At 40.6% G+C, this 144,179-nt stretch overlaps 5 protein-coding genes across 5 annotated transcripts in view; 3 read left to right on the plus strand and 2 right to left on the minus strand.

The window, feature by feature from the left end:
- Positions 1 to 7,711, plus strand: part of ttc8 (tetratricopeptide repeat domain 8) — a gene marked incomplete at its 5' end in the record, with an annotated part of 17,033 nt that extends 9,322 nt beyond the window's left edge. The window contains 13 exons of the mRNA XM_080844520.1: positions 2,949 to 3,086; positions 3,235 to 3,298; positions 3,418 to 3,577; positions 3,677 to 3,766; positions 3,899 to 3,943; positions 4,148 to 4,233; positions 4,351 to 4,438; positions 4,680 to 4,790; positions 4,927 to 5,066; positions 5,873 to 6,047; positions 6,304 to 6,426; positions 7,218 to 7,301; positions 7,582 to 7,711. Coding sequence (XP_080700646.1) covers positions 2,949 to 3,086; positions 3,235 to 3,298; positions 3,418 to 3,577; positions 3,677 to 3,766; positions 3,899 to 3,943; positions 4,148 to 4,233; positions 4,351 to 4,438; positions 4,680 to 4,790; positions 4,927 to 5,066; positions 5,873 to 6,047; positions 6,304 to 6,426; positions 7,218 to 7,301; positions 7,582 to 7,698 — 1,421 coding nt within the window. The 3' untranslated portion in view covers positions 7,699 to 7,711. The remainder of the gene's footprint in view (positions 1 to 2,948; positions 3,087 to 3,234; positions 3,299 to 3,417; positions 3,578 to 3,676; positions 3,767 to 3,898; positions 3,944 to 4,147; positions 4,234 to 4,350; positions 4,439 to 4,679; positions 4,791 to 4,926; positions 5,067 to 5,872; positions 6,048 to 6,303; positions 6,427 to 7,217; positions 7,302 to 7,581) is intronic.
- A 5,559-nt stretch (positions 7,712 to 13,270) lies between these two features.
- exoc5 (exocyst complex component 5) lies at positions 13,271 to 65,829 on the minus strand. The gene is made up of 18 exons (XM_080835639.1): positions 65,625 to 65,829; positions 55,664 to 55,758; positions 53,618 to 53,765; positions 53,327 to 53,521; positions 50,183 to 50,247; positions 45,145 to 45,173; positions 44,730 to 44,839; positions 43,411 to 43,455; positions 43,145 to 43,285; positions 36,717 to 36,799; positions 34,502 to 34,711; positions 21,706 to 21,853; positions 21,495 to 21,603; positions 17,678 to 17,798; positions 16,868 to 16,954; positions 16,459 to 16,567; positions 16,141 to 16,356; positions 13,271 to 13,865 (listed from the first exon to the last, which is right to left on the minus strand). Exons 1-18 carry the CDS (start codon positions 65,649 to 65,651, stop codon positions 13,677 to 13,679), a joined length of 2,127 nt encoding a protein of 708 aa, XP_080691765.1. The 5' UTR covers positions 65,652 to 65,829; the 3' UTR covers positions 13,271 to 13,676.
- A 3,133-nt stretch (positions 65,830 to 68,962) lies between these two features.
- Positions 68,963 to 87,542, plus strand: ap5m1 (adaptor related protein complex 5 subunit mu 1). Its single transcript, XM_080853133.1, has 8 exons — positions 68,963 to 69,240; positions 69,391 to 70,051; positions 77,566 to 77,793; positions 83,788 to 83,927; positions 84,204 to 84,289; positions 84,379 to 84,491; positions 86,298 to 86,394; positions 87,071 to 87,542. Exons 1-8 carry the CDS (start codon positions 69,173 to 69,175, stop codon positions 87,151 to 87,153), a joined length of 1,476 nt encoding a protein of 491 aa, XP_080709259.1. The 5' UTR covers positions 68,963 to 69,172; the 3' UTR covers positions 87,154 to 87,542.
- A 10,771-nt stretch (positions 87,543 to 98,313) lies between these two features.
- On the plus strand, positions 98,314 to 136,655 carry coq6 (coenzyme Q6 monooxygenase). The gene is made up of 12 exons (XM_080834746.1): positions 98,314 to 98,588; positions 107,288 to 107,422; positions 112,765 to 112,823; positions 116,981 to 117,107; positions 118,859 to 118,989; positions 121,350 to 121,457; positions 121,579 to 121,641; positions 125,813 to 125,920; positions 129,085 to 129,287; positions 129,980 to 130,095; positions 132,053 to 132,219; positions 136,229 to 136,655. The coding sequence occupies exons 1-12, from the start codon at positions 98,381 to 98,383 to the stop codon at positions 136,256 to 136,258; spliced, it is 1,455 nt and encodes a 484-aa protein (XP_080690872.1). The 5' UTR covers positions 98,314 to 98,380; the 3' UTR covers positions 136,259 to 136,655.
- Positions 136,656 to 140,785: 4,130 nt separating this feature from the next.
- Positions 140,786 to 144,179, minus strand: part of entpd5a (ectonucleoside triphosphate diphosphohydrolase 5a) — a gene marked incomplete at its 5' end in the record, with an annotated part of 8,119 nt that continues 4,725 nt past the window's right edge. The window contains 4 exons of the mRNA XM_080852614.1: positions 140,786 to 142,054; positions 142,200 to 142,315; positions 143,050 to 143,106; positions 143,802 to 143,945. Of these exons, the coding sequence (XP_080708740.1) occupies positions 141,971 to 142,054; positions 142,200 to 142,315; positions 143,050 to 143,106; positions 143,802 to 143,945 (401 nt within the window). The 3' untranslated portion in view covers positions 140,786 to 141,970. The remainder of the gene's footprint in view (positions 142,055 to 142,199; positions 142,316 to 143,049; positions 143,107 to 143,801; positions 143,946 to 144,179) is intronic.

Genomic DNA, 144,179 nt, shown 5'->3' on the forward strand with positions numbered 1-144,179 from the left:
ACATTATGTAGATTCTTTGTGCATCTCGATCAACAAGAAATTGAGTAAACACCACACAAACACCAAACTCCACCCTTTCTTCTCCCTCAATTAGACTAATTTGAATCTGCTAATGAATATAAGTGCGTTAAAAATAAAATTAATTATTATTATAACTTTTATTATAAATAGGCCTTGGCTGCCCCTGTGTTCTGATTAAAACAAACCAAATCAAGGAAAAAGGACATTTCAGAGAAGGCAAGGTGGCGGCATGATGTCAGAAGAAACAGATGAAAACAGTGAGTGGCAGACTGGCAGTGGCTATAAATACGGTGGGCTCAGAGAACAGCACAAAATAATCCTTGGGAAATCTGGGAGTTGCAGATGGGGGGGTTTAAGCAACCACATTTTCAACTGGGTAACCACAGTGTCTTGATAGGAAGCAATATATAAAAAATAATTGCATACATAAATGAAATTAAATTAATTGTGTCCCAAGAAGCCACCAATCATGTACTCTGTCACCTTGAATCAATTATTAAGGCCACCTTGCCACTTCAGTCAGTCACATTTTTGAATCCCAGATAATCAGCTCTCCCTATTATGTAGCCTACTTGATTACGTAAATTGATGTGTATTTCCTGTGGGCTAATCATTTTCAATGCACTGATTTGGCCACCACAAACGGCAAGCTTCAGAAGCAGAAGAACTGCCCCGGCAAAGTGCTTTTAGGTTGCTTGCATGATTGTTGTGCTGTTACGTCCAACAAAGAGTATGAGCAAAGAAGAGTTTACTCTTAGTAACTACAAATTACGTTATTTATCTCCCCGTCAAAACCTAGTATAGGTAAATAAATATATAAATTATTTGTCAACATGGACATGATGATCTTCCAGTTGGAGACTTTTAAAAGCAAACTGCAACTGAGAGTAGTTAAGCCTATGAAAGAATCAAACACACTAAATAGTGCAATTTTTAGAAGCACAATCCACTTAAACTGGCAAGAACTGTTCTGAACTTGTGTACTTATGCTTATTGATCCGATTCCTTATCCATTCTCCATTGATCCGATTCCTTATCCATTCTCCATTCTACCATCGATTTTAATAGCTGAAGTGCTAACTGTTGCTTGGAAATTATGGAAATGGTAATTATGGAAATTATGGAAATGAGGGCACCTCAGCCGTGGATGTGGGCATGGGAGAGCAGTGCTCTACCACTTCCCCCGCCCACATTTTTCCTACTGGTCGGGGATCGAACCGGTGGTGGAGATTCATTAACTTTATCTTAAAAACGTGCCATTCCTGCACAGTTATTGCATGCTGTGTAGACAAATGTTTCTGCATATTGGTAGTATTCCTCCTCTTTGACAAAATAAACATTTTGCAAGCATTGCAAGTGGCCCTGTGGTCATCTTTTCGTGTGAAATATTACAACACTTTGAAACGCCTCGGCCTATACGCCGTGTTGGCTGTGGTCTAAACAAAATAGGGCTGAGTGCCTGTGACGCCATTGTGCATGCGCAAACGGCACTGGAATCGATAGCAGAATCGTTAAGGATTTTGGCCAACAATTCCAAGGAATCAATTCACTGGGAACTGGTTCTAAACAAGAACCGGTTCTACATTCCCATCCCTAGTGAGGTAGCTTTCACTTCCTCTGCAAGTCCAAGTAACTACTAATTACTGTGTCAATTCATTTTCAGTTTCTCTCTGTGATCTTTCATAGGGCTTTGCTACTGAAATGTGTGAGGGTGTGGACATTGTAACGTGGTACATTTTTTTACCCCATTGGGTGACATAATCCCACTGAATAGGGCTGCAAATGTACCCACTGCTTTTGTTTTTACCTCCACCAAGAAGATTATGTTTTCGGTGCAGTTTGTTTGTGAGTTTGTCTGTCTGTAAGCAGGATTACGCAAAAACAAAAAAAATGAGTTCACCTCACGGTGGCTCCACAAACTTAGTTTAAGTTACACTAACATTCCGAGATGCTGCATTTGGTTATTTGTGCTGCAATTATTTTGAAACTTTACAGTCCTAGATGTGACCAAACTTTTTGGTTTATCAGCAACAGTAGCTGGTATGTGTCTTTACCAGCCACTCAATTTTTTATCAACCACACTTAGAAATAAGCAATATGACACATGTGAGTGGGGTTGGCAAAGGATACCCCCATGGCTGTGATTCAGCGATAGGCACGAGGTGGGAGGCCGAGTGCCACAGTATACTGTGGTATACTAAGTATACTTAACCAACCCCACAAACACAAGTGTCACATTGCTTTTATACAACAGTTACCAACTCATTGAGTTTAGAGACACCAGAATATGTTTCTTTGTCATTTATTTACATGGTTTTCATTACCCAAATCAATCCAACTGGTACGAACAGCATTCAGCGTGGCCAAGAAACAAATAATCTGTAGCCAAGCTGAGGAATCACTGCCAGTGCAGTGCAGGTTACACCAACAGCTGAAGGAGGACTTCTCATCCAAAATGTTGTGGCTTTTGAAGAAACATTCTACAGGATTTGAATAATTTTTTTCTCCACTTTACCGACCTCTGTACAGTAATTCCTGAATGTGTTTATTTGTTTACTTCTTTACTTCATCTTTCTATCCTTTCTATCTGTTTATCTTCTGTTTATATTTACATCCTTGCCCAAGGAGTCTGATTCGCCTCTACTTATCTCTGAGGTAATGTAGATTTTCCTTCTTGTTTTCAGGAGTTGATCCTATACCTTGTCTATTCCTATTCCATCTCTATCACACTGTATACCTCCCTTCACCTCTGAGGTGTATATGACAACAGAAAAGTGAGAAGGTTTGCTATAGAATGTTGATGTTACACTGAGCTGTATATGACTACAGAAAAGTGAGGTTTGCCATAGAATGTTGATGTTAAACTGAGCTGTATATGACCAGAGAAGTGAAAAAGGTTTGCCATAGGATGTTGATGTTTCATTGAGGTGTGTTTGTTGTTCAGGCGGCGTGGAGCCTAAAGACACGGGCTCTGACTGAGATGGTATACATAGATGAAGTGGAGGTCGATCACGAGGGCATTGCAGAGATGATGCTGGATGAAAGCTCCATTGCCCAAGTTGCTAGTAAGTGAAATGTTCACACAAAAAGTCGGCTGTCCCAGACTCCCAATTACATTTTCCCAAAAAGATTTTTATTGAAAGCAAGCTCCTAATGGTGTATAATATAATAAAAAGACAGCTTTAAAACACCTTATGAAATTGTATTTGCAAGGGCCAGGAACATCCCTGAGGCTGCCGGGGACAAGTCAAGGCGGAGGCCCTAGCCCAGCTGTCAGGTTTCGTACAGACTTTCCATTCTGAAAAGAACAAGCATACAACTCCAAGCAGGTATTTGGGTTTTTCCATGTTAATTCATAGCACCAGTATTGAACTAGAGATGTATTCTCAACCTTAGGCCCATGACCCAGTCTGGGCGCCCTATCACTGGCTTTGTGAGGCCCAGCACACAGTCAGGAAGGCCAGGTACCATGGAGCAGGCCATCAAGACCCCACGGACCGCCCACACAGCGCGGCCAGTCACCAGTTCCTCTGGGAGATTTGTTAGACTTGGAACGGTATTTTCCTCATGGTCTTTTTTATTAAACATTAAAAGCACAGACGTTTACACACTTTAAAAAAAACCTAAATCATTCAAACTTTCTCCCCTGTCTCAGGCATCCATGCTGACCAATCTGGACGGGCCGTTTATAAACCTGTCTCGACTCAACCTTACTAAATATGCTCAAAAGCCCAGTATGTCCAAGGTGGGTCAAATGTTGCAGATTCTTTTTAACTGTTGGTCTCCTATCCTGCTTTGCGAATTTACAACTATCTATTTTATTGCTGAATTTGAATAACTTTTCCCTCGCAATTTGTACCATCGGTTGCCATGCTAGACCCTGTTTGACTACATCTTCCATCATGAGAATGATGTAAAGAATGTAAGTTAATTTTAACATATTGTATTAAATATACTTTAACTAACTTTCACAAACGTTTACATAGACCAATTCTAAAATGTCAGGATCTGAATATAACACATTTTAATTTCATTTCATTTCATTTCATTTCATTTCATTTCATTTCATTTCATTTCATTTCATTTCATTTCATTTCATTTCATTTCATTTCATTTTACATTACAGGCCCTGGATTTTGCTGCCCTTGCCACTGAGCATGCTCAGTTTAAGGACTGGTGGTGGAAGGTCCAGCTTGGTAAATGCTATTACAGGTGAGAAGAGAGGCTACCCGTGGATTTTTATAGTATCATATTTGAATTTTAGTCAATAGTTGCAATAAGGTTATTGGCTCAGTTTCTTCTTGTCTTTTTGTGATTCTATGTTTGCAGACTGGGTTTACACCGTGAAGCTGAGAAACAGTTCCGATCCGCCCTCAATCACCAGGAGATGGTTGACACATACCTATACTTAGCTAAGGTAAAACTCACCAGGAGATGGTTGAGACATACCTATACTTAGCTAAGGTAAAAATCACCAGGAGATGGTTGACACATACCTATACTCTAAGGTACAAAAAAATCCAACCTAGCAATCCCACACTGGCCTTCACTGAAGTTGCCTGATTAACCGAAATGAAGGTTACAAACCATTTTTTTTGTTCCAATGGTGTGCTTAATTTTATTAGTTGATTTGATTCTATACTCTTTTGTATCCACAGGTGTATCAGCGCCTAGACCAGCCCATAACAGCCCTTAACCTCTTTAAACAAGGTCTGGACCACTTCCCAGGGGAGGCTACTCTGCTGACAGGAATTGCACGCATTCATGAAGTGTGTTTATTGAAGAATATTACTGTACTTTCTAACAATGAACTCCTTTGTCATGCTGTTTTCTGCCCAGTCAAAATTTCACCCACTTCTGTAGGAGTTTATTTGTTTATATTAAACATGCTTGTGTGTTTTATAGGAGATGAATAACATCACGTCTGCCACAGAGTACTATAAAGATGTCCTGAAACAGGACAACACGCATGTGGAGGCCATTGCCTGCATTGGCAGCAATCACTTCTACACAGACCAGTCTGAGATCGCCTTGCGCTTTTACAGGTAGAACAAAGTTAGATACATTTTTGTTTGGAGTTTGGCCTGAATGTACATTTGCAATCACTGTAGATATGTCCTGTAGCCTCTGCTAGTTTTATATTAGATCCTCTCCCTTGCAGAAGTAACCAGACAGTTGGTGGAGGGTCAAGGGATAGGGTAAAGGTTTAAGAAACATGAAAACATTAATATGATTGAAAGATATATGGGTGACCAACACCAACATTGATGTTTACAGTATATACAACAGTAACTTCACTCATATGTAACATTAACTTAGTTGAGTTTAATAGACCCTCTATAGGTCAGGTCTCACCATTCAAGCATTAATGTTAACCGATGGGCGTGCTACTAACTTCTACAAGCCTAATATCTGTTTCCACTACAGTGCAGATTATCTCCTCCTGAAGTACACAATGGTATTACAAGAAGGGTGGGCATGGTCATTTTAGTATATTTATCTAATTAAAGTGGTATTACAAGAAGGATGGGCATGGTCATTTTAGTATATTTATCTAATTAAAGTGGTATTACAAGAAGGATGGGCATGGTCATTTTAGTATATTTATCTTATTAAAGTGGTTTTACAAGAGGATGGGCATGTTCATTTAATAATTTTTCATCTTACTGCACTTTTCCATTTTTGACATTTGCCATATTTTTGTATTTATATGCTATTGATATATTTAAAAGTGGGAAGCATTCTATTTCAGAATTGTTAAAATTGACTTTGTAATCAATGGAAGGGAAAAATGTTGGAATAGCACTCAATGCGAAACTCCACTCGTTTTCCATTCTCCCTCTTTTTCTAGACGGTTGTTGCAGATGGGCGTGTACAACTGCCAGCTGTATAACAACCTGGGCCTCTGTTGTTTCTACGCGCAACAGTATGACATGACATTGTCGTCTTTTGAACGAGCCCTTGCACTCGTGTCCAACGATGAGGAGCAATCTGACGTCTGGTACAACCTGGGACACGTGGCAGTGGTGCGTCATGTTGTATGACATATCTGCACAATCTGTAGTAGCGAATGTTTAAATAATGTGTGTGCTTGTCAGTATGCATGCACTTTAAAAGCCAGCATACAAACATACTTAATGCTAGTCTCCTTGACGCTAATTCCTATTGCTGTTTCCGTTACAGTTATTGACCTTCAGGACCATTTACCTGTCACTGACAATATTTGCTGTTACAAGTTGTCCATTAAACAGGAAACATTGACATTTTTGTTGACTTTCTCAGGGAATAGGCGACTTGACACTAGCATACCAGTGTTTCAAGCTAGCTTTAGCTTTCAACAATGACCATGCCGAGGCCTACAACAATCTGGCGGTGCTGGAGCTAAGGAAAGGCCGCGTTGAACAGGTGAGCATTTTCCAAACACATTCATTATTTTTCACCAGGAAGGGGACTGAGATTCAGAAGCATAAATGGTACTTGACTCCATGTCAGGGGAAAGAATGAGATGGTGTTTACCTAGGGCTTATATCACTTTGTATTGTGGGGACAGTAGATTAAGTCTTTGGTCATAATTAACATAGCTCACTAGGAATGTTTAGTATTTGGACTGCATAAGAACCTATGTAGAATAGATGTGGCAGGGCGCACTCCCTTTGACTGCTAAAGGAAGGGAAGTAATCAAGTTGCTCCCTGGTAGTAACATTTCTAACACTGCAAGAAATGAAGAGGATTCTCAATAGAGATGTTTTTAGAAAAGTTCGGCAAGGGAATTTAACAATTTGCATTAGCTAGCTTGCAGGCTCACCTCATTGTCTAGAGAAATGTACTATTACAGATTAGCCTATTCTACAGGTTGCCTGCTCTACCAAGCCCTAGCTTCCAATTGTGTTTGCTGACTAACTAAGTATTATTTGGAGGAGATTGATGGGAGGGACAAGAATTAGATGATTTGAATGCATCTGTGAACGGGGGTGTGGCTGGACAGGATTGTGAAAAGAAGTAGAGAAAATTCCACAGAAGCCCATTCAATGGGATTTGTCATCCACAAACAGGAAATTACATTGATTGAACCACCTATTGAGCAACTACGATACCTAGCCGAACTGTGTGTCCTTGGTGAAAAAATTAATTTCATTTGAATTAGTGTTTTTACTCCGTCCGTCTGCATCTATTAATAACTTCTCCTCCCCAAACAGTCCAAAGCCTTTCTGCAAACGGCAGCATCACTGGCACCACACATGTACGAGCCGCACTTCAACTTAGCCACTTTGGCCGAAAAGGTAATTCTTCTCTTTACACTCGTTTTCTGTAGATCTGCAGTGTGGGTGCACTTTCATGCTTTTAGAACAGTCATCATACATGCATCCCACTTCATGGCTACTGAGACCATCATAGATGGTGGCCTCCGATTACATTTGAATTGGGTGGTACATTTCAGTTATAATGGAGAGTCAGTAAATCAACTTACAGTAACAGTTAGCCCTACTGTCCTCTACCTGACCCTGTCCTTTAGTCAGACATGTGATCGTCATCTCTTTGCCTCTCTTTACCCCCTTCAAGATGGGCGATCTCCAGAGCAGCTATGCTGCTGCACTGAAGGCTGAGGATGCCTTCCCTGAGCACGTGGACACCCAGCAGATCCTCAAGATCCTCAGGCAGCACTTTGCTGAATTGTGAATGTATTATGGGTTAACTGTTATTGGAACTATGTTATATATTATATTATATAATGTTAATGTATTAAGGGTTATATGTTATTGAAACTATGTTGTATATTATATTTAGTTATATGTTTATCTTTTTGTCTGGAATACCACTAGCAAATCTGTCATAGCATCAATACATTTATACATCAATCAGGAAATAATGCATTTTGTCTCATTTTGACCATTTCACAATATTTTCATGTAAATATAAAGTAAAGTTTGAGTTGTCTCGAACTTCTCTAAAAATTCACACCCTCTAAATGCATTATATTGTTCCAGGTTTGCTGGCATAAGGTTGATCAGGTGTCAGAATTTCAAATTTCAAAATAAGGCCTTGACAATTACATACCAGTGGTTGATGCTGAGAATGTCTGACTAAACAGGGCTATATTGGTGAAATCCACTTTTGATAATAATACATTAAAGAGGTTAGGGTATGTTTGTGAGATCTCAGTGAATAGGAATTGTGTAAAATCATGTGTAACATCATTAAATAAATATTTGTGGTCAATAAAAATGACTGGTAAACATACTTGCATCCTACTGTAAATATATAGACATGTGACTGCAAAATTACAAATATTTATAAACCTAAAAAACATTCCTCTGTGGACCAACCTGTACAGGTTGGCATGAAGAACAGAAAGACCTCTGAGTGCTAGTCTCGGGCCTCGCTAATGCCTTTGGCTCGGTGCCACACAAACCACTGTTGTGGAAAGCATTCAGGCTACGCCCTCAGTATGTTTTCCTTTTAAAATATATCACCATACTACTCTGGAGCTTTTAAGCCCGGAAAAAGAACCCTTTTGAAAACGCGGTTGTCCCCGTTTTAGTTTGGAAACTTGGGTTGTGTTTTACTGTGGACCACCAGAAATGCAGACATCCACATTCCTTCCTGACTGGGGAGAATTACCCCCCGTTCCAAAGGTGCCTCCTTGCCTCCTTCCTGCCTCCTTCCTTCCTTCTTATTAAGAGAGCAAGGAGTGTCCCATTGCTCTTAAACCTTCATTTCCGCTTTTGTCCGACTCCTTGAAATACGTCACATAACGGTCGTTTTTCAAGAGAGGGTCTGAGCTTCCTTGATGCCCTAATGGCGGCATTATTACCCATAACTCTGTGCGCCATTCCCAACCAGAGCTTTTCGGTTTATTTTGAAAACAATGGCGGACATAATGGCTATGGTGGCTATGATAGCAGAGTCAGAAGACCACAAGGCTACAGACCATAAATGTACATATCAGCAGTAATTAAACAACTGTACTGATATTAAATGTACTAATAACATGCCATTCTCAAATTAAAGCCAGTGACATGAGTATTTTTGGTGGTTATTCACGATGTATACCGAGTTAGCATACCTAGCTAGCCTAGCTTGGTAGCATTACCATTGGTTCTGAATGGCAGTTATGCTAAGCAGCTGGCTATCCCCCCCACCTGGGACTGTACAAAGGGCTATTTTACCACCCGGGAATAGCCCGTTAGTGCACTTTTAATCGGACACTTTTCGCTTGACTAGCGGGGGCAATTATGCCGTGATTGATTAACAAAGAATTGTCTGAATTCGTTAGGGAGGTATACGTTAGCCATGTCGATGTCAGTAGCTTATTATGATTGCTCGCTTGCTAAGTGACGGCACCACACACTGCAGTCTGACAGAGCGCGCTAGTGCGAGCAGATACGTACAGACAGCGTGATGATGCCACATCCTCTCTGATTAGAGTGTCCCAAATGTTGAAAATGAACGGTCTCTTGATCTCTCACCACTGAGGGCATCGAGGAGTCAAGAGGGGGAGTCAAGAGAGCTCTCTTAGAATCGGAACAGGGGGTTAGTCTGCCCTATCCTCTTTTCCTTACCTCGTTTCCTTACCTCGATGGAAAACGTCATGAGGTCAAGAAAAGAGGTGAACTAGACTTAAAGTAACATATATTATAAATATAAAGTAACAATATACCTTTAAAGAACAGCTTCAAATATGCGTGTTCATGTAGCAATCCTCATATTTGGTCTTATTTAGATTAGTTGCTATTATAATAGTAATACAGAGGATGTTGTGATCGCATGTATTAATGCAAATTCAACCAAACCCTGTGAATTCAGCGGGCGTTGCAATTTTCCCCGCAAATTTGACAATTATCGCCGTCTCCTACAACTCCCTCCCTTCCGCCCTATTTCCTTCCGCCGGCGTTATGTTTCGAGAGCTAAAGCAGACAGGTGTGAGTCCAATGTCTCACATTTGCCCACTAAAATAATAGCAAAAGATGGCGATAAAGACAGGATTGTAGCATTCGACTCGAAAGTGGAGGGAAACTATTTTGCACCGCATGCAACATGGTACAAACGCAGGCAGGACGTCGGACGACAAGACAGATCACAGTGACACAGGCTGTTGTATCCATGTTTTCTTTCACATTGGGATTGTGAGGTGTTATTTTTGAGACTGATCACTTATATAATTATCAGTTTGAAGGTTTCAGCCATTGCAGAAAGTGTCTGCTTTTTTATTTTAAGCTAGCAATGTTCACCCAAAATACTAGTGTAGCCTAATCTAAAGCATATTCATATTTTATCCCCCAGTCATCATCATCAGAGTTATGGAGCAGGGAAAGTTTTGGAACCGCTTATTTCCTACAGTATGTGCTGAAGTGGTGTTTTTTGAAGGCAGACACATAGGTATTTGTAAGTATACCTCATATCATTACAAAGATTTCTCAGAGAAAATAAACAAAGATCAGTGTGTTTTACGAACACCTGATACACAAGGGTATCACCTACAATGCATTTCTGAAGATCCTAGTACAAGCTCATTGTACAGAGTGACCGGTCGTTCTGTTTTGGGTGACATACGGAACTTAAAATTTAACACAAACATTTCCTCCTGATGTTATGTTCGACTTCCTTCAGGGAGTTGCGCCTCATGTCATAAAATCGGATGGAAAACTTGCAGCTAAGGTGGACATTGTTTAGAAAACTCTCCCAATCATTATTGCAAACAAAATACCAAAAGGCAACAAAGAGATGGCATAAATACTCTTGACACCTGCTATTAAGTGTTGGTTGGATCAACTACTTGGACTTTTTTATTACTTATTTTTTGACAGATTTCAGAAGTCTTTTTCCTAATGAATTCATTTTGAAGGTACACTTCCTGCTTCATTACCCTCGACTTATCCAAGAGTTTGGTCCACCAAGAGCTCACTGGTGCATGAGATAAATGAGATACGAGGCAAAGCACCCTTTACCTTCAAAAAGTAGCCAACATCATCAGTAATTTCTCATCTCTTGCCAAGAGAAACCAAATGGAGGGGACTGGAAATCAGATAGCAGGTTGGGACAAGAGAGATGCTCATCAGTCTTGCCTCTGAAGTATCAGGACCTTGAGAGAGCTTTTAAGGAACATCTCTGAAGTATCATGATCTTGAGAGAGCTGTTAAGGAACATCTCACTCTGACAGTATAAGGACCTTGAGAGAGCTTTTAAGGAACATCTCTGACAGTATCAGGACCTTGAGAGAGCTGTTAAGGAACATCTCTGACAGTAACAGGACCTTGAGAGAGCTTTTAAGGAACATCTCTGACAGTATCAGGACCTTGAGAGAGCTGTTAAGGAACATCTCTGACAGTAACAGGACCTTGAGAGAGCTTTTAAGGAACATCTCTGACAGTATCAGGACCTTGAGAGAGCTGTTAAGGAACATCTCTGACAGTATCAGGACCTTGAGAGAGCTGTTAAGGAACATCTCTGACAGTAACAGGACCTTGAGAGAGCTGTTAAGGAACATCTCTGACAGTATAAGGACCTTGAGAGAGCTGTTAAGGAACATCTCTGACAGTATCAGGACCTTGAGAGAGCTGTTAAGGAACATCTCTGACAGTATAAGGACCTTGAGAGAGCTGTTAAGGAACATCTCTGACAGTATCAGGACCTTGAGAGAGCTGTTAAGGAACATCTCTGACAGTATAAGGACCTTGAGAGAGCTGTTAAGGAACATCTCTGACAGTATCAGGACCTTGAGAGAGCTGTTAAGGAACATCTCTGACAGTATAAGGACCTTGAGAGAGCTGTTAAGGAACACCTCTGACCTGCTTACTGGTCTGATGAGGAGACATTGTGGAGCTGCAAAGAAGCTGTTGTGGACACGGTTAAATACTCAGTCGGCGACCATTTCATCCTAGATCTGCATCAGGATGACACATAAAGGTCATAAAGATTCTGAATGTTAGAGCAGGTTGGTTCATGGTTGGGCAGCTCTTAACAACAATAACTCTTGGTGCCCATCTTGCGTAAGTGAGCCCAACAAAAAATCTGATGGGTTTAAGGGGGTGAATAATTGGACTGAATTGCTATACGAGTTGACTAAAAGGTCTATGGTGTGTGAAGGGGTTGAAAATTCAGAATTAAGGATCATAGTTAATGAAGATTGACATTAATCAATACTTAAATGAATCTTATATTAATTTGTATTTGTTGCTTTTAATTGGATTGGCTAAAATGTAAAAGTAACTGGTTGAATATATTGTAAGATTAAATGACCTGAGAGGGGTGTGAATGAGTGTTCTCACCTCCCCTCTTCTCTTGGTCATATTGAACTGTCTTTGATATTCCGAATACAGGCATCTTAGACATTTGCTCACAGCTGGATCTCTTAATCAATTTTCCCTGTGAACAACTGTTGTGGAGTTTCAAGTCACAGAGGTAGTAGACTGATACATATTCATGGAGGGACGGGGCTATGGGGTGACACCCCTTATACTCGGAGGATATAAAAACTGAAATAGTACAATGGCTAACTAGATGAGACATGGGTGAAGCCTTTGAGTGAAGATTAAACATGCTTTTTGACTGATCACATCTTCAGACTGAGTCTTCACCAATCTTTTGGAACTAAAAGAATGACCATCAATGGATAAGGGTAATGAACTGTCTGCCAAAGATATTACTCACTTGTGAGGTAACAATTAATATTTCTCTTAAAATGTTCACTAAGATGTTTAAGTGACGATGACTACACCCAGTCTTTTTTCAATCTCTTATTATCAGAGAATGAATTTGATGGCCTGACGCCAACAAAAATAACAGAATGTATGAGTGAGTGGAATTTCCCAAAGATGATGGACCAGGTTTTGTTCTTGTTGAATGTAATTATTTCAGCATAGTTATATTTAATGTTTTTGGAAAGTTTAATTTTCTGATTTCTTAAATACGCACTAGTAGGGGTGAGGTGAGAGAGGAGACTCCCGTAGTCTCTACCTTTGAAGTCATGTACCCCCATTGTACAACTGAGTGCTTTAAAGAACACCACGGACAGAAATCCAATGTGGTGAACAAAAAGGTTAATCAATAACGTTTTGTGTTTGTAAAAAAAAACTACAAATAAAGGAAATAAGGTTTACCTTCATTTGAAAGCTTGGGTACTTGGGAAAAGTAAACACAATGGTCTTAGACTTTAATAACTCTTAAAAGCACAGCAGAACAGGGTAGAAGCTGTTTGTTTTTTAAAATATAAGAACAAAGCTGCTTACTTTTACTACCAGGTGAAGAGAAAATCCAGTGATCATGTAAATGGTTCTGCAACACTTTTATAATGAAACAGCAGATAACTTGAGGTAATGGTGACTGCCATTGTCATACATGTTACATTATTACAATATGGTCAGTTTATTTGAATCTTAAGTAGAGAGCACTGTATTGTTGTGAGCCTATGCCAAGCCCTATGGATCCATTCACAATCATATAAGCAGGGAGGACAGCCTACACCTTAGTAATGACTCAAACCTGCATCATTAAGTAAAGCATATTTGGCACAACACAAAGCATTTAAAACCGTGTGACTCAAACACAAACATATGAATTGACCTATCTAATTAATTGTTTTATTGTAGTCTATTACTGTTGATTATGGACATTAGGTATTTTTAAATGAGGGACTATTACACCAGTCACGATTGCCATTAAGTAAAGTGCCGTCCCAGTCGGGAGGGGCGGTAGTCTGCCCTCAGCTGGACGAAGGTGTGGAGAAGGTTGCGGTCCAGGTTTGTGAGCTGCTCTCCAGAGCAAACTTGTTTCAGGTTGTCAGGGGCAACAACAAGCAGATTGCACAGGGCATGAAGTGTGTCAAAAAGCTGGAGCACTAGTGGAACCTGTTATGAGGCAAAGGAAAATCATTTACATGGCAAGATGCTAATTAGCTAGCTTTCTCAATCAATTACATGGCGAGATGCTAATAAGCTAGCTTTCTCAATCATTTACATCGCAGGATGCTAATAATCTAGCTTTCTCAATCATTTACATGGCAAGTTGCTAATTAGGTAGCTTTCTCGAACATTTACATGTCCAAATGCTAATTAGCTAGCTTTCTCACACCTTTGGGGGATAAAACAACCAATAAATCCAATATTTGACCACATACAAAAGTAAACATACTGTAGGCACATAATATAATATCATAATATCAATATCAAGACGCAAAAGCAAAGTGTATTTGTACAAGTTGCTTGTATTTATGACTTTACTGTCAATACCATATATTGTCATTACATTATACAGAATGTTGACTGTAAACTAAGCATTTGTATGTGTAACCTAGAAACCTCACTGGATATCCAATTAAAAATTAGTCCTTTTCAAATCTCCAGTCCAAAAACCTTTTCAGCATTACCCAAGAATGTATGAATATATGGGCTCATTAGGTGTGCTTTTACAATTAAAAGAAGATGTTTTTACTAGCCAATTAGCAGTTAAGCAGTAAACAGGAGAGTAAACAAGATAAGCTGAAAGTTCTGGTTCCTGAAAAGGCTGTTTTGTAAGAATAACTAGTTATAAGAGTCATTTTCAGCAGTAATAGTCATGGCCATACTAATACAGGGATTAAAGCAAGGACAATTTCTATGTCCAAAGATCTCAGATGGATTTAAAAATTTCAAAAATGTTTGTTCGTCACAGGAATCGGTAACTACAGACAGCGTACCATATAGGATTGCTCTTACGGAAATCAGGTACAGAATACCACCTACAGCATAGTCAACTATAACTAAACAGTACTCAAATAAAATACCACTTCTAATTCTACCTGGCCAGCCTATGGGTCCCACCTTATGTGCCGTGTTCTGCTTAAGGTTTCTTCCTGATTCACAGGGAGTTTTACACTGGGGCCCCTTTTTCCCTTTTCTAATTAAAGCCAGTACGCACTGTTCTGGGAAGGAAACTGATATCTATAATATCTGATAAACTATAAACTGATATGTTCAGTTTCTTGCCAATTTCTAGGATGGAATAGTCTTCATTTCTGAAAACAACAATAGACTGCAGGTCTATGTGCTCTAAATATGGCCAGAAAGCAGGACCTTTCTTCAATCAAATCCACCTGATGCTGATACTCCAGATACTCAAGTAGTCCAAAGAAGGACATTTGCCCCTTTTTAAAGGCCCATTCTGTGAGGATTAGTATTTTTTGTCACTGAGCTCCACCTAAAGCTGCTGAGTGCACTTTTACACCAGTGTCGTAAATACAAATCACAAATTTGAGACCCAGTAATATAATGGACAGTGGTGCACGTTGTGGGTAAACGATGGGTTGACAGATGCAATTGTAGAATATTGATTGGTTAAGATTAGTTACCAGGCAGGAACTGGCTAAAACCAAGACCTCTATTTTGAGCAAAAACCCAACGATTACCTGTGTTTGTGAAGTGTAACATACATCCTTTATCAGTTATTTACGTTTACGATATTTACTGCTACAGATTACACCTATCACAAGTGTAATTCAGTTGCTATTAATGTTGAACAGCAGCGTTAAACGTGACACCACATTAAAAGTTAGGCAAACGACGTTGTAGCTGGTATTAGCCAATCAAATACATGAGGGTTTTCCATTGCTTCCTGGTAACTAATCTTAACCAATCAATATTCTAGAATTACATCTGTCAACCCATCGTTTTTTAGACAACCCATCGTTCACCGACACACGTGATACATCTTCACTCTTTCTGTCCTTCTCTTCACCCTTACAGTTGCTATTAGTCATAGCACCCTCTATAGTATAGTACAACACACTACATCTAGCCATGTATCTTGCTTGGATGGCTCAAACAACTTATTCCATGCTACATGACCATTCGGTTGATGTATTATGGGGTAAAATGTGAAATGGGGGAATGACAACACAAAAGATTTAGTTTTATTCCACTAAGCAGATGACAAAATGATTCACCTTTCATACGTTCTAGGCTTTTCTCCACCACATAAATGTTTTATAAACAGAGGTCCAAGCTAAGAGGCTTTCTAAAACAATTGATGATGTTTAAGGTCATATTTATGCAGAAATATAACAAAATTCGAAAGGGTTCGCAAACTTTAAAGCATTACTGTATATAAGTAAATTCAATTTTCTGTGACATTGAATGATTGACTGACCTTGAAATCTTTGGCACATCGGCGATATTCAGCCACATCACAGATGGCCAACATGCCTCCCATGGAGCTGTAGGTGAACTGCTGGAGATGCTCATGGATGAGCCGGTGGCAGCGCACACCTAGCTCTGCCAGAACAGTGTCCACATTCTTCCCATCCATCGAACGCCTTACACGCTCCACCTGGCAGCTGACGTACACACACACCTTTGAACACGCCTGAAGGGATCACAGCAGAGACAGGGAGGGTCAGGTCACAGGGAGAAAGGACAGCTCCTGGATCAGTTTTAGTGATCTCCTGGATTATTAGTAATGTCTTACTGTGGTATACTGAATCATGACATTATTCTCATCCTCAGGCCTGAAATCAGTTTTCTTCTGTTCAGTTGCCAGGATCTGCTTCATCTGTCCCACCATGCAGTTCAGTGTCCTTCAGGGGAAAAAGCCACATCAGTCACTTTGAACAAATAAATACATTTTCTGATCCACATCCGTATTCATATGTCCTGTATATACACACATACATATACAGATACATACAAACATACACACACACACACTGACATGACTTGTATAACATAATTATCATTACTGGCATTGTTTTTACATATACAGGAATAAACAAGCTGAGGAATAAGGTGCAAAAGTCCAAGAAAAAACACTAATGAGGCATAAAACCCCACATCATGGACAGACGGACAGACAGACAGACAGACAGACAGACACCTACCTGTCTATTCCGGTGTCCAACTTGACCTCCATCTGCTCAATGACCTCCTTCTTCTTGTGCAGACACTCTGTCAGCTTGGGGGAGGAGCTAACATGGAAAACATGCTTGTTTAAAATACAGGGTGTGGATTTTAGACAAGTTCATTTCTAAATTCTATTAATAGCCACTAAATAAGCTGATATTTTTAAGTCTTATTTGCATTTGTGGGCAGACATGTTTTTCCAAAGTGATTTACAACTTAAGCAAGGGTGGATTGAGATTGAGAAGTCATCAGGTGCATCGGTGGTCAACATGGATAAGTCTTGTGTTGAGTGACCAACATAGATAAGTCTTGTGTTGAGTGACCAGTCTGATCATTATATCAGAGGCCCCAGTGCCAGTTGTGTAGGAGGTTAAAAGTATTACTCACTAGTTTGAAAAACAGATGACTAAAATATCCTAAACTGGCAGCTTTAATAATGTAATAATAACACATGCATACAAGTATGTATAGCTTACGTCTATGTTTAAAAGGTTCAGAGTTCAAAAGTCTTGGCCAGAAATATTTACATTAATGTGCTCTTTTACAAAGTATGAGCACCTCGGAAGTTGGTTTCTGTAAGCGTATGTTTACATTTAATTAAAAAAAACCAATATCAAATTGCTAATCTATAATTGCGATTCAACATACTCTTAAATGTTCCAAAAGTCTAGCTTCTGGATTAAACATCAACAACAAAATAAATATGCAATTATTCACTTGTCACTACCATGGAAAATGTCTAAAAACACCATGGATGACGTCTAAAAAGTGAAGTCTTCCTTGCTCACCTGATTAATGGCATGAGATGATCATTAAACTGCTTGTCAAACAGATGGAAGATAGTGTTGGCTTGATGCACCACATCCAGGAAGTATAAGTTGGTATTTTTTGCATCAGGTGATGGGATTGCTGAAACAGAGAACACATGTGAAACTACATGTGAAACTTTAGTGAATTCTTCAGTCCACTTCAGCTCAAGCTATGCCTGGAGTATAAAAACCTTCAGTCCACCTCAGCTCAAGCTATGCCTGGAGTATAAAAACCTTCAGTCCACTTCAGCTCAAGCTATGCCTGGAGTATAAAAACCTTCAGTCCACTTCAGCTCAAGCTATGCCTGGAGTATAAAAACCTTCAGTCCACTTCAGCTCAAGCTATGCCTGGAGTATAAAAACCTTCAGTCCACTTCAGCTCAAGCTCTGCCTGCAGTATAAAAACCTTCAGTCCACTTCAGCTCAAGCTATGCCTGGAGTATAAAAACCTTCAGTCCACTTCAGCTCAAGCTATGCCTGGAGTATAAAAACCTTCAGTCCACTTCAGCTCAAGCTATGCCTGGAGTATAAAAACCTTCAGTCCACTTCAGCTCAAGCTATGCCTGGAGTATAAAAACCTTCAGTCCACTTCAGCTCAAGCTATGCCTGGAGTATAAAAACCTTAAAAAGTTCACAACAAAGATACACTGGGGACTCAGCCATACCAGACGTCAGTGCTCTCCTGTGTGTGTGTGTGTGTGTGTGTGTGTGTGCATGAATGAAATAAAATAAGTGACGTAAGATTTTTTTTACGGTAAGATATTTTACGCTTTCAGAAAACGTTTATGGCAAAATCAGACTAAACGGTTTGTTGTATGATTTATTCTGTGTTTGAACATTTAAGAAATTATATTTTTTGTAGATGTGCACAGATAGTCGTGTCAATATAGCCGCAAGCCGAGATCATGGGGGTAAACTGGCCCAAGATGATGATGACCGCTTCAACGCATGAAAGAGGACCACTTGAGTATTAGATTGAATATAGACCAAACCATGTCGGAGGAACAGGGGAAAGCATGTTGTAGGTTGCTGTAGTAACATCTTGTGGCTCATTGATTTGAAATTGGGTAAATAGCTTCAAAATGCTGACATAAATAAGCCTAAACATTTTTAATTAAGTTTGACCCTTAACATCACTGGCTTTTTTAGATGTGTTTTTGGCAAACTCCAATCTGGCCTTCCTATTCTTGAGGCTTATGAATGGATTGCACATTGTGGTGAGCCCTCTGTATTTGCTCTCGTAAAGTCTTCGCTTTATGGTAGACTTGGATAATGATACAATTATGAAAATTGTGTCACTGTCCAAATATTTCCGGACTTAACTGTATGCACTGACAAAAAAACAGGCAGCTGTGTTTGTTAACTGTTTTTTTTTTTTTAAGAAAGTGGCATATCACAAACAAATTATCATAAATGAATTATCACACACTGGAGAGATGGATCTTTACATTATTCTTTTAAATAGCAAGGCTTTCTCCTGCTCAGATAAAACAGTGTATAAGTCAAATGACAACCTTTAGTGGTGATGACATTGGACATATTGATATGATGAATTTTGGGTGTTCATAAAGATTCTTTGAAATTGTCCTCTTATTTAAAGAGCAGATGCACCATGAAGGCGGGTATGGGTGGTTTAGTCACGGTTTGATTATTTATTGATTCAGGCCAGGTAGTGTTCTTTCATGATTAGTAAAAGTGCTTTACATTATATTTATTTTTAGGAATAGTTTAATAGGAGTAAATTTGATAGGACAAGTTGGTTCCTTTTATTTCAGAAAACTGTGCAAGAGCTGGGTTTTATTACTGGACTCTTTGTTAGGCCAAGACAGTTCTCGGGATATTCGTAGAAAACTGTGTCAGGCCACCTACAGGCCAGTTGGTGTACAGTCACATAAAAAAAAAAATGATTGTATGGCCCCCCATGGACAAAATTGCACGAAACCTGGCATGCATTTAGAGGGTCTCATAATGATCCACCACTTTCAACAATATATGCATAAGTTATAAGTGACTGGAGTTGTGAAGAGTGCATAGTTTGAGGGTCTGCCACGCCCTCACCCTTCAAACTTTGTAAAAGACTCTCATAACTTTTAATTCCCCATTGCTGAAGCGTAACCTGACGACGTTTGAAGGCATTACCATTAAATCTGTAGGAGGAGTTCAATCACATGGGAGGTGTGGAAACAAAGTGAAGTTTCCAACCACCAACAGGTGGCGCTATAGGTGATATCAGTCAGGCATATGTACGCGTTCGGGCCGGATCCAGCGTCCACCCTAAGACATTGTCTCTGGATCAAACAATGTACGCAACAGTTATAAGAGACTTTGTGTTTTGTGGCAAGCACTAACAAGTTGGCAAAGTTTGAGGGTCTGCCACGCCCACACCTTCCGACTAATGAGAAAATCCAATATAACTTTTAGTTGCTCATGGCTGAAGATTAGCCGGACCACATTTCAAGGCGTTACCATTAAAGCTGTCAGATGCGAGGTGTGCAAACGCCGTCAAAACGCATCTTCCACTCAAAATGGCCGACTTCCTGTGGACCTGCCACCATGGCGTTGAGTGACTTTTTGGTGCGTCCAAGCATGATGAAGACGTGTAACAAATTCCGTCAAGCTACGCCAAAATAACCCCAATGTGCAGGGTTTTTTGCAATGTTATAGGGGGCGCTACAGAGCCATTTGGCTCCATCCATGGACAAAAACTCTACCGAAGATGGACGGTTACAGGCTTGATGTCCCTGGCAAATTTGGTAATTTTTTGAGCACTTTGACATATATTCGATTAAAACACCTCATTTTTGCTTTTTAATTTTTAACTAGGTGGCGCTATACATGTAATGACTGGTTATGGTATGGGTTGACATGGCCCCTTGATACAAACATACAAGAACAATTTGGCCCTCCAAGGCCCTACGGTTCTCGGGATATTCAAAGAAAACTGTGTCGCGCCACCTACAGGCCAGTTGGTGTATAATCATATAAATCAATTTATTGCATGCCCCCAATGAACGGAATTCCACAAAACTTAACGTGCAGTCAGAAGGTGTCATAATGATCCCACACCTCCGATTTCGTGCAGTTCTGACCTTGTCAACTTACAATTAAAATGTTTTACAACACTCCATTTTTGCTTTTTCATTTGTAACTAGGTGGCGCTATACATGAAATAAGTGGTAGTGGAATGGTTGACGTGGCCTCTTAAGACCAACATACAAAAAAAATGTGGTCCTCCTAAGCCCTACGGTTTTCGAGATATTCACAGAAAACTGAATCGCCCCACCCTCTCTAAAAGGGCTCCAGTCCGGCGGGGGTGCAACGGATCAAAACGAAAATCAATGGTTCCACGCTAATCTAGTGGGGCTACATGCCCACCAAATTTCAGTGTCCCGGGAATCGTTGACAGAAAATCGGCCGGCTGAAAAAAAAAACCGCGCGGCGGTCATAATAACTGGAGTTTTGCATCCCAAGTGACAAGTTGACAACATGTGTAATGTTAGTAGGAAAACTGCCGCATACCATTGAGACAATAAATGGCCGAACACACTGGCAATTTAACAAACTGTCTGTCTGTCTGTACTGTACTGTATGTTTGTACAGTATGTATGTACAGTATGTATGTATGTATGTATGTATGTATGTATGTATGTATGTATGTATGTATGTATGTATGTATGTATGTATGTATGTATGTATGTGTGTCTGATGTATTTGTGTATGTATGTATGTGTAGTTGAGAAATGCATTTTCAAGTAAGCTGTACATAACCAAGGCTAGCTCAAACATAGGTTACTACCTGATAGGCCGATCTCCAGGGCATAGTCCATGTGCTCCACACACAGGTGATCCACGAGGAGTATAAAAATACAGAAGGCATTCCTGGGGAGATCTGCAGGATCAGACAGCTGGAAGAAGGAAGAAGGAAGAAGTAATGAGAAGTTGCAGGAACGCAATGCCTCATGGGAAATACAGTTCATATGAGTTGTAGGAGTATTCTCATAGCTCACCTTATGGCACCTTTCAAAGGCACGGCGTGTTTCTTGTAATAAATTGACGACTATATCCTGTGACAGAAAGGTCTCACCATGTGTATCGATACTTGGCCCTAGTGGTAGGTTAGTGCGTTGCCTTATGCGTTCCTTCAGGTCCTGGATACTGTATGAGTGTGTCAGGGAAAAGGACAAGCAGTAAGTAAGTGATTAAACAAGTATTCAGTGTTCACTTGCAGCTTTTTTCATTCCAAGTTTAACCAGTATGACATAGAAATGAATTAGCTACAAGGTTAGAAGAGCACATTTGTACAGGGATCCTGGGGCATTCTCCCTTGAAGAAACCTTTCAGTGGTTTTGACATACAAATGCAGTGTTCTGGTGCATTCTGCACTTTCCTGAGGTAATACAAGTCTTGCTAACGAGAGCACTACACTTTCCTGAGGTAATACAGGTCTTGCTTATGAGAGCACAACACTTTCCTGAGGTAATACAGGTCTTGCTAACAAGAGCACAACACTTTCCTGAGGTAATACAGGTCAAATTTAGAAGAGTCATGAGGAACTTCAGAACTATACAAGTTGGAATGAAAGGAGCGGAATGTCTCATTAATTAATTTGGGGTCCGTTACTAGAGCGCCAGCTGGCGTTTTAATGGCGGGTATGTGCGCAAAGTTTTCACTGGCACGAAGGCTTAAGGCAAGTGACCGACTGGGGCGGGCCCCCTCAAAGTAATGGTGCTGGCGCGTACGATAGATAAGGAATTCAGCGTGCTGTCGGGATAGGAAATTCAGCTCCTCTTTTATTTTATTACATTGGTTTACGTGATTGAGTCAGGAGTTACGTTGTTGTGTACATTCAAGTTGCCCGAGATCGCCCTCCAGCTCAAGAATCCTGCGTTGACGCGTTTTGTTTAAATTAGAGGAAAACGATATGCAGTTACTTCTAATAAAGCCTTTTACAGAATCCCATAGGATACGAGTGTCCTCTACTGAATGCACGTTAAAAGATATGAATTCTGCTAGGCCAGATTCAAGTTGCACCAAAAAGCTCTCATTGCGCAGCAAAGAGGTATTGAAGCGCCAGCGTGGGGCGCGGTCACGAGATACGGAAAGGTTAGCCCTACAGATGACAGCCTTGTGATCTGAGAAGGCCAGGGGGAGCATGTCCGTGCTTACCTTTTCGAGGAGATCCTTGGATACAAAAATTAAGTCTATTCTGGAAAATGAATGATGTGTTGCGGAAAAAAAAGCCTTGTTTATTGTGATTGGTAACGCGCCATATATCTATTACTGAAAATTCCTGAGCCCATTTCCTCAATGCAACTGATCTCTGATCACTGATCTATTACAGCCGTCCTGTCCACAGAGTGGTCCAAAACCGCATTAAAGTCTGCCCCAATAAATAATCGGTAATCAGACAGGTCATGCATGATATTGGACAGTCGTACATAGAAATCAGGATCAAAGCTGTTAGGCGCGTAAATAGATACAAATGTGTGTGTGTGTGTGTGTGTGTGTGTGTGTGTGTGTGTGTTTGGCTGTGTGTGTGTGTGGCCTGGTTGTGTGTGTGTGTGTGTGTGTGTGGGGGGGGGGGGGGTGTTATGTGTGTGCGCGCGTGTTTGGCTGTGTTTGTGTGTGTGTGTGTGTGGGGGGGAGGGGTGTATGTATGGGGGGGATACAGGTCTTGCTCTGCCTGCTCTTTTTTCTGTTATTTACATCTCATACCTTATCTTATGTACCACCACCTGAATTACTAAATTAACCGCGATTACTTTTAACGCACGTGGCCTTAATTTGCCCCATAAACGCACAAGTTTTCTGGATGTACTAAGAAGAGAGGGACTGGACATAGCCTTGGTCAGCGAATCCCACTTGCTTCAGAAAGATGTCCATAAGCTGCAGAATAAACATTACGTTGTAAAGGCTCAATAAAACAAAAGGCGTAGTAATTGTGGTCCGCCGTAACTTTCAGGTCACCAATTTAGGTGTTGGGTGCGACTCAGACGGTAGAATCACTTTTATGAAAACAATCATAGCACAACACTTTCCTGAGGTAATACAGGTCTTGCTAACAAGAGCACAACACTTTCCTGAGGTAATACAGATCTTGCTTACGAGAGCACAACACTTTCCTGAGGTTATACAGGTCTTGCTAACGAGAGCACAACACTTTCCTGAGTTAATACAGGTCTTGCTTACGAGAGCACCATACTTTCCTGAGGTAATACAGGTCTTGCTTACGAGAGCACCATACTTTCCTGAGGTAATACAGGTCTTGCTTACCAGAGCACAACACTTTCTTGAGGTAATAGAGGTCTTGCCAACTTGTCATTTTCTGGGTTTGCTTTCAGTAATGTCAGTAATGATCACGTTGGTGACGTAGCCTTCTGTAACTTATGACATCGTTTTTACAGGCCATCTTAAGTTAAATAGAGATATATACGTTTATTTGTCTATTTCCAGCAATGCAGTGAAAGATGGGACACAGGAAGAACAAGATCCTTTCTCATGAGCTCGTACTCAGGGATGGTCGAACAGTCATTGGGGCTCTCATAGTGTTAGCTTAACTCTCTCCTGCAATCTCTCAATATGGCACTAGATCCCTTGTTGCTAGTAATATACAGTACTGTGCAAAAGTTTTAGGCAGGTGTGAAAAAATGCTATGAACTAAGAATGCTTTGAAAAATGTAAACAATAAATGTTTATTTTTTATCCATTTACATGGTAAGACTGAGCACAGCAACAAGACACAACGTAGTTATACTGCATCAGCAGGGTCTCTCCCAGACAAAGATTTCAAAGCAGACAGGGGTTTCAAAATGTGCAGTTCCAGCTCTTTTGAAGAAGACGTTGAGGATCGTAGACGCAGTGTTCAGCCAAGGAAACTTAATGCAGCTGATGAAAAACACATCAAGCTTATTTACCTTCGAAATCGGAAGATTTCAAGCAGTGGCATCAGCTCAGAACTGGCAGAAACCAGTGGTACCCAGGTACAGACATTTACTGTCCGGGGAAGTCTGGCCAGAAGTGGTCTTCATGGAAGAGTTGCAGCCAAAAAGCTCTACCCCGACAAGGAAACAAGGCCAAGTGACTGAACTAAGCACGTAAACATAGAAACTAGGGTGCAGAAACATGGCAGAAGGTGCTCTGGACTAATGAGTCAAAATTAGAAATATTTGGCTGTAGAAGAAGGCAGTTTGTTCGCTGGAGGCTGGAGAGAGGTACAATAATGAGAGTCTGCAGGCAACAGTGAAGCATGGTAGAGGTTCCTTTCCAGTTTGGGGCTGCATTTCTGCAAGTGGAGTTGGAGATTTGGTCAGGATGAATGGTGTCCTCAATGCTGAGAAATACAGGCAGATACTAATCCATCATGCAATACCATCAGGGAGGCGTATGATTGGCACCAAATGTTTTCTGCAGCAGGAACATAACCCCAAACATACAGCCAATGTCATTAACAACTATCTTCAGCTTAAAGAAGAACAGAAAGTCCTGCAAGTGATGGTATGACCCCCACAGAGCCCTAATCTCTACATCATCGAGTCTGTCTGGGTTTACATGAAGAGACAGAAGAATTTTAGGTAGCCTACATCCACAGAAGATCTGTGGTTAGTTCTCTAAGATGTTTGGAACAATTTACCAGCCGTGTTCCTTCAAAAACTGTGCAAGTGTATCTGGAAGAATTGATGCTATTTTGAAGGCAAAGGGTGGTCACACCAAATATTGATTTAATTTAGAATTTTCTTCTGTTCCTTCACTGCATTTTGTTAATTTATGAAGAATTGATGAAAATAAACTGTTAACACTTCCATTTTTGAAAGCATTCTTAGTTTACAGCATTTTTTCACACCTGCCTAAAACTTTTGCACAGTACTGTATATGTTTTTTTTTTCTACTACAAAGACTACACTTGACATGCCCTGGTTTGTTTGTTAGCCATGACTTCTCAAGCTTACCTAGGGTAAGCTTTGGAAATGAAGCTCCCATAGAGATGACCTGAGCTTTCTTGAGATGACTAAAATCAGGAATGTTTAGGACTCTGATTAGAATTCCAACCCTTCACTAGTGTAGCACTAGCACTAGCACTGCATCTCTCCCTAAGCTCTATCTGCACTAGTGTAGCACTAGCACTAGCACTGCATCTCTCCCTAAGCTCTCTCTGCACTAGTGTAATCCTAGCAATAGCACAGCATCTCTCCCTAAGCTCTCTCTGCACTAGTGTAGCACTAGCATTAGCACCGCATCTCTCCCTAAGCTCTCTCTGCACTAGTGTAGCACTAGCATTAGCACCGCATCTCTCCCTAAACTCTCTCTTCACTAGTGTAGCACTAGCATCTCTCCCTAAGCTCTCTCTGCACTAGTGTAGCACTAGCACAGCATCTCTCCCTAAGCTCTCTCTGCACTAGTATAGCACTAGCACTAGCATTTCTCCCTAAGCTCTCTCTGCACTAGTGTAGCACTAGCACAGCATCTCTTCCTAAGCTCTCTCTGCACTAGTGTAGTACTAGTACAGCATCTCTCCCTAAGCTCTCTCTGCACTAGTATAGCACTAGCACTAGCATCTCTCCCTAAGCTCTCTCTGCACTAGTGTAGCACTAGCACAGCATCTCTTCCTAAGCTCTCTCTGCACTAGTACTAGCATTAGCATCGCATCCCTCCCTAAGCTCTCTCTGCACTAGTGTAGCACTAGCACTAGCACAGCCTCTCTCCTTAAGCTCTCTCTGCACTAGTGTAGCACTAGCATCGCATCTCTCCCTAAGCTGTCTCTGCACTAGCACAGCATCTCTTCCTAAGCTCTCTCTGCACTAGTGTTATCCTAGCACTAGCACAGCATCTCTCCCTAAGCTCTCTGTACTAGTGTAGCACTAGAAAAGCATCTCTCCCTAAGCTCTCTGCACTAGTGTAGCACTAGCACCGCATCTCTCCCTAAGCTCTCTCTGCACTAGTGTAGCACTAGCAGAGCATCTCTCCCTAAGCTCTCTCTGCACTAGTATAGCACTAGCATCTCTCCCTAAGCTCTCTCTCTGCACTAGTGTAGCACTAGCACAGCATCTCTCCCTAAGCTCTCTCTGCACTAGTGTAATCCTAGCACTAGCACAGCATCTCTCCCTAAACTCTCTCTGTACTAGTGTAGCACTAGCACTAGCAGAGCATCTCTCCCTAAGGTCTCTCTGCACTAGTGTAGCACTAGCACAGCATCTGTCCCTAAGCTATCCCTGCACTAGTGTAGCACTAGTGTAGCACTAGCACAGCATCTCTCCCTAAGCTCTCTCTGCACTAGTGTAGTCCTAGCACTAGTGTAATCCTAGCACTAGCACAGCATCTCTCCCTAAACTCTCTCTGCACTAGTGTAATCCTAGCACTAGCACAGCATCTCTCCCTAAACTCTCTCTGTACTAGTGTAGCACTAGCACAGCATTTCTCCCTAAGCTCTCTCTGCACTAGTGTAGCACTAGCACTAGCACAGCATCTCTCCCTAAGCTCTCTCTGCACTAGTATAGCAATAGCACAGCATCTCTCCCTAAACTCTCTCTGCACTAGTGTGGCACTAGCACAGCATCTCTTCCTAAGCTCTCTCTGCACTAGTGTAGCACTAGCACTAGCCCAGCATCTCTCCTTAAGCTCTCTCTGCACTATTGTAGCACTAGCATTAGCACCGCATCTCTCCCTAAGCTCTCTCTGCACTAGCACAGCATCTCTCCCTAAGCTCTCTGTACTAGTGTAGCACTAGCACAGCATCTCTCCCTAAGCTCTCTGCACTAGAGTAGCACTAGCACCGCATCTCTCCCTAAGTTCTCTCTGCACTAGAGTAGCACTAGCACAGCATCTCTCCCTAAGCTCTCTCTGCACTAGTGTAGCACTAGCACAGCATCTCTCCCTATGCTCTCTCTGCACTAGTATAGCACTAGCACAGCATCTCTCCCAAAACTCTCTCTGTACTAGTGTAGCACTAGCACAGCATCTCTCCCTAAGCTCTCCCTGCACAAGTGTAGCACTAGCACAGCATCTCTCCCTAAGCTCTCTGTACTAGTTTAGCACTAGCACAGCATCTTTCCCTAAGCTCTCTGCACTAGAGTAGCACTAGCACCGCATCTCTCCCTAAGCTCTCTCTGCACTAGAGTAGCACTAGCACAGCATCTCTCCCTAAGCTCTCTGCACTAGAGTAGCACTAGCACCGCATCTCTCCCTAAGTTCTCTCTGCACTAGAGTAGCACTAGCACAGCATCTCTCCCTAAGCTCTCTCTGCACTAGTGTAGCACTAGCACAGCATCTCTCCTTAAGCTCTCTCTGCACTAGTATAGCACTAGCACAGCATCTCTCCCTAAACTCTCTCTGTACTAGTGTAGCACTAGCACAGCATCTCTCCCTAAGCTCTCTGTACTAGTTTAGCACTAGCACAGCATCTTTCCCTAAGCTCTCTGCACTAGTGTAGCACTAGCACAGCATCTCTCCCTAAGCTCTCTGCACTAGTTTAGCACTAGCACAGCATCTTTCCCTAAGCTCTCTGCACTAGAGTAGCACTAGCACCGCATCTCTCCCTAAGCTCTCTCTGCACTAGAGTAGCACTAGCACAGCATCTCTCCCTAAGCTCTCTCTGCACTAGTATAGCACTAGCACTAGCATCTCTCCCTAATGTCTCTCTGCACTAGTGTAGCACTAGCACAGCATCTCTTCCTAAGCTCTCTCTGCACTAGTGTAGCACTAGCACTAGCCCAGCATCTCTCCCTAAGCTCTCTCTGCACTAGTATAGCACTAGCACTAGCATCTCTCCCTAATGTCTCTCTGCACTAGTGTAGCACTAGCACAGCATCTCTCCCTAAGCTCTCTCTGCACTAGTGTAGCACTAGCACAGCATCTCTCCCCAAGCTTTCTCTGCACTAGCACTGCATCTCTCCCTAAGCTCTCTGTTCACTAGCACTAGCACAGCATCTCTTCCTAAGCTCTCTCTGCACTAGTGTAGCACTAGCATTAGCACCGCATCTCTCCTTAAGCTCTCTCTACACTACTGTAATCCTAGCACTAGCAAAGCATCTCTTCCTAAGCTCTCTCTGCACTAGTGTAGCACTAGCATTAGCACCGCATCTCTCCTTAAGCTCTCTCTACACTACTGTAATCCTAGCACTAGCAAAGCATCTCTCCCTAAGCTCTCTCTACACTAGTGTAATACTAGCACTAGCACAGCATCTGTCCCTAAGCTCTCCCTGCACTAGTGTAGCACTAGTGTAGCACTAGCACAGCATCTCTCCCTAAGCTCTCTCTGCACTAGTGTAGCACTAGCACTAGCACAGCATCTCTCCCTAAGCTCTCTCTGCACTAGTGTAGCAATAGCACAGCATCTCTCCCTAAGCTCTCTATGCACTAGTGTAGCACTAGCACAGCATCTCTTCCTAAGCTCTCTCAGCACTAGTGTAGCACTAGCACTAGCCCAGCATCTCTCCTTAAGCTCTCTCTGCACTATTGTAGCACTAGCATTAGCACCGCATCTCTCCCTAAGCTCTCTCTGCACTAGCACAGCATCTCTCCCTAAGCTCTCTGTACTAGTGTAGCACTAGCACAGCATCTCTCCCTAAGCTCTCTGCACTAGAGTAGCACTAGCACTAGCACCGCATCTCTCCCTAAGCTCTCTCTGCACTAGAGTAGCACTAGCACAGCATCTCTCCCTAAGCTCTCTCTGCACTAGTGTAGCACTAGCCCAGCATCTCTCCCTAAGCTCTCTCTGCACTAGTGTAATCCTAGCACTAGCACAGCATCTCTCCCTAAACTCTCTCTGTACTAGTGTAGCACTAGCACCTCTCCCTAAGCTCTCCCTGCACAAGTGTAGCACTAGCACAGCATATCTCCCTAAGCTCTCTGTACTAGTGTAGCACTAGCACAGCATCTTTCCCTAAGCTCTCTGCACTAGAGTAGCACTAGCACCGCATCTCTCCCTAAGCTCTCTCTGCACTAGAGTAGCACTAGCACAGCATCTCTCCCTAAGCTCTCTCTGCACTAGTATAGCACTAGCACTAGCATCTCTCCCTAATGTCTCTCTGCACTAGTGTAGCACTAGCACAGCATCTCTCCCTAAGCTCTCTCTGCACTAGTGTAGCACTAGCACAGCATCTCTCCCTAAGCTCTCTGTTCACTAGCACTAGCACAGCATCTCTCCCTATGCTCTCTCTGCACTAGTGTAGCACTAGCATTAGCACCGAATCTCTCCCTAAGCTCTCTCTGCACTAATGTAGCACTAGCACTAGCACAGCATCTCTCCCTAAGCTCTCTCTGCACTAGTGTAGCACTAACATTAGCACCGCATCTCTCCCTTAGTTCTCTCTGTACTAGCACTAGCACAGCATCTCCTTCTAAGCTCTCTCTGCACTAGTGTAATCCTAGCACTAGCACAGCATCTCTCCCTAAGCCCTCTCTGCACTAGTGTAGCACTAGCACAGCATCCCTCCCTAAGCTCTCTCTGCACTAGTGTAGCACTAGCACAGCATCTCTCCCTAAGCTCTCTCTGCACTAGTGTAGCACTAGCACTAGCACAGCATCTCTCCCTAAGCTCTCTCTGCACTAGTGTAGCACTAGCACCGCATCTCTCCCTACACTGCAAAAAATGCTTTTCTAACCTAGTGTTATTACTCTTATATTAAGATGAAAAATCTAGTTGGTCTTGTTTCTAGCTAAATTGTACTTACCTAGTGCTTTCTTGGTAAGGTTATTTTTACCTATTTCAAGCAAATATTACTTGGGCTGTCTTGATAAGCACATTTGCACTTAATTTGAGTTCTTTTAAACTAGATTTGAGGACTAGATCTTAAAATAATTCACTTTAAGTGTGGGAGTCTTATTTTAAGTTGAAAACGTTTAATTTCAAGCATAAATTCGCTTGTTTTTTTCTTAACGGATTAAAGGTCATAATTCAAGTTATTTTCAAATAGATATGAGTTTTAACAACCACTTAATTGCACCATGTAGTTCAAGTGACCTAAATCACTTAAAAAACACAGTCAAATATACTTGAGATACATGTGGATTACCACTGAGCATAAGTCAGAAGTCAGAAGTGTCGTCATAAACCACAAGTTTTCCTCAAACTTGGTGGCACGATCGGATTCACTCGAACACATCTCAAAACGTCTCTAAGGCTGCATGCCAGTGATGTGAACTGAAGCAAGTACAACAGCTGAAGAAAACATCGTGCCTTTCTACTTCAAAAGCTAAAGGTAAGCTCACATAATTTAACTTCTGCCTACTTTGGTAATTCGTCAGCGATATTGAAAACCAAAATGTATCGTAAATGACCAAGACCTCTGGTTGAAGTTATAAACTTTTTAGCAAACAAAGCTAGCACAGTTGGCGTTAGCTAAGACGGCTAACCTAGCACATTAAATTCAATTGAAGCACATTTCGACTGAGCTAACGTATGTTTTTAACTAGTGCCAGGTAATACAATGTCAGAAAGTGTCCCTTTTAGTCTTGTCTGTGAAAAGTAAGCACGTTTAGGACTCATTTAGTGTGAATGTTGGTGATATAATAGCTAGTAGCTGCAGTTAGCTCTTAGCTGGCTAGCTACTCTATCTATCTCTCTGGGATCCCCCACACTGACAGAAGCTTTGACTTGAAGTTCAAGATTTTTTTCTTTCTGAAAGAGTAAGAACCCTTTTCTTTAAATTACAGATTGAGCAATTGGACAAGACAACACAGTAACTTCTGGAAGGTAAGTCTATAATAGTAGATATGATAGAAGATGGTTGTATAGATAAAGCCAAAGATTGTGGCTAGACTGGCTATGCATGTTTTCCTGGTCATTATCGCCACATAGCCGATATGCTTCCACTCTTTTCCTTGAATCCTCAGTGCTCTTAAGTATCCATAGTTTCAGAGACATCATAAATATTGCTGATTCAATCTTACCCCTTTGTTTGCAGCTGCACAGATCATTGCATTGTTGGAGGTTCTCCTAAAAATGTTCCCTTCCTCAGCCGTCCCTCCAAGAAAACTAAAGTCAGCAAGTGAGGCACTACACAATGTCCTTGAGGTGGGTTTTAGTGTCAGTACACGTGTATAATGGTTTCATTTGTGAATTTCATGTGTTTGGTTTAACTTCATTCTGCCCCCCTCCCCCAATTTGTTGCTTTCAGCCATCTGAGGACCCCAATGTCTTCTTGCGTAAAAGGCCGCTTAGCAGTCCTGTCTTCATCATCGACTCCAACAATGTGCTTCCGACAGTAAGCAATACCCCACTGACGACCTTGCCAAGGGACATGCTTCCGGAATCCCTCATGATACTGATGGGATGTTGCTATGTGTGCCAGTTCACCTATTCCAAGTGAATTGCTACTATATTGTCCATAATACAAACAGATGTACTGAAAGATTCTATTGACGAGAGTGAAAAGATGACAACATATAAAAAGGTGCTTGCTAACCGGCAAGAATTCATCCAAACCTAGTCTGTCTCTCCCTCTCCTCTTTGTCAACCTCTCTCTGTATGTCACTCTTCTCTATGCCCCACCCCCCCCTCTATCTCTTTCTCTATATGTCTGGAGGTCAGGACAGCACACAGTAACACAATGTCCAATGTATTTCCAGCTAAATTTGTTAATGATTTGTTGGCTGTTGGATGATTTCCGACTGTTTGATGTGTTGCTGAATTGTTATCGTTTATGTTAGATGTCAATGTACCTTATGTCTGACAGTTAACTAAAATCATTATGTGTAATATGTAATTAAGTACATTTAAGCATTCTGATGCTTAATATTGTTCATTATTGTCAAATGCCTGTTATTGGTTTTCTTCATTAACAGGGTAATAAAACAGTGATAAATAATATGTTGTGAAATGTTTCCATGATTTTAAGAGCTATTGGTCTGATTTGAAGTAACTTAAAGCTTTAGAAGTACTCCAGGTTTGAGTGATGACAGACTTCTTTGGAAGTTACTATATGACTTGAAATCAGTGTTGTCAGTCTACATTTTACTATTATTTTAAGATTTTGTGGTCTTATGTAGAAGCCTGAATTGTTTCTTATTTCAAGTACTAATGCCTCAGAAGATCACTAGATTTGAGTGACATTAGGCTTATTTTGAGGTAACTGCATGGTTTGAAATAAGTAGAATTAGTCTTATTTCAGGACATTCTGTGCTTGAATTGTCTCTTATTTCAAGTACTAATGCCTCAGAAGTTCACTAGATTTGAGTGACATCAGGCTTATTTTGAGGTAACTACATGTCTTAAAATGAGTGGAATTAGTCTTATTTCAGGACATTCTGTGCTTGAATTGTCTCTTATTTCAAGTACTAATGCCTCAGAAGTTCACTAGATTTGAGTGAAATCAGGCTTATTTTGAGGTAACTACATGTCTTGAAATTAGTGGTATTAGTCCTATTTCAGGACATTCTATGCTTTGGGAGTAATGGTCTTATTTTAAGAAATCTTAACAAGCCAAATTTGCTCAACGCACTAGCAGCCAAATTTGCTTGTTTTAAGCAAAATCCTGCTTAAATATGTAATTATTTGTCTTAAATCTAGAGGGGCATTTTTTGCAGTGTAAGCTCTCTCTGCACTAGTGTAGCACTAGCACAGCATCTCTCCCTAAGCTCTCTCTGCACTAGTATAGCACTAGCACTAGCATCTCTCCCTAAACTCTCTCTGCACTAGTGTAGCACAGCATCTCCCCATAAGCTCTCTCTGCACTAGCACTAGCACTGCATCTCTCCCTAAGCTCTCTGTTCACTAGCACTAGCACAGCATCTCTTCCTAAGCCTTTCTATGCACTAGTGTAGCACTAGCATTAGCACCAGCATCTCTCCCTAAGCTCTCTCTACACTAGTGTAATCCTAGCACTAGCACTGCATCTCTCCCTAAGCTCTCTCTGCACTAGTGTAGCACTAGCATTAGCACCGCATCTCTCCTTAAGCTCTCTCTACACTAGTGTAATCCTAGCACTAGCACAGCATCTCTTCCTAAGCTCTCTCTGCACTAGTGTAGCACTAGCATTAGCACTGCATCTCTCCCTAAGCTCTCTCTAAACTAGTGTAATCCTAGCACTAGCACTGCATCTCTTCCCAAACTAAGCTCTCTCTGCACTAGTAGCACTATTATGAGCATCTCTCCCTAAGCTCTCTCTTCACAAGTGTAGCCCTAGCACTAGCACTAGCTCTCTCGTGCCAAAATGGAAATCTTGAGATAATGTGATCATGTGATCAGGACAGATAAACACACCCGCCGTTCTACTAGATTTTGTTTTGTAATCGGAGTCCAAAAAACCCACAAAAACATAACCGCTTTTAAAGCACACCACCAAATAAATCACTAAAAGACATTAGTGAGCAAGCTTTTATCAGTGCCAACTGTGCAAGTTAAATCACTTGTTTTAGCCGAACACTCCTTACTGTTGGTACAATAATTTAGCTTTGCTGCTTGATGTGCCAGTTGTGGTCGTTTTTTGAAAGTGAAACAGGCTATTTGTGCGAAACATGAAAATCTGAAGTGTTTCTTTTTTGTGAAAGTGGGTGGGGTTTAGAGCCAGGAACACACTTTCAAAACTAGCAACGAATCAAGCAATACCTTATCTCAGGCTTGAACCCTACATAACCCCTCAAAAAAAAAAAATATCTTAAGCTCAACACAATTCACACAAATTGCTTCTCACTTTCAAAAAAGTGAATTTCGCCAAAAGAATTTTCCAGATGAGTGATGTTCACATAATACCACTTACAAGTTTTCAAAAGTGTTATCAATGAGAGAAACCCAGTCTTAAAAAAATGGAGGAGGAAGGAAAGCCCATTTTCCAAAGGAGAGAATGGGAGGAGATGAAGCGGTGGACATACCTGCCAGTGCCCAGTAGTCTCTTCTGATGGTTCTTAGAGTCATAATAACGTTGCAGAATCATGGCACTGCGACTCTGAAGGTACTGACGTTCCATCTCAATGTAATTCTCCAGGTACACGGAGAAGATGTTTTTGATAAGCCGGGATAGGAAGGTGTGCTTGTCTGAACCCAGGTTAAACTCCGCCAATTTGTTAGTCAAGAGTGTTGTCCTGAAGATGACATGTAACAGTATTTGGTAAGAATGCGTTAACTTAAGGTATTATTTTTAAAACGGCAAAGACTCAGCACATCATACACAACAGTAGGGATTTTACTGGTATGCCTGAAACAAATGGTTATGCCAAACATTTGTTTATAGGAACAAAGCATTGCCTTAAAATGGTATGTTTACATGTAGGTAAAATATGTACCCAACTATGTCTGCCAAAAAAAAGTCACAAAGAAAGATGTGCTTTGAGTCAAAAGACTGAATAACACTTAAATGCCTACAGATCTATTTTAAAAGTGAGTGCAGTCATATATGTGAGTAGAAGTCCAAGCACCAGGTGTGGAGCCCGGTGTAGATGGACTAATGCATGTTAGTATGATGCTGCACTGGTGTAGATGGACTAATGCATGTTAGTATGATGCTGCACTGGTGTAGATGGACTAATGCATGTTAGTATGATGCTGCACTGATGGAGATGGACTAATGGATATTAGTATGAGGCTGCACTGGTGGAGATGGACTAATTAATATTAGTATGATGCTGCACTGATGGAGATGGACTAATGCATGTTAGTATGATGCTGCACTGATGGAGATGGACTAATGGATATTAGTATGAGGCTGCACTGGTGGAGATGGACTAATGGATATTAGTATGAGGCTGCACTGGTGGAGATGGACTAATTAATATTAGTATGATGCTGCACTGATGGAGATGGACTAATGGATATTAGTATGATGCTGCACTGGTGTAGATGGACTAATGGATATTAGTATGAGGCTGCACTGATGGAGATGGACTAATTAATATTAGTATGATGCTGCACTGATGGAGATGGACTAATGGATATTAGTATGATGCTGCACTGGTGTAGATGGACTAATGCATGTTAGTATGAGGCTGCACTGGTGGAGATGGACTAATGGATATTAGTATGAGGCTGCACTGGTGGAGATGGACTAATTAATATTAGTATGAGGCTGCACTGGTGTAGATGGACTAATGGATGTTAGTATGATGCTGCACTGATGGAGATGGACTAATGGATATTAATATGATGCTGCACTGGTGTAGATGGACTAATGCATGTTAGTATGATGCTGCACTGATGGAGATGGACTAATGGATATTAGTATGAGGCTGCACTGGTGGAGATGGACTAATGGATATTAGTATGAGGCTGCACTGGTGGAGATGGACTAATTAATATTAGTATGAGGCTGCACTGGTGTAGATGGACTAATGGATGTTAGTATGATGCTGCACTGATGGAGATGGACTAATGGATATTAGTATGAGGCTGCACTGGTGGAGATGGACTAATTAATATTAGTATGAGGCTGGACTGGTGTAGATGGACTAATGCATGTTAGTATGATGCTGCACTGATGGAGATGGACTAATGGATATTAGTATGAGGCTGCACTGGTGGAGATGGACTAATTAATATTAGTATGAGGCTGCACTGGTGTAGATGGACTAATGGATGTTAGTATGATGCTAAACTGGTGTAGCTATGTTGAACGATGAATAGTTTTTTTACCAATATGTTCTTAGTAACTCCAATACTGTATTTTACATACTCTTGTGTCTTAGGTATTTAAAGAAGCATAATGGAGATTTGGACTAAAACTACCGTCCTCCCCTACTAATAAAGCATGTGATCAAAAACCTTGAAAACAGCTCAAAAAAGCACAAAAATGTGTAACATGCCAACTGGTATGTTTTGGCAATTTGTTGCCGTTTTCTGCTGTGAAGACATTTTTTTTTTGTAGGGTGTTCTAATCACATACCTACACAGTGGATGGCCAATGGGATTGACATCTTTGCTAATCTGTCCATAATTTAAAGATAATACCCAAAATAATGGCTCATTAAAAAGAAAAAGGGAAAAAACACAGCAAACAGTGGTAAATTGTTGCATAACGCTGCTTTAAGTTTACATTTATAAATTATCCAGACAAAACAAGACATTATCAAATAATGTGATTAAATTGTTCAGTACCTGGAGTAGAGGTCGTACAGGTTTTTAAGGTACTGCTCCACGTCAGAGTGCCGAGCCTCATCCAACTGCTCCTTCACGTGAGCCTGTAAAACATCAGATCAACAACACGCTTCATCAGATCAACACGCTTCATCAGATCAACAACACGCTTCATCAGATCAACAACACGCTTCATCAGATCAACAACACGCTTCATCAATCATCAGATCAACAACACGCTTCATCAGATCAACAACACTCTTCATCAGATCAACAACATTCTTCATCAATCATCAGATCAACAACACGCTTCATCAGATCAACAACACGCTTCATCAATCATCAGATCATCAACAACACGCTTCATCAGATCAACAACACGCTTCATCAGATCAACAACACGCTTCATCAATCATCAGATCATCAACAACACGCTTCATCAGATCAACAACACGCTTCATCAATCATCAGATCAACAACACGCTTCATCAATCATCAGATCAACAACACGCTTCATCAATCATCAGATCAACAACATGCTTCATCAATGATGGGCAAGTTTTTCATATTTTTTTCTGTTTTCTATGCCAAGTTCCATTCCACGTAACAGCCTAAAAACCAGAAGAGCTCCAACACTTTGTCAAAGAGGGACAGAGGATAGCATTTAACTATTTATTCACTTAGTCTTAGACAGTAAAGATGCAGTCCGAATCATGGCTACATGGCTATGGGAGTGTCAAACTGACACATCAGTAGTTGTGGGCAGATAGGTATTCTCATGTGTATGTTTGGTGAAAATGTGATACAGCCTCATAATCTGACATGGCAAAATACTGTTTGCTCTGATGAAAGTTTTGCATACTCTTGGTATTCTCTCAATCAGATTCATTAGGTAGTCAATGGTGAAACAACTTCTGTTACGTCCTTATGTTTGTACTGGTGTACATGGTGTATCGTTAAAGCCATTCAATCTGTACTGAGATTCATTCCACAAGCCTAGCCGTGTAGTAGTAAAAGAAACTTTGAACTTTTGATGTTGGCAGCCAGGGATGTTACTCAAGAGAGTACTTGTATATTCAGACTCATCAATTGCATGGGTTGAGAGTGGTGGACATTCTACACGAGTGTGGTGACTTGGAGGATTTTAATCGCAATACGTTCTGACGTCATCTCTCCACTGCCTGGATATTGGCTAGAGAGCAACCGGAGATCATGGATCTGCACGCTTTCAGTGTAGGGGATCAGGTGGCTGCCCACCAGGTAGGGGTGGCTATATATGTAACCGGACTAGATCTACTGAAGCGATATAGTCAGGTCCTGTAAACAGAACAGGGGCCTGCTTTTATGACCCCCAATGGCAATACGTTTCAGTTTGCAAAACTCCCCCACAACTTTCCAGAGATTAATACATCGTGTCAATACATCTAACAAAGTACTCATTACCACGTCATGGCAAAATAAACACAGGACTAGCAATTACCATGGCTAGCCATTCCATTTGCCATGGTTTTGAAATTACATTACATTTCAGCAGTCATAAACTGCTTCATCTCTGCATGTATCTCCACACACTCATTACTCTGGTTTGAATTACCCACAAAGTTCTTATTTTGTGACGTGAAACAGGTATGAAGTGAAAGAGAAGAACTTATGCTTCACATTGTAACTTGCTTGGGGAACAAGGAAGGTAGGAGTAGATTCAACAAAGGTTTAATAATCACTAGCAATTTCTTCATCTATTTTGACACATCTGCGTGCTAGCTGAAAAAGTCGTTAAATATGTATAGCCTCAAAGGTAAAAATCTGAATCAAAACCCTTTCCGATGATGCTAGTTGCTAATCTGTGCAACAAAGTACGGTGAAGTAATCCTGTTATTGAAACTACAGCAAAGTTCAGTGTTATTGCATAATACAGTGCCACTTGAAAGTATGTGAACCCCTTGAGCACTTATGAGTTTTCTGTTGTTTTACCATGATTTTTCTTTTTTTTCATCACCAATTTTCCATAGATGAAATGTCAGGTTTATGTTAATCATTTGTATGTACTTGTTTAGAGGGAATTGTTTGAGTAGCCAAAAAACTACATGAAACATGGAATTAGTGTATTTTCAAAAGTAAGTGAACCCCCAGCTGCATTGGTAAAGTCAAGCAGGTAACAGATTCGGTGAAACATATTTGGGTGCTTAATTAGTCAATTAAGCAAACCAATCAACTGAGACATCCTTAGGAAAAGGGTTGGGCAACAAAGATTAAAAGAGAGAGGAAACCAACGAAACTACTGTAGTGCCAAGGTGTACCCACACAGATCAACAATGCCGAGAGGAAACGAGATATCCGAGAACATCAGGAAGAAGGTTCTGACATACCATCAGTCTTGGTAAAGCTATAAGACCATCTCCAAAAGATTCCAGCTCCATCCATCCATTCAAGACAAATAATTTAGAAATGGAGGGCATTCAACATGACCGCATCTCTGCCTAGAAGTGGACGCACATCAAGACCATCACCAAGAAGCACCAGAAGAAGAATAAATCAGGTAAAAGTCAACCCACACATCACCTCTAACTAGTTTCAGACTGGCAGCATCTGGGGTAAATGTACATGCAGGATCTGGCAGCATCTGGGGTAAATGTACATGCAGGCAGCATCTGGGGTAAATGTACATGCAGGCAGAGATGGGTAGTATTTCAATTACTTGTATTTGAAATACCTATTTCAACTGCTTTGAGTATTTTGTAATTTGTATTTGATAGGGCCGATAAAAAATGTAACGTAATTTGTAACAAAAAACTTTAGAGTGGAGTAACTTTGTATTTAAAATACTCAAAATACTTTCTCCATTGTTAAGGCAGAAGGATTTTTTATTATGTCGGATTCTACCACTAGACTGTCTGATCTGTCTCTGAATGTCATTGTTGAATCAGGCAACAGTCAAGTCAAGTCTTTTATTGTCAGGCAAAGTGGCGCTTCAAATGACCCTGCCCCTTTTTGGGGAAAAATGGAAATCGCCCCAGATCTCTCTCATTGACTCATGTTTTCATGTTTCTCAATTTATTTCACAAAACAGGGCTGAGTTCCAAAACTTAGATAGCTGTCTTGATCCTTTTCAATTTATCTTCATTAGTACGCTGGCTTAAAGGAGAGCGAATCGAGTTGTTGTACTGAACATTAGCCATCTTGACAGAATGTGGGCGTGGCTATTACCACGCACTTTACAAAGTACACTGCATTAGTGTGTGGTGCACACTAAGCGCTTTTATCTGTAGTTAATTTTGTCGCTGATTAGTGTTGTCTCAAATGGAACACTGAGACAGACGCAAATGTGCGAGCCGTTTACCCATCAATCTGTGCTCCAGCTTCCTCTGGCCAACTGGAAATTTTGAACAGAGATGGCTGAACAAACTCCGCTGACAGCCGTGTTTTGTCTGTAAATGTACATCTTTTGGGGGTTTTCTCGCTTCAAAAGTTACAGAGAAAGACACTGTACTATCAGATAACACAGTTATTGTAACCAGCAATAATGGTTGAAGTGATTTGCGAAGCGTCAGTCAGCCAACTTTCCAAAATGAAAAGCTGCCGAAAGGGCTCCTCCTTTTCTGCTACGTAGCCAAGATAGCACCTGTTTAGGGCGAGTAGGGTCCATCGTTTCAAACTGCATTATTTTACCGTTTGCAGTGCGCCATCCAGGTACCTTCTGAATTATGCTGGTTCTGTCGGTGTGAACACCCTAAGCAGTGGTTGAAGTGTGCAATTGCGCGGTAATAGACACAGCCTGTGACTTGATCAAAGACGTATGACGTTCCTATAGGCAATTACGTATCACGAATGCACGAACACCCTCCCGGAAGCCATAGAGAATACATTGAGAGCCCTGTTTTGTGGAAAAATTTGTCACACAGCTGCTCCCTGCAAATATATATATATAAATAATCAATCAAGTTGTTGTCTTTTAATAGCTTTGCTTAGTTACACTGATATTCTGTGACTGTTTTTCCTTTTTGTGGGGTTCCCCAGAGCTTTGTGTACATTATTAAGCCCAAACCTGAAAGCTCTGCGATACCAAACTGTAAGAAAACGTAAAATCCAGAAAAAGTATTTAGTATATTTTAAATACAAAATACATGTATTGTATTTTGTTATATTTTCTGGCACCAGTATTTTGTATTTTATTTTGATACATTTATGTGAGGGGTATTTTGTATTTTGTATCAGAATACATTTTGATGTATTTTTGCCCATCTCTGCATGCAGGGGTGCAAACACATGTATGGTCAAAAAAGAGAGAGGTAATTGAAGTTGCCCCGCGGCAAATATCCATATAATTACATTGCCACCGACCCCCCGACATCCCCAGCCCACCCCTATAGGCACATAGAGTAAAATTAAATTCTGAAATATCAACATACAGCATACACCAACACTAATTTGGATACTCAATTTCATTTTTTATTCCGAAACATAAACTGTTATGCATCGAAGGTGGAGATCTTCATGTTAGACATTTTAGTGTCAATCACATCTCCAATGAGACTAAAGGAGGACTCTGCCAGTGGCCCATGAAAGATGGAGAGCTGGATATTTCCCCAAACTCATGACATGGGCCCACCACTTCACAACGCAGTCCCCTAGGGGCGAATTGGGGGGGGGCTAAGCCCCTAGATAAAACCTATTCTTTTTCCTATGACCTAGCAAAACTAGGGGGGACATTTTTGAAAATATCCTTTTGAAATAGTGTCCTCTAGTGGGTTTTAGGAAAATAAATTAATAAATGTAGATTTAAAATATGGCACAACAATAAACATATTGAAGACATCTGCTGAGATAGGTGCTAATTATACAGTATCATGGTAGGGATTTGCAGTTGTCTGGGAATTCCCCGCCCCTTCACTGCATTTCATTTCATTTGCTCAGTTAGTCTGGCAAATTACTAAATGGAGGTTCACTTCACTCACGTAATTGGACACGCCTTTAACCAATCAGACCAACGATACAACGATCGGTAATAAAGCAAACACATATTTTTTCTGTATGAATTGTTTCAGAGCAAGTTTCTGTTCTATTTTCAAAGAAAACTTGCCTTTGAAATCATCCAAGACAGCCGCGAGAGCAGTTTATAGTTTGCTGTGCTTTTCTCTTAGGTTTCGCTTTTGATTCTAGACGTGGTTATTTTAAATCCGCCAATGGCGCGCCAGGTAGCCAAAAGCCAGTTTGTGATTGGTCCCAGAGATCCTGAGAATGCTGTAATGAACGGCTGTGCAATCTTTGCCAGACCCTTTTCAGAGGCAAAATCAAATTGGCCGGAGAAGAGGGGCGGGACTTCCCAGACTAGATTTGCAGCTCAAGTGAGTAGGTTAACATAGTAGCCAAAAATTCCTGATTTCGAGGGAGCTTTTCCAAAAAGTTGCTGTGTTTTTAAAGAGTTTGTTGCAATGAAATTGCGGGAGCAAGTGGAAGTTGTGATAGAGTTGCGAATTTCCCTCTGAGTTATTTGTGAAAAATAAGTTATTAATAAACGAACATTCCTTAAAGAACAATACAATTGAGAAATGGTTCTCTAAATAACTTCACCAACATGCCAAACAAAAGATAAAAAATCGACAAAGACAAAAATGTAGCAAAATAGGCTGTTCTGCCCTATGCTTTTTCAGGTCAGCATATGTATATTGCTTGTATTGTTGTAATGGAAACTAACACAGTTTAGGTTTGGACTTTTACTTTGACATCATTCAAATGTTCGTCTCGTGGAAATGGCAACAGCTGTTATCTAGAAACATAGATGCTATGTACATAGTACAGTACATAGGCTTTACGTATCCAACAACGAAGTGCAGCTGTTGGTATTCCAAAAGGACCACCAGTAAGACTGAATAAAACGTTAGGAATATCTCAGCCTTCACATATAAGGGGAAAAAACAGCCAGTGTCACTGTGTGATCTGGCATCCTGCCTGCCTTTCTTCGTTCTCATTCTATGCTTATCAATCGGTTTTGCTATCCTTCTTGATTTATTTTATCTGTGTAGGTGTTAATGTTGTTCAATTTCTTATATTAATTTAAAGTCGTCCAATTTCAAGTAACCCATTCTTCAACACTATATGCTCCCTTATCTTCAAACAGAAAGTAACGTTAAATTTCCATTGCAACAGCTTTTGAGGGTTTGGGAAATAGTCGGTGCTGATTTGCTTATTTCTTATTTACATGTTTAGTGGAGGCAATCCCCCCCCCCCCCCCTAAAAAAAACCTATTCGGATCTGCACGATTCACACAAGTCACCCAAACTGACGTGAAAAAAGCGGGAGGCGCCGAAAAGCGCGCTGTTTGCATCCCTGTACATGGGTCTACAATCAGATCAGAATCAAGCGTCCATTCCCGCCCCACCTGTCACGTCTTTGAGCCCCCCCCCCACACTTTGAGAAACGCTGGACTTTTGGGTCATGCCTTCAATTCTTACCTGTAACTTGTTATCAAAGATGCTCTGGATGAGCTTGGCCATGACGGTTTCTGGGCTGCTGAAGACCTCCCCGACTTGCTTGTTGACACGTTGACACAAAGCTGCAGTGTCTTCAAATACGTCCTTGCACATGTATGCACCCTGAAACGGTGTAAAGGAGGACTCGGCTCAATACAAGGACCAACAGGAATATAGCCATTAGGAATTGATTAACAGATATCAGATATCCAACCATCAAATTCTACAAAGAATTTCTCAATACTCACCTCTTGACACTGCTTGATATAGACATCTACACAATGTGCATACCCCTAAAAAAAAAAGAGAGACATGCTAAATCAATCCACCTTTTTTTTTGTGGCCATTTCACTGCTGACACCAGTATTCCCACTCTTACTGAATAAAAGGTTCATACGATTCCCAAATAATCACTCTAAATTTGAACAGTTCCTACGCCTCTGTTGCACTTCTGGAAGGGCCACCAGATGATGTAGTGAGGTCAGAACTCACAACCATGATCATGCAGCCCTACAGCACAGAGAAGGGCCACTGGGAACCACAGTGCCGGGCCACAAAAACATTTCCCATCAGTTTAGTTATTTTTGGTTGTTTGCATCTCTATCCTACAACTTACATAATTCCTGCCTGGCGATTGAAGTGGAATCTTTAGTTTTTTTCTGCATCTGCATTCCAAAGCATTGGGACATGGTAGATAGAAATTGCCATTTGCCATTTGTTTGGGAGTTGGTATTAGCGAATCTTCTCGACTATTTCTTAGTTCTCCCAGACTTAGGGGCTAGTTCTAAAAATGAGAAGTCACAGGACTAAGACACCCATCAATTTGGGAGTTTCACCTTTGTGAATACTGGCCTGTGAATATAGGGCCAATGGTTTTCCGCGATAACGGAAAACGGACGGAAAGTAGCGGAATGGACCATTTGAAACAGGATGGATCATTTGAAACGGAATTGCAACATTTCAAACGGAAATGTAATTTTGTGTATGAAAATCGCCCAAAACCCCATGTATTTTACCCTGTAAGACTGAATTTCTTTCAAATAAACACCAACGATCGCACCAGTGAACAAACATTAATTGAAGAACAAAAGCAGTTTGGAAATTTCACGTCTGCGCTGAACTCTGCTCCGGCCACGCCCCCCTTTTAAACGGTTGACACACACACCTTGCTACAACCACATTCATTTGCTTGTCCTCCCAATCGCATTTAGAACAAAAAATGTTAAGTCTTCTGTTCAGTTGATGGCTGGCAAACAACCATCTAAGAAGGGCACGAATTATTCACTCATTTTATGCCATCAATCTACCTCAGGGTGAACAAAATGAGCTGAAACGGGGAAAAACGGAATTCACCAAAAGTGAAACGGAAAATGCATTTTTTTTAAACGGAAAACCATTGGCCCTATGAATAGGAGCTGAAAATGACAAGGGACTAAAGAAACATTCACATCACATTCCCAAACACTTTCAGTTCAAAGTTTTTGGATCAAATAGGACCAGTAACCCACCGCCCCAGTCAGTCACTTTGTGTGAGAGACAGCTGAACAGTCACGTGTCTCTTTTATACCTTAAAATGAAGGAGGACAGCAGCCACCTCTCGCATGCGTCCAATCTCCCCCCTGCGCTGGGCACTGGTGAACTCCTGAATCAGCTGCCGTTCCAGGTCATGATACTTACCTGGAACACAACCACACTGAATCTCACACTTGGACACACTTGGACACAGAGACACACAACCACACTGAATCACAGACTTGGACACAGCAACACACAACCACACTGAATCACTCACTTGGACACACAAACACACTGAATCACTCACTTGGACACAGAGACACACAAAGACATCACTCTCCAAAAGTTCTAAATTAGGCTCAAAATGTATTTGATGCACATGCAACTCTATACCAAAATACAAATAATAAAATTTGCATTTTTTTAAGGGATAGACAGCAATGATAAGAGATTAATTAATTACTCACTAGCGATTTTGGCCTTTACATCTGCAAACCTGCCAAAACAATGAAAAAGAAAGGTCAGTGAGGGAAGATATGGAATAACAGAGTTTGTTCGAGAGACATTTCCAAACTTTTGATTACGCATGTTTATGACTATGCTAAACAACCATTGGTTTCCTCAGTGTTTAATTCTGGTTGTCTTGTCAGGACCTTGGACGACCTTTTGAGGGTAAGAGGGCGGGGATAAATCCTTTTGAGGGTAAGAGGGCGGGGTTAAATTATTTTGAGGGTAAGAGGGCGGGGTTAAATCATTTTGAGGGTAAGAAGGCGGGGTTGAATCCTTTTGAGGGTAAGAGGGCGGGGTTACATTATTTTGAGGGTAAGAGGGCGGGGTTAAATCCTTTTGAGGGTAAGAGGGCGGGGTTGAATCATTTTTAAGGGTAAGAGGGCGGGGTCAAATAATTTTGAGGGTAAGAGGGCGGGGTTAAATCCTTGGAGGACCTTTTGAGGGCAAAAGGGCGGGGTTAAATCATTTTGAGGGTAAGAAGACGGGGTTCAATCTTTTTGAGGGCAAGAGGGCAGGGTTAAATTCTTGGAGGACCTTTTGAGGGCAAAAGGGCGGGGTTAAATCATTTTGAGGGTAAGAAGACGTGGTTAAATCCTTTTGAGGGTAAGAGGACTGGGTTAAATCCTTTTGAGGGTAAGAGGGCGGGGTTCAATCTTTTTGAGGGTAAGAGGGCAGGGTTAAATTCTTGGAGGACCTTTTGAGGGCAAAAGGGCGGGGTTAAATCATTTTGAGGGTAAGAAGACGTGGTTAAATCCTTTTGAGGGTAAGAGGGCGGGGTTAAATCCTTGGAGGACCTTTTGAGGGCAAAAGGGCGGGGTTAAATCATTTTGAGGGTAAGAAGACGGGGTTAAATCCTTTTGAGGGTAAGAGGGCAGGGTTAATTCCTTTTGAGGGTAAGAGGGCGGGGTTAAATCCTTGGAGGACCTTTTGAGGGCAAGAGGGCGGGGTTAAATCATTTTGAGGGTAAGAGGGCGAGTTTAAATCCTTGATTTCAAACTTTTGTTGCAAGCAGCCCAGCAGGGAGCCCCAAAGTAGGCTTGATCTGAAGATGAAAACTGGATCATTTGATAAAAATCCAAAACAGCATTAACACTTCCGACACTAATGCCTTTTTTGACTCTTAAGTATTCTGCCATGCCTGATATTTTTGTATATTTCACCTAACTAAAAACCATGAGGCCAAAGTGGCATTTATGATTATATTCTCGAACACCTCAGCAAAAAAAAAATGAAAGTAAAGGGAATGTAGTAAAACAAGTTTTTTTATTAAAATTAAATCCAAAGACACTAAAATGAAATGTAGTTTTAGAGGTTCTCAGACTTTGTACAAAAACAGATTGTTAATATTTTGGAAGTTTTCTTTTTTACTCTGAACCTTGTAAACATAGGTGTTTGCTCCACACAGGTGAGTTTAGCATTCAGAAAGTGTGTGTGGTTTCTATAGTAATTATAAGTTCTATACTATTATAAGTACACTTTTCTTCACTTAGACCACTATGCATATTGGTGAGAAAGGTGTGAACATTCTGGGACATCTTGGTCAAAGACAATGGCCATGACGTAATGGCCCTGGAATGTCTTTGTGGCCCTCTACCCTCTACAGGTTTTCTTGAAACATCATGAACCAATGGTGATCACTGAATTACCATACCCTTATCATATGAATAGTTGTCATTTGCTAATGGGAGGGTCAAAACCTCACTCAGAGGCTGAAATGTGCAAAGGATAAGTTATACTCTCCTTACAAAGTGATTATTTATACTTTAGTTTCAAACTGTATATATTTAAAAAGTAAAGGGTTCAAGGTTGCTGTGGGTGTTAGTTTAATGTTTGTAGGAAAAAAACTCGGGGAGATTTTTAATTCTATTAATAAAAATACCACCAAGTACCCCACGGGGCACCTTAGTGTTGGAAGGGTTAAATGACACTATAAGGTGCATTGAACTCAGCTTGAACCAAAGAATCAAACATTAACACAAAGGGACTTTGCATTATGGGATTTTGCATTATGGTGGCACTAATAATGAAATAATGAGAGCAATGACCATAACAAATCTAGCGACTACTCAAGGAACTCAAGGTTCCTGATTTCGTTGCTGTTGACATTTGTTAGCGAATAACGGTAATATTGCAACGACCAAGACATTGAAGAACATTGAAGTATCAAAGTCGTAGTGACTGAGATCGCTACAATATCCAACTTAACATGAACGATTTTCAGGACTGTTTGTAGCTTTCCAGCTATTTGTGTGGACACAAGAATTTGTCCATACAGATATAAATAAAGTACCTATCTATTGATCTAATTGAAAGTATTGAAAATGTTGTCATTTTATTGTACATGAGCAGTTTTGAGGATTTATGATCTCTTAGCAGATGTGGTTGGACTGGAGTTGGCTATCTCAGGTTCCATATGTTGAGATGAGGCAAAATCAGTGTGGTCAGAATCAGGGTTTGGACGACCTGCATTATGAAAAAAGATTAAGCAACCGTATCATACCCAAGCCAGATCACGCCACTGTGTGTGGTTTGTTTATTTATAACAACGGGACTAACACTCTCACGCTAGCAAGCTAGCACGATATGCTACCCAAAGTTATGCTACCGTTAAGTTACCCAACAGCAACCCAACAAAAACGTTTTATTTCCTATGATCCTATTTATATAAACTTACACAAGCTTTTGAGACATATTCTGCAGGTAACATTGTGGCGAGTTGATGGCGTTGATTGACTAACTTTAGACATCCTAGCTTGTTAACATTTGCTAGGGAAAGAAAGTTGACATAACTTTATGTTAGCTCAGCTTTCAGCGTGCGCAGGCAGAATGGGAAAATAAGCATTGATGAGTTGACCGCTTGTGTTGTTACTCTCAATAAAAGGATATTTAACGATTGAAATGTAGAATTTGCTAAAAAAGTGCTTTAATAATTATAATAATCATCCTTTACGTGGCTGGGTACATTTGGCATTACAGCCCCAAACACAACACGATTTCGCCATAACATTTGCGTTAATGAACTAATGAGCGTAATGAACTTCCAGTGAATCCCAGGAGGTGTCTGAAATATCTGGCATGGTAAGTGTTTTAGTCAATAGTCCAGTCACATTTTCCTAATCTCTCTTTGTTTACAGACAAATGTTCTTATGTTCTTTATGTTACTTTTATAGGAGCATTGATTGATGACCCATCAACCCTGGATCTCATCACATCTCACACATTTATTATTAAATCAAAGTTTATTATTAAATGTATTTATTTAAACCCTTAATCTCGTGTTGGAACATCACCCTTAGGCTATACAACAAACTTAAGCAAGTTGTATATGAATATTATGCAGCCTGTCTCTGTGCAGTCAATACTGTGATCTAGCTGAAAATGTGCTAAAGTTATTTGTACAGCATTTTCATACATTGCAACTTCAGTTTACAATATGCATAATCTAGTACTGGATATTTCACCAGCTTCCCCTTTGAAACTTTTCTCCATAGCATACATTGCATTATTAATATTCTTGGACTCTCCTATTGCGTTACACAAAACACTAGGACATTCTTTCATAAGTATGCAGTGTCATAAAAACATCTCTGTACAGGGTGGGGATTTCAACATGCATCATTTCTTGCATCATTATTGTCAGTGAAGCACAGTTGCAAGCCAGTTTAAAGACCCTATTATGACGTCAAAATGGCCCAATGTAAGTCAATGGGAGAAATTGTATTAGTTTAAAGTAAGTATAAAGTTTAGAAATATGAGAAATACATAACCCTAGTGTCCTTTACAAGACCTACACAACACATTTTGAATGAAGTTTCTACGTTAAGTGGTTCGAGCTGAATTAAGCACAGAAGTCGGTACAAAGAATAATAAGTATAAGAAACGAAGGAGTAACAATACGGGGCATTTCATGCACTGTAAGTATTCATATGTATACAGTGTCATAACTACAACTCTGACGTTTATAACAAACCAACCCGTTTAAAAATCGGTTGAAAATTGAGCAAGCTATGGTTATTTAAAAAGTACATTTGTACACTTGGGACACATCCCCCGCCCCTTGGGTCACGTCCCTTGATTCCCTTTAGATCAAAAGAGCTCTGAATCAAATTAAATAACAAATGTTTAACTGACTAAATGACATTTAGTGCTGTCAGTTTAACGCGTTATTAACGGCGTTAACGCTAACCCATTTTAACGGCGTTAATTTTTTTATCGCGCGATTAACGCATTGTAAAAAAAAAAAAAAAAAAGCTTTTTTTTTTTTTTTTTTTTAGATTAACGTTCTTTTTGCCCTCCCAAACTATGTAGTAGGCTAACGTCACGTTTGAGTGAATGATGAGCGCGATACGGCGAAATGGATGATAAAAAGCTTCTGAATAGAAAGTTTACCTTTAAAAGTTGTGTTGTGCAAAAGAAGCAAGCTTCACTGTTGTCTGAAAATGTCAACAGGCAGCCAGCTGGCAGCAAAAAATATTAAGCCATGGTTTAACTGCACTATAGGCTGAGTCCTTGTTTATCTTAAATGTGCACTTTATAATTTTATTTTGTACCGCCCTGTTTGGCAATGTTGTTTTTCAATCAAATAAAACATTGCTTAAAGCAAGCCAATCCACTTTTCCATGTTGATAAGAGCATTAAAATAAAATAAAAATGATGGAAAAAAATAATTGAAGGGGCATTTAGAATAGATACAAATTTGCGATCGCGATTCATTTTGATTCATTTAATCGCGATTCATTTTGAGTTAACTATGACAAAAATGCGATTAATCGCGATTAAATATTTTAATCGTTTGACAGCACTAATGACATTACATTCAAACTGTTTAATTATTCAAATGGAGAAAGAGTTTTTTTATTAAAAAACAGGTATTTGGCTATATGTCATCTTTCCCTTATTGTCAAAGGGGGGCCGGCATGCACACTTAGGAACCACTTATTTACAGAGATGTAAAAATAGCTAAAACTGCTAAAACTGCCTGCTAAATGTGCTTACCTGTCAAAGGGCAGCTCCTGTGCAATTAGATGCAGCTTCTGAATGATGTCTGCAGCTTCCTTGATCTTCAGATAGAAGAGAAAGACCAGGGAGAAAGAAAGGGAACCTTTAATCCACAAGATTCAAATACACTTCATCCTCCCTACCCAGTCCTTCCTAGCAACACAGACACAAAAATACGACGGCATCCCTGCTACCTAGGCAGGCACAATTCATAACAACATTACGAATACACCATTTTGCCAGGGGCAAACTATGTCCATTATCTACTTTTCAGGTAAACCGATGAGATTGTGACATTTTCTTTTCTCTTAATAATGTTGCAAACTTCACATAAACCTTTGATGGCCAGTAAAGATGTGGAACCACGCCACGTTAACCAACCATAAAGAGTGATCGCCTCCTTGATGGCTATGCTGATTGGCCAAACTATATAACGTGTCTTTCATCCGGTCTCCATCATATGTGACATGACACATAAAATGATCCAATGTGAGTCACCAGCATGGTGGATGAGGAGCTGCTCCCAAATAAGGTCAATAGAAGCACAAACAGATCTTCCTCAAAGCTAAGTTATCTGGAAAGAGTTTTATTAAGAAGTTTATTTCCGGTAGAAATATCTACTCAACCAAGCATCCAAAGAAACATGCAGAGAATGTTTCACTCAGGCTGGTACACAATCACACTCAAATATATCTCACAAGCAGGGGCAGTTTGTCCTTAAGGGCGATTTGGGCGACACACTGCCCAAGGAGATATTCACAAAACAGGGCTCTCAATGCAATCTCTATGGCTTCCAGGAGGGCCAGCCCCACCATGCTTGTGCGTATAAGGACGTCATATGGCTTTGATCAAGTCACATTCTGTCAAGATGGCTATCGTTCAGTGCAACAACTCGATTCGCTCTTTGAAAGAAACTCCCTTTGGTCAGCATACTAATCTAGATAAATTGACATAAAATAAATCCTGGCTAGCAGGCTGTGAATGTATTATATACCACTGTCACTTTTCATAGGTTTCAGTGTGAATGTTTGCTAATTGCACTCACACTGAGTTATTTTCTATGTGATGCTCATTTTGCTTTTGTAGGCAATATGTCAATAAATATTGTTGGTTATGACCAGTGTTCACGTTAGCTGGCTATGGCCGGACATTGGCCGATTGAACGCATGAATGGCCGGTATAATAAGATGTAAACGGCCCAAATGTCCGATAGAAAACATGTATGTAGGCTATGATTAATCAGTAACATATGAAAACAACAAAACAACTGTTACATAAACCTGAATATAATCAGCCTGCTATGTCATTAAAAAAAAGTTCTAAAGCAGATTTGGATTGCATTCGGAACATGCGCTGGTCGAGGTTCCGCAACACACGCAGGCTGGTTTCCCCGCTAAAAACTGTTCACTAAAATAAACAATAAAAAAATTTCAAAATGGCTAAGCAGAAGTCTTTCGGTCAGTTCTTCAAAAAGACAAATGATAGCCTTGATAGGCCTAATGATTCGTCAAGAAATGATTCGACTCCAAGTACATCATCCGAGGCCCCGACGGATTTAGGAAATGCGCCTGCCAAAAAACTTAAAAGGAGTTTTAAAGCTGAATGGGTCGAGCAATTCCGTTGGCTAAGGTCGGAAAAGGTGGATGGTCGAGACACAATGTTCTGTAGCATTTGTGAGAGAGCAGGCAAGTTAAACGGCTTTACGAAAGGCTCCATCAATTTAAAACGATCTGCCTTAGTTGACCATAGTGAGTCGTCTGACCACAGAGCCGCTATGTCCCTAACACTGCAGCAAAGTGCAATGAGAGTGCACTGCGATAACGCCACTAAATCTAAAAGAGACGCACTTGTGGCACAAATGAAAGTGGTGTATCACATGGCTAAACGTGACATCCCAAGTAATCAATTTTGGAAGCTCCTGATTTTCAATGTGGTGCTAACCTCTATCAGCACAACGAGTCTCTAAATGACATGGAAATTGCAATTGAGAGGACTCTTGAAGGAAAATTTCCATGAAGTTGTGGCGAGAGTAGAGGCGGAGCGGTTAGCCTCATTCTAAAATATTTGATGCAAGACGCAATTTAACGTCTAGCCTACTTTCTTTGTTCAATAGGCTATTTTTAGTTCCAACATTATAGGCCTAGTTTTAAAACGTGATGTGAATGGCTTTCAATATTTTTTTGACGACTACTTAGGCTAAATAAATTGCATTTATTGAAGAAACTTATGCTAATTTGTGTGGTTTCTCATTTGGAGTTTTGGTGGTTATTTAATTAGGCTATTAGTGAATAACGTCCGGTAGACATTCCAAATGGCCGAGACTCTGGAATAGCGTCGGACATTTGTCCGGCCAAGAAAAAGTCTAACGTGAACCCTGGTTATGACTTATATGTTGCTCCCTTCTTTATGTTGTTACTGGACATATCCTGTGTCCTGTTAAGCAATTTTATATCATACAACATTTGAGTTATGTGAATAATGCATAAGTGGGATAATGTATTGTGGAGCCACAACATTTTTGGCTCCTGGATACAACTTTCCTCCATAGCTTTCCACCTGTAACTATAGCTACTCTATGTAGCTAGAGGGGACATCTTTCTGATGTGTGCCGCCATCTAGTGGACAAAAAGGTATTGCTGTATGAGTTAATCAGCTAACACCAAATTGATACAATTGTCTTGTACTGAATGGGTCGCCTTAATCATTACCAAAAACATTTCTCCCTCTGAGATCCTTTTTTAGGAGTCGCCACTGCTCACAAGGTCTCAAAACGTAAACAGTTCACTCACAACTAATCTTATATGGATCAATATGCAACAAACACGAAAACATCAAGTTGTGCTCAGAGCTGTATATTAACTTTAAAACTCCCCCGATTGCTGATTGATGTTAATTGCTGCTGCAACATTGAATTTCCCTATGGGGATCAAACAGCGCTCTAGAGCCCCACTTTCTACAGCACTCCAGGGCCCCAATTCTACAGCACTCCAGGGCCCCACTTCTACAGCACTCCAGGGCCCCACTTCTACAGCACTCCAGGGCCCCACTTCTACAGCACTCCAGGGCCCCACTTCTACAGCACTCCAGGGGCCCACTTCTACATGCTGTGCTGAGTTTACTTCTGTTATGTTGGATCTTGACCTTTTCAGGGTTGTTGAAGACATCACTGCGAAGGTCCCCATCAAGAAACTCATTGAAGTAGGTCATAAGCCTCTGAGCCTCCACGGCCCTCTGACGTGGGGTGTTCACACCCTCCAGCTGATCACCAAGGTGGCATACTTTCGTGGCAACATAGCTGATGTGTTCATCAAGCTCCTGAAAGTGCTGGAAGGCCACCTGTAATGTGGAAAAAAAAGAAATATTATAAAAAAATTAAAATGTTTTAAGATAAATCTCCAATCCATCGACTTTTCGTTTTTTTTTTTTTATCACCTGGTTGCTCCTCTGAAGGTCTTGGACTTTGTGAGCGAACTCTTTGGCCTCCCGGTGACACTGCTGCTCCAGCTTCTCCACCTTCCGCTGTATCCTTTCATCCAGCTGCTTCAACTCTTCGATGTGGTTGTCAAACTCCTCAAGCAGCCTGCCCATTCAGCACACAGGATTCATCAGCATAGTAGGAGTACCCACTCATCATGCAATTTCTCATGCAAACAACTATTTATATCAATGTTTACTTTGCTTATCAATCAGTTCAAAGTTTTCAAACTAAAGTAAAGATCTGGCAATAATTCCTCTGATCAGCTAAAAAGGTGGACCAGAGTTGGTTAGTGCCCTATCCCCATCTGGTTCTGGATGGAGAGGCGGATGGTGGAGGAGAGTATATAGTCTGTGGTTGTGTTCTGGAGAAATATATATGGTACAGCATACATTATATTTCAGAGTACAGTGTTTTCTATTTCCCACACGTGAGCTGACTTTCTCCTCTCTCTAAAATGCCTAAGTGACTTTATATCCACTATACAATTTGAGCCCTTAAAGCTCTGAGCCATTTCCTCATGTCTCCTGTCATCATGTATGACAGTAAAGTATTGGTCACACCTCTTAAGGCGAAACATACAGACCTGGCATTAGTCTGTCTACAGTGATGAATATGCATTAGTCTGTCTACAGTGATGAATCTGCATTAGTCTGTCTACAGTGATGAATCTGCATTAGTCTGTCTACGGTGTCCTGCTCTATGAATCTGCATTAGTCTGTCTACAGTGATGAATCTGCATTAGTCTGTCTACAGTGATGAATCTGCATTAGTCTGTCTACGGTGTCCTGCTCTATGAATCTGCATTAGTCTGTCTACAGTGATGAATCTGCATTAGTCTGTCTACAGTGTCCATTAGGATGAATCTGCATTAGTCCGTCTACAGTGTCCTCCTCTATGAATCTGCATTAGTCTGTCTACAGTGATGAATCTGCATTAGTCTGTCTACAGTGATGAATCTGCATTAGTCTGTCTACGGTGTCCTGCTCTATGAATCTGCATTAGTCTGTCTACAGTGATGAATCTGCATTAGTCTGTCTACAGCAGTCATACTCAAGTAGCGGCCCGCGGGCCTTTTGTGGCCCGCGGGGTGTCTATTAATGGCCCTCGAGCTGTTTTGAAAAGTTTTTTTAATTATTAAAAAAAGAAAAAGAAAAAATAATCGCGCTGGGCGCTCTTATTTTGAAACCGCACGCCACGATCTCAATACGAGGCTGGGGGTTTCAACGATAAACAGATAGCAATCACACCATATCAGCCCAGGTTTGAAGCATTGGCCAAAGAAAGCAGAGGCCAATTCTCCCATTAAAGGGGACATGTGAGAAATGTGAAATAGTTTGGTAAACAAAGCACAAAAATGAGCTGTCTGAAGGCTATTTGTTTAATAACATGGTTAATAACAGGGTTATGTTTGGTTTTATTTAGTTATTTATTTTAATATATGCCCAAATTAAAATTATATTTTTATTTTTGTTTTTAATAAAAAGGAAATGTTATGTTATAAAATGTTGTAAATGTTATACATACGTTATGTTATGATACGTTATCGGACGTACACGGTCCCAATAAATGGCCCCTTGAGTCACTGATTTTTTTTTTTGTGGCCCCTCATCATTTCTACTTGAGTACCCCTGGTCTACAGTGTCCATTAGGATGAATCTGCATTAGTCCGTCTACAGTGTCCTCCTCTATGAATCTGCATTAGTCTGTCTACAGTGATGAATCTGCATTAGTCTGTCTACAGTGATGAATCTGCATTAGTCTGTCTACAGTGTCCATTAGGATGAATATGCATTAGTCTGTCTACAGTGTCCTCCTCTATGAATTTGCATTAGTCTGTCTACAGTGATGAATCTGCATTAGTCTGTCCACAGTGATGAATCTGCATTAGTCTGTCTACAGTGTCAATTAGGATGAATCTGCATTAGTCTGTCTACAGTGTCCATTAGGATGAATCTGCATTAGTCTGTCTACAGCGTCCTCTAGGATGAATCTGCGTTTACCTTTTGGGATCAAATGCCTCTGCTCCTCCCTTGGATCCCCCTCCTGGAGTCCTCCAGGCCAGTCTCTCAATGTACTCATCAGCATCAAATGGCTCCTGGGGAAGAGACACATTTACAACCCAGATGTTAGCTGTTAGAAAGACAAAAGCTCAGGCACTCAAACATCAGGAAGCACGTCCATAGGCAATCTGCAGAGCACTTAGGACCATCATAGTCTGCTTGGTACATCATCTCACTCAAAGCAATCAGAACTTCTGGTATTCTGAAAGCATTTAATAACTATAACCTCTACATATAACACATTACATTTGCAAACATACGTTAGTGATACACTGATCCAATTTACTGTATTGGTACTACAACAACACTGTCATTATTAAATGGGTTTAAGTATCAATCAGATCTGACCCTGCCAAGCTGGTGGTATTGAAGGCATAAATGAGGCAAGGCACTACATACCACATTTGATGGAAATTATAAAAATGGAACAGACATCATCTCCCCTTTAATCTGAACAGACATCACCTTCCCTTTAAACTGGGAAACAACTAGGGGGGTGCAAAAAAATCGATTCACATTCGTAACGCGATTCAAGTGCTTCCGATTCAAAATCGATTGATAGAATTCCAAAAATCGATTCATATAAAAAATAAAAAAAACTTTTTTTTTTTTTAGATTAACGTTCTTTTTGGCTTTGCAAACTGTGTAGTAGGCTAACGTTACGGTTTGAGTGATGGTGAGCGCGATACGGCGAAATGGTTGATAAAAAGCTTCTGAATAGAAAGTTTACCTTTAAAAGTTGTGTTGTGCAAAAGAAGCGAGCTTCACTGTTGTCTTAAAATGTCAACAGGCAGCCGGCTGAAAGCACAGAAGTAGTAGGCTTACCTTTTATTGGTAACCTAGGCTAACTGTTACGGTTCATTGTTTTTTAAATAAGAGTCCTGACTTCTATGTTCACAGCAAAATATTAAGCCATGGTTTAACTGCACTATAGGCTGAGTGTGAAATGTGCACTTGACCCTGTTGTTGTTTTTTAATAAAATAAAACATTGCATAAAGCAAGCCAATCCACTTTTCCATGATAAGAGCATTAAAATAAAATTTGCGATTAATTAATTTGCAATTAATCGTGATTCACTATTTTAATCGTTTGACAGCACTAACATTTACATACTGTGAATCCATTTTTTTAAATCGAGAATCGTTTTTGAATCGAATCGTGAGCCTAAAAATCGGTATCGAATCGTGTAGAGATGCACCGATTGCAAAATTCTTGGCCGATACCGATTTCCGGTTTTTAAGGAGGTCTGACCTGCCAAAACCTGTTTTTCCGATACCGATTTTCTAAGAAATAATTATAATCATACAATAGACACCATATTTATTTGGCTTGAGTACCCTTCTCCCAGACAACATTTTGCTTATATAACTGCAATTAAAACCACAACTAGTGGTAGGCTATATGCTATCATAACTCCCCTTTTCAAGAATAAAACATCACAAATAAGAAATAGAGTGAGGGTTTCAACAGTGCCTCCTGAGCAGATTTATTTTGAACACTGACATTCAGTCCAGTTTACAGGTCAATAACTAGGATAAAACTAAAATAAATACAAACAAAAGATAAACTGCACTATTATGTACTGAAAATAAACTGGTTCTCAAAGTAAATTGCACATTTCAGGCCTTTGACCTCTCTAAATAAAAAAGTGCATCATAATATGGGATAAAAAAAAAACAATCAATACAAACAGGTAGTTTAAGGTTGTGATCAAAGTACTCCATTCCACTCCCAATGCAATCACTTAACCATCAATGGCAGGTTCTTCTTCACAAACAGAAGCATCTCTGCCTTCTCACCAGAAAGCCTGTTTCTTTTCTCATCTATGACATTACTAGCCAAGCTAAACAAGCGCTCACTATCGACGCTTGTACATGGAGCAGAGAGGTAGGCTTGGGCAAGCGGGGCAAGTGCAGGGTAGTGTGTTTTGTTTTCATGCCAGCGTTTTTTACATCCTAACGTTAACGTTACTCGGCTACTCTCAGCAGCTAGACAGACGTTCATTGTGAAAATAGCGATCTTTTTCTAACAATCATATTCTACTCAACTGTAAGGAATATTATTCTGCATAATGATCGGCTAAATATCCCGATGTGTTTCACATTTTTAAATCGTTATTTGTAAAGATATCCATAGATTTGTAAACTTCTTTGTCTGCACTGGCAGCCATACATACATGTGTAGCATTCCATATGGGACTAGTGGCAACGGGATTTCTGTTAGGGGAGTTGCCATGGTAATGGGTTGACTTGTGGCTGAGCACGAGTGAAATACGCTTTTATTAAACGGAGAGCTTCTTATCCTAAGAGATATTTTCTCAGTGTGAGTTCTTTCTTCTGCTATGTTTTGGTTGGGGGGAGTGCAGTGTAATGCCATTTTGCTTAGTTTATATTAATGTACGTAACGTGGACGTTCCTTTTTGATGGGGGGAACGAATGTAGCATTCCACGAGTGAAACACGCTTTTATTAAACGGAGAGCTACTTATCCAAAGAGATATTTTCTCAGTGTGAGTTTTTGAGAGAGCCCTAACACGGACGCTACACATGTCTTAGGCGTTGATCCTCCACGGCTTATTTGTGACTTGCAAGCATTACAAACAGCGTGTTTTGGGTCGTCCTGGCACACAGTGAAATAAGTCCAAATCAGCGACATGTTTTCTTCCCGAGTCTTGCTAGTTTTTAGCTGTTTTGCTCTGGGCGCCTTGAGCTGCTACGCACCGCGCATGCGGGTCAGTTTGATCGCCGAAAACCGGAAATTACGACAGTGACCGGCAGGTCACCGATTGTGGCCGATTGGATATAAAACCGGCTTTTTTAATCGGCGGCCGATTGATCGGTGCATCTCTAGAATCGTGACATTTTCTGAATCGTTTACCCCTAGAAACAACTAATTCAGCTAATTGTTATTCAAAACAACAAATGATCTTTGTTGTTGTAGTTTGTGTTAGGCTAATACTTGATTTCTTATGTTGTAGCCAACAATACAGCAAACAGACCAAATAATATGATAACAAAATCTACTGATATATGATAACTGAGCCAGAACCATATCACAGATTAGCCAAGTTTTCCACATATGGCTGTCTAATACCTCGTTTCCACCGGGGCCGGCCCGGTGCCGGAGCCGGGCCGGTGCCCAATCTGGCACCAGTTCTTGTGTTTCCACCGGGGCCGGGCTGGTGCCGGACCTGAAAATCGGGCACCGGCCCGGCTCCCTGGAGGAGCTGGGGCCAGATCGGGCACCAACTACGTCACAGAGGTGGGCGGAGTTAACCCACCAGAAACAGATATTTCCACCGCCATTTTTTTTTAGCCATCAACCAAGATGTTGAGTGAAAACGATGAAAACATACGTGGAAAATCGATCCAGTAGTGGACCATGGATTAAATAAATACCTCGATAGCAATTTATCCATCAACAGAAATGCAAGACAAAATTGAAAAGTCAGTAAGGAAAGCTAAAATATATGAGGTAATACGAGGAGTCTGAGATAGCAGGGTTCAAAAGGACAACAGACCTAATAACAAACACATTAAAACTAATAAAGAAAGCTTTCGTCCATCAAAATGTGTTGGTTTGTCTGTCTTGTATACATTAAGTCTTTCAATCTGGTCTGTTGTTTTTGTGTGATATTACACTTGAAATTAGTAGTTGACTAAGCAAGTTCTTGTAGCAGCTAGCTAACTAGCACTCGCTGCTAGCTGTCGTGGGGTACTATTACAGTTGTTATGCTAATCACAACTCCCATCATGAGCTGCATTGCCTGCTCGTAGAAAACCCGAAATTGCATCATTAACTGACACCGTGATGTAGTGCTGGCTTTGTATTGTGTGTACTGTAGAAGACGTGCCACTTGAAAACGAATTAAAAAAAATAGCTCTTGACTAAGTAAGTTCGTGTAGTAGCTGGCTAACTAGCACTAGCTGCTGTAAGGTACTGCTAAGGTTGTTATGGCAACTGGTTAGTATATCAGTGTAGGAGCTAGTCAACTCCGGTCATGAACTGCATTTGCCACTCGTCTGATCTACGTGAGAAAATATAGAAGTAAACAGAACTTTAACTTTAGGTCGTATGGTACTACATGGTATTAAAAAGTTAAACATAATTTAAGTTTTTATCAAATTATTTGCCTTCTCGCTGGAAGAAGACCACTCGTGAATAACTCACGACAACTGTAACCATAAGAGCATGTCATAACATTCCATGACGTTTAATTTTGGTGCTGGAACCGGCTCCGGCGGTGGAAACGCAGGCCGGTGCTGAAAGGAACCAGCTCTGGCTCCGGCTCCGGCACCGGCTCCGGCTCCAGCACCGGGCCGGCCCCGGTGGAAACGAGGTATAAGGGTCATTATCTTATGGGATGTATGTTGAATGGGGTAAAAGACCTGGGTACTGTTCGACGCTCGCTAAACGGTTTAGCGAGCTAGATTCCAGACTAAAAAAAGAGAACGCCCCTTTATCGGGTTCGGCGAAGCAACTTCTGATAAATGACCATAGTAACATATCACTAGCTGGCTAAACTTGCCACACCCACGCCAAAAGGAGGGATCCCATTGACAAGGAGTCATATTTTTTTGATTAGCTTAGGAAGAGTTCTTTGCGATCGCCAAGATCCATTTCTCCATGGTGAGTTCTTGTATGAGCGCTACCGATCCACCCGACAAGGAATAATTCATTTAAAAGACCTTCTCGAGTAATGTATTGCAAAGCCAGTCGAACATTGAATTCACTTTTTTGCGAGTGGTAGCCTTCATTTTTGTAATGTTGGCGATGCGGAGAACAAAGTCATAATTATATGACTGTGGTATTAGTATAGTTGAGACATGGATACAGTAGTGCCAATAGTTTTCTGCGAAAACGGAAAACGGACGGAATACGCGGAATGGACCATCTGAAACGGAATGGACCATTGAAAACGGAATTGCAACTTTTCAAACGGAAACATCATTTTGTGCATCAAAATCGCCCCAAACCCCCTGTAAGACTGAATTTCTTTCAAATAAACACAACAACGATCGCAACAATGAACAAACATTAATTAAAGAACAAAAGCAGTCAGAAAATGTCATGTCTGCACTGAACTCTGCTCCGGCCACGCCCCCCTTTTCAACGGTAGTCACGTTCATTTGCTCATCTTCCCAATCGCATTAAAAACAAAAAATGTTAAGTCTTCTGTTCTGTTGATGGCTGGCAAACAACAATCTAAGAAGGGCACGTATTAGAGTTACCAAAGCAGTCTTCTTTATGGGGACTAATTAGCACTGCACTGAATTACATAAACATGAGTTATTGTTACACATTAACAATTACACAACTAATATGACTAGATACATATAATAGTGGACATTACACTAGGCAACATGGATCTCATTCATATCTCATCCAGTCGAAATCTTAACAGGATTGAACCCATCTTTATTACAGCGTATCAACATAAGAACAGAACATAGCTAAATCTACACTTAGCATGCTAATCAGTTAATAGCACTAGCAGGTAGCCCAACATTTGGTATTTAATACACTATCTATCACAGTAGCAACTTCATGAAAACCCTTACTTTCATTAGGTATGCAATGCCTCACATACAGGTCGAACAATGATGATTTAAGCATTGGAAATGTAGCTATAAGGCACAGTACGGTCAACTACTTGGCGACAAACTGAACTTGTCACTATCTTAACTGAGGGAGCTGCACGCACGCAGACAGCGTTGCTAGGCAACATCACTATCAACCGAGTTTTTCATACAGTTAACGTGCGGAAAGGCATTTTACGGCTGGTTTTTTTTTTTGACGCAGAAAACACGGAATCACCAAAAACGTGACACGGAATTTGCTTTTTTTTGACGCGGAAAACTATTGGCCCTAGTACAGTTGATACACCCGAAATAACTTGCATGTGCAGCGATCCTGAGACGTGGTTTTTAGTTTGCACATGAATACTTACGTCTTCTTTGATCCCAGGAAATTTGAGCACATAGGCCTAACCCATCTCCCTTACGGAGATATTGGCGAAAGTTGTTTTACCTACTTCATTGCAAACACGTAGTTTTGCAAACGTGTTTAGTTTTTGTGCAGTAGTGAATAAAGTCTCAGGGCCTGATTTACTAACAGGATTGCGCCCATTTCTGGCGTAAAATAGTGGTCGTAAACATAAAACGGTATTTACTAAGGGGGCGCAGGCAGCGCATATTAACGCCTGTGGGTGTGAACAGGGGAGGGCACGGAAACGTGGGTGGAAAGCTGGGTAGAACGTGGGCATGGAGCGCAATTTAATGGGAGGAGAGAAGGTAAGTGCGCCTAATGATGTATTGCATGGGTATTTACTAAACTGCCTGGCGAGCGCATGTCCCTGATTTGCGGGCTAATTCTCCGCCTCATAAAAGCATGTCTTAACCAGGAAGCGCATTTCCATTGAGTCTGAAAACGTTGACATGGCAGCAGAGCAAGGTGAAGAAAGAAGACAGAGACAGCGCACAGAAATAATTTTTTCAACTCGTATAACACATTTTCAGTTAAGCGAACCACAAATCATTAGACGGTACAGGTTAACCAGCCACGCAATACTTCAATTACTGAACCAGATCAGAGACATTGAACTCTCCAACCGGAGATCACATTCCATTCCATCAGTTGTTAAACTCAGGACAACATTACAAATATTGGCATCGGATCATTTCAAACAGTTAGGCTATAGCATCAGCAGTTGGTATATATCTCAGCCTTCACTCAGCCAAATATTCACCCAGGTACTCGACGCATTGCTACCGCGCACTGGTCAATACATTTCCCCACTGCCATAGCTGAAATTAGAGACATCAAACAGGATTTTTTTTTAATCGCAAACTTTCCGAACGTAATTGGAACCATTGATTGCACCCACATGCAAACAGTCCCACCTTCAATCCACGAACACGTTTACCGAAACAGAAAGCACACATATTCAATGAATGTCCAGGTCATATGTGATGCCAACATGACCATTACTTACGTGGTAGTGGTCTGTCCATGACAGTTTTATCTTCCGGAATAGTGCCATCTATCCATGATTGAGCAACGGTGATTTTGGAGAGGCCTGGCTACTTGGTAAATGTATTTGTTTCAGTGGGGATATATTGTAGTGAACCCATGTCCCTTGTAGAACGTATTAATCTCGCCATGTACACATCTATATTGTTATAATAGACAGTTTTAATGCCACCAATAGCATATTATTTATAATCGTGTTCTTTTAAACATCTCGCTGTAGGTGATGTCGGGCAAATCAACAATAGTGATTGAGGTTCAGTGATTGAGCGAACGTGAACCAATATATCTATCTCCTCTCCGCTGAACCTTAGTTTTTTCTTCCTCGAATCTCCATGGTGGGCAGTAACTTGCAGGCAATTTCTCCCGTCTTTTAACGGTGCGCTAAATAATGATTGCCCAGCGCTGATCTGGCTTGATACATATCACGGAAAATGCGGGGTAACACCGTGCGTTAATGTGCGCCTGGCAAAGGCGCAGATTAAGCTGCGTTCGCAAATCAATGTTAGTAAATCAGGCCCTTTAAAGGGCGGAGTAAGCACACAGTGCCCAGCGCAGATGTGGTTTGATAAATACCACGGAAAATGCGCAAAAACACCGTACGTTAACGTGCGAGCGCAGATTAAGCAGCGGTCGCATGTGCATGTTAGTAAATCAGGCCCTCAGTCTACTACACCATACATAGCATATCATTTTTGTAGAAAATGATTAAGGTGGATGCATGATAAGAGAGAAATAAACACAATTTCTTTTCATTGCTTCAATTTATTGAATTTCTTATTAATACATTCACATTTAGTCATTTAGCAGTCATTTCAAAGCGATTTACAAGGAGATGTAAAATTACATTTCTTGCGGAGGTGAGGGGGATCAAACCAGTGATCTGTTGCATGCAAGCCATGAGCTCTAACCGCTGCACCAAAGTCACATATTCGACACGGAAAAAGATATCACGTATTAGACAGCCCATAGACAGTTTCTTATATTGCTGTCCCAGCGGCGGCAGTGTTGGATTTTGACATGATTATCGTCTTGAATCCTTCGTAACGCATTCATGGTGATATCCTGCCTTATCGGAGAAAAAAAATGTACCGTTAAAAAAAATCATGGTTTTGGTGATCGACCTTTCCTGCCTTTTGAAGCAGGACGTGCACGCGCAATTTTTAGCCTGGGATAAAATAACTTGACGTATAAATAATTTAGCGCCCGTCGCCAGACTGGTTTGGCCTGTTCTCATTTAGCGAGCTAGATTAGCTCATGTCACAAGCTACATTTCTTAACTTAGCTTCAGTTGTACGCTGAACAGGGCCCTGGCGTCAAGCCATCCATTGCTTTTCTTTTTGGGCCCCACTATTCTTATTGTTTTGCTCCTAATCTCTAAGGCAACGCGTGATCCATACACCATTTCAATGTGATAAGACACTAGCACACCTGAAAGAGGTATATACACACAAGAATAAACTAAATCTATTTCAAGATTTAGAGAAATCTTCCTTTATAATTCCACCCCTGTCTTAAACATAGGGCTTAGACGGTCATATTTGGCTTCCCATCTCTAGGGGGAAATGCATCCAACTCTGTGCATACACAGACCATTGCACTTTCCTACAACACAACCGCATTAAATAAAAACTGCTGTTGTTGGTGCATTTTTAACTCCACCCTAGGATATGCCAAACATCTAACTGCCTTCTCTTAGGCTAGCATTGATGAATTGTCATGAAGTTACATTTCAATCTTAACCTAAAACATCTACAATACATGTAACAAAAACATGGTGCTTTATATATTGTAAGCTACACTTTCCCATCTGGGAAAAGTGATAGGAGAAAGTGAGTCTTGTTGTATTGTAAATATTGCACTGTCTGGGTGTTTGGAAAGAATTTGACAGCAGAGATGTGTTTCATCCTTTGTGTAGGCCTAACACTACCTTTGGGTTTAATTATTATACAAATGCAATGCTGTATATTAGTATGATTCCTCTCAAAGATAAGAACCTAGCTATCCAAAGTCCAACAGCTCTCTTCACAAATATAAACACTGCCATCATGGAAATTAACATGACAGTACATCACCCTAAAGCAGTGTTTGGGGACTCCTTGTAAACAGGCCTTTAATTCCATTAATCAAGTTGCATTACATAGCCTATTCAAATCAGGGCTTTCACCCACCGCTTATCCTGGGTGGGTACAAGACGTTTTCAATTATGAAGCACCATGTATTTGCTATGTCTATCATAGAAAGTGTTCTATTGATACTGCAATGCCTTTTCGTTTCTGGTCATCAATGCTAGCATAACAATAGTTCACAGAGGGCAATTCAGTCATAGAGGGCCCAGACTGCCTGCAGCAAAACATTTTTGGCCTTTTTTTTAATCTTTCAGGTGAGGTAGTGTATTCTCCCAGTGACATGGCATAGGGACTATGCTTTGCCTTGGAGATTCGGAGCAAAATGGCACCGTATAGACAGAGGTGGAGTTTTTAAGGAAGATTTCTCAAAACTGGGTCTGTAGATTTAGTTAATTATTTGTGTACGCATCTTTCAGGTGTGGTACTATGTTATAAAAGTGAAATGGTCCATGTTTTATGCCAACGGCGAAAATAAGTGCTTATTTACGCCAATAACTTTCAATAAAGTGAATGGAAGTCAATACATCGCATACAAGAACCCCGGGACCCAAAACACTAGTGACAGAAAGCTTTACGCCAGTTTTAAAAGACCAGTTTATGATACTACTAGTGCAGTACACTTAACATATGATGGAGCGACAAAAGGCACGGTGCTCTGAAGTCCTCACAGCGTCTTACTAGCCACACAGACAATCCCTAACTAGCAAACCTGTACTGAAGTACGTTAGCTGTCGTTAGCTTACCTCAAACAGCTGGGCTACTGCAGCCATAATGGGAGCCTTGTGTCAAAACCCGCGAACAAACTGCTGTCCAAAAGTATATCGAATGTAATATCCCAAGGCTGGCCGACCTACAAATTTAAAAGAATCCCCAGATCCTTCTAAATGTACGTATATACATAGATATTTAGGTTAAAAGGCCCGCTACCAAATCACTTCCTGTATCCAAGTGCAGTATAGAAACAGGAAATCCTTACCCACGCCTCAAGAATTCAGGAGAACAAAAAAGAATAAAGGTCTTCATAGTTTTACATCTGTCGTTTTCATACTGGCGTTTGACCAGGGTTAGACCAGTTTTCATTTTAAGTATGAAATATGTGTTATTGGATTAAAATATATATTTAATAAATTATTACACATATTACACATATTACAAACATAGCCTTACCATCTGATAGGCTACAGAGAATGCCCTTTCGATAAAAAGGCATTTGTGAATCATAACCCACACAAATGCAGGTTCATCAATAGGTAAATGTGTAAGGGGGTTCCCAGTGTGTATCCGGCTCTGGACTGCTGTCTTCTTCCTTAAAGGCTGATTCATGCTTCCTTACGTAAGCGTAAGCGCAAGCGCAAGAGGCCGCGCAAGCCCCTTGCGCGACCCTTGCGCGACTTCTTACGTCTTGCGTGCGTCGGCCCCTTTTTCTAGACTTGCGTCATTTTTTACGTAAGCCCTTACGCGAGCCTCGCAGCCTGCATTCTATCAACGAATGATACGAGATGAGGTTACTAAAATATTCTGCATGTCTACTCAGTTTTACAGTGCTTCCCAAGTAAAGGTTTGAAAAGAACTTCAAGCTTCAGACTTTCTGTTAGGGAACCTGTTATCTATCTGCAGAGCAAATGTCAGGCTCATAAAAAACATTAACGTGAATTACTTGATGCTAATACCTAGCGCGGTGTCTATAGGATTTTCCATATACGTTAGCATTAAGCTAACGTATTTTCTACCACAGTAAAACATGCAATACTATGTGATTGTTTTTAGAAAACGAATGTTACGTGATGAGATTACTCAAGTGTAGTCTGCATGTCTGCTCAGTTTAACAGTGCTACCCAAGCAAAGGTTTGAAAAGAACTTCAAGCTTCAGACTTTCTGTTTGGGAAACAGCTTTCTATCTGCCAGGCAAATGGCAGGCTCATGACAACACGCGCTACCTTTGGGAGCATGAACTGCACCGAGTAAATTTTGCGCAACCGTTAACCCCCAACGCTGAACCAAGCAGCCGCCTTTACGCCCGACTCACATTGTTGCGTTGGAAGGCGTTGATGCGTCAGGGTTAACGCATCCCCATTCACTTTGCATGGGGTGACGTCATCCTTTGCAGAACTGAATTGTGGCTCCGTTTGGTTCGCGTGCGTTGCGTTTCATGCTTTGCTTGCGGCAAGAGTTGTAGAAGGTTGAACTTTTCGAGAGGCAATGCATGCGTCAGCCAATCATATTGCCTTTCATGCATAACTGACAGCACAGGCGCTAGCCAATCATATCCCGTATATGCTCACGTCTACAGAGCGGCAAACTCCCAAAAAAAAAGATGGCTGCCAAACTCCGTAGATGGTCGTATTTGTACCTACAAGTTGGTTGTTTGACTTTTTTTTGGTTAGATTTTTTAAAAGTTACCGAGAAATAGACACTGTACAATGTAAAAACCCCTTTATTGTAACTGAAAAATACGTATCATAGGATTTGCGAGGTCTCTGAGCAGCACCCTGTCTAATGATAGCATGCTACTACTGAAAGGGGAAAAGCTTGCTAGTGACTTGATTGGTTTGATGACCTGTCAATCTTACTATAAGGTCTCCGGTATCAACAGAACCCCATGCGCCAGACTCCTCCTCTGCCTTCCGTTGGATCAACGCATTCCAACGCAACAATGTGAGTCGGGCGTTACGCTCATAGACATGTATAGATAGACACCGCCTCCACTGCTTCAGCCCGTTGCCTCGGCGAAACGCGTCGCCGCCATTTTGGGAAAGGAGCTCTCTGCCGTCAGAGGTCTGTCAGACGTGTCAAACAAGCGCAAGTTGCCAGGAGCTGCGGTTTTTCTGGATAAAAATCACGATAACCTTTTACATTTCGCAACCAATTTCATGGAGTATTCAAAGGTTTATGCTCTACGTGAAGTGTGTGAAAAAGATTTGCCTCTACGTTACTTTGAATCTCGCTAGTCAAATCGCCAGTCATACATGTGCATGGGTCTATGATAAACGCTCACTTTTCTTTCAAAACTCGTGCATTTTGAAAATACTGAGAAGATCTATAAACTATCGAAATAGTGCTTCTTTAGTTACTAGTATTGACCATCATTAAGAGAAAGAGCATACATCAAATAGTGAGAAACTGGCAGTCAGTGTGTTTTTCATAGTTTAATTCCTTTTCAAGTATGTGCATTAAGAAACCTTGAACAGTGCAATTGGCAATACACAGTTATTTCACAATTATATATTGTGTCAATTGCACTGCATAGATCTGAAAATGTTAAGAGCATGATTGTATATTATGTCAAATTGTACAAATGTACATATATATATATATATATATATATTATATTATGAATATATACTTATACTTAAAATATATTATATTGTATCACATATTATATATATCATATGTTATTCCATTGCACATTATACTGAGTCATTATATTATATTGTATTATATATATGCTATGTTATTTATATTACAGTTCAACTATTGAGATGTGTAGGCTATGTATATATTGAGATGTGTATATTTTTACTGCTATAGAAACATATAGATTTTTTTTGTAGCCTAATTGTGATTTGTGAAATAACTGTGTATTGCCAATTGCACTGTTCAAGGTTTCTTAATGCACATACTTGAAAAGGAACTATTAAACTATGAAAAACACACTGACTGCCAGTTTCTCACTATTTGATGTATGCTCTTTCTCTTAATGATGGTCAATACGTAGTAACTAAAGAAGCACTATTTCGATAGTTTATAGATCTTCTCAGTATTTTCAAAATGCACGAGCGTTTATTATAGACCCATGCACATACGACTGGCGATTAAACTAGCGAGATTCAAAGTAACGTAGAGGCAAATCTTTTTCACACACTTCACGTAGAGCATAAACCCTTGGCTCGTTGTACTACAATAGTGTCGCAAAGTTTGCGCATGCGGCCTCACATCAGGCAGGTCCTCACATTTGGCAGCTACAGTCTGTTTACCACCCATCGTAGTTTGACAACTTTTATTCTGACGACATTATTGTTAGATTTTTGGTAGGACCGGAACACGTATTGCCGTTTGCGCAAAGAAACAAAACATTCCCTGTCGCAACCTCCTGGACTATGTTCGTCTATGGTCGAAATACCCAAATAAGCGTTTAAACTACATGTAGGTTTAAACTAGCTAAGCAAGCCGTCCGGTACTGTCTCAGATGTTGCATTACGAGTTAAGTTGTTTCCACAACAAAAATGTCAGTTTTAGATGCATGACATAATTGAATACATTTACTTGAACTTTGATTAGTTTCATTTCATCAATGAGTTTCCGGGCGATCTGGGTATTGTCACATGAGAAGGGGGAAGCTGTAACATTGCGATTTTCCAGGTAAATGTGTACTTTTGTTAAATGGGTTTTTAATGAAGTATTGACTTTTACATACATCATGCAAATATTCCCCATGCATTTAATGTCAGTTGCTGTCACCTGATGCATGTACCGTGATGCTAACTTTATTTTCATTGTTGTAACTCGCAGGCGATACTCTACTGTAGAGCGTCGAGCAACATGTCTGGCTGGACCGCAATATGTGTCAATACCTGAGGATTGTGCCATATCGCGACTCATTTTTACTGAATTGGGACTGGAGGATCCTGACAGGCTTTATGTGGCCGCGCGCGATAATTGTGTGCTGCATCAAGAGTCTCTCATCCTGGAACTCCACCCAGATGGCTCTGGTAGGGGTATACTGTGGCCCTTATTAACGGTCACTCAAGGGGGCCTCATAATGGCCTGTCTGCCATTGGTAGATCCTACTGCTACTTCACGGCCTCCCCTCTTAAACCAGGTCTCTATCTGTCAAGGTATAGCCTTCTTGTCTGGCCTTCAGGCATTCCTGTCAGCTGGGAGTAAAGCACTAGAGCCTGATATTCTGGCGTCCCGTTTAGATTTGTTGCCCACAATCCTCTTGAACATTTGTCCCCTGGGGACGCCAGTGGATACACCACACTCCGCCATCTTTCCATTCCTGGCAGTGCCCACTCCTAGTGGCTCTCAGAAGCAGCCAGCCTGGAAGGCAGGATTCCACAAGGGAAGATCGACTGTCAGTGTGTCCGTCACAGAAACTGTAAGGTCCATGCAATATGGCAATCAAAACAAACAAGACCTCTGGGATGTGTATGGCACTGTCGGGTGTAAGGTAAGACATTGGGTTATTCTGTAAGTGCTTATGTATGTGTGTCAAATATAAGAATGGTGTTATCTAAGCTGCTATGATATTCCAACTCTCAAAATCAAATTCTTGATGAAACACCAAAGCAGTGTTTCTTGATTAGACTCGAGTTAGCTGGATGTACATAGAGTAGGCAAAGATTCGATGAGAAATCTGTTTATTCCACAATGACAAAGTTTAGCAAAAATTAACAACGATGTCTCCACAGTATGAAGTTCTCGGAAGTCTTTAATGAACAGTTAAAGGCTAACATAATTCTCTAACTAGTACCGTATTTTCCCAACTACTATATTATATGTTGATTTTGCTAAAATGTTACAGCCCTGCGGTTGATACTTGGTGCTGCATATAAATTGGAATACATTTTTCAGCCTGAGTTAGTGACACACACAGTCAATTTGCCAGGTAAAGGGCGAGTGGGTGTCTCTCTCTCCTCCCCCTTTTTACCTCTGAATCCCATTAATGTATCAGGTCAAAACAACATTAGATCAATAGCAAATTCAAATCTGTTTGAATCAAAATGTGTTACCCATCCGATGTTTTTTTTACTTGTCCGATGCCTTAATGGGATTCTTTTGTGAAAAAGAGAGATAAGGGGAAAAAAGAAAGAATGCATTCCTGTGTATATGACGCACCTAGCCTGGATACTAGTGGTGGGGGGGGGGAAATCGATTCTGTTCAGTATCGCGATATTTTACGCACGCAATTATATCAATACAGTAGTGCAAAGTATTGCAATATTTAATTACATAATTATGTGTTTTACTTTTGGGTTTTCTCCATTGTTTTTCTCAGAGTTCACTCTGATAATATTACATTTGCCTATTACATCCACAGGGTGGAGCTTGTTGCGGTGCTTTGTTGTCGTGCATTCAACAGCAAATTCAAAAGGAAAATGGCGTCACCATTACAAGCGGTTGTACACGACGCTCCGTCTTCTTTCAAATTGAAAGTGTTGGTATATTCCGGTTTTCAACAAAAGCGAAAAGTAAAGACCTTGACATACTGTATGCCATCTGCAAATAATGGCAAATGAAAATGAAGTACCGTTGGAATACGACAAACTTTATCTCACAAGGTACCATCTCACAAGGTACCATTTGGAGTTAGCAGTCCCTATACGGATAAAAAGGATAGCAAAACAGAATGAGAACGCAGAAATGCAGTCAGGCCGTCAGACGACGAGACAGAACACAGGGACACAGGCTGTTTTTTTTTTTATATGTGAAGAATGAGACTTTCATATCATTTAATTCAGTTTTACTGGTGGTACTTTTACATCAGTGGAATGTTAGCGAATGAGGGTGAGAAGAATAACTTCTAGCTTAGTTTGAAGCGTAACTTTTAGCTCTGGCAGATTGTTAATGTCAGCAAGACTAAATAGGTTGTACGCATGCGCTCAACCCAGTTTGTCAGGGATTGCGCAATCTGAGATGAGGCTCAGCTCGTCGCTGCCTTATCTTCTCGCTGTCTCCTGTCTGTTTGAACAGGACATGCTCAAATTCAATGATTTGATTATATCAAATGATTGAAATCATGCATAAATTAAATTTATAGCACAGATCAGTTGACCAATATAAATGTATTTTATCATATACTGTATTATTTTTTTTACTTTTCATGCTCTGCCTCCCCTGACCGCACATCCGTGGTGCAAACACCTAAAAACACAGCAACTTTTTGGAAAAGCTCACGCAATTTTTTTTAGTTTTGGCACTTGTTTTTAATGTGTAGAAGATAATGTTGTACACAGAATTAAATGTGACATTTGAAGTAAGTTGAGCAGTCTTATTTTCCTGATTTTTTGTAATGCCTTCTGAATAATATTGGGGACATGAATCGCAGAATCGAATCGCAATACTTGCTGTATCGCAATATGTTAAGAATCGCAATAATATTGAATCGTGGCCCAAATATCGCAATACTATCGAATCGTCACATTTTTGCCAATTCCCACCCCTACTGGATACCAGCCCGAACTTAGTCCCGCCCACAACATTTGAGATCTGGAAGTTCGGTCGGGCACTGCTCCGCTGGGGAGAAATGATCAGAAGTCAAAAATCTCCCGGACCAAATTGTCAGGGCAGGCTTTATACGATGATTAGATTAGATTAGATTAGATTCAACTTTATTGTCATTGTACAGAGTACAAGTACTGAGACAATGAAATGCAGTTTAGCATCTAACCAGTAAGTGCAAAATAGCAATAAAAGTGCAGAGTATGTGCAAATGTAGGGTGGACTAAGTGAATAAATATGATATGTACAGTAAGAGTTAGATATGACACATAATTGTAATATTAACAGAATTGAATAGCAGCAATTGAGGTAAGAGTGAGGTATTATAAGTATATAAAGTGCAGTTGAAAGTAAACTGGTGGTAACAAGTGAAATCAAGTGAATGAGGTAGAAAAGTACAATCAATACAGGTAATGCAGTAAAGTGGATACAGTATTAAAAAGACATTATGGTGCAAATGTTCAGTGGCTGGAGGAGGGCGTGTGGCAGTCAAGCCAGGTTTAGGGGGGGGAGGAGAGTGAGGTATAGTGCAAATGTTCAGTGGCTGGAGGCAGGGTGACAGCCGCAGGGATGAAGCTGTTCTTAAACCTGCTGGTATGGGCGTAGGACCCTGTAGCGCCTCCCAGAGTGGAGGAGGGCAAACAGATGGACAGGTGGACAGATGATCAACCGTAACGTAATCAACTACGTCACCAAAGAGCTCTTGGGTTCAGGGACGCAGGAAGTGGGGTGCTCCGGGTGATGCCGCACCCCCTCTAGTGGACAACAGACGCAACTACAACACTTGAACTCAGGCAATGCCGCAGGTTTTTATTTTTTATTTTTTTAATTATTATTCTTAAATAAAAACACAAAATATGAATGTTGTCTACTGTTTTTTCATACTTATAAGTAGTTTTAAATGTCATTTAAAATGTTGGTTTGAAATGAGTGGTACACTTTTAGACGTCAACCAGACCGGAAAGAACAGTGGCGTAGAACAGCATTCTATTGACGGGGTTTGTTTAGCTTGTGTTAGCAAAGTAGCAGCCAGCAATATGAGCCAGAAAAGAATTTCAGATTTTTTTAAAGATGGAGGGGGGCAAAAAGCCAAAGAAAAAAAGTAATCTAATGATAGAGGGCACAAAGAGGAAGAGGACGAGATGCCTTCATCATCAGGGCAGCTTTCTCCACAGCTAATGCTTACTGGCTGTGAGAGCATCAGTGAGGCTACCTCCCCAGTCACGGCCGAGGCAACAAGTGTACCCGACGATGGACCAGTTCAGCCATCAGCACACTCGTTCCCAGCCAGACATTTCGGTAAGGAAACCTTCTCCAGGTCCTTTAACTCTGGCTGGTTTCAGCGATGGACGTGGATCCACTATGTTGAGGAGCATGACATCGCCCTGTGTTTTCATTGCTGCTCCGCGATCAAGAAGGGCCTAATCCATTCAGATGCAGCAATAAGTGGTGGCAGTTTTGTGAAGGGGGGCTTCCGAAAACTGGAGAAAGACAACCGAAAAGTGTAATAGTCACGAGAAGTCGCGCTGTCACATTGAAGCTGTAAACAAACTAGCGGCATCAAAGAGTACCCCAATCAATGCATTGCTGTCAAACGCAATAGCAAAAAATCAGTTGACTGCCCAGACAGTGTTGGAGCTGGCCTTCAGATCCCTTAAATTCCTGGGACGCGAGGGGCTACCAATCAGAGGACAAGATCACCGTGATGAAGTGTTTTGGCAGCTGATGCTGGAGAGGACATACGCCGATCCAGCAGCACGCGACTGGCTCCTCAGGCGAGACAATTGGATGGGGTGCGAGTGCCAAAATGAGATTCTGGAGCTTCTGGCTCATGCTGTGCAGAGGAAAATAATGGCAGAGGCGCAAAGCTCCCCATACTATGGCTTGATTGCAGACGGAACAACGGACATCACATCGTGCGAACAGTTTTCCTGCCATTTGTTCTACACTGACCAACAGTTCACCCAGAAGTGCCAGTTTTTGGGATTTTTCAACGCAGCTGACACTACATCTGAGACTTTGTTCCGGTGTATCAAGGATTTGTTTTTGCGCTTGAACCTACCTCTAAATAAGCTGCAGGGGTATTGTTTCGATGGGGCCAGCAACATGTCTGGGAAATTTTCGGGGGTTCAGGCGAGACTCGGGAAGGAATGTCCAGGATCATTGTTTGTGCATTGTGTCAACCACTCCCTTGACCTGGTGCTACAAGAGGTTGCACGAGAGGTACCGCTGATATCGGAAACACTCCAGTTTGTGCAGAGCGTATCAGTTGTCATCAGAGAATCCGCCAAGCGAAAGAGCCTGTTCGAGTTGTCGTTCGGTGAGGAAGAAGAAAGATGCAGCCTCCTTGGTTTGTGTCCCACAAGATGGAGCGTCAGAGCCACTGCCATATCCAGAGTGAAACGCTCGTTTGGCGCAGTTCTCCAAACACTCCAGCAAGACCGCAACATTCGAGGGGACACTAGATCTAAGATCGGTGGAATTCTCAAACAAGCTCAAAAGGGGAAAACCATGTTCGGGCTGATCTGCTCAGAGTCGCTGTCCACTCCCTGTGAAGCTGTGGCCAAAGTGCTCCAAGCAGAACATTCCACCGTCGCTGGAGTGCTAGAGTGTGTACGGACCCTGGGGGAGCGCGTGCGAGCCTTGCGCAACGAAGACGCAGTGGATGAAATGCTGAGCAAAACAACCGCATCAGCAGCTGCACATGGCCTCAAGATGCCGGACCCAAATGTCCGCCTTGTAAAAACGCCATCAAGGTTCCGCGACACAGCCCAGGCTGAGGACATCGTCCCTTCAAAAGGAGTACCAGCTTGGAAGAGAGAGTTTTTTGAAGCGGTAGACCTTGTGAGCTGTGAACTGGACCGGCGGTTTGATCAGAGTGGGATGGCAACAGCTGCTCTGAGGGAGTCCGTGCTGCTCAATGCAGCCAAAGGATCGGTTGACACAGAGGCCCTGAAGACCCTGAAGTTGCCAGAAAACATCAAGGTGCCTGCTCTTGAGCTGCAGTTACAGATGCTGGGAGGGCTAACCAAACAGGAACGCTTTCAAAATCTCAACCACCTTGCAACGTACATGTCCAGCCTACACGTCCAAACCCGATCACTCTTCAAAGAAGTGGAAGCACTCCTCCATCTTTGCCTGTCTCTCCCTGTTTCTGTGGCCTCATCCGAGAGGTCATTCTCGGCACTTCACAGGCTGAAGACCTGGCTTCGCAACACCGTCACTCAGCGGAGAATGACCCACCTAGCCTTACTCCACTTGCACCAAGATATCTTGGATACAGTGGACATCCACGCCCTTATGAGGGAGTTCATCAGCGCCACACCAGAGCGCAAGGCAACCTTTGGAGTGATTCCATCTGGTAAGCAATGCTTTTAATTAATTTTGCGTTGGTCAAATTGTTCTCAGCTGTGTGGTTTTGCTGCATAATTCATTATTTTTCTAGTTTTCTTAATGTTATCAGGCTACTGTTTCAGAATAGCAGACTAGGCCTAATTGGTCCTGTGTATTTCTTTTTTTCATTACTTTGCTGTAGTTTATGTTACATGTTGGTAAATGTTGGTATGGTTATGGTTATCTTGTTTTTATTTACCAACTAAAAATGCACGACCTAATTGTTTATATGTGTGGTACCATGGACAGCTACGCGATCTGTTGCAGTGTCGCGTTCTGGCTGAGAATGCACTTCGTGTTTTTTTTTTTCCCCTAGCTTAATCAATCAATAAATAAATGCACTTATTATGATTGAATACGCGTGAGTGTCTCATTAAATATAAGCTCATAACTTTGGTGATTGGTGATTGGTTATGGTTATCTTGTGTTTTTGCCAACTAAAAATGCACGACCTAGGCCTAACAGTTCAGTTTCGCGCTCTGCACGAGAACGCACTTTGTATTTTTCCCCTAGCTAGCTTAATCAATTTTTTGTATAAAAAATGAAATGCACTTGGCTATAAGCTTATTGCCTTGTTGATAAATTAGCCTGACAGCTATTTCTCAGTTATTAGTTCAGTCTCATGAGTGTTTGGTGCCGCTACTGTAAGCGCATATCTGGTATGGAAGTGTTATGTCGCGCTTGTTGAATAGATGAGGTGTGTTATAATAAACTGTTATTTAATAACACATCAATGATTGATCAATTAAAGATACATAGTCGTAGTAACATCAACCAACTGAGGAAATACTGAGAAAAACTCATTTTGGTCCTTTGGGCTAGATTTGGTGACGTCATCCGATTACATACAGCACCCCCCACTTCATATGACTTCCTGCGTCCCTGCTTGGGTTGAATTCGTTTTCAACAAACATGGCGGCCACTGGAGAGCTGAAATGTGGAAAATCGAGCCTGTTTTAGAAGACATTGACAGCGCATTCATTTTTGAAAGAGGACCAGAGAAACGCAATGAAGGCATTTTTCGATCGAAAATATGTTTTTGCCGTCCTTCCAACAGGATCCGGTAAAAGTTGAATGTGCCAGCTGGCCCCGATGGTCTACGTTATATGGTCATAATACGTTGCTCTGATTGGTTCTAGGTATATCCAATTGAGCGAAGAGGCATTTCTTTTCCTGTTTCGGTTGAAACACGTCCCATAATCACAGCCCAATGGAGCAGTATCAGTTTCATATTATGACATGAATTATGAGTATGACATCGTCAGGCTATGACGCACCCGCCAGGCTGCAGAAATGTAGCAATATCAATGTTCAAACCTTGGTTAATAGTCAGGAATTCACGGTAAAGGCTATACCTATCTCATCGCTTTGCTTTCAAAACGTAAGCATAGACTTACAACACTACTATAATGCTATTGTGGTAGACGACACTTTAAATAGCCTTTTTAAAGGGTATTTTTATCTCTTTTTCCCAGGAATGGGTGTCATTGGGATTTTATCAATACAGATACCGACAATGCTTATCAATACGATACATATTGATTCTGCACACCATATGAGAGAGGACCAATTGCTACAAATGTTTAGGGAACACAACTTAACATCTTCACAATCTTAACATTGTTGATTTAACAATCTTAACATGAACCTGGTAGACATATAAAATCTTAATATTCTTTTTTGGCATTTTAATTCCTGAGCATTCAACATCTAAGCTTCACAATACACAGTGCAACTTTCAACTGTATCTACGTTGTGTAACTGTTCACATGCTGTACTCTTTGTAAAATACCACATTTGAAACCCCATATGAGATGACTCGTATGTGTGTGTGTGTGTGTGTGTGTGTGTGTGTGTGTGTGTGTGTGTGTGTATGTCTGTGTTGCGGGTAACAGAAATCATATTCATATAAATGAATTTCTTTGATAGTGTGTGTGGTTTTTTTGGTAGAAAATTACACCTTTCTGATCACATATACAACATGAAATTAGTTGTCCCAGAATTGCAAGACAGTGTTGTAAATTGTCATAAAGGTATTAATTCTTCCTTCCATCAATGTGTTGGTTGCAGTGTGAAGTGGAGGGTATCCAACCCAACATCACAGTCACTCTCTCTTTACCACCCAATGGCTCACCCCTGCAAGATATCCTTGTGCACCCCTGTGTCAACACACTGGACACCAGCACCCTGACTGCGAGCAGCATTGATTATGGAGACAGCTCAGCCTTCTCAGGGCCCTACAAGTTCCCCTTCTCCCCACCGCTGGAGCCCTTCAGGCTCTGCAGTTACACTTCTCAGGTAATTCACATTCACTTATTCATGTTGATTCACCAGAAACTCGTGACATATAGTTTTGTTATTTTTATTTGTGCCTAATAGCCTTTGAAGTGCACAGTTGAATTTAGGTTTAGGTTTCTTTATTGGAAAAAGGATTTTAATTCAGTATTATTGCAGCTACTGCTGTATGATATACAACATTACTACAAATGTTGACAACAATGGCTGGCTTGTGTGAGTGGATGTTCAGGTCAATTCAATTCCATTAGTTTACAATTGTACCAATTCTGCTATTTTTGAGGCTGGTGACTCAGTTACTCATCTGAAACACAGGTAACTCTTGGTCATTGGTTCGATCTGAGTATAGGACTGTCCACTAACAACACCTTACACTTAAAGTGGCATTATGTAGGAGTTGTACTTCAGGGTGAGGGTTAGCAGTTTTACCTTCAAATAGCAGCTTAAAAATAATTACTGTGTAAGTGTAACTCCTTTTTCCCAGTGTTCTTACACACTGAGGTCACACTCGTATAGCATAAACAGGATCCTGGGTTTCTAGCTGAATGATGATGTGATTGAACTTCCTGTCTACCAGTTAGAGCTAGAAAGCTCAGAGTTTGATAAATGCAACTGTTGTTACCTAGCGCGGTGCCTCCACTGAAGAATTACTTAACCAGTGTTCCTGGTAGAAAATATGTAACTCCCCAGAACTATTATTAATGTTTATGTTCCTAAATTAGTGACAGATGTAGCTTATACTAACTTAAGTACTTTACAACAATGTAAAGGACTTTGAACTGGTTGAATATGGATTCAGTAACACAAAAACAAAACATGTATATAATAGTCCAGCTCATTAAATATAAAATGCACATATCAAATCAGACTTGGTGCAAACCTTTTTCATACACCTTATGAAAATGAATTGAATACTGGATGCTTAATACACGAATAATTAAACGTTGTTCAAACACTACAAGTGTCAGGGCTGCTCAGGGATGGGACCTGAGTTGCTGGATTTGGGATCCAGCGATTCAGCCAAATGTGTTTTAATGTGGACCCAATTGCAGATTACGGTCAATTTGCTTTCTTTATTCTCAACAAAGATCTTGACAGCATTCAAAAGGCTCAAACAACACAAAGGATACTCCAAACAGCGAAAATAAAGATAAAGGCAAAAGAGCAAACTCACTTGATTTCGTGAAGACATCTAACACTACAGCAAAGAACAAGTGCAAAAACCCCAGTACATATACCCAGCAGACAGACATCAAGTGGCTACATTAACAAGTACAAACAAGGAACAGGTGAGAGCCAGCAATGGGAATCAGGTGAGTGAACATAAGAGGAAACAGGTGAGGCAAACAAAGAAAACAAAGACACATGTTAACACAGAAAACACGAAGTCCTTTTGGCCACCAGATGCCGCCAAATCGTGGCCATGGCTGCCACGATCGTGACAGTACCCCCTCTCTAAGGGCCGGATCCCAGAGGACGACGGGGAGGCAGGAGCCTGGTGGACGGCCAGATAAAGGCAGTGTATCTGGTGGGCGTCCAGGCGGATAACTCAGCAGGGTCAGAGTGTCTGGTGGGCGGCCGTGCAGGCGTCCACATCGAGGCAGTGTGTCTGGTGGGCGGCCGGGCGGGCGGCCAAGCAGGGGCAAAGTGTCTGGTGGGCACCCGTGCGGGCGTCCACATCGAGGCAGAGTGTTGTCGGGTGGACGACCAGGACGAGGCAAACGGTCTGGCAGGCGACTGGAAGCCTTGATGGAGCTGAGGAGACCAAGATGCCTCTCCTTGGCCAGGAACTGGAAGACCCCGTAAGAGGATGAGGTCAGGGTTGCTACACCTGCGGTGGCTGGGGTTGCAGGACCAGTGGCTGGGATTGCAGGACCAGTGGCTGGGATTGAAGGACCAGTGGCTGGGGTTGAAGGACCAGTGGCTGGGGTTGAAGGACCAGTGGCTGGGGTTGAAGGACCAGTGGCTGGGGTTGACTCGGCACCGGGACAGCCAGGTTCACTGGGGCTGGCAGCACTGGATACTGGGACAGTGGAACCTAGGACAGAAGAGACAGGGGCAGGGGTGCCTGGGACGGGACCAGGAGCGTGTGGGGCAGTCGCAGCACCTAGACTGCCTGGTTCACTGGGGTTGGCAGCAGTGGTCACTGGGACTGTGGCACGTAGGACACAGGAAACGGGAGCACCTGGTATGGAACCAGGGACACAGACGCCTGTGGTCGAGGACCAGGGCTCTCTGGACAAGCGCGCCACAGGCGGTCAGGACATGGGCTCCTGGAGCGGAGACTGTCGGGTCGGCAGCGGAGCTGCTCGGTTTATCTGGGCTGGCAGCATTCGGGCTGCCTGGTTTGCTCGGGCTGGCGGCAGTCGGGCTGCCTGGTTCGCTCGGGCTGGCGGCAGTCGGGCTGCCTGGTTCGCTCGGGGTGACGGCAGTCGGGCTTCCTGGTTCGCTCGGGCTGGCGGCATTCGGGCTGCCTGGTTCGCTCGGGCTGGCAGCATTTGGGCTGCCTGGTTCGCCCGGGCTGGCGGCAGTCGGACTGCCTGGTTCGTCCGGGCTGGCGGCAGTCGGACTGCCTGGTTCTTCCGGGCTGGCGGCAGTCGGGCTGCCTTCTTCGCCGGGGCTGGCGGCAGTCGGGCTGCCTTCTTCGCCGGGGCTGGAGGCAGTCGGGCTGCCTTCTTCGCCGGGGCTGGCGGCAGTCGGGCTGCCTTCTTCGCCGGGGCTGGCGGCATCGGGGCTGCCTTCTTCGCCGGGGCTGGCGGCTTCGGGATCCGGACTGCCTGGATCATCCGGGCTCTCGACCTCCAGACTGCCTGACTCACTCTGCTTGGCAGCATCTGGGGCTTTGGCCTCCGGAACTGCGGCATCCGGGTTGCTTGGTCCACTGGGGCTGGGGGCCTCCAGGTCTGCTGCATCCAGGCTGGGTGCCTCTGGAACTGCAGCAACTGGGGAGGCTGGTTCACTCCGGCTGGGGGTCTCCAGGATTGCTGTATCCAGGCAGGGTGCCTCTGGAACTGCAGCAGCTGTCATCCGGAGAACTGGGTTACGGGCAGCATCTCTCTCCAGAACAGCGGCAATGGCGGCCTCAAAGCTGTCCATTGTAACACGGTCGTAGACCCACAACATCACCGCCTGAAAAACCCTGAGGCTGGAGCACTCCGGGCCTTGCTTCTCCCACATCGCGGTTGCCAATGCCAAGGCCTTGCCTGAGAGCAAGGAAAGCATAAAAGGAATGCGTCAGAAGAGAGGATGGGCCGGCGCTGGAGCTCCAGGCTGCATTTGAGCAGAAAACCTCTGCAGCCACCCGGATTGCCATTGTAGAGTGGGAATCCAGGTTCCACAGGGAAATGCAGAGTCCGTAGTTGTGATGCCCTAAATTGTTCAAGACTCTGCCGTCTCTGAAGGAAAAGAGCAATGGCTTCCTTCTGGCGAGTTGGATCCCGCTGCTGGAGGATATCCTCCCGCTCCTGCGCCAGGACCTTCTCGCCCTGAAGAAACATCTCCCTCAGCTGCTCAAAACATCGAGAGACTTCCGCTGGGTCCATAATGGCTGTAGTGTTCTGTCAGGGCTGCTCAGGGATGGGACCCGAGTTGCTGGATTTGGGATCCAGCGATTCAGCCAAATGTGTTTTAATGCACAATAAAGCATTCAAAAGGCTCAAACAACACAAAGGATACTCCAAACAGCGAAAATAAAGATAAAGGCAAAAGAACAAACTCACTTGACTTCGTGAAGACATCTAACACTACAGCAAAGAACAAGTGCAAAAACCCCAGTACAAATACCCAGCAGACAGACATCAAGTGGCTACATTAACAAGTACAAACAAGGAACAGGTGAGAGCCAGCAATGGGAATCAGGTGAGTGAACATAACAGGAAACAGGTGAGGCAAACAAAGAAAACAAAGACACATGTTAACACAGAAAACACAAAGTCCTTTTGGCCACCAGATGCCGCCAAATCGTGGCCATGGCTGCCACGATCGTGACAAGCTTTTCAGTTAACTACAACTAATTCACCAATCAATTACCTTTTGTGTCTAACTGAAATATAGCTTTGTCTCCTCAATCAAAACAGTATGCAATACTATATGTAAATAACCCATATGTGACACTCTTACATGAAAACAGTAACCCATATAACAGTTCAAATGAAAACTGACACCTTCTTATCCTAACCAAACGCTTGGATACTAAATACGTTGGGGCCCAGTTGTCACAGTGGTGCACATTGAAACATCCAAATTAAGCAGTGAACCGTGTCAGTAGGCTAACCAAATAGTTTGCGCAGGCTGCTGTTACACAGTCCCGTGTCGCTATCCTTTTCAAAGTCAGAGTACTCACGCAACCTTGCACTGAATATGGCGAAACTCTCGTGGGAAACTGAGTCCTGGCAACTGGTTATAGCTTATTAATGAAAAAACAGTAGGACTGTTCAAATAAGCACATTTCTAGAGAGCCCTACATAAGGAAAGTTGTTGACTCACTAGTTTGTCATAGTGTCAAAGTAAGCACATTTCAAGAGATTTCGCTAGGTTTAGCTGCTAGCATCTCGTTAGGGATTAGCAATTTCTACATAATGCCACTTTAAGTGTTTCCCCGATCATTTATTTTAGTAGCGGTGCTGTTGTGGATGTAGCCCTGAGATGCTGGACCCAATGTGCCATTTGAACTACAATGGAAAATCCACATTTAACCTCATCAGAACCTCTCAAAATCGTTATGTCTTTAGCTGAGATTTCCACTGAATTTAAATGTTGAGTATAGCAACTATGCAAATAGCATACATGTGACTTTGGAGCTGTCAAGCTAAAAAGGCACCGGATGCCAAAAAGAGCCCGGGTGACGTAATGTTGACTTTCGAACGCCTCTTGAGTGACAGTTTCTATGCCAACGTTAGCATTACGTAATCGGGTCACCACGTAGGCCGGGCGCTTATTAGCTTTAAGTCTCAGAGTCGTTCGAAAGCCATCAGCTACTTTTTAGTCGCTTAATATTGTGCCTTAACGGACACTACGCACCCGGACACTTTTTAGCTATCAGTCAGAGAGTCTCAAGAGTTGTTCGAAAGCCATCAGGTACTTTTTACACGCTTAATATTGGCTGCCGGTCTTTTGTAAGTAAGCACACATCAACAGGTTTCGCGCGCTAGCATCTATATTGCTAATAGCAATTCCTCCTTTTGTGCGACAATATTAAGCGACTAAAACGTAACTGATGGCTTTCGAACTACTCTTGAGACTCTCTGACTGATAGCCAAAAAGTGTCGGGGTACATAGTATCCGTTTAGGCACAATATTAAGCGAATAAAAAGTTTTAGCTACACCTGCCTGCTGGTAACCTGTAAGTTAGCAATGTCCGCTAGCATGTCAAAGCTAGCAAGCCCCCGTTGTTCTTTAGTAAAATGTTGTGCAAACAATGCCCTGTTTTGTTCAAATTTAATTGTGGGTGCCGTCAGATATGTCTTAAAATCACAACACATTAAGGACTTTATTAATTTAAGCACAACAACAGATGAATAGCTTCAAGCTAACAAGATAGCTCGTTACACTAGCACGAGCTAGCTAATGAAATGTGCTTACTTTGATACTATAACCAACTAGCGAATCAACCACTTTCCTACCAAAGTCAAACATCAAGCACATGGTTGTTTTGGTTGGTTTATTGTAGGTCAAATACAAGCAAGCTGGTCTCAGGTAGCAAAGTACAATGCAAGATGCTCTGAGGTAAATCGCGTTAGGGTGACGTATTGGCGTTGGCATAGCAACTGTCACTCAAGAGTCGTTCGAAAGTCAACATTACATCATCCGGGCTCTTTTAGGCATCCGGTGCCTTTTTAGCTTGACAGAGCCATTATTAAAACTTTCTTACAGAGAAACAAAAGGGCTTCAGTGTGAAACTAATTAGAATTGAGCATTAAGTGATCCTTTTCACATAGCCTTCCAACTGTGTGTGTGTGTGTGTGTGTTTGTTTGTGTGTGTGTGTGTTTCCACTGAAGGTACCAGTTCCACCAATTTTGGGATCCTATCACCTCAAAGAGGATAATGGTCAACTACAGCTGAGTGTTCTTTTGAAGCTCCATGAGAGTGTAACAAACAGTTTTGAATACTGTGAAGCTCATCTGCCATTTTTCAATAGGTATAATTCATACACTGACAAGAGATGTTTCTTAAGTGAGAATGCTGTGCACTTTTGTTGATGCAATTATTTCACAAAATTGTGGCTTTAACTGTTCCATATGAAAATGTCCTGAAAATCATCCTGAGAGCAGTGCTAAACAGTTAAGGGGATTACATCAACATATGTAGAATTATTGCTTTGGAATAGTTAAATACTCATTCCTAAAGTTGCTCATTCATAATGAGTCACATTTCAGTGTGTGAAAGTTGTGTTAATGTTCTTTACTACCCTTAGGTGCCAGATGGGGGTTTTAGACGTGAAGGTGAGCTCAGGCCAGGTGGAGGTCTCCAAAGAGAAGAACCTACTAGTCTGGGTCTTAGGTGTGTGACAGTTTAAAATTTAAATAGCTTTCCCTCCATGTGTATCTGATAAGACATTCACCATGGACCACCTTTCTGTATTCTTCCAGGACAGAAGTTTCCGAAGTCCCGTGAAGTAACGCTTGAAGGAGCTATTCATTTCTCTGGCCAGACAGTAGGACCCACCGACCCCCTCTGCACTGATGGCACCGCTTACATCAAAGTATTATTTTATGTTCATCTGATGTGTTGTTGATTTTTTGTAGAATAGTAGAAATGTTGAAGTATAGTTGTTGCTGTGTGATGGGGATGCATAACTAGCAAGGTAAAGTAACTAAGTTTGTATAAGCTGATGAACTGAAAAAAACAAGCCTGGTTAAACTTGGTGTTGGCAGTGCTAGCTAGCTAACCCAACCATTTTGTTTGTGGATGGGTGCCTTGACCGTAGCTCTGTACCACCATCAACCATGTTGTTTAAGATTGTTGTTTACCCTTTTCCAACTTTTAATGTGTTTTGCTTGCTAGCAGGGGCGGCCCTAGCACATTTGGCGCTCTAGGCGAGCTTCACTCCTGGCGCCCCCAAGTATTCTTTCCCCCACGAAAACGGAATTGCAACTTTCAAACGCTATTTTGCCCTGTAAGACTGCATTTCTTTCACATTAACACAACAACGATCGCAACGCAACTAAATCACTGAGAAAATGTCACGCCTGTACTGAACTACGCTCCGTCCACGCCCCCCTGTTCATACTCTTCAACCCTGTATCAACGTTTATGGACACACACACACACACGTCATCTTCCCAATCGCCTGCAAATGATGTTTTCTTAGTGTTCTGTTCTGTTGATGGCTGGCAAACATAAATCTAAGAAGGTCTGGGTCACTTGTGGCACATATTATTCACTAATTTAAAGCCATCAATCTACCTGAACAAAATGAGCCGAAACGGAATAAAACGGAACTCACCAAAATGTGAAACGGAAAATTCTAATAATTGAAACGAAAAATCATTGACCCTATTCTTAACAGTTCTACAGTAAAGTAGGCCTACTGCATCTTTATTCATTGCGAGAACAGGAGTGCAAAGTTTCGACTGAATGGCAATAACAAGGAACGTCACAAGTCACTGGCTAGCTAGAGTTGCTGACTAGCAAGATTACATTCAATCCATTCACTTACATTGACAATACAACACTTGGATTTTCACCAGTATTCCTCACTTGTTGACAAGTTTCCGTGTATGTCTTCCTTAATGGGTGTGCTATGCAACGAGTAAGATATTTGTAGTGTTGTTGCACTGGCTATTGGCTTTATCTGTGCGCCCCTATTTTAATCATATATTTTTTGTATAATGTAGAATAAATGGACGTATCATTTTTGATATACCCGCCTCTGTAAAATCATTAAAGAACTAGGCTTTGTGACAGGGAGTAGGAAAACTTTCAATGATACGGTAGGCATAGGCTACATCTTTTCTTCTTTACTCCACTAAAGTGCCGGGGGCAATTCACGCATTCATGAACGTTTTCTTATCTGGAATTCATTCTAGGCTAAGAGCAGGATTTAAGGATTTACCTTTCTCCTTGGCACGTTTCTCTTCTTCTTCCTGTCTTGTCTTCCTAAATTGCGCCCCGGATGGCTTTTGCTTCTTCATTATTTCGTTCTTCAAAGTTTCTTGAACACACACACACACACACTAACCAAACGTCTCACATGTGCTAGCATGTTCTGACAACACCAAGGAGGTACGTACCCCTTCCGTTTTCGATTTTAGGCTCGCTCATTTTACCATAATGTTAGATTTATTTTTTTAGTTCTGGGTTCTTCACTTTGCTGGTAGTACATCCCGTCACAAAGCTGGTTTTAGGCATGTTTATGTTTTTCTGTAAGCAGACAGAAGTGAGAAGCTGGCACCATCACGCAATACAAAGTCAATGAAAATCAATTCATTGTTTTTCTGGGATGTAGTACTATGATAAAATCAGTTGTTCTGAGTACTCATGTTCACCTGTTTCTCCCACTTTGCAGCTGTATTTCCGAATACCTGACCTAACTTTATCAGGATGTTGTGTGGACCAACATTCAGTCCAGGTGTATTCTTCAACCAAGCCTCGCGTTGTCACATGTAAGTTCACTGACATGTATGACGACAAACATGATTACCAGACCACAACATTTTTATTTTGACAAGTGGATGTGGAGAATATGACATTAGGTCAAGCCTGATGGTTGACCTGATGTCATATTAGGGACAACCATCAGGCTTTAATTCCTACCAAGCTATGGAGTTGTTTATGTAAACACTGCATAACTGCTTTTCATTGATGCCACTATACCATCTAGGCCTGTGTGCATGTTTTTAGTACCTCTAATACTAAGCCACAGTGTCTGTTAATTCATGTTCATTCATATTCATAACATACATCAACAATAATAATTCACACTTTCTTTCCTTTTTTATTAGGTGAGGGTGAACATAGTCATAGGAACAAATGTCTACAAATGAGAGACTAGTGTAGATTTGAAAATTCTACTCTGCAATAATAAGAGACCTGCATATTTGATAGATTGATTGGTCGTTTAGCTTTTAACTATGTAGAGCACTTTGTGCCCAAAGCTTAAAAAGTGCAATATAAATAATGTTTATTTGTATTCATTATAATAGTGATGATAATAATAATAATAATTATATAGATCTATAAAAACATTTGTGAAACCTTGTTATGTTAATGTAGAATTTAGAAACTGGTTATCGAATAGTTATTTAAATTTATTCTAACCACTGTCACTCTTCTCTTTAGCTCGGGATTTGGTGTCTTCAGAATACTACATTTGGAATTCCACAGGACTCACACCAATGCTGCCTGGTGCTATGATGATGTAACATGGAACTACAAGGAAAATGTGGTCAAATGTGTAATGAAAGGTGTCTTTACAGTCAATCTGCCCACAGTGTAGACTATGACCACAGGTTATCATGCCCTTTGAGATAACTGAACATTCAACTGGCTGTTAATGAACACAAGCCCTGTAGTAAATGCATCCTAGTGGCCTTCTTCTGAGAACAAAGTAATGATTAAAAAAAATTATATTGGAATTGTGGAGCTATTTGTGTTTGTTTAGATGCTTAGATCAAATTGCCTTGCTTTGCAAAAAAGCCTATCTTGTTAAGATGGAGAAGACCTTGCTAAAGAGGTGGACTTAGTCACACCAAGATATAATTAACTATTTAACTGAATGCTTCTATTGAGTTTGGCCAACTGCTATTGTTAACGTGCGTCAATAAAATACTAATATGTTGATCAGTTTGTGTTGCATATCTATATGGTCAGGATGCTTTATGAATAACTGGAATAAACTAGAATGCGTTTCGTGAACGAACTGCGAGAGTGTGCTTGCTGTTTTGCGGCCATTACAGAGAGAACAAGTGCCTTGGAATTGGGGCAGGTGTCAGTGAACTCTGTCCCTCTCCATTCAACTGTATAACTAGGAATATTAAGAGACACCTTAGAGTGGAAGAAGGAAAGAAGAAAAGAAAGAAGAGTGAAGAAAGTAAAGAAGAGTGGAAGAAGGACAGAAGAAAAGAAAGAAGAGGGAAGAAAGTAAAAAAGAGTGGAAGAAGGAAAGAAGAAAAGAAAGAAGAGTGAAGAAAGTTAAGAAGAGTGGAAGAAGGAAAGAAGAAAAGAAAGAAGAGTGAAGAAAGGAAAGAAGATTGGAAGAAGGAAAGAAGAAAAGAAAGAAGAGTAAAAGAAGGAAAGAAGAGTGGAAGAAGGAAAGAAGAGTGGAAGAAGGAAATGAGAGTGGAAGAAGGACAGAAGAGAGGAAAGAAGAGTGGAAGAAGGGTAGGACAGTGGAAGAAAGAAAGAAGAAAGGAAAGAGTAAACAAGAGTGGCTCTGGATAAAGACAGTAAAGAGACAGTGAAGAGGGAAAATATTGAAAGAAGGAGAAAAAAAAGTGAAGCAGAGAGATGGAGTGTGAGAGAAAGTAGAGTGAGAGGGATAGAGAGAAAGAAGGAGAGAGAAAAAAAGTGGAAGGTGTCTCTTAATATTCCTAGTTATACAGTTGAATGGAGAGGGACAGAGAGAAGAGGAGCCTTGGAACCTCGGCGCAGGTGTCAGTGAAACACAGATGCAAGCCAGTTTAACCTTTCAGAACGTAGCGTCACACCGGTGTGACAGCAGCCAATTTTCCGCGTACCGACACACGGGTGTGACAGAATGTGGCGACAGGAGCGTTCCAAAAGCCGCGTAACAATAAGCCTGTGTGTGGGTTACTAACTTCGCTAACATGAGCTAACATTGTACATTCAGCCACCTTCATCCATTATGCCTCTTAAAATCGTCTTGTCAGTATCATTTTGTTTACTATAGGTAGACTTACTATATTTGTGTGGTCCACGTCCAATTGTACATGACAAAGTTACAACGTTTGCAAGTATAGGGAAGACATGATCTCCGGTACAAGACTAGCACAACAAGTGTTTTTTTTCATGAAACTTGTATTAATCCCCGTAGGGAAATAATTGTAAATTAAATATACATAACTGAAAATAACATGTATGGTACATTACTCAATGTTCAGCCAAACATCAATTCCAACGACATCTCGATATGAAAACCAGCATCGCAGCGGGAATATACCGTACATGAAATGCTTCACGAGCTGACTAGCTTAGAGGCATATGCTCCTCAGGATACGCATAATTGTAGTCTCATCATTGATGCACACAAACTGCGCTGACACCTTTTCATATTACAATCACTTGTCACTGACAAATCATATTTGCTCACTATCAGCGCATCCACAACATGCAACAGTTTGAAAAAAATAAAGACACACTGATACCTGCATCGCATTCATTCATTTATTACAGAAATCAAGTAGCGTAAACGTAAACTCACAAAACTAAATAAACATGACAAGAAATGTTGAAAGGAGGCAACAGCTCACTGATGATAAAATTCGGGACGTATTCACCAGCTGAAACACACAGAAATACCAGTCTGTTAGTGTAATGGCCAAAATGTAAAGACACATACATGCATAAACCTACGGTACAAACACTGTTCATCGCTAAGCATAGATAAGTTGATGTCTCAACACAGTCATCAAATGAAAACCTGTTCATGCGTGAATGTGTGTCCGTGTGTGCTTGTGTTTGTGTGTGTGTGTGTGTGTGTGTGTGTGTGTGTGTGTTAGAGATGCGCGGATGGGCTATTATTTCATCCGCAACCGCATTACAAAACGCATGATCCGTATGCTATCCATCCGCACCAATTTTTTTTTTTCTTGAAAGGAGACTGATCCAATGCCGCAAAGATATTTAAAGGATAAAGCCTCTAGTATGAAAGCCTATTGGCTATGTTGTAGCCTATCCCCAGAATATTATCAGTGAAGTGACGTCTGTCTCCGATCGATGCACAGGGAGAAACTTTAAAATAGCCAAGCACATCGGCAAACCTGACCTTACCATAGGCTAGTAGGCCTACATTTTTTATCATTGTAATAAAACGCAATTTGGTACACCATTTTAATATGGTAATATAGCCTTGTTTTTAGTTTAGAAGGAAACGCCGAGTCTGTTAGCCAATTCCGAAATTTCACCGCATTGTAGGCTTTATACTGTAACAACCCCAACACTTGCCTGCTTGCCTTGCAAATCAAAGTTTTCCGACTATTTTTCTTACCTTCTTTCTTAGCTGGTGATGTTACTGAGCTAGAAGTTTAACTTGTTCTGAACATCTCGCGCTGCCAATGCCCAATGTCACTTCTGAGTCAAATCACTCCATCATCTCTTTGAAATTCCTTATTCAACGAGTGGTAGGCTACAATGGCTGGCTGTTTTAAAATATAACTAATAGCCTAACGAAACAAAATAACCCAGGCAGTTTCATCTACGACACGTTAAGGCTTCTTCCAATACTGACAGCTGACTCATAGCTTGCAGGTTTGCGGCGTTGCAAAGAGACGCGACATGATAGGGATCGTCACTTAATTTGAACTTTTTTGCTTCCTTTGTTTGCTTTGTATGCATACACGGAACTAGGCCAATTTACTGCCTGATGAAAATTTGATTATTTAAAAATGTGCTTGGATGTAGGTAACGACATTTAACAATGTGTAGATATTTTGAATTTCGTTGGGTAAACCGCCACCCGCCCGAATTTAATTAAAATATTATTTTTTGTCACGTCACCTGCCCGATCCGCGGTTTAACCGCGGAGTCCGCGGGTGCAACCGCCAACCGCGCATCTCTAGTGTGTGTGTGTCCATGAGCACATAAAAGTAATTGGCCTCTTTTTAAAAAAAAAAATTCTGGTTTCTTGAAATATTTAAATAGTTTGCTATAGAGTTGTACACACTTTTTGTCATATAGCCTAACTTTTACTCAAAATCACTGTTCGACATTTATCATGTTCCCAAAATCTACACTAAACTGCCTTCTATTTGATATTGACTACATTAACTTCGCAAAGTAATACACTGATATGTGGTATCTGTGCACAAAAATAAGGTAATTTCACCTCAACTTCTCGTTTGCCTCATCTGACTAGCTCTGGATTTGCGCCAAAAAATAATTGGCTATTGTTGTTGAATCGACTGAATTAGACGTTCACTTTCTGGGGTATATTTCCACGTTATTTTCCCATCTAGCTAGCTCTATTGGCCTACAGTTCAACATCGATTGTATTCACATTTGTATTGTTTTGCATTCACACGATTGTATTGCATTTACACATCATATCACATCACCTCATATTCAGCTAACTAGCTCTATTGACCTACAAACGGTTTGACATCGATTTTTATAGCCTAATTTACAACTCTGATGTTTTCTGGATATCATAAAGAAAGAAATTATAAGGTCACTTACCCTTTGTTGAATCCATGTGAGGAAAGGAAATAGTCGTTGACAATCATCAACTGTTGGGCCAGGTGATGACAAATTCACATGAGACTGGCTGGTAACTACTGCCACGACGTTATCATCGCTACAAACGTGCAGGCACCTGTCGGCCTATGGTGTTACGATGACGTCACACGGTTGACAAAGAAGCACTTGTTGATTAGTCTGATATTTGTTAAATATTTTTAATGAATAGCCTACACCAGTGGTTCTCAACCTTTTTCAGTATTGTACCCCCTGTGAAATCTTTTTTCAGCCAAGTACCCCCTAACCAGCGCAAAGCATTTTTGATTGAAAAAAATATGTTATACACAGCGCTATGCCATCATTGTCTGATTTATTAAACTGTCAGCACTGAAGATTGAACATTGAACATTGTTGCATTGAACTGAGTGCGTTTGCAATTACATTTTAGTAAGAAACTTGTGCTTCACTGAAAATCTTTGTCAGTCTTGGTGGCAAGGAGGCAACTGCTGTGATCAAGCTCTTCTCCAGGCACAGTCTGTTTATCTGCTTTGTTTTGATCACTGTCATTGCAGAGAAGGAGGCCTCACATAAATATGTGGAGGCATAGGGTAGTAGCTGCTCCAAAGCTTTCTCTCCCAGGTCAGGGTGCTCCTGCTTCACACAAATCCAAAACTGTGTGAGTGTGGATGAGGCAAACTTCATCTGGAGCCCACGGTCAGATGACACTTCCATGAGTGTTTCCTGATTAGTGACAGAGCTTCCACATGCTTCGGACAAGAGAAATGGGTTTTTCACCCAATCCAGCTGTGTAGATTTCTCCTCCATGTCAGGAAAGTAGGAAATTGAAAATTAAAATGTTGAATCAAATTGGTCTAATGTCCCACGATGACCAACTTGACTGGAGCTCTGTCCACATCCTCACTAGAGAGAAAATCATCCATCTGAGGAAATCAGGTGAAATCCCCCTGTGCAGAGGCTCTTCTCCACAGCACTGCTTTCTTCGGGAAGCCTACCACCTTGTCATGCAGGTTTAAAATGCTGGTGTCCTTTCCCTGCAGACATATTCAGTTCGTTCAGTTTGCTGAATGTCTGCCAGATAGCACATATTTGCAAGCCAGTCTGTGTGGCATGCGGAGATCTGTGCTCAATCATAAAGGTGTGTACTTCAGATCGTAATTCCAACAGCCGTTTGAGTATTCTCCCTCGAGAGAGCCAACGCACTTCGGTGTGCAGCAGCAGTTGTGTGTGTTCAGCTCCCATGTTTTCGCGAGAAAAAAAATCGCGCTTCTTATACAGTTACTTGCCAAAACGATAGAAGACATTCCTCCAGAATACCTCTTTTAAATGAGTTTGTTGCCATTTCGTGATTTCCGCTAAGAAAAAAATAGTTCTGCACGCAAATGCTTAGCAATCCACCTTCTGACTTCAAGTTTCAATGACCTTCCGTTACGTTAACTAACCGAAATACTTGCGGAATGATATGAAAGATGTGAATTAAAAGCAAAAAACCCGTTGCCAATGACAGCGGTGATAAACTTTCCGCAGCAGTGAATATCAAGGAATTACCAACCTGCGAACGCAGACATTTAACCCACATATGGCCCATACAAATCAACGTTCATTTTGGAACATTCTGAAGAGCCGTATAATAACTATTTTTAAATTATTTTTGAATGGAGGCTTATTTTAAATATATCTTTTAAACATCTCACGTACCCCCTGGACTACCTTCACGTACCCCCAGGGGTACGCGGACCCCCGGTTGAGAACCACTGGCCTACACTACTGATAAAAACGTCTAGATAGCATATCAGATCAGGAAAACTGCATAATAATTTCCTTGAAGCCTTAACAATAACTGTAGAATGTTCCCGTAGAACATTCTGTAGAACATTCGTGAATCAGCCAGAAAAAAAACTCACCCACTGCGGTAGGTTGGTTAAAAAAAAAACCTATGTTCTGACCCTATTATGATGTCACAAAGCCACAGAGTTCTGCCAGGCAAGTCTACAGTTGAATGGAGAGGGACAGAAGTCCTTTTTTCATCAAAAAGATAATGCGCTTTAAAATGATGCGCATCAAAAGTTAGTGCGACATATGTGATGGAAAAAGGGTTATATCGCTCTAACGCCGATTTTGTCGCACTAAGTTAATTCGCTCTGCAGAGGTGGTTTTGGGGAAGTTCTAGCGACATAAAAGTAATGGAAAACGGTTGAAGCGATATAGAATGTCGCGCATGCGCAGTGACAACGATAGTTAAACTAGTGTCCTCTAGTGGGTTTTAGGAAGAGAAATTAACTAATTTAGATTTAAAATATGGCACAAAAATAAACATTTAAAAGATATCTGCCGAGATAGGTGCTAATTATACTGTAGCATGGTAGAGATTTGCAGCTCAAGTGAGTAGGTAAACGTTGTAAGCTAAAGTTCACTAGAAAGTTATAGCTGGCGGAGCTACTGTTATATCCAGCAGCTGATTATGGAGCTACTGTCTGTCTGCAGGCTCGCGAGGAGGCTCACTTACTCACTTACTCACCACCAAACAGAGCAGGGCGCTTGCCATCACAGTCTCAAACAGGCTAATAACTAATTTGAAGACGACATACACATGCATGCCGTCGTCTTAAACTTGAACACAAGGAAAATGCATCTGGCAGAAATGAAAAAAGCCATTGTCCTACCATGTTTATTGTAGATGTATTTATCTCAAAAGCACGTTAAGCTAAAAGCACAAGACTTCTTCTGACTTTATGACCTGTCAAATTGCGGTTGTTTCTAGCCTAGTGGTGTGGTGGTGAAGTGTGTCATGCTGCCTTCATGAGCATAAGGTAGGCTACGGTCTGGCTATGTCCCGTGGCATGGTATCCTCAGGGGATCCTGCTGATAGATCGCTGGTTCAAAAGCAAGACGTGAACTATATGAGTTGCACTGGAAATGTGGACGTGCAATGCCCCTGTCATAGTGGCAGACAAACGTTTGCCTTTAAATAAAATTATCTTCCCATATATTTTCTACTGGCATTGTAGTATTACCAGTTGGATGCCAACATACCGTAACCTAGCCTACTTGCTTAGGTAGCCTACTTAATTAATATCAGAGCAGAAGCCGGGTAAATCAATTTTTTAAATCATGTTGATGCTTTGTTTCTCGACTTTATTTCTTGATTTATTCCCGTTTGAGTAAGCTATTCTGATAAATGAGGCGAGAAAAACAGGGTTACTGCTTTTATTGTCAGCTCCAAAAGTAGCTACTTTACGAGAAGAAAAAGAAAGAAGAAAACGTTGACCCAGATGACGTGACGTTAACGTAGGTGAGTTTTAAATGCGATAAACACACAATCAGGGCTTGTCTCATCGCCGATTTGAACAGCCATTCGAGAAACAACTGTCTGGCATTTTACTTCCTAAGTCAGACAATGTAAAAGCGGAGATATTAAACCATGCCAGACTTAATTATTCCACACATTTTTGAACCAATGCAATTACTCGTTTCAGCCACCCCTGCCCCCCCGCAAACTCCGCCGCTGCACTTGAGCGATGTCGCTGCCACATCTGCGGCGATGGGCGCCGAGGTAACGCCAGGCAGGCCTCGACCAGGCTCAGCAGTTCCACCCTTCGCCGCAATACTATGATAGCTGTGATCAGCTGACATATTACCATTAAACATTGTAGGCTGGCCATTCGGTTCTCCATTATAAATACTAGTATGAAGTAGGCTATACTCGATCAGGAAACATCTCTAAAAGTATGAGATCAAGCAATAGCTTGCGCTGACAACGAATCGACCTCAGTCTTACTCATCACTCCTGGTTGAGTGAAATATGAATTCGGGCTAGTATGGAGTTCAACATAAGTGTTAAGAAAGTTTAATTTAAATCACTGTACGTATCGAAGTGCAGCAAAAAAGAGCCTAGAGGCTCGCGAACATCGGTCCCTCCCTGCGCTGCTGTAACCGTCCCAGAAGGTTCTATTTTGCTACATGGTTGATGGAAAATCATCTAGCGGGTCAGAAAAATGCGCTTCAACACGGGGCATTGTGACACAATTTTAATTCGCTACAATCATTCTGTCGATGGAAAACCGTTTAGGCGCTTCTTATGTCGATACAAATTAATTTGCTTTAAGATTTAATTCGCTTGAAAATCTGATGGAAAAAGGACTAGAGAGAAGAGGAGTCTTGGAACCTTGGCGCAGGTGTCAGTGAAGCAAAGGTGCAAGCCAGTTTAATGACCCTATTATGATGTCACAAAGCCCCAGAGTTCTGCCATGCAAGTCTATGGGGAAAAAAGGTGATGAAGAAGAGGAATAAAAAAGGAGTGGCAAGGAGTACCGCCACGAAAAGATATAGCAGGTTGCACCGGTTCGGGCCGGACGTTTCGGTGTTTGAACGGCGTCTCTACCTCGAACGGGCGAGGCCTGATGCGATGCAAGAAAAACGGGGAGAAAGGAGAATAAGGCTAGCTTTACACGACAACGATCTGAACGCAAACCGCAAAAGTGGCGTTGCGTTCCCACTTTTTATTTCGCGTTTAGACGAGAGTCTTTGGGTGGAAATCTGCATGCAGACGGTGACGCAAAAGTGTGTGAAATTGAACTTAACGGTGCAGACGTGGAGGTAGGCCTACCTACTGCAGGATGTATATCCTGTCCATTCTATTCCACTATGGCTATTTTAACGCGATTGGGTGCTTATTTATTTGTTCATTCACTTACATTTGCAGTGTTCGTGTACATTTACATTTAGTCATTTAGCAGACGCCTTTGGCCAAAGCGACGTAGGCTACAAGGGATAGAACAGACAAGCTTCGAGACCTAGTGTAATTAATGCACCTTCTCTGTTCTGTTTTATCTGTGATTACTCGGCTTATTTGCTGAAATGACTCCTGGATAGATATCAAAGCAGCTTGAATCTCCGACTGATGGAAATAATCCGACATGTTTGTTGTTGTTTGGCTGTATGCACATGGATATGATGTCAACGCGTATGCGAGGATAGCCAGCGTGAGCAGCTCAGAGCACACTTTTGCGTTTTCAACCCTTTAGACGGGAACGCGACGGTGGAGCGTTTTTAAGATTTCCACTCTGGAGGGTGGGTTCATTTTTTTGCGTTTTTAAGCCCCAAAAACGCTGTCACCGTCTAAACAAAAGGCACATCTGATAAAATATTTTGTCGGTTTCACCCGGGAGCGTTGTCGTGTAAAGCCACCCTAAAGAAAACTTAAGAAGAACAATAGTTGTGCTTGTCCTACGGGCAAGCACACTAATTAAAGGCAGGAATCCGGACGAGATATCAGTTTTGCGAAAAACAGAGTAGGATAAGGTTTCCTAGGCTGCAACTCAAGACGCTATACTTAAGCTAACATTGTTGAAGAGGACGACATGAGGACATCAATAATCTTTAACGCTAAGCTACAACTAAACTGCTTTTGTTGCTCTGGTATCGTAACGTTTTACAGAAAATGTCTTGCTGACGTGCAAGATATCTAGCTTAGCATGAAACCTGAAATCATATTTTTAAATGGTTTTTCTCTTTTTTGTTTTGAGTAGAGATGGCTCTTATATACTTGTAACATAAAGTTGACTACATTAAGCAGTCATGACTGCAAATTCATAATCAACCCCCTGTATCATATCCTAAATACCACCCCACTGCCCCCACGTTTCAAAAGTCACGCAACCCTTCTGATGAATAGATGTGATTACGGCAGCTTGGTGTCAAATGCCAAAGAAGAATCTTTCTGAATATATTTGTTGGATCATCATGACATTTTGTGACAATCATGTTGAGACTTTGATCACTGAGAGTAAGGCCTATTTATAAGTTAATCAAGTTTTCTTTTGGATTTCACTGTGAGCTGATCATTTCAGACAAATAAAGATCAGTGCAGTGTAAGAAAGTGTGAGTGTTTTATGATCTTAAGTTGATTTGAAATTGGAATTTGGCTGAAATGAGAGGAAGGCTATTTCTTAGGAGTTGAATTTAAGATTCATGAGAAAATTGTCTAAATCTTGTATTGCTGGTAAATTGAGATCAATTCTGTCTAGGAAAACAGGCTAGACAAAGAAGAGCGCTAATGTGGAATGTTCCTTTCCTCTGGGTTGTTTTGAGATGTGAACCAATTGGACATCTGGTCAATTTTACTATTGTCACATTTTGATAATCTGTGAAACAATTGGACACCTACATACTGTCAATCGGGGAAATAACCATAGGCCTACATCAAAGAAAAACTAGTTGTGACAGTGTGTTTAAAAAAAAACATTTGTTTCAATTAGTTATAATTTTTTTGTTTCATGTGTATGAAATGACATTTAGGAATGTAATCTAAATGCCTGGAATGTTTATTGTTAAATTATGAAAAAAAAGTAATTAATTCCTAAATAATATTTAACTGAAATACTGTCCTCCAGACCAAGAAAAGGCATCACATCTCATATTTTGCCAATACACTGGTGAGCTAATACAATAACAACAAATGAGGGCTACACTTACGATGATTTGCATTTGAAATGATTTAGCAGCTAAGGCCTGTATAGTCCTTTCTCATGCTGTGTAGCCTTCTAGCTGGACAGTATGGTAGCTTATACAGTAGATAACATCTCTGCCTACTATTTTTTGGTCACTGTGAAGCTCTATCATTCGGGCTGATGCTTATAAAAAGTTACACATTTACAGGTGTAAGCATGCTTATACTGTAGCCTAATAATGTTTATCATTAGGTAATTTAACGTTATGTATATGAGTGCACAGTAAGTACTTTGCATTCAATTCAATTCAATTTTATTTATATAGCGCCAAAACAATACAATTGTCTCAGCGCTTTATAGAGCCCAGGTCCTGGACCCCCGTACGTATGTCTCTCCAACTGATTTTTCAGGACTTCACTACGGAATCCCTTTTATGCCAGAGTGATGAAAAAAAGATCCTGTAGGCCTTATGTCATTGTATCAGAAACTTTCTCTAAATAACGACTTAGTTTCTCAAAAGAATGGCATGTCCTTATTTACTATCTCATTATTTAATTTGATTGGCGGAAATGGGCTTCCATACCTTGGGGACTAGGTTTTGAACTTTCGAGTAGACTTTTATTTTGATTCTTTTGATGGGTTTCGACATACTGGCACGTGTTGTCGCCAGCTTCACGCTATATTTAGACGTCGGCGTGTTGCTCTTTAAGATACACTTCGAACGAAGTGAAAGGGCCGGTTAAGAGGACAACTAGTTCCATGTGGTACAATGTTCAACATTATTAAGTCCAAAGCATTAAATGGTATCTGGTGCCAATGCAGTGGAGCAACCAAAACTAATTTCAATGTTGAACGATTAGCGGCGATGTTCCTGCTTTCACACCGGAGTCTACAATCAAGCAGTTCTAGGGATGGGGTTTATGATATAATAATATCGGGAGGAGGAATGGTGGGAACAGCAATGGCCTGCTCCCTAGGTGAGTTTCACTAGTGTCATTAACGAGCGACTCGTTCTTGATTAGCCAATTACATTTTAGCATGGACACTATAAGGTCACCCACTTGCTTGCAGTCGTAGCCTACCCATAGACATGTAAACAAATAGAGCCTCTGGTTCTTACGTCCTCAGCCCCGCACCAGTGGTCAAGGCAGAGGTCAATCATAAGACAGCAGTCTCTGAGTGGAAATCGGTGGAAAATCGGGCTGTATGGAGAGTGTGCAAAATCGTAGCATCTTTTAGACACATGAGAATGTAGGAGTCGACCGGAAGTTTCTAGTGTGGGCGTACCTAGCAAGTTTTAACTATTTGCCCACATTAGAATTTTATCACGTCCTGGTTCCAAAGAAAAAAAAATCCTTTTTAAAATGAATTGGATTTCGCAATATCGGAGAAAACTAGAAAATGCATTTCCTGAAGGAAATACCAGTGCATGAAATGCAAAAGTTAAGAAAGGAAGAAGAAAAGAAAGAGGAAAGAAGAGTGAAAGAAGGAAAGAAGAGTGGAAGATGGAAAAAAGAGTGGAAGAAGGAAAGAAGAAAGGGAAGAAGAGTGAAGAAAGGGAAGAAGAGTGAAGAAAGGAAAGAAGAGTGAAAGAAGGAAAGAATAGTTGAAGAAGGAAAGAAGAAAAGAAAGAAGCGTGAAAGAAGGAAAGAAGAAAGGAAAGAAGAGTGAAAGAAGGAAAGAAGAAAGGAAAGAAAAGTGAAAGAATGAAAGAAGAGTGGAAGAAGAAAGGAAAGAAGAGTGGAAGAAGGAAAGAAGAGTGAACAAGAGTGGCTCTGGATAAAGAGAAAAAGAGAGTGAAAATATTGAAAAAAGGAGATACAAATGGAGTGAAGAAGAGAGATTGAGTGTGAGAGAAAGTAGACTGAGAGGGATAGAGAGAAAGATGGAGAGATGGAGAGAAAAAAAAGTGGAGAATAGAAGGTGTCTTAATGTTCCTAGTTACAGTTAAATTGAGAGGGACAGAAAAGAGGTTCCTTGGATTTGGTGCAGGTGTCAGTGAAGCACAGGTGCAAGCCAGTTTAAATACCCTATTATGATGTCATAATGGCCCAATGTAAGTCAATGGGAAAATTTTGATTCGTTTTTCTTTAATATCTTAAAAAGTATAAAGTTTAGAAAAGTGAAAACTACATAGCATAAGTGTCCTTTACAAGACCTACGCGACAAAGTTTGAATGAAGTTTCTACGTTAAGCGGTTCGGGCTGAATTAATCGCAGAAAAAGGTAACAAGAAGAAGAAGAAGAAGAAGCCTAGGAATAACAATACAGGGCATTTCATGCACTGTAATAAGTTGTAGAAAGCCTAGGCAAACGGTTTGGTGCATTTATCTTTTGCAACACACTGCTGTCTTATCTTGTTAAAGGAACACTATGCAACATTTTTACACTTTCTGAGATATGGTTTTATAAGCAGCTAGTTTTGGTACCATCCTCAAATTAATTTTGATAGCATATGGTCATAGGACAGATAAACACTTGTGTCTTCCCCACTAGCCATCCGGAATATGCCCTATGTAGTTCTATGGAACGGGCTGGTACACCCTGCAATAATGGAAGAAAAGCTTAAACACGCATGATATTGCCAACTGAACTGCCAAGTCTTAAATTCAACTTATAAGAAATAGCCTTCCTCTCATCTCAGCCAAATTTCAATTCCAAATCAACTTAAGATCTTAAAACACTCACACTTTCTCACACTGCACTGATCTTTATTTGTCTATAAGCTCCCAAGCCACAACAAGACACTCTTACACCCTCTTACACTCGCTAATCGTCCCAGTAAAAGGCTGCAGAACATTAATTATGACATGCCGACTACTCAAGCTCTGTTTTGGGCTTGGATTGCATGTCAATCAAAGACATACTGGCCAATAAGCATAGTCTCTATACTCGTCCTCAGAGATGGGCAGTATTTCAATTACTTGTAATTGAAATACTAGGTAATTTACTTTAGAGTATTTTGTAATTTGTATTTGATGAAAAAAATTGAATGTTATTTGTAACAAAATACTTTAGAGTGGAGTAATTTTGTATTTAAAATACTCAAAATACTTTCTCCAGTGTTAAGGCAGAAGGAGATTTTTTTCTGATTCTACCACTAGACCATCTGATCAGCCTCTGAATGTCATTGTCGAATCAGGAATCAGTCAATTTGCCAAAAGTGGTGCTTCTTATGGCCCGCCCCTTTTTGGGGTGAAAAGGAAATGGGTTGTTGCATTAAACGTTAGCCATTTTGACAGAATGTGACTAGATCAAAGCCTTATGATGTCCTTATACGCAATTATGTATGACGAAAGCACGGTGGGGATAGCCCAGAAGCCATAGGGATTGCAATGAGAGCCCTGTTTTGTGAAAACATGAGTCACACAGCTGCTGCCTGCAAATATATATATATACAGCCGCGGAAAAAATTAAGAGACCACTTCAAAATTATCAGTTTCTCTGGTTTTACTATTTATTGGTATGTGTTAAAGTAAAATGTACATTTTTGTTTTATTCTATAACCTACTGGCAACATTCCTACCAAATTTCAAATAAAAATATTGTCATTTAGATCAGTGGTCCCCAACCACCGGGCCGTGGCCCGGTACCGGTCTGTGAGGCATTTGTTACCGGGCCGCACAGAAAGAATAAATAATTTATATCAATTCCGCTGTATTAATTATTAGCATCTGAAAGGTGTTTTATTTTTAAAAACGACCGGATTTTCCCGGACGTCACATTCGCCTGTGCCTTTTGTCACGTCAAGATGCTTGTCTCGTTCAAGTGATACGTCACTCAAAAAATAAGCCCACAATCTAGCGAAAATTAAAGTAAAAAAAAAAAACATCTTTGGCGAGCTTCTTTGCAAAGGTGAAAAGGCCAACTAAGGAGCCAGAAGAGGAGCCTACGACCTCAAAAAAAGAAAGCTTCTTTCAACAGACAATACCAGGAGTCATACTTAAAATACGGGTTTATCGCAACAGGTGATTCTCACGCACCAATAATCGCTCTGTTTAATATGTGGCGACAAGCTAGCACCAATGAAGCCTTTAAAACTGCTTCGGCACATGGAGACCAAGCACTGATTCAGAGTTTTGGTGAGTTGTATTTTTCATGCACTTAACGTTCGTAATACAATGGTATTGGCAGCAAATAGCTTTTGTGTATGAGCAGACCGGGCTTCATTCTATCAAATTTGCGCTTGCCTCACTAGTGCAATTGAATGATTCACATCAATATGAATGGATGACGTGTAAAATGACACCTTGAAGCCGGTCCGTGAAAAAAAATCCCTACATTAAACCGGTCCGTGGTGCAAAAAAGGTTGGGGACCCCTGATTTAGATCATTTATTTGCAGAAAAATGACAATTGGTCAAAATAGCAAAAAAGATGCAGTGTCTTCAGATCTCGAATAATGCAAAGAAAACAAGCTCATATTCATTTTTAAACTACACAATACTAATGCTTTAACTTAGGAAGAGTTCAGAAATTGAACCAAAGCGGACTGGAGGGTCTTCTAAGTTCGTCTTCTCTGATGAGTCCAATTTCTCAGTAGGTGCAAGACTCTGTGGCTTGTAGGCCTCTCCAGGTCTCCGTCCAACCATCAGACGACCATGTGTTGGGCAAAGCTGAAAATTGGACTCAAAGAAGATGAACTTAGAAGATGACCTCCAGTCCGCTTTGGTTCAATCCTTATGGTCTTTTACAAACCTCAGCCAGGCAAAGTACAACGTTGTCCCGGAAGAAAAACTTGCTTCCTTTTGCTCTGACAATGTTCCCCAACTCTGAGAAGTGTTTTTTCCAGCAGGGTAATGCTCCATGCCACACAGCCAGGCCAGTAAAGGTGTGGATGGAGTACCACCAGATCAGGACCCTGTCATGGCCAGCCCAATTTCGAGACCTGAATCCCATAAAAAACCTCTGAATTGTGATCAAGAGGAAGATGGATGGTCACAAGCCATGAAAAGAAGCCGAGCTGCTTGAATTCTTGCCCCAGGAGTAGCATAAAGTCACCCAACGGCAATGTGAAAGACTGGTGGAGAGCATGCCAAGACACATGAAAGTTGTGATTTTAAATCAAGGTTATTCCACCAAATATTGATTTCTGAACTCTTCCTAAGTTAAAGCATTAGTATTGTGTAGTTTAAAAATGAATATGAGCTTGTTTTCTTTGCATTATTCGAGATCTGAAGACACTGCATCTTTTTTGCTATTTTGACCAATTGTCATTTTTCTGCAAATAAATGATCTAAATGACAATATTTTTATTTGAAATTTGGTAGGAATGTTGCCAGTAGGTTATAGAATAAAACAAACATGTACATTTTACTTTAACACATACCAATAAATAGTAAAACCAGATAAACTGATAATTTTTCCGCGGCTGTATATACGAAATCAATCAAGTTGTTGTCTTTTAATAGCTTTGCTTAGTTACACTGACATTCTGTGACTGTTCTTCCTTTTTTACTGGGTTCACCAGAACTTTGTGTACATTAGATAGCCCCGTGGCCAGGGCCCATAGACATATTTATGTCAATCTAAATAGTCTGAATAGACAAGTCACATTGCCAAAAATACTGATGTATACCTATATTCAGCAAAAAAATTATGTATTATGAATATGTGTGCGGGGGGAGGGGCGTGATGGCGGCGGTTACAAACATGAAAAAAAGGATACGGGACTCAAATGTTTGGGAACCACTGCCTTACAACACTGACAAGAGCCTGTCATAATAGCCTGCACCTGGGCCCGTGGTAACTACGCCACTGAATACCCCAAACCTGAATGTTCTGTTAGGCTTTACCAAATTGTGAGAAAACTAAAAATACAAAATACATGTATTGTATTTTGTTACATTTTCTGGCAACAGTATTTTGTATTTTATTTTGATACATTTATTTGAAGGGTATTTTATATCAAAATAAATGTTGACGTATTTTTTCCTATCTCTGCTCGTCCTTGTAAGACCTGCTCACCCGTGAAATAAGGTTCCCAAAATCCAATCCAGCAGATAAGCAAAAATATTTTCTATGATATCTGTGAAATCCTCAACAACCCAGCATGCAATTAGTGCTTCCAAAATAATTCTTTATCCCAGTTCAGCCCATCACTCTAGAGCAGTCGTTCTCAAAGTGTGGTCCGCCAGTGCCCCATAATGGTCCGCGACGGCCAAAAGCAAATTATTACGACATTTCTAGTATACAACTCCTAACGAAGAGAACACAGCCAGTAGCCTAATCTAATAAACTGTTGCCTAATCTATTAACAAGGTCATGGATTGGTGGCTTAAAACAGGGACTATGAAAAGAAAATTAAATGAGAAAGCCTCTGACACTGCACGAAAAGCAAGATTATCGGGCCCGTATACGCTGTGATACAGCCGCGAATGATCACCATTCCTGGCTGATCGCGGACATTCCCCCGAAATATTCTGTCTGCCGCATACTGACGGAATTTCCCGGGAAGGAACCTGCGAGTGGAGGGGGGCCGATGTGTTTAGCATTCTCACCTCCCGCTGACAGAGGTGCGAAATGCTCTTATTAGCATATTGACTGTCAGCAGTCTAGCCACACACACCCTGCTGCAGCCATTGGTTGAAAACGACAAGGAATTGAATTAAAACGTCTTGTGATGAGACGGAATGAGATTCTGTCTAAAGGTCAGCTTTCAACTGACAAAACGTATCCCCTCCCATTTACAGCTATTGCCCCATAAAAACGAAATTAAAAATAATTTAATAAATATTCTGTCTTCAGGGTTTTGGTCCGGGGTTATCACATCTCTTGATTCACCTTCTGTTTACAGAGTTCTGCCTTTAGGTTTTGATTCCGTGGATGTCACGATTCTTGCTTTGCTTTGCCTTTCATTTTCAGAGTTCGAGGTTTGCAATGTACTTTGGAGGCTGTTCCACTTATATTCCCGAGCTTCCTCTCTGTAATGGTCTTGAGATTCACTTTTGGCATGTAATTATACAGAGTCGGGCTTACTCTGATATTGACATAGTCATTTCGTAACTTGGGACATGTTGGCCACTCGTGAATATCTATCCTGTGTCTTTTCAGGTAGATTTTGAAATCTTGCGCGAGCTTTGCGAGCTTCGAACCTGCCCTCTTCAGGTTAATGGTATTGTATACCTGTGTCTAACCTCTTAGCCACGTTGCTGGTAAGTATAAAGCTCGTCGGTGCGACCAAGTACCTGGTTTATCATTCCTCCCCCCTCTGGCGTATTTCTCTTCTGTTACTGGAGCGTGCGAATTGAGAATTGTTTAGTGGACTTATGTGACGTTTTAATTATGTTCACGTAAAGGCGCCCGAGGCAACATTAGAAACTTTAGACTCGAATAATAAACGTTCAATTTCTAGTCTTTTTTACACGTAGTAAGTTTTAATACACAGGATAAACACCCTGTTTTGAGAAGTGGGTATACCGAATGCTGACTGAAAAATAAGTGGGTATACTCCGTATACCTGCGTATACACTGGACTCCACCACTGGACATTCAAGGAGCAAAGATGAGACGTCGTCGTGTGGTGAGAACTGATAAAAAAAATCGCCTGCCTTCTGTTTTCCACGGTTGATCGCATGTTATGCTAGAAATGGCTTAGCAGCATGGGTGGGATGGGGAAAGATAACACCTTTCCATCCAGACGCAAATTTAGCTTATCGGAATCTGTAAGTGGTTCCAGATATATATATATATAGTTGATCTCTCTTATTTGACGAAGCAGTGAGTTAGCTGTCTTTCAATGTCTCTTGTCGAATTATCTCACATGTTTATGGTGGTATGTGTTTAAAAGTTTTAACTTAGGCTATGTGTAATGTTCCTAACTTATATATTATTATTTCACCTTAATGTTCTTGAGATTCGTTTCTGGCATGTAATTATACAGAGTCAGGCTTACTCTGATAACAGTCATTAAGAGTCGTTAACAGTCGTTAAGCAACTTGGGCCATGGTTGCCACTAGTAGGGATCGAACCTGTGACTTTCAGGTTTTTTAAATCAGTGAAGCAATGACGGGGTGCCTCCCCTGGCGGGGGGAGGGGGGTTGTTTTCAATCCAGGTCCATTTAATTAACATAACAAAACCTAGGCCTGGTCAAGGGAAGGGGTGGGGGGGCTTTCACACCAATGTGGGCTTCTACGGCAATACACAGGGTCGAATACTGTCGTAAATCCCACATTCCATGCAGTGTGACATGCACAGACAAGGAGAAGGTGCAACGACGAGATGGTTCAGCCTTATTATCCCGCCGCGGAGCTGCATTCAAACAGCGTTTTTTGTCTCGCGCAGCGGAGACAACAAGATGATTACTATATTGTGTGTTGTGTGACGTTGGATAATGACAGCTCTTAATCCCGAAATGATGTCTACTAGGATGCATGTATTAATTCCAGAGGGCTAGCCTACTGTTGGTACTGAATTACTGCGGTCGGTATGCGCATCGTTGTGTTTTGTGATAAATTGGACTGTCTGACTGTGTGATGGGAGTATGAGGCTGTGAGCGAACTATAGTTTGTAACATAATTTTTTTAAATTTGTATTTATTTATTTTTATTAAAAAAAATTATAATTTAACAAAGCTAGTGATAGCTAACGAAAAGTAACTTTAGTGGCGTAGATATTTCAGAGTACGATCTGTATACTTTTTTGGGTTGCTAACAGATTTCGTGGGGCACATATAAAACTGCTCCATCTCCCAATGTAGACTCTCGCCTGTGTCGCTCACGCTCTGTGATAATGTAGCATTCCATATGGGACTAGTGGAAACGGGATTTGTGTTCAGGAGTTGCCATGGTAATGGGTTGACTTGTGTGTGGTTTCGGTTTCAAGATAAGTGTGGTTGTTCTAAGCAGAAGTTGGATACACTTTATTAAACGGAGAGCTACCGTCTCATCCAAAGATATTCCTTCTCAGTGTGAGTTCTTAAGAGAGCACAAACTCGTACGCTACAATAACATTGCAACACAGTCTAATGACAGCGAAGAGCAGGCAGCCTTGCACAGAGAAAGCACAAACAGAGCTAGCCATCAATATAACGGAGAAAATGCCTAAAGGTAAACGATCAAAAGTGTGGCTGTATTTCGCACAAACAGATTCAAACAACGGCACGCAACGTGCAGCATATGCAACAACACAATTGCGTGTAAAGGGGGGAGAGAAGGCAAGAGGCAAAGGCAGATCAGAAATCGCAGACTGAAGACTATACTGTAAACAGTTGTTAAAAGTTAATATATTGTTCATAGTTTGAAGTTAAAAGGTTTGAAGCCAAGTGTTTTGTATTTATTTTTATTTATAGTATACCTTAAACAGTTAATATATTGTTAGATTTGAAGAAAACTATTTGCCTTGGCAATAAATAAGCCTTTAATGTCTTTAATTTAAAAAAAAAAAAGTATCGGTCCTGGCACCGTTTAGGCACCGGTATCGTTTTAAAAGTATCGATTAAGTACGGGTATCGGAAAAAACCCAAACGATACCCATCCCTACTCTAGAGGTATAATATCCAATCAGGAACCACCACATATACAATAGAGCTGTATGGAAAACCATGCTGTTCACAAAGTTATCCGATTCAGTTGAATAAAATGTTGTACACTGCCTATCTAACTTAAAGACCATAATTCAGTGAAAGATTTGTTGATTCTTTTAATGTCGTGGTGGTTTTGTATTATGCTTATTTTACAGGTCTGGAAGCAAATTTGGAAGGGAAAAGGATTCTCCTGCTGGAGGCGGGTCACAAGAAAGAGATGGATAAAGCTCCTGAGACCTACAGCACCAGAGTCAGCTCCATTAGCCCTGGCTCCGCCACTTTCCTCAGTGGTACGTCATGTTTAGATGAAAACTCTTTAGGGTTCTGGATACAGCCCTGGCTCTGCCACTTTCCTTAGTGGTACGTCATGTTGAGATGAAAACTCTTTAGGGTTCTGGATACAGCCCTGGCTCTGCCACTTTCCTTAGTGGTACGTCATGTTTAGATGGAAACTCTTCAGGGTTTTGGATACAGCAGGGGATTAATTTATTCACTGAAAAGAGTTGTACCTGGACTAGCATTCTCGTGTAAACTCACATATACTCCACAGCTCCAGGAGTTTTCTGGGATACTCCAGAATTTGTACTAGGTTTGGGGGCCTGCCTAGAGTCATTAGTTGCGCAATCTCCTAGGGATTCTAGCTGGGGAACATTGCCCCCCGGGACAGCATGTATCAAAGGCCAGTTGGTCAAAAGCCATTGTCTCGCCCGCCTCCTCTCAAATCTCTCCAGCATGTGTCCTCAGACATGACTAGATATTAATTATTATTAATATTATTATTAGTAGTCGTGGTAGTAGTAGTAATGCTTCTGATTACGTAGGTTACATAGATTGTGTGACCAACCGAAATAAATATTTAATTATACATTTATAAAATACAGTAATACACATAAATTCGCAGTATATAGGATCAAATGTAATACAGGAACATTTGTCTGCCTTAAAAAATGTAGGAGCACAGAAAGACATTTTTGGGCACATAGTCAGTAATGTTTTTAAAGACTTCTTCTTTAAAGCATCAATTGGAAAGATTAAGAATGACTGACCAGAAATTGACAGGTAACAGGATTTTAACCCTTTGCAGCCGGCCCATTCTATTTCCTTACGATGACGTCTTTTCTCATATACTCTCCGTCCAGCCACTGATTTTATCTATTGAAACATCTGTGTAAACATCACATGATAAGCTATATGGTGATATCATTGGTCAAGGGGTTTGTGGCATGGATTTTTTCCACTATTTGTGCAGATTTGAGTTCCTCTGCTCACTGCATTGGAAGAAGCCCCCACGAGACATCACGTTACCTCCACTGAGTGCTCAAACGGAGCAATTATTACTATTTTGTTTGACTGTTCTGTTGTTGTCTCATTTTTGTTCTACTTCTAATAAAATTACTGATTGCGTGTTTGTAGATATGTGTATGGTATATGCCTAACAAGTTGTTGCTAATGGTTAGTTAATACATTTTTGTTTGAGACATTCATAAATAAAATACATTTTTTGATTGACAGTAGGGCTGCAACTAACGATTATTTTGGTAATCGATTAATCTATCAACCTTTTTTTCGATTAATCGACTAATCTAACGATTATTTCCATAAATTTAAAAAATGATTAAAAATGTTGGAATTTGAATTTCAAATGTATTTGAGTAACAAGTTAATACAAATGTAATCATCATAATAAATATATTAAATAGTAGTACAAATTAAGAGTGCAAATATGCTTTTAAAAGTAAAGAGAAAGTCCAAATAAAGTTTTAAAAGTAAAGAGAAAGTGTAAATAAAGTTTTAAAAGGAACTCAAAATAGCAATCAAGCCTCTGCAAGTGCAAAATAACTGAGCTGCAGGTGACATTCAAATTCAACATATGAAAAAAAAATCTTTTGTTTGAAGATTGCTAAGTGGAGGAGGTTAACTATTCAGAACAAACGAAAATACAGGCTACTCTGATAATTCACTGATTTACCACATTGCACTTAACATAACAGAAATAGCGTTAGCAAGCATCCTCCATGAGACGTTCTGTTTTGAAACATGTAAGAGTAAACCTTACAATAAGTTATAGATATATGTCTATGATAATTGCTGCTAGACGCTTACTGTTCTTATGCACCCACAGCCCATTCTCTTTGAAATACTGAAGTAGTACTTCTTAAACTACTAATAATTGACCATCATTGAGAAAAATGACAACTTTTCTGTTAGCCATATCTGATATGCAGCAGCTCCTAAACCAAGCTTTGTTTATTGTTTCCATGGTAACATGAGCCATCTCAGAATAATTCGGTTTTCGCAGCTATTTCGCACTTCCTATATATTCTGAATGAAAAGTACAGGTAGCTCTGTTAGCGTCTTAATATTATATGACGCGTCGACGATACAAATCCGCGTCGACCATTTTTCACAATCTAATCGTTGCAGCTCTAATTGACAGCCAGAACTTTTCTAGGTTTTGACTATAAGGTTGCAACCACTCACCAGTAGTGCTGTTATGTAAGCGCCTGGTTAGGCATTGGGCATTCGCAAATCCAAACTATCCAAACTGCATGTCAGGCACAAGAATGAAAGCAGTGCATTGAAGACCTTTTGGTCATCTTTCTTTTCTTTTTTTTGTGCTTGTTTTGGGCAATTTGTTATTTTTTTTGTGCTGGATGGGGCAAATGTGGCAGGGGAAGGTGCTTATGTATGAAGCACATGGGCACGCTTCCCAGAGGAGAAGGGTCCCTTCCCAGACACTTCACACATCTGAAACTCCATTTGTCTTTTTTCACATATTGAACCCATCCCAAATTCCCTCTTTTGGTTTGTCAAGTGACATATACTTGGACCCTGGACCTTATAGTTTTGACCTCTCAATATTAACTTAAAATTCACAGCATTAACTAGTTAATTCTTAACATTAAATATTTATTTTAATAGTTTGCTTTCATTTATTATTTAACATTATTATTATTATTATTATTTTTAATAATAATAATACTACAGCTTTTCTCAGTCACTTTGGCAAATTCTCAAACTATTTGTTCACCCTCCACACCGTTTGGTCACTTGTGAAAAACAGCAATTTCTCATTCTTTTGAACAACCAGCAGATGCTTTCCTACAAGAGTATAAACATAGTATTTCCTCTTGGGCTTTACTGTACACATAATCTTGCTTTCCTCAAGATCAGGAATGTCCTTCATGAGATGAGAGATCTTTGTAAGAAACAGGATGCCAAATTACTGTCTGTGGTCCATGTACATTTTTTTCACAAAAATACCACCAGGAAATGGTTTGGTGACCTCAAAAGAATGCTGATTGCTGTTGCATCTATTTTATTTTATGTGTGATCAGATTGTCAAATTCATTTATGAATATGAATATGAAAAGTCTAATGGAAAATCATATTCAGGGAGTTGGAGACAGGCAATAAGGTATGGTGTTCAATTAGTATGGTTGAAAGAAAAATAAGGAATACATTTCCAGGAGACAATTTTACATTGACAGCATGACTATGCATTCTAAGTTACAAACTGTGTTGGTAACAAAAAATGTCAAAAGCACAGATTCATTGACATAAATATTTACTTTTGAGACATTAACTAAGCATTTTGAGCAACTTATGGGCTTTTGCTAGCCTGACGATGTCATACTCATAATTCTAGTCAGAATATGAGTCTGATGCTGAGCCATTGGGCTGTGATTATGGGGCGTGTTTCAACAAACCAGAAAAAAAATGCCTCTTTGCTCAATTGGATACCTACAACTAATCAGAGCAACATAGTATGACCATCTGATACATTAAAACTTTTACCGGATCCCGTAAGAAGGACGGCAAAAACATATTTTCGATCGACAAATGCCTTGATCGCGTTTCTCCGTTCCTCTTTCAAAATGAATGCGCTATCAATATCTGTGAGATATGCCTGCTCACGTACTTCTTAGCAGCAAGGCTACAGCTAGCTACCATTTGTTTCAATGTTTTTTTTATCTACGCGTTAGCATAACCTATCAATAATGGTCTAGAGCGCTTCAGTTAAGACCTACAATCCTCTGCAACATTCGCGTTGCACATACACAACTAACCGAGTCAATGTAGACATAAAAAAGTCGTGTAGATAGCTTAAATCATACATAATATGTCCCACTAAGCTCCCGAGACAGCGCCATCTTTGTTTGATGTATATTCTATCTATCTAATCAACTCAAGCGTTGGTTGGTCATCTGTCCATCAACGTATAAAGCCCGCCCTTACAATTTGATTGATCAGATCACTTTTCAGAGACGTTTAATCTCTCCCAACTAGCTCAAGTCCAGACTGAATCTCCCAGACCAAAAATTTTGTGAGCGGAGTTCAGGCTGGTATCCAGGCTAGGCTTTTGCAAGTAATCCATTGCTTGGTCCTGTTTGTACAAATTGTTACGAGATAATGCACTCACCGTTTTGAAAGGAAGAACTGTCTTTATGGACCAAGTACTATACTTTCCTTGGTCATCTATCCTTGACAATCGCCTTCTGAGAACATTTTAAGATTATTTTTTTCTTTAGTGATGGCTTTCTTTAAATGACTTTCAAGTTGAGCAAGAAGTAAAGAATGAGTAATGGAACAAGCCTGTGTGGTTCTAGGTGGAAATTAGAGGCTGTTTTTAGTTTCTAAATGCTTCATTTCTACTAGGGGTGGGAATCTCTTGGCACCTCACGATTCGATTCGAAATCGATTCAGAGGTCAACGATTCGATTTAAAATCGATTATCGATTATCGATTTAAAATCGATTTTGTAATTTAAAAAAAAAATTTTTTTTTTTTTTTTTTTTTTTTTTTTACACATCCATTTTATGTTGAAATGCAAGCTGCATCGACTATTGCATTGCTCATAGAAAGTCAAAATTGTGACCATTAAAAGCTTTTACTCTAATAAAGCAAATAGCGAAGGTAATTCATCTGTTGATTTTCTTCAATTTAGACTCTGAGTTGCAAACTCAAATGATTCAATAGTCAAAATGCATCGATAATCGTTTTATCGGTTTCGAATTGATATTCAATAATCAATCGATAATTGCATTTCAACATGAAATGGATTTGTAAAAAAAACGATTATCAATTTTAAACCGATAAAACGATTATCAATCCATTTCGACTTTTAAAACATTTGAGTTTGCTACTTAGAGTCTTTGCTACACTTCCTACTTTGTGTTTGATAATTAAAGAAAATCAACAGATGAATTACCTTCTCTATTTTTTATGAGAGAAAAAGCTTTTCCTTGTCACAATTTTGACTTTCAATGAACAATCCAATAATCGATGCAGCTTGCATTTCAACATAAAATGGATGTGTAAAAAAAAAAAAAAAAAAAAAAAAAAAAAAATTTTTTTTTTTTTTTTTTTAATTGCAAAATCGATTATGAACTTTTCTGAATCGAGACAGAATCGTTTTAGAGAGAATCGATTAAAATCGAATAATCGATTTTTTCCCCCACCCCTAATTTCTACCACTGTCTTTGGCTTCACTCAATACTACAAACCTGCATGTTGGTGACAACCAGACATTAGTATGCATTTACATGTAGGCAGTGTTGGGCCATTTGGACTTGTTCTGGATACATTGACTAAACAAAGATTGTGGGTGTGTCTCTGGGTTTTCTTTTAGGTCTTGGGGCATGGGACCATGTTATGAACATGAGATGCAAGCCCTATCAGAAAATGCAGGTGAGTTTTCTTCTCTGGTTGAATTGTTGATAGTTTGTATTCCAGTACCTTAGTTTTATAGTAATAAGACCATAGTCAAAAGAATAACAAACACTAAACTAGATTTGCATTTCCTTAAGCGAATACCAGTGAGAGGAGAGAAAATTGAGTGATACAGAGATGGAGTGTGAGAAAGAGGAGTTGGAGAGGAATGGATAGATATAAATATATAGAGAGAGATTATGTAGAAAAAGGTATTGAAGGTGCCTCTTAGTACTCCTAGTGTAGTTATATTGAGAGGGACCCTTAAGCACAGGTGCAAGCCACCTTAATTACAGTGCAGGCAAAGCAAAGCAATTGTACTGTTACGGTGCTGTTACTGTGCTGTAACTCTACTGTTACGGTGCTGCGACTGTACTGTTACGGTGCTGTTACTATGCTGTGACGGTGCTGTAACTGTGTTATGGTGCTGTAACTGTACTGTTATGGTGCTGTAACTGTGCTGTTACGATGCTGTTACTGTACTGTTACGGTGCTGTGACTGTGCTGTTACGGTGCTGTAACTGCTGTTATTCCTAGCCATTTTATTATTATAGTGCTTACAATGCGAAGCACTATATTATTTTTCAATGTACAAAGTGCAGTTGCTTTGCACCCTCCCCGTTTGTTTCCTCGCCCCTGAGGAAGATGGAAATCCTCAAGGCGCCAAGGCAGGTTAAGTGCCTTCCTAGTCCTGAGCCTGTAGACAGACAGACAGCTGAAGTACCTCCCTAGTCCTGAGCCTGTAGACAGACAGACAGCTGAAGTGCCTCCCTAGTCCTGAGCCTGAAGACAGACAGACAGCTGAAGTGCCTCCCTAGTCCTGAGCCTGTAGACAGACAGACAGCTGAAGTGCCTCCTTAGTCCTATGCCTGTAGACAGACTGGTGCTGCTGTGGCTGCTGTGGGGATGCTGAAGGGAAGCACAGCATGAAGGCCGTCACTGGGATGTCCTCTTATGGCTCCTCTCCCCCGGTGGTCGTCAGGCACCGGCAGAGAGCGTTCAGGTCCACTGGAATGTATTCTGTAAGCAGTTAATAAACAGTTTTGGCAGTTTGGTCATGAATTTAAAAAAATACATCAGAAGAGTGTCCATGAAATCAATGTGCAGTGAAAGCTGTTACAGCAATGCCAGTGTCCTATGACATCACGCCTCTTTATTAACCGCACATCCATTTCTGCTGCACCGCTGCTGCTGCCAGCCCTGTCTCTCTCCGTTGAGTTTGCCGTTGAGTTTGCCTTTGATCACGATAAGAGGTTGCCTTCTATAATGGATGCCAATACACAAGAGTTTGCCTTTTATAATGAATTCCAATACACAAGAGTTTGCCTTTTATAATGAATGCCAATACAGAATAGTTTGCCTTTTATATTGAATGCCAATACACAAGAGTTTGCCTTTTATAATGGCTGCCAATACACAAGAGTTTGCCTTTTATAATGGCTGCCAATACACAAGAGTTTGCCTATTATAATGAATGCCAATACAGAATAGTTTGCCTTTTATATTGAATGCCAATACACAAGAGTTTGCCTTTTATAATGGCTGCCAATACACAAGAGTTTGCCTTTTATAATGAATGCCAATACACAAGAGTTTGCCTTTTATAATTGCTGCCAATACACAAGAGTTTGCCTTCTATAATGAATGCCAGTACACAAGAGTTTGCCTTTTATAATGAATTCCAATACACAAGAGTTTGCCTTTGATCATGGCTGCCAATACACAAGAGTTTGCCTTTTATAATTGCTGCTAAAACACAATAAGAGTTTGCCCTTTATAATGGCTGCCAATACGAAATAAGAGTTTGCCTTTGATCATGGCTGCCAGTTGATAGTTTTCAGCTGACGTTAGAATGACCAGCTGGCGGGCAAAAAAGACGTTCCACAGCTGTTTAACATGGGAGTTAATACAAGAACCACCCACCTTTCAAGCTCTTTTAATGTAAGTTAATAAAATGCCAGACAGTTGTTGTTCGGTGAGGAGACAAGCCCGGATTTTGTTTTTATCGCATTTAAAACCCGCCCACGTTGCTGCCAGATCCGCCACCATACTTCACAGTGGGTATGGGGTGCTTTTCTGTATGGCTATCTTTCTGTCTACGCCAAACCCCTTCGTTGTTTTTGCCAAAAAGCTTTATTTTGGTCTCATCTGACCATTTAACTCAGTCCCATTGAAAGTCTGACTTCCATTTGGCAAACTGTAGGCACTTTAGTTTGTTGTTGATTGACAGCAGAGGCTTTTTTCTAGCAACCCTCCAAAACAACCTGTGGTGATGTAGATGGCGTCTGATGGTAGTTTTGGAGACTTTCTGACCCCAAGACTCAACTAATGTCTGCAATTCTCCAGCTGTGATCCTTGGAGATTATTTTGCCAGTCGAACCATCCTCCTCACGGTGCGTGGGGTCAATGTACACACACGTCGTCTTTCAGGCTGATTCTTAACTCCTCTCCTGATGCTTCTTCATTATTGCCATGATAGTGGAAATGGGTATTTTCAACTGGTACAAGATTTTCTTGTGTCCATTTCTTGATTTGTGCAGCTCAACAACTTTTCATCGCACATAGTCACTGTGTTCTTGGGTCTTTCCCATTGTGATGAATGACTAATGGAATTTGGCCTGTGTCACCTCATATTTGTACGTCAGTGGAACAGGAAGTCATGGTTAACCCTTCTAGCCCCAAGGTGCCCCGATATTTTAAAATCTCTGTGAGTTTTTGTCCTACAAACATAGAACTAACACCTACAGCACCCTTGAACCATTTTCTTTTAAAATATTCACAGTTTGAAACTAAAATATAAATAATCACTTTGTAAGGAGAATATAACTAATCCTTTGCACATTTCAGTCTGTGAGTGAGATTTCAGGAGCCTACGACCCGCCCATTAGCAAATGACAACCATTCATATGATAAGGGAATGGTAATTCAGTGATTACTATTTGGTCATGATGTGTCAAGAAAACCTGTAGGGGGGAGAGGGCCACAAAGACATTCAAGGGCCATTACGTGCTGGCCATTGTCTTTGACCGAGGTGTGCCAGAATGTTCACACCTTTCTCATCAATATGCATAGTGGTCTAAGTGAAGAAAAGTGTCACTTTCTAAATTACTTATAATTAGTATAGAAACCACACACACTTTTATAATGCTAAACTCACCTTTTTGGAGCAAACACCTTTGTTTACAAGGTGCAGAGTAAAAAAGAAAACTTCCAAAATGTTTACAATGTGTTTTTGTACAAAGTCTGAGCACCTCTAAAACTAGATATAATTTTAGTGTCTTTATATTTCATTTTAATACAAAACTTTGTTTTACTACATTCCTTTTAGTCTCATTGTATTATTGCTGAGTTTTTCTAGAATATAATCATAAATGCCACTTTTGCCTCATGGTTTTTAGTTAGATGGAATATACAAAAATAGCAGGCATGGCAAACTACCTAACAGAGTCAAAAAAAAGCCCTTGGGGTTGGAAGTGTTAACCTCTTAAGAGTTCATAATTAAACAGGTGAACTTAAAAATGTAAGACATGACTGGAAATATACTTAAGTTAGATTTCAATAATACGATTTTTCAAGGGGTGCCAATAATAGTGGCACACTTTTTTGGGAAAAATATGTATTTAGTCTCAACCGTTGTTTTTTCTTACAATAATTTAACTTCAATGAAAAGGTAAGATTTTTGTGAATATTTTGAGTGAAAAACCAAGAGGATAAACAGCACAGACATATTTTTTCATACCCTGTTTGCTCATATTCACTAGGGGTGCCAATAATGATGAGCAGGACTGTATATAAATGGTTTCTTACCTACCTCATTGAAGTTTTATGAGGAGGCACTATATTATTACACTATTATTTTTCCTTTTGAAAATGTTTTGTTCCTACATTAAATGATCTTAACTCAATAATGAATTCAATATGTCCATAACTAAAAATACATATACATATCCAACATTTAATGTGTTTATTGTTTACAGAAGCATTTCATTTTCATGATTTATTGACAGATTTGTGCAGTGAATGTGCAGCATTGGAGATGTAGTTTCCACTTGCTGTTCTGAAAACCCAAAACTGGGTTGATAATCTTTATGGATTCATTTCAAGTTGTATTATTCAACTGGCCCTTTGATGTTCAGATTTGGGATGCATGCTCCGATGCCCTCCTCACCTTTGAGAAGGAGAACTTGCAGGATGAGATGGCATACATTGTCGAAAACGACATTGTCGTGGCCGCCCTCACCAAACAGCTGCAGACACTGTCAGGTAATTATTTTTTATAATGTACAGATAATGTAGATTCTGAATAAACATATAAGAAGGAGAACATTTGTTTTGAAAAATCCTGTTTTTTTTTTAACCTTGTCTAATGTATGTAATTTACTGCCCACAAAAGTTTAGAACAACCCTAATGAAAACTGGGTTTAATTGAATCAGTAGGTCACTATTTTGTCTTAACTTTAATGTATTATTGTAACTTACCATTATCAACAACAAGACCAGTAATAATGGTGTTCCTTTTTTAGTGACAGAATAATGGACATATACCCTTCACACTTCTGACGCCTGATTAACAATGGGGAATTAAATTTGGTCAAGGTTTTCTAAAGAGGTTTAGGTCGGCATACCTTAATCCCTTCAATTAATGGCTGGCAAAAAAAATATACGAACATTAGAAATGTTATTTGTTTAAATGGTTATATATGGATATATAGCTAGCTAGCTACCATTGCAACTAGGTAACCATATCAACCCAGAAACTCAATGTTCGCTGAAAAGTTTAATTTCCCAAAATCAGCTCACCAATAAAAGACAGTCTTGGATTCAAAGTGATCACAAATTTTAGTGTGGCTGGAAGGGCTAAACGGAGAAAAATATATGCCTTTCTATATTTACCCGGGTTAGTGTGGACGAGGTCTAAGTTTGCTGTAACGTTGTGAACCAAAAGCTCTAATTCTAATTCTAACTCATCATCCATTGTGGCAAGAACATGCAGGCCCATTCTCACATATTTTAGCGGCATGCTAATTGCACTAGAGTCGCTGATTACGCAACGAGGTTCTTGTTCGATAAATACTACACCAAATGCGGAAACACATTGTGCGCTGCATGCGGTTTGGCAAAGGCACTGATTACGCTGCACTCACAAATGTTAGTAAATGAGGCCCTAAGTGACTTTGAGGATTTTAAAGCAATCTAAGTGACATTCTTCACATTAAAAAAAATTTTTCACTAAAATGTTGTAACTTTAGTCTTTTAATACTTTAGACCTTGAAGCTAAATGGACAGATAAAGCAAATTTTACCTTGATATGGGTATGTTATGAAACTTATTGCACACAACAAATGAAGACTGTGTGCTGTATGCTCATGTGTTCCAAGTTATTGAGTTACAATAATCAGTGTTAGGGCTGTCATTTCCTGGGCAATGATTAGTGATCATCTGCTGCTGTTGAGCAATCACACATTTTCGTGCTAAAATCATTCTCTCCTTTTTTTATGTTCTTTGTACTTTGAATAACCAATCTCTATGAATTGTGCTATATACATAAACTTGCCTTGATGTGATTGTACAATGAGTTAAAGTGATCTTGGCATGGCAGATATTGTTCATTGGGAAACTAATGTTGGCCAAATGTGTCCAAAGATTTTAATAACAGTTTTGGTAATGCTTTAGCTACATGTGCTTGAAGTATTCATGCATTCGTGCATTCTCCATTGAAACACTCATAACTTATGGGCAATTATACTGTAATGTAGGTTATAGTAGATACAAAATGCACTTTCTACTTACTGTATATGTCCAGATTTGCTCATTTACATTTAAAAATGATTTCTCATCTTAGAGGAAACTGCAAAGACACACAATATATTAGTCCAGTCATCTCAGCACAAAGCGTACAGCTTATAAGTAGCATCTCATGGAAAAATGAAATGCATGCATCAAGTCAGCTCTGTATGATCCAAATAGTTGTCAGGCCTAACTTAATTCCATAAATGTGTGGTTTGTACCTCCAGATCATGTTGATGTGAAATACAGAACAAGAGTGGTGAAGTACAAGTGGCCAATGGGCTGTCAGATGGCTGACTCCATCCCTTGGGTACAGGTGACTCTTGCCAGTGGAGAGATTCTGCAGACAAAGCTTTTGGTGAGTTATCATTCGGAATGCACAATACCACTTTTTTCAGACAGAGTATGAGAACTTACATTTGTACACTGTACTTGCCAATACCAAGTGCCGATATGGGTCTGATACTGCTCCATTGGGCTGTGATTATGGGGCGTGTTTCAACCGAATCAGGAAAAAAAAATGCCTCTTTGCTCAATTGGATATACCTTGAACCAATCAGAGCAACGTAGTATGACCGTAACGTAGACCATCGGGGCCAGCTGATACATTTATCTTTTACCGGATCCCGGAAGGACGGCAAAAACATCTTTTAGATCGGCAAATGCCTTGATCGCGTTTCTCTGTTCCTCTTTGAAAAGTAATGCGCTGTCAATGTCTTCTAACACAGAGTCATATCTCCACATTTCAGCTTTCCAGCAGCATCCATGTTTGTTGAAAACTAACTCAACCCCAACGCTATTTGGTGACGTGGTTGATTGCGTTACGGTTGATCATCTGTCCATCATCGTATAAAGCCCTCCCTGACAATTGGATAGGTCCGGCCGAATTTTAACTTCTGATAATTTCTCCCCAACGGAGCAGTCACAGACCGAACTTGCAGACCTCAAATGTCATGGGCGGGGCTTAGTTAGGTCTGGTATACAGGCTACTCTACCATAACAATTACCATAAAAATCTAATGGATTTGAAGACTGGTTTTATTTAGTTAAGATGCACTCTGGTTGTTACAAAATACAATATAAATAATAATATGAATAGAAAATCAAATGTATAACAGGAGGCTGTTCTAAACCGAAAATTACGAAACCATTTTGTGTAAACAAAACAGTGGTATAGGTGTGTGGTATCTGAGGATTTTTATGAGTCCAAGTATATGAGCACAGTATCAATATCTGTATCGATGCACCCCTAGTTATCATTATTGTGTAGTTCTCTTTGCTTTTAGCTCTTTGATTCAAGAACACTGCACCTACACACCTCTTTACATTCCAAATCAAACACTATATTTTTCATATCCATCAAACCTAAAGTATGTTTTCTGTTTTTAGATTGTTTGACCAGTTTTGAAATGGCAGTGGAGTATATTAACTGAGACAATTTTTTGTTGTAAGGGGACACAGACTTGAGTTGCTAGCTCCACACACAAATACATGCAATAGTGTTACAATAGTGTTTTTTGAATATGATAAGATCTTAATAGAAGTCACAAAAGTTGATAAAGGAGCTGATGAAATATTGATTTCCAAAGAAGTGGGAGTTATTCCTTTCCTTTGTTGACCAAATGATCCAACATTAAATGAAATTGGAGTGAAACACAATGTGAACCTCTTATGTTAACACAACAACAATGATGATAACAGATGTTTAATCAGTCCTGCACAATAGTTGGGAGGAGTTGTTGGCCAACAGACAGAAGTAATTCCATTTCTGATATTTGTAGGATTTTTATATGACCCCTGCTTTAACGCTCGCTCTATTCTACTTCTATTCACAGATTAATGCCCTGAGAATTTCTTGGCACAATATAAATAAATTAAGATAGAGAAAAAGAAAGAAAGAAATAAAGACAGACATTGATGGGGTGATTAAGATAGAGGGGTAGTGTGATAGTGATTGAAAAGAGTGATTGAGATAGAGTGGTAGTGTGATAGTGATTGAAAAGAGTGATTGAGAGTGAGTAAAGAAGAGAGAGATTACAAATATATCCCCATGTATAAATAGAAAGGAAGCTGCTACTATGAAGCAGGCACCTTCCTTCATCAGGGCTTCATGATGGGTTAGGACACATTTCACTACCAGAGTCATCAACAGATACACCTCAAGATACACGGTAGAGAAGAAGCAGCATTCTCCAATCCTGTGGAGTTAGGAGGACATCATAAGTGGCTCCAACAGTACATTTAAGGCAGTTATCATAACGGGATATAACAGGGGCATGTGCGTGTTTTCTCACCCCTCTTGCGCAAAGGAATCATAACCTCATTGAATCAAAGGAATCATGACCTTATTGAATCAAAGGAATCATGACCTTATTGAATTAAAGGAATCATGACCTAATGGAATCAAAGGAACCATGACCTAATTGAATCATAGGAATCATGGCCTAATTGAATCAAAGGAATCATGACCTAATGTAATCAAAGGAATCATTCCCTAATTGAATGAAAGGAATCATGACCTTATTGAATCAAAGGAATCATGACCTAATTGAATCAAAGGAATCATGACCTTATTGAGTCAAAGGAATCATGACCTTATTGAATCAAAGGAATCATGACCTAATGGAATCAAAGGAACCATGACCTATTTGAATCGTTATCCAACATGCTGGGGAATATTTGTATAAACAATGGCAACTGTGATGTTCTGCTATACAGATCGGTGCTGATGGACCTAACTCAATGGTTCGTCAAGAGGCTGGGATCCCTACGGTAAAGTGGGATTATGATCAGTCTGCTGTTGTGGCTGTGCTTCAACTGTCAGAGGTAAATCTAAATCATCTAGGTGTCATTTAAGAAATAAATGCTAAACACTGTTCATGTTCATTAAAATGATGATATCTGTTCATAAACATTCCTCCTTTCCTTCTCCTTCTCTTGATTATAGCCTACAGAGAACATTGTTGCTTGGCAGAGGTTTTTGCCAACTGGACCTATAGCTATGCTTCCGGCAAGTATCCATAGTCTAGTGGAATTATTATCTGCATAGTTATATGATGATATGAACTGTACTTTAAGAATACATATTGAGGAGACATATAGGTAATCATTTTTTGGAATCCTTCAAATGCAAAGGTATTTCTGAGAAGACTCTCATCTATTTAGGTGACAGGCCACACTGGTTCTTGATAATTTAATTCAGAATCAAAAGTTGTAATTTTAATAAAGAACACAACAATTAACAAGCAAGAATAACAAGTGCCTAATTGCCTTGAAATGCAATCTTTTAACTTACACCGTATCAGGTTTTCACTTGGCTAACTGGAAAACCCACAAAACCTTCCATTGTTGGCATAAGGTTAGCTCTATGTTGCCTTGCCAAATATACAGTCTGCTTTGGACAGTCAACAATTCATAATCACATGATGGCACTTATAATCTGGTGCTTCATACTCTATGGATGTCATTATAACATTCAGCAATGATCAGTCATAAATGTTATAAAATGCAGTTTTCTGGATTTTTTTTTTTATATTCTGTTTCTCACTGTTAAAATACACCTACCATTACAATTCTAGATCACACATTTCTTTGCAAGTGGCTAAACTTGCGAAATCGGCAGGGGTTCAAATACTTATTTTCCCCACTGTATATGGCGCAATTTAAACCAAGAGGCAACACAATGCAAATGCAAATCCCCAGGGGCCGGTATTTCAAAACTTGTAATCCAGATCAGAATGATCCGGATAACCAAATCCCCCTGTTCTCATCCACGGATCAACCTGATCTATCCCGGTATTTCAAAACTTTGCCAGATTGGATAAGAGTGATCCTGATACCAGCAGATTGGGATGTCCAAATCCGTCCCGCCCCCTGGATCACAGACAGGAAACAGGAAATGGAGCGAACATTTGAGCAGAAAAAGGAGAAGCTAACACAACTATTGTCTCTTAATTAAAGTATAATCTTGGTCAGTGTTGATGTGTCCTTAGACTAGATGAAGGGCAATCATTATATTGAGTTAACCAATTAAGTAAATCATCACAAAGTTGAAAGAAGAGCTCGGCGATCTACAATAAAACAGAGTTCGTGCTAACACGAGCTAAGCTGCTCCATTGACTTCTGTGTTAAGGAGCTAACAAGTTGGTAAATAGGCTAGCGTCTGTATGTCGCGGTCCACAGACCAGATTTGAATGCATCCACTCGCAAGGCATTGCGTGTAGATTTTAAAATGTGTTGTACATATCTTTTTATGAAACAGTTGTCAACAAATGGGACAGCCCTCAAACTTTAATATTAGATTTTCTTTACAGATGTCTGTGGGAAGAGAAGACAGCCAGTTAACAGACCTGCTACAATTGGCATAACCTTTTGAGTTTTGGCTATGAAAATTAAGTGTGTGTGCTGAATGCATATTAATAAATAAATTTGACTGGTTTTCAGTGGATTCTTTTATCAGTAGGTATAACTTAACAAAAAACTGTTACTTAAATAAGGCATTCATTCAAACTTTCGCTGTGTTTTCTGAAAAAGAAAGGAAAGTGCAACGAAAATAAACATTGATCAAACATCACAGTGAATAACAAAGAACTTTGGGAGCAGTTACACCTAAACTGTTAATAATAATAATAATAATAATAATAATAATTCATTTTATTTGTTGAGCACTCTTCATTCCAGCAGAATCTCAGAGTGCTAAAAAACAGCTCTCAGCAAAAGCACAGTTTAAGACAATTACAATTTTAAATAAAAAAGTTTTTTAAAAAGTAGGAAAAGCCTTTCTAAATAAAAAGGTTTTTAGGCCAGTCTTAAAACAGCCCAGTGTCTGTGTTGCCCTTAAGTGGTCCGGGAGGCTGTTCCACAGTCGCGGGGCTGCAGCAGAGAAGGCCCGGTCGCCCATGGTGCGTAGCCTGGTGTTTAGGACCTGCAGGAACAAACTGTTATTGGATCTGAGGGGGCGGTTTGATGTTTGGGGAGTGATGAGTTCTTGCAGGTAAGGGGGGGCATGACCGTTTATGCATTGGTGGGTGAGTAGGAGGACTTTGTAGTCAATGCGGGATGAGACAGGGAGCCAGTGTAGTGAGTGTAAAATGGGGGTTATGTGGTTGTATTTCCTGACTCTCATCAGGATCCTGGCAGCGCTGTTCTGAATGTACTGCAGCTTTTGGATGTTCCTGCCAGTGATCCCAGTGAACAGTGAATTGCAGTAGTCCAGTCTTGAGGAGATGAAGGCGTGGATGAGCTTCTCAGCATCTGGCAGTGTTAAAGTGGGGTGGAGCTTGGCGATGTTTTTGAGATGGTAGAAGGAGATTTTGCACAGATGCTTTATATGATCATTGAAGGTCAGGTGAGGGTCAAACCTAACTCCTAGATTTGTGACTGTGGTGGAGAGGGGTATGACCTGACTGTCGAAGGTGAGATGAGTTATGGAGGATGACTGAACCTGGTGTTGAGTGCCAACAAAAAGGGCCTCGGTTTTTCTGCTGTTTAACTGGAGAAAGTTGTTTCTCATCCATGCATGTTCAAACCTTTACATGTAATCTCCCTCAAATCCACCTCTGATGTGGGATCAAGGTGATCCTGATTTTAAGGATCAAACTGATCCAGATTTCCCACTTAAATTTTGAAATACTCAACAGCAGTGTTTTATCCAGATCAAAGGCAGGATTGGATTCCCAAATCTGAATCTGAATCTTCAGGATCAGATTTGCTTTGAAATACCCGTTTTTAGGATCTGATCAGGATTTAATCCAATCCAGGAGGATTAATCCTGTTGGATCATTTTGAAATACCGGCCCCAGGAGATGACTCTATAGAGCTCTGTCCACCGTTGCCAGGGAGACCAGGAGATGTCACTATAGAGGACTGTCCACCGCTGCCATTGTAACGCGCAGGCTCAATGCACGGAACATAAAGGGGAGGCCACGCTGGTTTTATGAGAATAAATAGTTTATTAAAAGGATAAGGCTACTTCAAAGTAAAAGGAATGCAAAAGTGTGGTGCAATTCAGTATTGTGAGGAGTAAACCAAAGTGTCGTGCAAAGTCAGTTTAGGGGTTAACAAACGAAAAGATAACGAGATCAAACTTTCATGCCAACAAAGAACCAAACACTAACCCAAGTTCCTACGACCTACGACCAACGATCAACCAAAGAACCAGAACGCCAAAGAGCCAAAATGCCGGGAGGACCAGAGCAGCCTTGACTGCTGGCTGGTCACGGCTTATGTAGCCCAGCTAATCAGGAAACCACCTGTCCTCAATCATCCAACCTGATCAGGAACACACCTGTCCTCAATCACCTACTGCAGAGACAGATAGGTGGAGAAAAGCAGGCAGAGAGAGCAGGCAGAGAGAACAGGCATGACACTCATAGGGCGGGGCCTAGACCAGCCAGGGTCGTAACGGTGGACAGGAGACCACTATAGAGCTCTGTCCTACACTGCCATGGAGACCGGGAGATGTCACTATAGAGCTTTGTCCACTGCTGCCATGGAGACCAGGAGATGTCACTATAGAGCTCTGTCCACCGCTGCCATGGAGACCAGGAGATGTCACTATAGAACTCTGTCCTACGCTGCCATGGAGACCAGGAGATGTCACTGTAGAGCTCTGTCCAGCACTGCCATGGAGACCAAGAGATTTCACTATAGAACTCTGTCCTACGCTGCCATGGAGACCAGGAGATGTCACTGTAGAGCTCTGTCCAGCGCTGCCATGGAGACCAGGAGATGTCACTATAGAACTCTGTCCACTGCTGCCATGGAGACCAGGGGATGTCACTATAGAGCTCTGTCCACTGCTGCCATGGAGACCAGGAGATGTCACTGCTGCCATGGAGACAAGGAGATGTGACTATAGAGCTCCGTCCACCACTGCTAGGGAGACTAGTAGTTAAACAGGAAGTCAAGTGGTGGTGATCCGCAACACAACCTTTAACTAGAGGAATAGTGTTCGGCTAGCTCAGTTGCTCTAACAAAGTGAACAGTGTTGTCTAAATGTGATTAGCAGTGTTCAATTTAATTTTATTTATATAGTGTCATAACAATACAATTGTCTCTAGGCACTTTTGTGTTTAGTTCTGTTCACCTCTATATCACAGCTGTTTGGTTCTACAGTGAAAAGACAGTGGTAAAATGATTCTGTTTTGATGCGCTCTCTCTCTCTCTCTTTCTTGTTAAAGCTTTCCCCTACAGAGAGTTCACTGGTGTGGTCTACCAGCCACCGCCATGCAGAAGAACTTCTGGCACAGGATGAAGAGAGCTTTGTAGACGCCATCAACTCTGCATTTGTGAGCTTAATATCTCCCCTACTCCTGGAAAATTAACTTGCTTTTCAGTTAACCAGTCTTGCCTTCACATCACATTCATGTACGAAAATATCTGTGTTTTCTCAATATGTTTTAAAATTAAACAAAACATTGATTTATATAGGCTGCCATGGCACAATGGCCTCCGGAAATATCCTAGGCTCTGAAGCACTCCAAGCTTCAAATGACTAAATATCATTAAATACACAAATAAATCATTCAGAATAATGAAAAAGGACACTGACTAACTGAGATAAAGACAGCTTTGCACATTCTTCATGTACACCATGCTGACTAATTATTTAGGTCCCTTTTTTAACCACCGTAAAATAGAGCTTTTCAGAACATGTATTTAACCCTCTAGGGCCGCGTGCAGATTCAGGCTTTTTAGTGATTCTGACATGCGGAGCAGTTTTGTGGATGAGCTGGACATTCTGTTGTCTAAATACCTTTATTGTATAAAACAACAATATTGTCAAAATACCCATAGAGTGTATTTAATATTGAAAATCAGTTAACAACAGAAAATTATGAAAAATATAGTCCAATGGCCTCACAGGTAGGCTACTCCATTTACACCAATAAAGTGTAAGTACGCTTGTCTCACTTGCTCAGGTGCCAAACAAATGTGCAATTGTGCATAACTATTTTCCTCACAAGGCCCAACAAAATAATGTTTTCAACTCTGCTGAAAAACGCAACCAATTAAATAAAAACAATAGAAAGGGAAGTGGAAAGAGAAAGGACAAGAGAGAAGCAGGAGCAAGTAGATGGATTCATACACGTATCAGACGCCAATAAACATATCAGCAAAATAAGATATGTATACATGAAGTATACAGAATCAATAGTGTATAAAAGCCAGCATTCAAAGTATTGTTTGTAGACCAGCTCAGTGTGTATACAGTATCCTTATTAAGGTTGCTATTATAAGAATAAGCACAGCAATGAATGAAACTTTGTCAGTGATGGCATTTGTTTCTATTATGGGGAAATAGGCTGGAATACAGTATGTATTAGAAGCTAGTGCATCATAGTTTGGTGGTAATGGGCAACTGTTAGCCTAGGGTTACTAAAGAGGGAGAGGAGGAGAGGAAGAAAAGAGTCATTAGACAGAGAAGAGGAGGGGAAGAACAGAGTCAGTAGACAGAGAGGAGGAGGGGAAGAACAGAGTCAGTAGACAGAGAGGAGGGGGGGAAGGTGGGATACCTTTTACGTAAGCTCTAGTCCTGTCAGACAACGATATCGATGGCTTCTAGCTAGCGTTAGCGTTACTTCAGAGGTACAGTATGTGAAGGACACAGCCCTAAACAATAGTATACATGTGTTGTTATTAATAAAACCACGAAATTGGAAGCAATTTCAAACCATGAAACATCCAGGATCCACACCACTTGCATTGTGGTCTCCCGTGCTCAAGCTCAGCCTCTCCATTAAGCACAGGCATTTAAACAACTCACAGACATGTCATGTTGCACATTTCTTTGTTGCACTGTTCTAAACTCTTTATTAATAATACGAAATAGAATAATTTTTCGCTTAACCTACAGTCTGCTCTGATCACTGATTTTATTAACCACCATAATGTGTTATTGTGCAGATTAAATGTAAGCTATGCGGCTAGGCTAATTGTTTCTCGCTGGATTTCGACTACTGTCTTCTGTCACTTTATACACATGCTCCTGTCTTATTCTCCCTTTTCTTTAGTTGTCTGTAGCACCGTTAAAGCGCCACCAACAGGCCTGGGTGATGTACTACAGCGAATTCAATCCAATACGTTGGGTTCATGTAGACGAAAATCTTTCTTGACACGGCTCTGTGTAGACATAACGAAAAAGACGATCCGTGTAAAAAATGAATTCGGGTTAAGGCAAACTAGACTCTGTGTAAACGAGGTCTTAGTTAAAAAGAGAAAGGTGTTAATACTTAAAACAAGGTGAGGCTTATTTAAAAAGAGAAAGGTGTGAAAACCTAAGATAACGTGAGGTTTATTTTAAAAGAGTAAGGTGTGAAAACATAAGACAACGAGAGGTTTATTTAAAAAGAGAAAAATGTGAAAACATAGTTCACTGTCTCCCGCTGTGGATTTCCCTCTTCTTAAAAACATGATTGAAGTAGGTATTTGAAAATATCTTAATATAATGTATGGGGCATGTCACAATGAAATGAGTACTGTTGGTCAAAAATGAACTGTAATTTTGTAAGATCTTCTAAATGTATCTTTAAAATAAGTAACAGTAATTTGTTAAATTTGGTGCAGCCCATCCAATGAAACTATCAAAAAAGTGTAGTTTATTATTAAGACGATTATTTTATATTTAGAGAAAATCAGATGCTCTCTGTTCAATCATGATACAACTTTGCACAAAGATAAATGACCATATGAATAATAATAATAATAATCAAAAAACACTTCCAGTGGTTACCATTAAATTAAGATGAATTGTATTCTGCCCCTGTCTTAGTCCTAGATGGTTATAGTTCCAGTTGCATTCACCATTAGAAACAGAGAGTATATTTAAGATGTGATTTGACATTTATGAAAAGTGATGTTCTCTCACTTAACTTTCACGTTTGAAAATGTTAAATTAAATCAGTCCCTATAGTTCAAATTCTAATTACCATGTACTTCAAGAGAGTACTATGCTGAAAAGTGGGAAGGATTACAGGATTAACAGCATTTTAAATGTCTAAACTACTCCAGACTGGATTTGAACGATGCTTGAAAGTCCGTGGATGAAACTGCAATAAGCATAGCTTTGTTAGAAAAAATGTTTTTATGTGCCTAGTCCACAAGTTCTCGCCACCTGAGGAGATCACCAAATAATGATTACCTCTAATACTGCATAGGCCACTAATTGTTATGAAAAATGCATAGTTGTTATGGAAGTTTTTGTATCTGGGGCCAGTGATTCAAACTACCTTCTCTACCTACAGTCACCAATCACCCTGTCCTTTTTTTATTTAAGTCTATGTTTTTCTTTTAAATACATTTCTTCTAAATTAAAAAAAACACAAGTCACTACTCTGCTACTACAACAACCTCCTTTATTATGTTTTAGCAAGGTCATAATATGCCCGGTCACTCTTCTCCTCATCCTTTCATTAATTATGTTACCTTCCGTCTTCCCCACCTATCCTCCTAGTGGAGCAATGAGAACCACACAGAGCTGACGGAGAAGGCAGGGTCCATGTTTGGATCTGCTCTTTCAGTGCTGCTGCCATCCAGCACGTCCACGCGTCAGCTGCCCCCCAGTGTGGCAGGCATCAGTCCCAAGAGCCGTGTGAAGTTCCCACTAGGCCTGGGCCATGCCTCTGAGTACATCCGCCACCGCATGGCTCTAGTTGGGTAGGTGTGTCTATAGGCAATGGCCTGACATCTCAAACCACTTGATTTGGGTAACTGAAACAATTCTAACATATAAAGATGTTTTTTTGTAGAGACTGAATGTATTCATCATTACTTGCCAGACACTACATTTCCTTGTAGAACTCTGTAGGTGATATTGTATTTTTATTTCTTGTTTTCTTTATTTCAATCTAAATACTGTGAAGTTTTGGGGGTAGGAGTAGAACATTAGATGGCCACTGAGTGACTGAGACGAAGTAGGTACTGACACGTGACTGAGAGTAGATACTCAAGTCCTACATGTTCGATTAAGGTCTGGTATTTAGCAGACACTTTTATCAAAAGCAAGGTAGAGAGAACCTGCAGCAATCAGAAATCGGACCCATCAGGGTGAACAGGAGAACATCAGGGTGGCACAGGAGGACATCAGGAGAACATCAGGGTGAACAGGCTTTAGTCTGAGGACAAGGCCTTGGACCCATCCCAGATACTTCATATTAGTGTAGATGCAGCATATATGCATGAATACATGACACTACATATTATCAATGCAGACATAAAGCACAAGTGAGCACCATTTCTACACTGTGTACTCTTGCAGTTCAGAGGGAATAGGATGGCATGTGAGGAATGGGGTGACTTACTTTATAGTACCATTTTACAAAGGCGACTGTTGAACTCATGGTTTTCAGGGATGCTGCACACCGCGTACACCCATTGGCTGGTCAAGGTGGAAATCTTGGTTTTGGGGATGTGGCGTGTCTAACACAAACCCTCAGTCAAGCAGCGTTTAATGGGAAAGACTTAGGTGAGTTATTATTGGATAGAATATATGCCCTCTTCGATTTTGAATAAAGACAATATATTGTTTCTAATGTCATTATAAATATTTCCGGTCATAGTGCTGTTCAAATATTTGCGCATTTTTGTACATTTTGTCGTCTTTTTGTTAAAGTTAGTGTTGAAAATTCCAGGACAATTTGCTTCATCGTGGCTGATATGGAAAGCTCTCAGTCTTCACATTTCTCACTAACCATTAATGCACAGTTCCCACTACTGCTGACATTCCACAGTAAAATAAATAACTCTAAAATAAAAATAGGCAAAGGCTTTGATTTGTTGTTTTGTGTAAAATGTATGACCTTTGAGCTTTAAAATCAGTGACGTCTTATAAAGATATTTAAGAGCTTCTTGTAAGTGCCCTTAAAGACAGGCAGACATAACATACTTACATACAGTACTGTGCAAAAGTTTTAGGCAGGTGTGAAAAAATGCTATGAACTAAGAATGCTTTGAAAAATGTAAACAATAAATGTTTATTTTGTATCCATTTACATGGTAAGACTGAGCACAGCAACAAGACACAACATAGTTATACTGCATCAGCAAGGTCTCTCCCAGACAAAGATTTCAAAGCAGACAGGGGTTTCAAAATGTGCAGTTCAAGCTCTTTTGAAGAAGATGTTGAGGATCGTAGACGCAGTGGTCAGCCAAGGAAACTTAATGCAGCTGATGAAAAACACATCAAGCTTATTTACCTTCGAAATCGGAAGATTTCAAGCAGTGGCATCAGCTCAGAACTGGCAGAAACCAGTGGTACCCAGGTACAGACATTTACTGTCCGGGGAAGTCTGGCCAGAAGTGGTCTTCATGGAAGAGTTGCAGCCAAAAAGCTCTACCCCGACAAGGAAACAAGGCCAAGTGACGAAAACATAGAAACTGGGGTGCAGAAACATGGCAGAAGGTGCTCTGGACTGATGAGTCAAAATTAGAAATATTTGGCTGTAGAAGAAGGCAGTTTGTTCGCCGAAGGGCTGGAGAGAGGTACAATAATGAGAGTCTGCAGGCAACAGTGAAGCATGGTAGAGGTTCCTTTCCAGTTTGGGGCTGCATTTCTGCAAGTGGAGTTGGAGATTTGGTCAGGATGAATGGTGTCTTCAATGCTGAGAAATACAGGCAGATACTAATCCATCATGCAATACCATCTGGGAGGCGTATGATTGGCACCAAATGTATTCTGCAGCAGGAACATAACCCCAAACATACAGCCAATGTCATTAACAACTATCTTCAGCTTAAAGAAGAACAGAAAGTCCTGCAAGTGATGGTATGACCCCCACAGAGCCCTGATCTCTATACATCATCGAGTCTGTCTGGATTTACATGAAGAGACAGAAGAATTTTAGGAAGCCTACATCCACAGAAGATCTGTGGTTAGTTCTCCAAGATGTTTGGAACAATTTACCAGCCGAGTTCCTTCAAAAACTGTGCGCCAGTGTATCTGGAAGAATTGATGCTATTTTGAAGGCAAAGGGTGGTTACACCAAATATTGATTTTAATTTAGAATTTTCTTCTGTTCCTTCACTGCATTTTGTTAATTTATGAAGAATTGATGAAAACAAACTCCATTTTTGAAAGCATTCTTAGTTTACAGCATTTTTTCACACCTGCCTAAAACTTTTGCACAGTACTGTACATCAGAAAAAGCATAATTCATTTCATATTTATTTTATATTATTAAAGACCGACAGACATAACATACATACATCAGAAAAAGCATATTTCATTTCATATTTATTTTATATTATTAAAGACTGACAGACATAACGTTCATACATACATCAGAAAAAGCATTTCATTTAATATTTATTTTATTGAGGACACTATAATTTTACTATTTAACTTCACTTTGTGCATCTGAATATGTTTAACTACTGTGTTTAAAGTTTCTTTGTTATCAGCCATCTTGTTGTGTTTGCCTCAGGGGACATGCAGCACCTGCTGGAGTATGAGACGGAGCGCCAACGCCACAACCTGCCTATGATGACCACCATCGACCTCTTAAAGAGGCTCTACTCAAACAACACTCTTCCCTTTGTACTGATGAGGTCCTTTGGTCTCCAGGCGACTAACTCCCTTCCCCTCTTGAAGGTAGGTCCAACCCCATTGGGCTAATATTGCTCCTCTTCCATTTCCTTTAAATCCTTTGTATCAGGCTTTATTCATTGTTTTTAAAGTGTTGTCTGTTGTCCAATTTAGAAGTGTATCCACCATTGCTCCCAACTTCTCCTTATGTTCCTGTGGCCTTTCCTGCCATGTTATTTGACTCCCCCTTTACATGTCCACTGATTATATGCCTGGACCTTAAAAGCATGCCTGTCATTTAACTACAGCTCTACAGGCTAAATTTAGATCCACGTTTACTCTTAGACATGTGAGGCAAATTTGAGGGCAGGTCATGTGTGCAGTGCCCCATAAAGTATGTGATGATGTGTACTTTCACACTATTCTTGACCCTGGAACAATTTTGCAGTGTGTGAATACTTAGTCCAAGTAGTAGTTTCATACTAACTAGTTTTGTGTGTTCTAGGGTCGACACACTAAGAATGAGAGAATGTGTATCCTGAAATGAAACGAATGAGATGTTTCTCCTTATATAGACACGAATCCAAAGTAAATCTGCAAATTTAAGAGAAATATGTCAAACTTAAAACAGTAAATGCAAGATATAGTTGCGCTCAAATTTAAAGTGTGTGCTTAATCACTATAGTGGTATTTTATTTATCTGGTGTGACACTTCCGGTACCCCCTAATGTTTCATAATAATAATAATAATAATAATAATAATAATAATGATAAGTTAATAATTGAAGGCCCAAACATAAAACCCACGGCCTGCCCCTACTTTCATGGTTGCAAGATTTTCAATCAATCAATGCTAGGGAGCTGTTCTATTGTTCAACATGATGAGGATAAACTCCCTGTTCACTTGCTTAAAGTTGTTATAGAATAGAAAATCGACTCCATGAGTTGAATAATATGATTACTTCATTTAATGCCACCTTAAGTATTATGTAAGACAGTATAATATCATTTGTATTTATGCTTTATTTATTTTTACCACATTTATTTATTAAGGGCGGGCGCTACCTCCCAGAAATTAGTCTTTGTGGGGTGGGATGTCTGGTGTCTTGTTTCTGTCTCAAACAGCATCATCAAAATGGAGCATTTAGCTGTCAGAACGTTCAAACAGCATCATCAAAATGGAGCATTTAGCTGTCAGAACGTTCAAACAGCATCATCAAATTGGAGCATTTAGCTGTCAGAATGTTCAAACAGCCAATCAAAATGGAGCATTTAGCTGTCAGAATGTTTAAACAGCAAGGGCGTAGGTTTGCGTTGGTTTGTAGGGACTAGTCACGACCAAAGTTTGGGAAAGACAAAAAAGTCCCTACCAATATTTTGTTAATTTTAGAAAATTATTTTGCACAATATATTTGCAAACTCATTCGTATTATTATCAATACAATGTTCGTCGCCCAGAAGAGTTAGAAATACATTTCTAAGTTTTCCAATGCGCCTGTGAGACAAGATGCTGTCATTTAATTGGCTGAAGTGGCAGTCAGAAACACTACGTGAATCCTGAAAGAGTGCTGCTAGTAGGTACGGTAAGCTACTAAATTCGCCAGGAAATAATAACGCCTAATATCAGTATTTCGTTTGGTCTCAGCATTGATATTTTGACCCTTTTGTGCTCTGAAAAGCCACCTAAAAAGAAAAGAGATGCCAGAAGTTTTTTTTCCACCCATAGAGCTATCAAAAAGCCCAGGTCACTGTTAGTTAGCTAGTCGGAAAACTACCCACATTGCGAAGCTGCTAACCCTAAATCGCCACCCATTGTACAATGGAAACATGTTTTGAAAGTTGTTAGTGTTAGTTGTTAGCATTGCCCTGCTGGAAAAAACACTTCTCAGAGTTGGGGAACATTGTCAGAGCAAAAGGAAGCAAGTTTTTCTTCCGGGACAACGTGTACTTTGCCTGGCTGAGGTTTGTAAAAGACCATAAGGATTGAAGCAAAGCGGACTGGAGGTCCCTAAGTTCGTCTTCTCTGATGAGTCCAATTTTCAGCTTGCTCTGACAATGTTCCCCAACTCTGAGAAGTGTTTTTTCCAGCAGGGCAATGCTCCATGCCACACAGCCAGGCCAGTAAAGGTGTGGATGGAGTACCACCAGATCAGGACCCTGTCATTGCCAGCCCAATTTCGAGACCTGAATCCCATAAAAAAACCTCTGAAATGTGATCAAGAGGAAGATGGATGGTCACAAGCCATGAAAAGAAGCCGAGCTGCTTGAATTCTTGTGCCAGGAGTAGCATAAAGTCACCCGACGGCAATGTGAAAGACTGGTGGAGAGCATGCCAAGACACATGAAAGTTGTGATTTTAAATCAAGGTTATTCCACCAAATATTGATTTGTGAACTCTTCCTAAGTTAAAGCATTAGTATTGTGTAGTTTAAAAATGAATATGAGCTTGTTTTCTTTGCATTATTCGAGATCTGAAGACACTGCATCTTTTTTGCTATTTTGACCAATTGTCATTTTTCTGCAAATAAATGATCTAAATGACAATATTTTTATTTGAAATTTGGTAGGAATGTTGCCAGTAACTTATAGAATAAAACAAAAATGTACATTTTACTTTAACACATACCAATAAATAGTAAAACCAGAGAAACTGATAATTTTGAAGTGGTCTCTTAATTTTTTCCGCGGCTGTATGTTATACTTGAAGGTAGTAAAAAGGTGCAATAAATTGGGATGCCCAAATGTTTGTAGCATATAATTCATGAATACATTATTTCATTGTACTGCAATCCAGATGATGTAGGCTTAGTACAGCTCCATAAAACCTTAACCATTTACCTACATATTACAAAATACAAATTCATTTCAGAACAAACAAATGCACTGCATGTACTTATCATTAGGTAATTTTGTTCATTAAGGCAATATTTTGAAATGCATTCAGGAAATTAAGAAATCCAGTGCAGGTTGAGGAAGAAGCAGCTGGACCATCAGGGCTTGAGATGAGGTCTTACTCATGTTTGGGATATCCAAAAAGGACAACAAAAACATGTGATGTCAAGAAATGTGGAGAACGTTTAGTTTTTTATTTAAACTAAGGGTTTATTATTCTTATTATGTTTTATGTTTCTTATTATGCTTAATATATTCTAATAAAGTTTGACTGTTAAATATAACATCAACTACATTTTTCAATTTATGGTGGGGGTGGGGGGGCCTGCCGGGCAGTGTCCCTACCAATGCTGAGACCAAACCTACGCCCTTGTTAAACAGCCAATCAAAATGGAGCATTTAGCTGTCAGAATGTTCTTTTATATCCCCAGAGGAGGATGCTCCAAGATCCCTTAAGCCTAATTTATACTTCGGTAGACGACAGCTTTGGAAAGGTCGCAGACAAAAATTACGTCATGGACGACACTTTAAACCGTCGTTTTGAAGTGGAGAAAATTCTACTGGCGCTGAAGTCAACACAAAGTGTCGCGCAAGTGTGATTGGCTAGATAGACGGCACGCGTCGTTGACTTCGTTGTTTGAATTTTCCTCGAGAGGTCAACAGCTGATTCCAATGGCTGATTTCCAACAAAAATTACGTTTTTTTTTAAAAGCGCCTCTCCCATTATGACGAACTCGGCAACTATTCGCCTGAAGTATAAACACACAAGCCTGGACGACACTTTTTTTTTGTGTCGGCGACCTTTTCAAAAGTGTCGTCTACGGAAGTATAAATTAGGCTTTACTAATCTAAGCTTACCCTGTGTTCTTGTAGACCCCACCCACCACTTTGAAACTCATTCTGGCGCCGAGATGTCTTAGCACTGAATGATTATGATTGCAATTCTTAAATGACATGGAAATTACACAAAAACTCTTCATCAAATCTCTGTTTGTGAGAATGGCAGCTTGGAAATTCACAGGTATCTATGAGACTTTGGGTTAACTCAAAGTATTCTAAATAAAGTACTTCATTTGTATAGTTTCAGCTTCTCCTTTGTATGTCGCTTTGGATAAAATGTAAATGTGAATGTATATCTAGAGAGTAACACATTTAAGGATATTTTTTCTTTTGTTCTCAACAGGAGCAGATTATGGCCTATGCCAGCAGATGACTTGTACTATCCCAGGAATATAACAAGACAACAACACCGCCTAAAGTGTAAGAATGTAAGAGTGTGTATTAATACATTTTTTCCAAACTGTTTTTTTTTTCAGCCATATTTTTAGCTGCCACATTTTGGGTATGCTGCTAGATGAGTATGGTGGTCATTACATGTTTGGGTTTGGCCACTGTTGTGACTCTTGTGTGATGTTTGCGTTTGAGGGGGGATATTTACATGGCACAGTGGATATAGTATGTGTAGTATTTGAGACTATAGTCATACAATAACAAAAATTACATGTTTTGGTATAGGATGTCGTCACACAAAAATCTTGTTGTGTAAATATATTGCTACATGAAAAATGTACTGATCATTTAAATCTAATAAACAATTGTTCACATTTATGCATTTTTTTGAGCTGTCAACTTGAGCTTAAGAAGGCTTCTAGTGCGTGTTATGGATTGGTGAAAGTTGTTTTTACAACCAAAATCACATTTGAAATGAAGGTTTTTATCCTGTTGGACAAAAGAACTACGGTTAATGGCAAAGACATGAGAAAGACATGACACTATGGGCTATTTCATCCTTTTAGCAGTGTGATGTCAGTGTTACTTCTTAAACATCCCATCTAATGTTAGGAAGGGCACACTCTTCGTGAACATGCGTTTATTTTGGACAGGGATGTTCGGTTGTCATGGCACTGTGGGTAGCTTGTGCTCGAGAGGCTATTACGTCAAAATAAACATGGGAGGTGAAATTAATATGCTGTTCTGCACTACAATTAACTTAGTTTAGTTAGTGTAATTCAGGTACAAGTACTTTTCCTGAATAGATTTGCGTATCTCCTACGCAGTGTACTCAGTGTGCTTGAACGATGGGTAAAAAAGGCAAAGAATACGATTTAAACCCTACATGGAGCAGCAATTCTGGGTAAGACCTGGCCGAACAGCTGGCTGGTGGGACAATTTTTTATATGCCTATATTAAAAAATAAGTCAAATATAAACATTTAAACAAATAACATTTCCGATGTTCGTATTTTTTTTTTTTAAATGAATTGCGTCAAATTTCTCACACCCACATAGTTTTCATTTAGCAGCTGATATGTCATACTAAAACACCTCTTGTTCCTTTACAAATGTTTAGACCTGCTTTTATGAGGCGGAGAATTCTCACGCAAATTAGAGACGCGCTCTCGTCAGGCAGTTTTAAGAAATACCACGGCATGCATAATTAGGCGCACTTTACGCATCTCCTCCCATGTACTGCCCTTATGAAATGAGACACTACTTAAAGTAATTCACGTTTCCCTTACTTTTTAACATTGATCCCAATAACCTGGTGTAACGGTTATCTGGTAGTCAGGGACGAAGACAGAGTTTTAGCTTTTTTATATGTATTCCTGGATTATACAAAAATACTAAATCTGTTGGTTTACACAGGATCGAGACAGGCATACCTCTTCTTTCCCTTTCCCTTTAAAACAACATGTAAATCAATGTACAATAAACAAGTATACAATTGAAACAATAATGCACACACAACATACACATTTCAATCTTGGCGCAACATACCTGGATTATACAAAAATACTAAATCTGTTGATGTACGCAGGCTCTACACAGGTAAAATAACATAACATACATTTCAATAACATTAGGTTCAGTATGACAGCACTGTTAGCTATCTGTTGGAATGGAATGAGTAGCCAAATTAGCATTCCGATACGATAACATCTACAATTTTCTATTGGTACATATCAGCACACTATAAAAAGATATTCACAATAAAAGCCAAAATAGTCAATACATTCAACCAGTGTCAAATGAAACACTACATTTAAAACATGAAGGGCCCTATCTTGCCGATCAGAAACGCAAGTAGGACGGCGCCAAGCGCAAGTAGCTGTGTGGGCGGCTCTATGGCGCAGTTGCTATTTTAACGGCGGAAAAAACACACTTGCGTCCAGCGCAAGTGTCAAAAGGGTTGGTCCAAAGGAGGTTACTCAGCCATAGGTGTGGTTTGGGCGTAATATGCAATAAACCAATCGGAGCGTCATTTCACATTCCCTTTAAGAGCGAGAAGCGCATAGTCCATAGCGGCTTGTTATTTTGATGGCGGAATTACCTGGTGGAAGACCGGAGAAGTTCACAGCCGAGGAGACCGACGTGAGATTTACACCAATTTTTTGGCAAGCCATATATAATTACAAGGAAAATAAAGTATTTACCACTTGAGGAAATCAGTGTGAAATCCATATCCAAGATATTTTAAAAATAAGCATACATGTAGCCTACACATTGACCCAAATGATTCAGGTTAATTGAAGCTGCGTGACATTTGATTTATTGTATGGCTTTGTAAAAAGCCGGGAGATAGATATATATGGGGATGCGAGAAACCCTCCAAAAGTAAGCAAAGTCAAGCAAGCATGTCAATATATTGCCGTGATTGTTTCTGCAACGGGGCACCCGAAAACGTTGCCGAAAACGCTATAATGACGTCCGGAGACGTGGAACATCCAAGCTGGAAGGTAACACACGTTCTCGTGCCTTCACGGGAGGTGGATCTGCCTCGACCCAGGATCTGACGGCAGCAGAGGACATCGCCACGTCTACCCTCACGCCTGAGAGCGTGCAGGGATTTGGGGGCATGGAAATCGGCACCCAAGCCAGTGCACCAGCTGACCAAACCCAAGGTACATAAATAAAGTCCACATACACAGAGATGAGTTTACAAGATTTATAATAATACTGGCATTAAATAAATGCAACAAAGCCATACAATAAATCAAATGTCACGCAGCTTCAATTAACCTGAATCATTTGGGTCAATTGTGTACGCTAGATGTATGCCTAGTTTTTAAATGTCTTGGATACGGATATCACAATGATTTCCTCATGTGGTAAATACTTTATTTTCCTTGTAATTATATATGGCTTGCCAAACAATTGGTGTAAATCTCTCGTGAAGACGACAGAAGTAAAGTGTAGCCTAGGTCCTATACTGTGCCGGCAAGCACATGCGCCCTTAAAATAGCGTTCTGAATACGCGTTACAGACTTTAGACATTGCGCCTCACATTAGACCAGCTTTTTTTTGGTCAATGGCGCACGGCGCACGGCGTTGTTTTGAAAACTGCAAAATACCACTTGCGCCAGAGAAACGCCTTCTCTGTTCCGCCCCCGCCCATGTCGACGCAAGTTCATTTCGAAGCGGACCTCTGGAGGGAAAATCGCGCTGTGCGCCGGGTGCAAGATAGGAATGATACTTGCGTCGGTGACAATGTCACTTGCGCTGGGTGCAAGATAGGGCCCGAAGAGTTCCTAACAAACTTTTCAGCTAATCACAGTACGTATATAGATGACTTTGTGGTCGGGTGAAAAATATAAATAAACTTCTGCCTATCGATAAAACGATACCACAACAATCACAACAAATATAAACATGCCAAATAAGTGTAATACGTTGAAGTTCATTACATATGTTAATTTTAAAGTTCATGAATTATGATGGGCATTTTGCACAGTTGACCTACCTCAGTCAGGCATACCTCCTCTGTCTTGGTTATGGCAACAGCACATGAATATAACTTGCAGACCTGTAGTTTATCACATCCCCAAAGGTTGCTCCAAACACCAACACTAACCTAACACACTTAATTATGGCGAAACTCTCACTCTTGTCAATTTCCATGTCTTACAATTGAATTAATAATTTATTTCAGTGTTGAACTCAAATTAAATATTACCATGCCGGGTCACTGCTCCCTCTCCTTCTACCCATTCCTCTCTCTATATAACGTACTGTATTATGTTGTTGACACTGATGAAGTGTCCATGTTACTTGTTCCTCTCTCTATTTATCAAACAGAATTATGTTGTTGATACTTATGAAATGGCCATGTTACTTGTCGTTCTCTGTAAGGTGACCAGGGTTCGTATCCCAGTCATCCGGGTTCATAATACTGAGTACTCTCCCATCCCCAACCCCGTCCAATACCATAACCTGGGTCGTATCAAATTCGTTGTACGCCCCGAGGGGATCTAATTTCACAATTTTAGCCTCAGACATCTATGAACTTACCAATAGAAAAAACTGAACTGGTTCATATTTTCAACAAATGTAGCTGTTACTATCTTACCATGCACACTTCACCAATGACTGACTAAACACAGCAAAGCTTAATGATACTAAAACCATCTAACCTTAATATAGTCCACCAAAAGTTATCCAAATCACATAATGAAGTATAATAGAGGCTATGCTAGACATGAACTAGTAGATAGCTAGGTAAATATTACCTGGATTACCAGAGTTGCTGTCTACACCAAATTATACCTTTTTTTTGAGAATCTCTAGTTTGAGTATGTCAGTGAACAAAGTGCTTACATAGCGTAGTCCAAAGGATGTAAGAAGTCTGGTTAACATGTCATTTATTTGATCATTTTATCTGGTATATTTTATTCATGTCACATTGTAATTAATAAAAGCAGCAGGAGCTTTACATTAGCCAAATAAACATTGAAAAAGGCGTTTTGTAGCAACAGCAATGGTAAATACAAACACTAAAGCTTTAGGTGTTGAGCTCATTTACACAACACCAAACAATGGTGAATGTTTTATTTCTTCTTTATATACATTGTGAATTAATGTGCATAAAAGCATACCAAAAATGCTGCACAGTCATGTTGAAAGTGAAGAAATAATATGATCATGCTATTTTGCACAGTAAAAATCCTTGTGGCCCCCTTTGAGGACAAATACAGAATAAAGTGGAAAAAGTAGTACCATTACAAAACATAAGAATTCACAAAGATCAACAGTGCTTGTAACAAACTAGATTTTTTTGAGGTTTAATGTTCTTGTATGCCATCATTAATATGTTAATATTATGGATAATATGATTATTGGGATTGATACCTGAGTCTTCAATCATTGGAAACATTTCCTATCAATGCCCAAGTTAGAAGTTGTGAAGTCCTTGAAACTGTATAAAACTGTACATTTTTCATAAATCAAGAAAATAATTTTTTCAGCAACTTGCAATTTTCTTTCTGTGCCAATATGCAAAACTACTTAGCCTCTACAGTAAAGTTGAAACCTATATAAATACACAAAATATATATTTCAGTGACAAACAAATTTATTATAATTATGTTTCTAGTTCACCCCTTTAGACATATACATATTAGTTTAGCGCACTGTAAATTATTTATTTATTATAAAATGAATGTATTTTTATATATATATATATGTCTGTTGTAGTAAATGTTGAACAAGTGTTGTTAAGATTCCTTCTAAATCTCTAAAACTAAAACAATAAGGAGCTGCCTCCCTCTCTGGCTGCTACTATAATGTAGCATATACGTGTAGCTCCGCAGAAGGAAACGGCTCTCAGAATAGCCTGACTTTACCCACAAACATATCCTTCTGGATGGAAAGAAGAAAACCATAGCAACCCATACAAAAAACAGACAAAGCTCGTGTTAATTAAGGTCATTAAAATGTACAGTAGACGAGTCCACACAGAACAGAGTGAGTCAGTTGGGTGAATGGGTGTTGATGACAGGAGGGTTTGGTGACCACAGGGCTGGGCCTGCTAGGGGAAGCAGCCTAGGACCTAAAGGGCAGGAATCTCTGATGGAAGTAGGGTGTTCCTCAGCTGTCCAACACTTCCACCCATGAGCCCCTCACCTCCACTTCCCTTGTATCCAAAGGTCTTAGTGAATATTAAAGTTGTTAAAGTGATCAAAAGTAGCACCCAGCGCCCAGCTCGTCTCAGCATTGTTGATCTTCTTGGCCAGCTGTGAAAGAGGAAATATAATGTACTGTTTGAGGGGTCTTCTTTAATACTCTGAAGCAGGTATATACACATTAAAGCAATACATGAACTTTACAGGACTTCATAACCTCAGCCGTATTTGACTGTGTAGTTTATCAGTGTCTTACCTGCAGCACTGTGCTGTCCTTGAACCCAAAGCCCTCTTTCAGGAGGCAGGTGATATAGGTCATATCCATGCACAAGAAGGGACTTATAGGGCGATATTTGGTCATCTTATTACAGACTGCAAGACAAACACAAACATGGCCACACAAATGAGCTCGATCTGTCTCTTGTGAGATTCAGCTGACTGGACAGGGGAGTTGTGCTAGGAGCACGTGGCAGTGCCAGAGGGTCTGCATATGATTGATGCCCAAGCCAACCCACAGGGGGGCACGCTGCCAGATGTAGGCACAGGGTGCCCTGTGTGTCTTCGCCCTCTTTTTATTGGCTGCTAGTATGTGTGTTCATGTGAATGCATGTTTAGGTTTGCACATCCTCTGCCAGATTCCCCCCTTTTGGACAAACATAGCTCCTCAATTGGCACGGTGGCATCTTACAGAATTCACCAAGTCACGCAGCCATCAATCTGATGTGTAGTGCCAACACAACTCATGTGTCACACTCCATTCTATCAGCTGGCCACAGGGACAGCAGCGTGTGCACATGTGAGACATTGTTAGGAGTCCATGTAAGACGTCATGACACTGCACACAAAGAGCCAAATAAGCTGGTTAGTGAGATTTTAGCGCCTTCAGAATCTCACACTGGGCCGATGTGTTTGTGTGTTTGAGTACAGGGTGTATTCTGCGAGAAGACCTTGTGCTGCTAGAGCTGTCGTTTTGGGAAGCCTATGTGATTGTTAGTGGTCTCTCAAATGCAAATAAGCACAGAGAGTTTATGTTTGCACAAAGTGTACAGTCTGAATGGACCTGAGGGGGAACGCAGAGAAAGTCACAGCAGGGCATCATCTCTCACCTTCCTTGGCTTTTTTCTTGAAGTCCCTGACCTCCACAACACCACCACGGGAGCCATCTGACAGCAAACAAATAAGAGTCTGTTGGATCAATCCTTCTGCAGCCCAATGTCTTATAAACATGCTTCATGCTTTACTTAACAACAAAATCACGGTTTGGCTAAGGACAGCTGAGTCAGTGGTTGCCTAGCAACAACAACCAACTAAAAAACACAGCAAACTGCAATTTTTTTCTTTTTAAATAGTAGGCTTCAACAAAACAGGCAGTGCGGTCCACCTCTGTCTGATCAGGGCCTACGTCTGGACACTGCAGGGCGTTTCAAAGGCTACTGCTTGTATTTTTAATAACATGTTGGTCATTAAGAATTTCCAGCTGTAAATGAGAGCTTTGATATCTTTTTTAAAACCTGCTGTTTCATCGCCCTCAAATAGCTTCATTCAGATCCTCTGTCAGTTTAGAGCAGCCCATGTTTGTTGAGTGTTACCACAACATTTGAATTTACCAACCTCTGAAATTATCCTGGCTGACCATTCAAAAGGACCATTCTTAACTTGTTTTACGAGTGCCTTACCAGTCAAATAAGGCCTAACAAGTTCATATTCTGTTCTGAGACTTCACAAATGAAAGGGTGCCCATGCTTTTGCATAGGTCATAACTATGACGAAATGACACTGCTGTACTATTCTCCCCTTTTTTGTGTAAATTATGCATTATGAGTTTAAAGAAAAAGATTCCAGCAATGAAATCACTCACCAATGAGGCCAGACTCGACTGCTCTGTCATAGTAGTAGGAGAAGGCGTAAAAGATGCTGCTTCCCTTCACTTCATAGGGTTGGTGGACGATGCCCTTCACTACACGCAACACCTCATAGTAGCAGAGCTTGTATCCAGCATAACCTAGGAAAAAGATCACAATTCAAGTCAATTATGTTTTACTCACAAATAATGTTTTGTGAAAGCTCTCCCATCCAACACTGTTGCTATGTATTCAATACCACACAGTGGGTGTGACATGGGTATGAGCCTCACCTCTAAAGACATAGAAAAACCTTTAACACGTTTGTCAGTCAACCATCATGGGTGCATGCACACAATTAGCAAACCAAAAACTGCCTAGGCACACTTTAGCTC

The sequence above is a fragment of the Sprattus sprattus genome (genome assembly GCF_963457725.1).
Source record: "Sprattus sprattus genome assembly, chromosome: 1".
In the NCBI taxonomy this organism is placed as follows: domain Eukaryota; kingdom Metazoa; phylum Chordata; class Actinopteri; order Clupeiformes; family Clupeidae; genus Sprattus; species Sprattus sprattus.

Coding starts and splice junctions, on each gene's coding strand:
- exoc5 (XM_080835639.1), bottom strand. CDS start 65,651: ATGGCTGCAGTAGCCCAGCTGTTTGAG. Junction 55,759..65,624: donor CAGTAGCCCAGCTGTTTGAG/GTAAGCTAACGA, acceptor TCTCTTCCCCAG/GAGCCATTTGATGCTGATGA. Junction 16,357..16,458: donor TCATGATTCAGTATACCACA/GTAAGACATTAC, acceptor TGATCCCTTCAG/GCGTGTTCAAAGGTGTGTGT.
- ap5m1 (XM_080853133.1), top strand. CDS start 69,173: ATGAGTTTCCGGGCGATCTGGGTATTGTCACATGAGAAGGGGGAAGCT. Junction 77,794..83,787: donor TCTGCAGTTACACTTCTCAG/GTAATTCACATT, acceptor TTTCCACTGAAG/GTACCAGTTCCACCAATTTT. Junction 83,928..84,203: donor CATCTGCCATTTTTCAATAG/GTATAATTCATA, acceptor TACTACCCTTAG/GTGCCAGATGGGGGTTTTAG.
- coq6 (XM_080834746.1), top strand. CDS start 98,381: ATGTTCAACATTATTAAGTCCAAAGCATTAAATGGTATCTGGTGCCAA. Junction 107,423..112,764: donor CTCCGCCACTTTCCTCAGTG/GTACGTCATGTT, acceptor GTTTTCTTTTAG/GTCTTGGGGCATGGGACCAT. Junction 121,642..125,812: donor GACCTATAGCTATGCTTCCG/GCAAGTATCCAT, acceptor TTCTTGTTAAAG/CTTTCCCCTACAGAGAGTTC.